This window comes from Hibiscus syriacus, unplaced genomic scaffold (genome assembly GCF_006381635.1).
Source record: "Hibiscus syriacus cultivar Baekdansim isolate YM2019G1 unplaced genomic scaffold, ASM638163v2 tig00112216_pilon, whole genome shotgun sequence".
Taxonomy (NCBI): domain Eukaryota; kingdom Viridiplantae; phylum Streptophyta; class Magnoliopsida; order Malvales; family Malvaceae; genus Hibiscus; species Hibiscus syriacus.
Window position 1 is genome coordinate 1 of NW_024063269.1, and position 141,565 is coordinate 141,565.

At 34.2% G+C, this 141,565-nt stretch overlaps 6 protein-coding genes, 2 non-coding genes and 2 pseudogenes across 15 annotated transcripts; 5 read left to right on the plus strand and 5 right to left on the minus strand.

Annotated features, from left to right (window-relative positions):
• Positions 1–1,062: 1,062 nt before the first annotated feature.
• On the minus strand, positions 1,063–6,980 carry LOC120175822 (annotated as a pseudogene).
• Positions 6,981–7,103: 123 nt separating this feature from the next.
• LOC120175828 lies at positions 7,104–14,203 on the minus strand (annotated as a pseudogene).
• A 4,404-nt stretch (positions 14,204–18,607) lies between these two features.
• Positions 18,608–26,006, plus strand: LOC120175846. Its single transcript, XM_039182401.1, has 6 exons — positions 18,608–18,618; positions 22,695–22,894; positions 24,368–24,509; positions 25,098–25,327; positions 25,560–25,733; positions 25,815–26,006. Exons 2-6 carry the CDS (start codon positions 22,715–22,717, stop codon positions 25,899–25,901), a joined length of 813 nt encoding a protein of 270 aa, XP_039038332.1. The 5' UTR covers positions 18,608–18,618; positions 22,695–22,714; the 3' UTR covers positions 25,902–26,006.
• Positions 26,007–26,579: 573 nt separating this feature from the next.
• Positions 26,580–41,314, minus strand: LOC120175847 (E3 ubiquitin-protein ligase MARCHF1-like). 6 transcript variants are annotated; one of them, XM_039182406.1, is made up of 9 exons: positions 41,143–41,314; positions 40,861–40,902; positions 40,247–40,558; positions 40,032–40,117; positions 39,447–39,593; positions 38,320–38,422; positions 36,964–37,076; positions 36,532–36,660; positions 26,580–26,591 (listed from the first exon to the last, which is right to left on the minus strand). In XM_039182406.1, exons 3-8 carry the CDS (start codon positions 40,464–40,466, stop codon positions 36,568–36,570), a joined length of 762 nt encoding a protein of 253 aa, XP_039038337.1. In that variant the 5' UTR covers positions 40,467–40,558; positions 40,861–40,902; positions 41,143–41,314; the 3' UTR covers positions 26,580–26,591; positions 36,532–36,567. The 6 variants fall into 6 exon arrangements, with proteins under 6 accessions (XP_039038337.1, XP_039038334.1, XP_039038333.1 ...); XM_039182405.1 differs by lacking the exon at positions 26,580–26,591 and adding an exon at positions 36,096–36,273 and having other exon boundaries at positions 36,536–36,660; XM_039182404.1 differs by lacking the exon at positions 26,580–26,591 and adding an exon at positions 36,096–36,259 and having other exon boundaries at positions 36,525–36,660.
• On the plus strand, positions 26,636–26,709 carry TRNAI-AAU. The gene has a single exon. It is a non-coding gene; the product is annotated as a tRNA-Ile (tRNA).
• On the minus strand, positions 27,292–33,540 carry LOC120175845. 2 transcript variants are annotated; one of them, XM_039182400.1, is made up of 4 exons: positions 32,850–33,540; positions 32,605–32,777; positions 32,382–32,432; positions 27,292–27,392 (listed from the first exon to the last, which is right to left on the minus strand). In XM_039182400.1, exons 1-4 carry the CDS (start codon positions 33,435–33,437, stop codon positions 27,314–27,316), a joined length of 891 nt encoding a protein of 296 aa, XP_039038331.1. In that variant the 5' UTR covers positions 33,438–33,540; the 3' UTR covers positions 27,292–27,313. The 2 variants fall into 2 exon arrangements, with proteins under 2 accessions (XP_039038331.1, XP_039038330.1); XM_039182399.1 differs by lacking the exon at positions 27,292–27,392 and having other exon boundaries at positions 32,107–32,432.
• Positions 28,630–28,703, plus strand: TRNAI-AAU. Its single transcript has one exon. It is a non-coding gene; the product is annotated as a tRNA-Ile (tRNA).
• Positions 41,315–42,038: 724 nt separating the features above from the next.
• LOC120175833 (pentatricopeptide repeat-containing protein At4g04790, mitochondrial-like) lies at positions 42,039–43,024 on the minus strand. The gene is made up of 3 exons (XM_039182390.1): positions 42,839–43,024; positions 42,331–42,548; positions 42,039–42,207 (listed from the first exon to the last, which is right to left on the minus strand). Exons 1-3 carry the CDS (start codon positions 42,857–42,859, stop codon positions 42,039–42,041), a joined length of 408 nt encoding a protein of 135 aa, XP_039038321.1. The 5' UTR covers positions 42,860–43,024.
• Positions 43,025–70,376: 27,352 nt separating this feature from the next.
• LOC120175844 (PHD finger protein ALFIN-LIKE 7-like) lies at positions 70,377–78,147 on the plus strand. Of its 2 annotated transcripts, XM_039182397.1 has the most exons (7): positions 70,377–70,708; positions 70,796–70,828; positions 71,438–71,666; positions 73,836–73,965; positions 74,047–74,325; positions 75,779–75,781; positions 78,136–78,147. In XM_039182397.1, the coding sequence occupies exons 1-5, from the start codon at positions 70,612–70,614 to the stop codon at positions 74,317–74,319; spliced, it is 762 nt and encodes a 253-aa protein (XP_039038328.1). In that variant the 5' UTR covers positions 70,377–70,611; the 3' UTR covers positions 74,320–74,325; positions 75,779–75,781; positions 78,136–78,147. The 2 variants fall into 2 exon arrangements, with proteins under 2 accessions (XP_039038328.1, XP_039038329.1); XM_039182398.1 differs by lacking the exons at positions 75,779–75,781; positions 78,136–78,147 and having other exon boundaries at positions 74,047–74,554.
• Positions 78,051–83,317, plus strand: LOC120175843 (survival of motor neuron-related-splicing factor 30-like). Its single transcript, XM_039182395.1, has 8 exons — positions 78,051–78,246; positions 78,547–78,615; positions 79,220–79,300; positions 79,787–79,869; positions 79,984–80,059; positions 82,034–82,210; positions 82,568–82,696; positions 83,017–83,317. The coding sequence occupies exons 1-8, from the start codon at positions 78,172–78,174 to the stop codon at positions 83,179–83,181; spliced, it is 855 nt and encodes a 284-aa protein (XP_039038326.1). The 5' UTR covers positions 78,051–78,171; the 3' UTR covers positions 83,182–83,317.
• Positions 83,318–141,565: the final 58,248 nt, after the last annotated feature.

Here is a 141,565-nt window from a genome sequence, read left to right on the forward strand (position 1 = left end):
AAAACAAGAGACAACCATTTTTTTTATGGTAGGTCTAACACCAATCGTTGGAATATTTATATCCTAAAAGAAAGGTTAAAAGGGGATTCTCTCTTTTTATCTGTTCTCTCACTTAAACCTATAGTGTTCATCTTCTTCTACCACTATTCTCTCAACTCACGCGAATTAATCCTGATTCACGATGAAATTTTCATTAATTGAGATTTTTTTTTCCAAATCAAAAGAGGTGAATTGTCAACAGTCGAGATAAACTTATTTTTATTAACAAACTAGATGGAGAATAAATGGATTGTGCTGGCCGTCGATAGTTCTTTTATGATTTGGAAGGAGAATCGTGGCCAGTGCAAAGACTATTGTTAATGGATGATTTTTTGGCAAAAGTGGTTGAATAATGCAATGGGGAAAAAATCTTCACATAGTGTAGTTGAACAATTATTTGCTTAAGTAGGATGATTGCTATAGTGACCTCCATAGGTCTCCAGGAGCACACGACGACCTACCTAGCGTGCATGGGCCATGCATGCGAGAGAAGAGCTGCAACAACGAGAGAAGAGAAAAGAGTTGCTGCAATAGAAGAGGCTTTGTCGCAAGGAACACTTGGCGATCTATGGAGTACTTGACAACCAATGAGGTTATTATAGCAAATACCCCGTTCAAAAAATAATTTTGTTAGAGTCCTATAGGAGGATTTTTTTTTTCTAACGCCCTGCATGGGCGAGGAAGCCTGATTTTTTTATAGAAGTTGAAAGGAGAAAGATAGCGGAGAAAAAAGACGAATAATCTAGATTATAGTTAGAGAGAGAAAATGAGATCTCCTTTTTGACTTTTTTTTCAACTATAATTATTTCGACTGTAGGTCGATTGATATCAGACTTATGACGATGGTCGTTTGTTGATTAGTATAATTACAATTATCAGAGCATATTGACTATGATAAATCAAGGTTATCACAAGTTTAATCGCAAGCGAATATACTATTTTCAGAAGATTTCTCCAAAAGATATCATATCTCCGTAAACAAGTAGCCAATAAACTAAACGTAGAAGGGTTCAGGTACATTACCGTAGACCAGATAATATTGCCGACATCACGATCCAAAGCCCATGCAAATCCACTTTTCTGCACTGCAACAACGATGTCTCTCTCAGTTCCATTCACGTCTATGCTTAGCATCATCGGTGCTTCGCTAAAATCAGCATCAGGAACCGAAAGGTTATTACAGGCAAAAAACCAAACATCAAAGCCCCCAAGCTGATGGAACCACTTGATGTTTCCAGTGTCCAGATCAAGGGCCAGGAATGAATCTGAATGATTATCAGGCTCGATACATTCATCCGAATGCGTAGGAGGAACTTGGGTTTGATTGTTTTGTCTCTCTTAGCAATCGGTTATGTTTTGGGGAGCCGAGTAGAGGTTCCCGGTGGCAATGTAGACAAGGTTCCTCGCGGCATCGATCGGAGGGCTGCTGCCCCAGATGGCAGCTCCGGCATATTCGCCGCGGTTGCCGAAGTTGTCGGGTAACATGAAGGTTTGCCACAAGATTTTTCCGGTGTTTGCGTTTAGTTTGACGAAGCTTCCTCTAAAGATGCAGCATTGTTCAACGCTTAGGTCTTCTTCTTTGTGAAGATGTGCCCACTGCCCACGTAAAAATTCCTTGGTTTAAAACAAATGAACGAGATATTAATATACTAGGGTTTATTACAAATTCATATACGTCGACATGGTTGATTTTGATCCCAAACTATAAGAATGAATTTGCCATCCAAAAGCTGCATTTTATATAGATTTTATTGTATTCTTATATTCATGTATATTAATATTTTTTTTCTATTTTTTTATATGTCATAACTCATACTTGTTGTACCTCTTCTAAATTTCCTCCATACTTAAAAGACCTTTGGAAGATTCAAAAACATCTTCTAATCTTTAATCTCTTTTACATTCCAGATATTTCGAAAAACTTCAAAATAACATCTTCGGACAAAAAATTTTAAATACTTAATATTGGAAAGTTACGACATTTTGATATGACTTTTGACAGATCATATGGCACACACGTGTTAATAACATAAAATTTTTGGTTTTAAGTATGCACAAATAAGATTTTAAGGTGAGCACAACCAATAAAGTGAGTAATTAATCGAGAGAATTCAAATTTTTAGGGTAGACTCTCTGCACTACTATTAGTTGACCAGATCTACTTAATCTATTAACTAACGGATAGTTATAATAACTTTATATCTTGCTAATCGCAATCAAGAGTTGCTATAATGTTTCTCGACTAAGATTATGAGAAGAGAAATCCATTATTCTCTTTTAATCCCTCTCTATCACCTTAAGAAGACAAAAGACCTAAATATTAGTCAACAACTAATCTCTGGATGTTCTAATTCATCTAAATAAAAAAAGTGTAATCTATTAATAATTATTCACCTCTTATCTATATCGTGCTTAGCTTACCGAATCCAAAAACAAGAATTTTTCGTAAAATTTGAATTGAAAACATTAAATAAAGAATTAAGTTTAAATTGACTAACCCCTTGTAGTAAGTCCCTGACATGGTGAATCACCCAGCAGGGTTATCATCAAGCAGGGTGGACCAAACAAGGTCCCCATTGGATTGCTTCACCGCAACAACAACAGCCGGTCCACTGAACCCAACGATGAGCAAATCATCAGCAATGGTGGGCGTTGTTCTTGAAGCCGTGACATTGACATTGACATTGAATATAACTCCGGTCGGGTTAATGCCGGTCAACTGCTGCAAATTCCGTTTCCAAATAAGAGATCCGTCGGATTCTTTCACGGCGTAAAGGTATCCATCCCAACTTGGGAAATAAACTGCTCCGTCGAACACCAATAGTGTCGCCGTGATGTCTCTTCCGGCATCGAATTTCCATTTCAATCTAAGCTTCGAAACTGTTTCGGGGCTTATCTTTCTTTCCCTGTCGGCGTATCTCCGGCTCAGTATGTTCCCACCATGGCTTAACCAATCCTACTTAAACGGATTCAAGATCTAATCGAGGTAAGATAACATATATATATATATAAATGATTACATGGATTAACGTAGAATTATACGTCAAGAGTAAACTTTACAAGTTATATTAGAAATAATATAATAATAAAAAATTGATTAGATAGTCATTTTGATTAGTATTTATTTCTAATATTTTGGTTCTAACATTTCATTTTGAGATAAAATAGTTTACTATGTAGATGAAAATCATTAATCAACATCACTCCGAATTAGTGTCTTTTTGCCCTTAAAATAAACATTCGGGACCAAAATACTCCAAAAAGATAGAATAAGCGTTAAAGTGACTATGAGTCAAATCTTAGGGCATTTTGTACTAAAAAAAATGTTGGGTGTCAAAATACTCTAAAAAATTAGGGGTCGAAATGTTTATTCAGTCAAATGTTAGACATTTTTTGATATTATGCTATTAAAAAATTAGGGGTGAAAAATTACAAAATTTCAAGGATACAAGATTAAATCATCAATAAAAAGAATTAATTGTATCGCGTGTCCCCAAAATATGCCCCTCATTTTAAATTAGTTGTTTCGATTTCATCCTTAAACTATGTCTATCATTTTAAATTAGTCTTTAAACTTTTGAATATTTCAATCTCATCCCTAAACTATGACCTTCATTCTAAATTGGTCCCCAACTTTTTGAACATTCCATTTCCCCCCAACAATATGTATATACTATATACTAATCACATCCCTTGTTAATAAAATCACTAGGCCAAGTTATATTATTATATGTTTTAAAAAATAAAATTTAGGTTGAAATATGGTTGAAAGTAATTACGTATTTGGATGAATTTTGGGATGAAATTAGAATATTCAAAAGTTTGGGGACCAATTTAGAAAGAGTGTCATTTTTAGGGATGCAATTAGAAGGGTCAAAAGTTTAAGGATTAATTTAGAATAAAAGTCATAGTTTGAGGATGAAATCGGAATATTCAAAAGTTGAAGGGCCAATTTAAAATGAAGGTTATAATTTGAGGATATATAATGCAGTTAACTCATAAACGATAAAAAATATCTAGATTATATAAGAATTTTTTTTTTAAAGGAATACGACTGTATCCTCCCGTACTCCCTCAATCCATCTCTGTATGCTTATATCTATGCAAAGATGAGATTTTCGGACTTACATTTGAATCTGCGTAGAAACCAGCAAAGAGAGAAGGCATAGTAAGAGAACCAACTCCATTGAAGTTGAATCAGCATCCAAAATTTTGAACCTGTAAGATTACTTATAGTACAATAATATGAAACTAGAGGGGATTTATGCACTGATATCATGATGTTAGCTACCAAGACTTTCATTTATTTTTTATTTATATATTAAAAAAATCAAATTTTGACTTTACAATATGTTGCAAATCTTATCATAAGATCCAACTATATATATATATATATATATATCCACATGGAGCATTCTATGGATCAGTTTTAAGATTGACATAAAGGGAACAAGTCATTTCTTGCAAACTAAGAAATCAACATGTTTGTCTAGGGTTTGATGGGCTCGGGTCGAGTTTTTTTTGTTCGACTTTAAGGAATTTATCGATAATATTGAACCTAATTTAACTTGACTTACGAGTGTATTCGGTTTGATTTAGTCTTTTAGTTAAAGATTAACCAAAGAACATTGTAGGGTTTCTTACGAGTGTGTTTGGCTCGATTCAGTCTGATTTTTTAATTTTTAATTGTTCATCATTTTCTAAACTCAACATCCAAAGAAAATAGACTTCAAGCTTAAACTGAATGCACACACACAGGTTTAAGTTCACAAAAATAATATTACTCTATTACTTTTAAAATCTTATTTATTTAAGTTTGTTGTTTAACGAATTCTAAAAAGATGATTTGCATCATTATCCGATTCTTTCTTTAAATCTAGTTTGATTTGAAACAAACAATTTTCATATGAAAAATCAAAATCGAAACGATCTATAAAGTCAAATGCATAAATTGAATCGTAAATTAAAAAACTTGAATCGAATTAAATTACATAATTCGATTAGAATAGATTATTTTTGTTCAACCCTAATTTGTCTAGATCCACGTAATAAAACGGAATATATGTTTAATCTCATTCAAATGTATGTAAACTAGACATGAGCTAAACATTTTCAATAAATTAAAAACAAATGAAATGTTAGATAGTATATAACTAACATGATACATCAATGCACAAATAACATTTACGTATGATACGTTAAGATCGAGAAGATCATTATTTTCCGATGACAGAAAATATTTTTATTTACATTGAGTAACATAATAATTAATTATCGGAGTGCTCAACGGGTGTGCATCATGAATGTACGATCGATCATCTTAGCATTTTTTTTTTTATAATTCCGTTTGGTGCACAAAGATTCCTTTCCTTAGGTGCACAAGAATTCTTCTTTTTTGGTGCTCAATATGTAACCCAAGATAAAATTTTATTACTCTAAGATATTTCATTCTAAATCCTTTTTAAGTACTTTATCGTTATAAAGATATTTTCAAAAGTTCTAATGATATATAAATCATCAACATACATAATAATTGTTGAAAATCCTGACCCGAAATTCTTTATTAAAATACATGAATAAATAGAATCATTTTTTTGAATTAATCACTGGTATCCGATCTATTGATCGACTAATCCAGATCGGATACTGTAAAGGCGAGGACGACCCCCCTAACCCAGTTTGCTCCATTCGTAAACACCAGGATTTGAATCTATGATCTTGCTTAAGGGACCTAGTGCCTCATTCTACTAGACTAACTGGTTGTTGGTAGAATCATTTTTATATGCGTACTCTCTGAGACAATTAAGTTTAATGTATCTGGATTGTTTCAATTCATGAAAGGATCTATTTAATTTTATTGAATTATGTTCATAATAACCTAAACTAAATGTTTTTAGTGGTCTAAATATTTTCAAAGTTTTGTGTAAATATCATTATCGAGTACGCCATATAAATAGGCATTAACTACCTATATTACACGAAAAGTAAGTCTTTCTTTTATTATTTTTTTTTTGGATTAATTAAAGATTTAAAAATTATTACAATCACCATATGAGATTCTGCCTTTTGCATAATCAATATCGATTCGTTATGAGAAATTTCATGCGATCAAGTATGCTTTGTATCTCATAAATTGATACAAGCATAATCAGTATGCTTTGTATCAATTGAACAGGTAGTTATAGGTTGGTACCAAGGATACACGTTTATCTAGTTGATATATCGATTAACACCGTAAAATATCTAAATGATTTTTTAGAAGGGTGTTCAGTCTCACATATATCAGTATGAATCCATTCCAGAAAAAATGGTAGATTCATAATTTATCTTAAATGATGGTCGAATAATTAATTTGTCTTGAGAACAAGCATCGCGTGAAAAATTTTTAATTTGAAGTTTTTAATGGCGATATGAATTGTCAATAATTTTTAATTTGAAGTCTTTTAGCCATTTAACAGCTCCATTTGCAGTCGACCTGCAAACTATCGCTTTTTTTACGACTGTAAAAGCATAAAACCGGAAACTAACAAAGAAACTCTAATGAAAAAGACAATGGAAATGCAAATATCGACCTAGAGAGATCTGCTGTGAATGACATATCAAAGAAACAGTTGAAATCTGGCTTCATAATTCCAGATTGTGCAATTCTAAAACGACTGCGGCGGTACAGTTTCATACCCCGTGCATCAAACTCGAAAATTCCACACTCCAAGCCAAAAATAAATATCATCGTAAGTTTCTCTTTACAGCATCTAATATATATATATATATATATGGAGTCGTACATGCATGAAGAAATACGAGCCTGTGAGAATGTGCATGCACACAGCGAGTAAGAGAGATTACCCGGCAAAACTTTTATCTGCTGTTACTTCAGTTTTCTCTGCACCGGCACCAACCTTACTGCCGGCAGCTTTGGCTGCACGAGTAAATATGTACATTAAATTCATGTAATCCAAACAATAAACAACTAATATCTATGATTACCACAGCATTAATCTTGCGGAATGTAAGAGAAAGAAGACAACTTTATACATACAATCCAGACTGACAGTGGTATTAATTAAATTCGGAAAGCTTATGCTATACGACAGTGCGTAAGACTTCCACGCTAACAACTAAATAGTCTTCTGCACTAGGCAAAAGCCATTGCTTACTCGAAGGCTGAGTCCTGGGGTGAGTTCGAGAGCGACTGCCGCTTGAATTGCTCAGAGAGGCAAGTTCTTCAAGCAATTCCTGTTCTGTGGATCTGCAAATATAAGAAAAAAATCAGCATGTGGTTACTGGAAATACCTAATTTAGATAAATTCAAGCCGTTGAGGGAACAAATTAGTCAACAATTGGCCTGTCCAGACCAGATCATTAGAATATACTGCTGTAACTATTGATCAATTTTCACAAAACGCATGATATAGATTACCATTTTACAGTTTCTGGTAAAACGCCATAACTAATTTAATCAAATTTTCAGATATCCCATCATGAACTATTTTTATGCAACTCTTTAACAAGATTCAAAATCAAGAAGTGCAATTAACAAAAATCCTAATATAGCATTCTCAACTCCAATTGGGCCATTAAAAAGAATGTGTTCTTTCCATCTAGCACTAAGACCTAATTTCCCACCATAAAATAGGTCAACATGGACTTTTGCAATTTCACAACATCATAAACTAGACCACTATATTTTCGATTCTGTTGACTTCTGGACAAAAGTAAATGAGTGGTTTTTGGACAAATATGGTCCTAATGGAATAACTAGAAAAAATCACAATTATATGTTTAATTCACAACAAAGTTTGGCTAATCCTATTTCCACATAATTAAATAATAAGAAAATTAATACTGTACCTAATTCTATTCGGTATGTAACTTTGATTGTGAAAAAATGATCTCCACGTATAGATGGTTTGTTCAGCTTTGGTGCGCCTTTTCTTGTAAGGACTAATACATCCCCTGGTTGAGTCCCAGGCGGGATCTGTAGGTCTGTTACCCCTTCCACTGTTTTCACCTGTTTTAGTGAAAAGGAGTCAAATATTTGATACAAATATGTTCTCAGGCTCTTCTTCTTAAAGTACCCAACACCCGCATCAAAAGCATATTTGAACAAGAGTATAGGGATATGGTCCTCCAAGAATTCTCCAAATACATGAAAATCTTGGGGAAAAAATTGAACATATCTGTGCTGGACATATGGTCCAACACTCGCATGTCCGAGTAACATAGTAACGAAGAAAAGTGGTGACGGGGAAATACGAATATAGCTGCCACCAACATAAATATTTATATCATGTTAACAAACCAAAACTTAGCAGATATAGCTAAGGAAACTGAAAACTCTTCTTAGGTGTGCAGAGCAAGGATAAGATTTCTCAAGAAGAGTCTTTTTGGCATAATGTGATATGCATCTCTACGATTGAAGTTATTCCAGGTTATGGCAACTTGAGAACATGCTTTTGTAAGGTAATGTATAACGGATAAGAATAGGGTTGCACAGTAAACTATTGGAAAATAAAACATTGAAAACAATCTTCAACCAAATAAGAACCAAACAATGAAAGAGAAACTCTGCACATTCGTGTTTACCATATGCAAAATTACTCTCCAAAACCGTGCATGAATAAAGAAAAATGCATGCTTTTTCACACAACTTTCTCCATTTAATTTATAAGAATGGATATGAAAATTAAAGCGTCAATAATTAATTGAATGAATATATATGACGATATAGAGAAAAGTGAACTACCTTGATCACAGACCCCAGTATGGCATCAAGGTAACTAATGGACACCATTGAGGAAAGATTTATACCATCTCTTTGAATTCCTGGGATCTCTTGAACATCTAGATATACATAAAGATCCCCTGGAAGACCCCTGCAAAAACCAGAAAGCTTATTATATTCAACAAGAGAAATAGGCAACAGAATTTAAAAAAAAAAATCAAACAGCGCTAGTTGAGAACAAAAGGGAAGAACATAAAGTGGAATGGTTAAAAAGGACAATGAACAACATTTCAGCGGCAATACTTCAATGAAAACATATATGTGTGTCTGTCTCCGTCCATCCGTATGAATAAAAGCAGTGAAATCATAGTACAGTTGCAAGAAGTTAAGCTCAATCCAACATGGTCAAGGAATTCGAGAAATTGAAAATCAGTATCATCATAACTTAAGGCAAACTTCACAACTGTTGACTTGACAAGACTGGAAATGCACTCATTGAGATTCAATATAAGTTTTGGTTCGCATTTTAACTTCATCTAGGTATCCACTAAACTAATGTTTACCCTTTAAATGTCCAAAACAAATATAAATCTGTATCTGCCAAGAAACCTATGGGCAACTTTCATATCAGCTCACTATGTCTGACATAAATGAGCTTATATATATCCAATACTATAGTTTAAAGGAAGAACCTATCTAGTATGATCGGGGGGAAATGCAAGTTCAGAATGAAATCAGCTTTTAATAACAGAAGACATCATCAAGGTTAGAGACACGATAAAAGGTCCATCTACATACCCTTTTGGTCCAGCATCACCCTCCCCTGCAACTCTGAGGATACTGCCTGCACTAAATCCAGGAGGAACCTTGACTTTGATAGTTTTCTTTACGCTTATACATCCTTTACCAGAGCATTTCCGACAGTTTTTAGAAATAATTTCACCATCCCCTCCACAGTTTGGACAAACAGAAACCTAACGTGTTGCAATGGAGAAGCTATATAAGAAACATCTTATATAAAATCATCACATAGGTTCTAAGCAGAAATCAAGGTTGGAACCACAAACTGTGAAAAAATTTAAAATTTCATCAAATCTTTATATTTAAACATGATTGCTTTCTAATCTAAAAGCCACATCATCAAACCCTTCCTACTTCCAATACAGATATTAGTAATGTTCAATGCCTCCTTTGATATTCTGTTCTGTACACAGAACAGAACAAAGTCTTGGGTGTTACTTCCTCTATATTTATTGAGTCAAATCCAACATTCGGAATCAATAATAAAACTACAATTTAAATGGCTGTAATACATTACATGACAGCATCGTCAGTTTTCTACTTAGGTAGACAAAAATCCCTCCGTAGATGTGCCTACATGACTCTCGGTATTTCCGAGCAGTAAGGCAGTACACATTTCTTTTGTACAAAACTGATCTTTGGGGTCAAACAGATACAGCTCCACTGACCTTGTGGAGATAGTGGAAGACCAAGTCCAACTTTCTCAACTACTTGACCTACATGATTCCCATTATATACATGATGCTAAAGAGGAGTTGCAAACCTTACCTTAACAACCTGCATATCCTCGATGTTTCCACAATTTCAGTTCAGCCATATTATCCATTATCCTCTATTTTATAGGAATTTAGTTTTGTTTTCAGCAAATAATAGTCCAGGCTATTTGTTATAAATATCCTAGGAGTTGTTTTTAGTTTCAGTTGTGAATTTTATAATGTGAATTTCGAGATTATTAATTGTAATTGTGTCAAGCTTCTTACACTGCTACATCTAACAAATATTCCTATTTTGTTCTTTATTTTTTTCCATTTTCAAAAATAAATTATGCTCCTAATACAAACTCTCCTTTTGACTTCTTTTTTTACACAATAGGGTTTTTGATTTGTTAGCATATAATGTAACCAACTCAAGAACCAGTGAACCGATCCCACCTTTCGATCATCCAGGTAACCAACCTCAATTTCACCATTGGCTACAATAAATGTATATCAAGTACATAGTAGGTCATTCCTACAATTAAATAGAATGCCTAGTACCACCAAGGTCCTGATCCTAAAGGCAGTTAGACACTTAAAACATAAAAAAGGCCACATCAAGAAATGATCAGTTCATTAGGCAAGAAAAATTCCAATTACCTGTGAAAACATGCCAAAGGGTGTCTGCTCAGTCCTCATAACTTGACCCCTTCCACCACAAGTTGAGAATATCCTCATTTTTTATGCTCCAGTTCTAAGACAAACTTCACATGTTTCTAAATGGGAAAGCTCAAATTCCATTTCAGCTCCAAAAATAGCCTCCGAAAATTCTAAAGTAATGTTGTAACTGAAAAATATTGGAATTATCAGAAAAATACTGATAATAAAAGCCTTTGAACAAAGATGCATAGATGCATACAAAAAAAACATATAGAACTTGCACACAAAAAAAATCTTGATTAACATTATTAGCAAGGGTTTATCTAACATAAACGATATTTCTTCATAACAAAACTTGCAAGACATATTTGAAGCTTATCAAAAAGAGCACTTAGGCAAGTGATATATGATATGATGGAAAGGGATTTAATTAGATATTGTAGGTTTGACTTGTAGTATTCTTTCTACTATGAAGAAAAATGGAAAGTGCAGAGAGAAGCATGTTTGAGCATAAAATGAAAACAATGATTAAAAACTCAAAATATTGGAAAATGGCGTGATTAAACAAGGTGAATAATGAAGTACCAGTAAAAATCATTAAAACACCCAATAAAGATCTCAACTTACCGTATATCATCACCTTTACTAAATGTACTTCGACGGCTTGTTCTGAATCCGGCTTGATCCATGCCAGGAAAACCACCCATACTTGATCCAAAGAATGTTTCATATAGATCAAAGGGATTAGTCTGCAGGAGAAGAAAAATAATTCTCGAGTGGTACTTGGACAGACAGATGTCTAGTCACTGGTGCTGCATAGGCTAATTGCATGCTAGTTCATAGAGCATCAACCACGCATTTTATAACATCTCCCGAAAAGATGGTGCACAACTGTTTCATTTCTTGTCTAACGTGAAACGATCAAAGCCTTCATCTCCATAAGGGGGGAGAACCCCCGAACTATGCAACAAAAGAAAGTCATTGCCTAAAGGTAGAGACAAATCACAAATTGGCAAGTGAAAAGGTAATACTGACTCAGACAGGCAATCTCACAAAAAATGACTAACAATGATCAGGTGAATTCCATATTCAAAGTAACATTATCGGGGATTTAAATTGTTTTTTCGGTTGCGTTGCATTTATCGCTATTGCGGACATAGTAGACGCTATTGCGATGATTGTGGATATCGCGGTCATGCAATAACGGTTTCAGACGACACCGCTACCGCTATATAGCGGGCACTATTACGGTAACAAACCGCTATTTAAATCCCTTACACTCAGGCAACCCAATATTTAGAAATAAACAACCGAAATATATATTTAAATGAAGAAACTATCATGGTAAAGTATGCCTAGACTTCCAAGCATATGCCAGATATCCCTTCCCATTATGATTCCCGATTAAACATACACACACGAGTAACTGCATATCGTATAAGCACTGGACTGTCCTCCTACTGCACTCTTTACTCCAGTTTATCCGTATTGATCATACAATGATCTCCTTTTATCATCTGATAACACCGGACAGTGTTGCACTTCATTGTTCAAAAGACAATATGATGAATGAATTTGAGTATGGTAATGTAAACAAATAAACCTCTAGGAAAGAAAATTCACAGTATTCCCGGTGCCAAAAACTATATCCTTAACACAGAAAGGAATAAATATCTCTATAAAATAACCATGTTAATCAACAGTATAAATATCAAGACCCTTATATGCAGCCAAAGGATAAACAAGAGAAGTTATAACTTAATATTTCAAGGGTGTAACTAAAAATATGAAAGCTGTTACTCACGATCCATTTAATCTAAATGGTCAATGCTAAACAACATGAATGCAACTTGATCTAAATTTTTTTGGTGCATACCTCATATGCAGTACTAATCTCCTTAAACTTTTCAGTTGCTTCTGGCTCCTTATTGACATCAGGATGATACTTCAAAAGAAGATGAGAAGTTACAATGTCAGGATTACAAAGAGAAATGAAACGAAAGTTAAAAAAATAGATAATTCATTATTGTGCAGTGTCAATACAAACTTAGGAGCTTCAGATTTATATGAGAGGACATATACAAATAGAAAAAATGAAGTTAAACTGGCAAACATCTAGGGAGAGCACCAATTTGCCTTCTCAAAGGGTTATTTCCTATAGGGAAGGAAATAGGTTGATTGAATCAAGCCAGATCAGGAAGTTCAAAGCATAATATAGAAAACACCTACTTGTGATAGTGGTGCATGAGGTACAATTAGAATCGTTTAAATTTCTAATCATAGCTCTTCTGCCATTGATATTTTGACTGGCAACAGGTTACATACAAGTGGACTACGAATACTTACAAGAAAGCAAAACATCTAAGACAGTTTTTCCTGGTGCAGACATAGAGGCTTAAGGTTTTCTAGTCATTGATATATAAATTTAGGCCGGCTATCAGCTACAATGAGAAAGACACCAAAGGCAGTCAAATTAAACACAAATAAACTTTCCATGTAAACAATAATGCTGAGCATCTCAATAGAATAACCCATTATATTCAATCAGTCAATGAATGAAGACAAGGTTTGTGTAAAAATGAGGCACTTAAATTAGACCAAAAAACTAAAAATAACATAACCTTATTATTAACATTTTCCTTTTACTACATTCTGTAAGGCCTAAAATCTTCCCACTAAGCATTCACTCATATCCGCGAACTCCAACAGTTAAAACCTGAGCCTTGAGGTCTCGGTTAGATTTTCGGATTCTGCTAGGAAAAATTGCCTCTTTATCATAACTCAAAACCCCAAAAAAAAAAACCCAACATCTTATTGGGCTATCTTTAACTATTTCAACATGAAAACAAGCCAGCAACAAAACCCAGAAAGGAAATGCAAAACAAATAAACAAACTTCCAAAATCTAAGAGGAAAAAAAAACTCTACAATTGAACTGAATGAAGTACCTGACGAGATAATCTACGATAAGCGGCCTTAATTTCTTTACCGGAAGTAGATTTAGGTACTCCAAGAGTGGCATAATAATCCCCAGAAGCAGCCACCACTAGCGTCCCAAAACGGTGAGTACCAGCCCTACTATTATTCAATCCCCAAGAACACGTCGAAGAAGAACAAGGGAAACTCACACAAGCGAACAAGATTGGGAAGTGTTAGAAGGGCGTTCATTTGGGAAACCAAGTGCTGAAGGCAGCACAGATAGAGAAGCAATGGCTGCCATTTATAAAAAAAGAAAAGAAAAGGTTTTTAAGTGGTTTTGAGAAAAGGATGTTGGATAAAATTGATCTCTCTCAACAAGAGAAGAACTTGGGTATAATACCGTTATTCATGTTAGATTGTTGAGCTACAGTTTCACCGGAAACAGCAAAAAGAGAGAAGGAATGGAGACGAGGATATAGCCAGAAAGATTTGTTAACTTTATTTATGTGCATGGACTGAACAAGCACGTTTTGTAATACTGGCCCCCACCATTTTTCTTTCATTTTCATTTTCATTTTGTTCTCTTTCTGCTTACCTGTTTTAAGGATGTGTCAACAATCTCTAGAGTTGACACCTCCCTCTCTCTTTGATAATAAGTTTAGTATTGATTAATAAGACTTAATATAAAATATATGTTTAAACTATATTTTTTGTTAAATGTTTTAAATTAATTTATATGTATAATGTTTTTATCATTATACTTTTTACACTCCTTGATGATGATAACAAACGTTAAAACATATTATTAAATGACACATGTCGTGATCATATAGTTTTCAAATTTTTATTTTTAAAAAATACTTTAAAATTGTTATATTTATAAAAAAAAAACTATTTTTTCTAAAATTATAAAAAAATATCAAATTCCTAAAAATTCTTAAATGCAACCCTAAATTCTAACCATAACCTTATCACCGTTGGCATGGCTATAGTAACCTTCGTCACCCTTGACATCTTTTTTTTCGGTTGTTGTTGCTCTCGCTGTCGGAAGTATCATCGGGTCACTTAGGTATCGTGATTTCTTCATTTAGGGTTTGACTTTGGCATTCTCTTCATTGACTGTTCGATGTGGTTTATGGGTTATGGGTCGTCGTTTTTGGTTGTTCACTGGGTGGAGGTTCAGTCGGTGGCAACAATGGTGATGGGTGTAGACATAAGGATTGGAATAAGGATTTTCAAAGTTTTGAGGTATTTTTAAGATTTGAGAAATATTTGGACATTTTTAAAATATATATAATTTAATTTTTTTAATTTTCAAAATTACCTAAGTACGATATGTGTTATTTAATAACAGAATTAAGTCGATGTTGTAATTGAAGCACCTAAAAATATAAGGATGAGAACGTTAAGTATTTGGATCGATAAAAAAAATTTTAAATACTTAAATAAAAAATATAATTTAGATATTTATTTTATATTATGCATATTAAGAACGAAATTCTTTTTTATTAATCTTTTAAAAAAAAGTTTTTTAAAAAAACACTTTTATGCGGATGTAAAATGATTTTCTGATATATATAATAACCTTTTGTATCAAGCATGGCTATAGTAACCTTCGTCATCACCCTTGACATCTTTTTTGTCGGTTGTTGTTGCTCTCGTTGTCGGAAGTATCGTCGGGTCACTTAGGTATCATCGGGTCACTTAGGTATCGTGATTTCTTTATTTGGGGTTTGACTTTGACATTCTCGTCATTGACTGTTCGATGTGGTTTATGGGTTCTAGGTCGTCGTTTTTGGTTGTTCATCGGGTGGAGGTTCAGTCGGTGGCAACAATGGTGATGGGTGTAGACATAAGGATTGGAATAAGGATTTTCAAAGTTTTGAGGTATTTTTAAGATTTGAGAAATATTTGGACATTTTTAAAATATATATAATTTAATTTTTTTAATTTTCAAAATTACCTAAGTACGATATGTGTTATTTAATAACAGAATTAAGTCGATGTTGTAATTGAAGCACCTAAAAATATAAGGATGAGAACGTTAAGTAGTTGGATCGATAAAAAATAATTTAAATACTTAAATAAAAATTATAATTTAGATATTTATTTTATATTATGCATATTAAGAACGAAATTCTTTTTTATTAATCTTTTTAAAAAAAAAGTTTTTTAAAAAAACACTTTTATGCGGATGTAAAATGATTTTCTGATATATATAATAACATTTTGTATCAAGCATGGCTATAGTAACCTTCGTCACCCTTGACATCTTTTTTGTCGGTTGTTGTTGCTCTCGTTGTCGGAAGTATCGTCGGGTCACTTAGGTATCATCGGGTCACTTAGGTATCGTGATTTCTTCATTTGGGGTTTAACTTTGACATTCTCTTCATTGATTGTTAGATGTGGTTTATGGGTTCTGGGTCGTCGTTTTTGGTTGTTCACCGGGTGGAGGTTCAGTCGGTGGCAACAATGGTGATGGGTGTAGACATAAGGATTGGAATAAGGATTTTCAAAGTTTTGAGGTATTTTTAAGATTTGAGAAATATTTGGACATTTTTAATATATATATAATTTAATTTTTTTAATTTTCAAAATTACCTAAGTACGATATGTGTTATTTAATAACAGAATTAAGTCGATGTTGTAATTGAAGCACCTAAAAATATAAGGATGAGAACATTAAGTATTTGGATCGATAAAAAATAATTTAAATACTTAAATAAAAAATATAATTTAGATATTTATTTTATATTATGCATATTAAGAACGAAATTCTTTTTTATTAATTTTTTTTAAAAAAAAAGTTTTTTTAATAAAACACTTTTATGCGCACGTAAAATGATTTTCTAATATATATAATAACATTTTGTATCAAAATGTATCCTCTAAAACACTTTTTCACAAAAATATTTTTTTCTCTTTTAAATATCACCTTGACCTGTATGTTATTAGATTTTAATTCTTTTATAATTCGTCTAAAGATTCAGAAATATATCTTTCAATTTAAAAAATTATTCAAATATCATAAAAAATAAAGTTTAAGATTTTTTTAATAGTTTAGATTAATTATAAGATAATATATGTTCAAAGCTTCGAATATAAAACCTCTAGAAAAAATAATTTTTTTTCTTTTACCACCTAAAGTCACTTGATGAGTTCATATTTTAGATTCTTTTCGTATTAATATTTTTATCATCTAATATAAAGATATGTAATGTAAAAAATCTTTAAAGTACGTTTTGTGAATCGTGTTTTTATTTAAATGGAAACAATATAAATTTTTTATCTAAACGAAAACAATTATAAACGTTGTTGAACTAAAATAAAATAAATTTTATTTTGATAGTTTAAAGTAATATATTTGATGATGAGTTTCTTAAAATTTCATAGTGTTTAGATAGAATAATTACAAATGATTAAATATAACTTTTAAACATGTATTTCTTGAGTGATTGAAAATAGATTAATATTTTGTTGTCGCCGTCATTTTCCTCGTACTGTCATAGAGATAAAATACATGACCTATAATTAAAGCCAACTAATAAGGAAGTTGCTCTGAACCTGGCGTTGGGAGCAGCCTACTATCCTATCTCTCCCTTACCTCATTACATATGCGAATAAGGGTCAACTAATTTTTTTTTTAATAAGGAGAGTAACCTAAATGATTGCTCAAGGCCTTAATTTTTTTAATCATACTTTTTATTTCTTTAATTAAGACTTCTAATTTTTTAATATTATTTTTACTTTTACAATTGAAACTCATAATTTTTGTAATATTACCTTTTATCTTTATAATTGAGCCACTAATTTTTGAAATCTCACTTTTTACATTTATAATTGAAGTCCACAATTTTTTTCAATCGCACATTTTACCTTTATAAATGAGAGCCCTAATTTTTCAATCTCACTTTTTGCCTTTATAATTGAAGCCCCTAATTTTTTCTAATCTCATTTTCTACCTTTATAACTGACGTTGTTAGATTTTTAATATCACTTTTTTAGCTTTATAATATCAAATTAATTATTTAAAGTAATAGAATACACTTTCGCTCTATAAGACCTTATTTTTTAGTTTTGCTCATGGCCCCAAAAAAGTATGAGACGACTCTCCCTATAATGTACACTTTCAAAAATATATTTTATATCATACACCTACATGTTTTTGTTCAAGTAATTTTCTTCATAATAGAGGGTAGCATGTGTGATACATGCATCACAAGACTCACATCAAAGGAAGAAGTAATAATTATTCCAAATGATCCACTCGTCCAAGCCTTGGAAAAAAGACCAGAACAATAGCATACTTACGATGACTTTTTGAATGGTATCCTCATTTTATTTGGTCAATATGTATTCTGGAGATACGACCATCTATCTCTTATCTTTCCAATGGTTCTTGAATTGAATCAATCTGATATCGAGAACTCAAGATATGATCATTTTAGTGAAAATAGTGCATGCAGAAAATCCTATACGGGATTTTGTAAATATTACGAATTTTCAATATTTTTATTGATTATTTGTAATATAATTTAACACAGGATGATGCATTGTCTTTTAGGATTAGATTTATTATTTTATTAGGAATTAATGTTAAGTTAAAATATTATTTTTAGTTATTATTATTTTATTAGGAATTAGAGTTAAGACATGTTTAGTTTGTTATTATTTTTATTCATTAGTTATTTAGGACCTTTAGAACTCATCCCCTATATAAAGAAGGCTTCATTCAACTTTGTAAAATAGACTTCTTTGATTAATAATACAATGAGAGTTCGTTTTTACAAGTGTTGATTGATTTGTGCCTTCGATGCTTCTTCTCCTGGAGTTCTTTCAAGTTCTTGTGAGTGATATTAATCTTCACACTCCAATTTGCCTTTTCATCGCGACTAGGAGGGTTGGTTAGAGTCATATTATTGAGTTTTCCTTTTCATTGCGACTAGGAGGGTTCGATAGGACACTTATCCATCTATTTTTCCACAAATCCATTCGCACCATCAATCATCTTTACCGTTCACCTTCATAAGGGTGGTCTTTTGATTTCTTTATTATCTTATTTCATTTCCAATTACTTTATCTTTTTTTATCTTATTCTAATCTTGTTGCCTTGATTCCATCTCCTAAAAGAAACCCTAAAGAATCCTAGATATTGTCACCATTTTCCCCTATTCATTCCCCTTTGTTCTTCATTGAGTATAGAGCTTTCTAGGATTGATTCTTCAAGAAGAACAATGTTCATTAACCAGCCATCACATTCATAGTATCAAATTGCGGTTATGGATTTTGTCGCGGATGCGATTGCAGTGTCGTAGTTGTGGATGTTGCAAACATTACATAACGTGTTGTGACTGTTGTGGGTAAACCCTAAACCCTAAACCCATCTTCCTATGAGTTCTATCATCCTCATTTCTTCTATTTTGTGATGCATTTGTTCTATGTAAACCTGAATTATCAGCATGAGGATATCTAGATGTACCTTGATCTCCATGAAAAGTATTAGAACAAATGTGTCCATAATCTGGTTAGTATGTACCTTTATTATCACCACCACCACCACCACCACCATCATCATCATCATCACTTGACATCGATAGTTGAACATCTTCCTCATTATATCTTCTTCTTCAAAAATAATCTCAAGATTAATCGAATTAAAACTCATTTCTAACTCTTGTGCACTTTTTCTTTGCATGTGTCTCAACTTCAACCTCATATTATAATGGACATAAAACAATTTTTGAACCTTTAATGCTTGAGTCTATTTCTATTCTTCGTATGGATCAAACTAAATGTACTCCAATTGTGCTCACAATTTGAAGAATAATTTTTTTACTCAAAACTTTGACAATGATGTGTTGAAGTTGTGGTGCTCAATTTCCATAATTAATCCACCATTCAGCTACAAAAAAATATTAGGATATAATTCATAAAGTATTTGTACATATATCTTTATTATCTATAAAAATATAGACAATAATTTTTTTGTTTACCAGGGTTAGTCTTCAAAATTGCAGCTTGAGTTAATGATATTCCGAAAGAAACCATTTTATCTCGGTATAACAACTAAAAAATGAATTAGTAGTTAAAACATGATAAATTATGAGTTACCTCAAATAATTTAAGTATATAAAATACATACCTGATTCAATGCCAAAATTTGATCATTCAAGTTAGGTTCTATTCTTTGTATGACATTTCTAACGTCATTTATAGTTTAACGAATCACTTCACTTGTGAAATTGTTACCGTATAGAATCTCCAATTTTACTCTGTTCATGGCTTCATAAATAAAACGCATGGTTGGTTTTTCATCACTATCACACATCCTTAATACTTTAACCAACGGTTCTTGGATCTTTAAGACATCACCCACCTTTTTCCAAAATTGTGTGGAGTTAATGACTTCCATCATCTCTAATCCAGCTTGTTTTCTTGCATATGTGGACCTTTTCCATTCTGAAGAAGTCGCCATTTATTTGAGTGTTTGTTTGCTTTTAACAATAATCTCCAAAGAAATGAAATTGGTAGCAAATCTAGTGATCTCATGACGTAAGAGTTTTATACCTTTGGTATACCTCTTCATATAATCAATTGTCCATGTATGATTGTATATGAAGGAAGTAATCTTTTTTTTTCTTGATTTATGACACTTTTCACACCTTTTTTTTTACTAATTTCTTTCAAAATAAGATCTAAGCAATGAGTAGAACATGTTGACCAATACATGTGTCTTCTCTTTTGCATCAACATTTTACCACCGTCTTTGATTGCTACTTCATTATCCTTAACAAATTGAACAGTAAATTCTTCACCAATTTCATCCACCATTTTGTCCATTATATCAAAATAATACTCAGCGATACGAGAGGTAAGGTTGCTAGCACCAATTGATTTTTTAAAGATGGTACCTCTAGGACAATAAATCGAGAAATTGATTATATGTTGATTTCTAGTCCCTTTCCACCGATCACACTTTTTCTTCCCATATATGCTTAAAGCCATTCACATGTTCTTGTATTTCTTTATACTCTTCATCCAAATACACTCATGTTACCTTATAAGGTGAAGGACTCCTAACCGATTTTTCAACTTCAGCTCCAACTTGAAGTACAGGCTGTAGAAATGGTGAGTCTACAATTCTTGCTGGTAAAACTTCATACAATATTAACTTTGAAATTGTTTTCCTTATCTTTTTTTTCTTGCATTTTTTAAAAAGCTTTTAGCGAGTTTTGGTTGTTTCGAACTCTTTGATTTTTCAAGAACGGGATCAATATTTGCTAATCTAGCTCCAGGAGAGTCAAAATTACTCCACTGATGTTCCCTTCCACTTCTTCTTGAATCAACGGTACTGAATGATCTTCTAAAGTCTCGAGTCTCAGAATTACTACCTCCCTCAAGTTCATAAATTGAATCTTGGCCAGTTTTTTCTCTTCGATGTTGTCTTTCCTCCCATTCAATTTTGGATCTTATACTTTCTTGTCTTGCAATAGTTAACTCCTCATCATCAGAATCACTATTACCATAGTTTCCATGATCTCCTAATCTTATTCTTTCCTCTTCTGCTTCAAAGCTTTTTCATTATGATATTCCTTAAGTTGTTGAGCAATGTTTTTTCTAACTTTAACCGAGACATTTTGACAAGGTGCTACATTTTTTTACAGCCATTGTTATTCCTCTTTTGATAATTTTGTCACAAAATTTGCATCTGACATTATTACGATGGCCTTCAACATGTTCTCCCTACCTCCAACCGTAATCATCACTAGGAGCTTCATATTCTTTACTTTTTGAACGTGACTTTTTTTTCTTATAGTTGCATATAAACCATTTGTTGTTCATTATATGAAATCAAATAAACTAATAAAGTATTCAAAAAATCAAATAATAATTATAAAACTTAAAACTAAAAATAAAACTTAAAACTAACAATAAAACTTAACCCTAACAATTAAAACTAACAATAAAACTTAACCCTAACAATAATCCTAGATTTAACTTTTAAGATAAATTTAATTTTTGAACGAAGTAATAAACAAAATAATAATAAAATAACTTATTTGTATGTTTCACTTCAATGTTGAGTCGAGAACAAGTCTTGAAGTTATAATGGAAAGAAGAAAAATAATATCTTGAAATGGTGGGAAAATTTTGGAAGAAACTCTCTTAGAAATTAGAACTTTGATGAAAGGAGGAGAAGTGTAGAGAAATTACTATGAAAAGCTTACTAAATAATAAGAACTAAATATATAATTATATTAAATTATGATCAAATTAATAGAATATATAAATAATAAGAACTAAATATATAATTATACTAAATTAAGATCAAATTAATAGAATGTATAAAATAATAAAAACTAAATATATAATTATACTAAATTAAGATCAAATTAATAGAATATATAAATAATAAAAACTAAATATATAATTATACTAAATTTTTAACTACCATATTACCTCTTTCATTTGATTTGATTGAGAATAATTAAATAATAATTTTTTTTAAAAAATAATGGTTAAAATAAAACAGACAATAATTAAGTGATCAATCATATAGTTTATCTATTATTTTAATGAACGTTGGAGGATGCCTTTTGAACTCTTGCTTTCTTGTCAAATAAGTTACAATATTTAAATTACCAAAACCGCACCGCTTTAAAAGGCATTGCTTTTCTTCTCCAGCAGTTCACCGCCATTACTATATAACAAAAGGGATCACAAAACCTAAACCCCAAAGCCAACGCTTTTCCAAAACAATCGCATCAATTTCTCGTCAGCCAAACAGAAAAGTTCACCCCAACCCCAATAAACTTTCTTTCTTTAAAAATAAAATTAGCTAGAAAGGAGAGGGAGTACCATTGACATAGGTAAGGATGTCTGCGGCAGTGTGCGGGAGCAAGAGATCGTTCTTTGATGATATTCCGTCGCCATCGGCTTCTGTCTCGAAGAAGCTCCGGCGCTGCTCGCCTTCATCTCCTTCTTCGGCTCGTTTTGCTCCGTTGCCTTCTCCCGTCGATCACCTCCGTGCCCTCTTTCCTCTTATGGACCCCGAGGTACATACGGTCCTTTTTATTTATTCTTTTATTCCTAAATATATCCGTTAATTAGATGCAGAAATGCAAGTTTTATTTGTTATTTAGCAATTAGATTTTAAAGATTTATAGCAAAAGTGTAATGTTTCTTGATTCATTACTTTGGTAATTCTGTTTGAACGCAGAGATTTAAAAGTGGGATCAAAGTACAAAATTATAAACCTGCAATCCTTTCGATTCATTTATCTATCTTATATATATATATATATATATATATATATATATTGTTAGGATAAGTAAAACTTAAATGCTTTATGTGTTTTTTTTCTATAAAAAGTTTTATGTCTTTTTATAAGGATTATTGAGTATAATGGTTGAGATTATAACTTCCAAATTTAGATAATTCACTTTTTTTTAAAATATATATTTATTTCCTAGGTTAATCTCAACCATAGTTTTCATTTATCCAACTATGAAAAAAGTGTAAAATTTATACTGTGCCAACTGATCCTGCCTTGCATAAATATATTACTAATATTTTTATGTTGCTTTATTTTTTTTTTTGCATGAAATTTCATCATGAAAAACTAGGCTTGTAAACCTACCGAATGAACATGAACGAGTGTATTTTGTTTGTTTAATTTTAACCGAACAAACGAACGGACACAAACGACTAAACATACATAATTTCTTGTTCTTGTTCGTTCGTTAAGAAATTTAACATGTTTGTTTTTGTTCATGATGAGAAACGAACGCAAACGAACACTGATGAAAACAAACGAACGTAAACGAACAAACATAAAACTTAAACTTTCTTTTTAAATCAAGCAAAAAATCTTAAAAGAATATAAATAAATGAACATAAATATAAATTTAATTAAATAGACAAACATAAATGAACATATTACTGAACATAAACGAACACAAACGAACGAATTACCGACGTTCACAACCGTAAATGAACGAATGAACCCTTTGTTCGTGTTCGTTCATTTAAGTAAACAAAAATAAAATCTTGTTCATGTTCGCTCGTAGATAAACAAACTTCCCACCAAACGGTTCGTCGACCGTTCAGTTTATTTACAGGCCTATGAAAAACTGATTTTGCTATAAATTCTATCAAGTTCAGTTGTGTGGATTGAAACCATGAACGTATTGGAAAATACTGTTTGAATCTTTTTTTTTGGCAATAACCCAATCAAGTTGGATCATATAGTTGGGTTGCTTGTATGATCATCTTAATTCACTTTTTGTGGAGTTATCGGGGTTTCACAAACAGGCGCAAAAAAAAAATCTAAAGCATGAACTTATCTAGGTTTGTGATTTTGCAAAGTATGTGTCTATAAGATTGATTGTTTTAGTGAGTTGAGGTTTATCTTTTGTCTTCTAAATCTGTTGCTTAGCTTTTAAAGTATAAGCAAGGGATTATGGTTGGCTGTTGAATAGTGATCCATCTGTCTCTTCTATTAACATTTAACATTTTATTCTTTTCAGCTTCTCGAGAGAGCACTACTCGAATGCGGCAACAATATAGACACTGCGATCAAGAGGCTTCAAGAGCTTCACTTAGGAGCATCAGAGGCTAAAGGGGAAAAGACGGGTCTTGTTGAGGAACTGGGTGCAACTTCTGAGAAGGGTATGCAACTTAATTCTTGCAATCTGTGACAAACTGACCGTTTTAGTGTCAAATCAGCCTATTGCATGATGTTGTTGCTATTTAACTCTAGCCCGTGTTTGTTTGTCCTTAGAATAGTTTGTATGCCTAAGGGTTAAGTTAAATGCTGAATGAGATGGGAGTAAAATATATAGGGCTTCCAGGAGTCCATAAACTGTAAGGTTGTGCAATTAGTTTAAAAGGTTCCTTTGACCATCAGTTTCCTATTCTTCTTCCGTGTATAAACCAGTGAAAAATTATTTTTCAAAGAGAAAAAGAAGTGATAGATTTCCTTTTGATTTTAGTCCTCCTTAGCCATTTGCCTCGAGAGTTACATATTGCGGTTAATCAATTTCAATAGAATATTTTCTTGTGGAACAATTTATATATGTAACTTTTACCAAATTGTGGCATGCTGCCCCAAAACTAATCATTTTACGTTTAATTGTTCCGCTGTGTGTGGTATACCATATGCTTTAAAATGGGTAGTTTTTTCTTATCAAAAAAAATGGGTAGTTCTTACTCCTTATGTAAGGTAGGGGAATCTCACATGTGTAGTGGAAATTGCAGATATATTAACCAACAATGGACAAGCTGCTGCTGCGGCTACTGTTCAGATTTCATCAGCCCCTGAAGCTCTGCCTGTTGATGGTGCAGAATGGGTGGACTTGTTTGTGAGGGAGATGCTGAGTGCTTCAAGTGTGGGTGATGCCAAAGCCCGTGCCTCTAAACTGCTGGAGGTTCTGGAGAAGTCCATCAGTAAACATGTTGCGGAGGAGGCAGCCCAAATTTCTCACAAGGTATGTCTCTCTTAACGTCCTCTATGTCCTGCTAAATTCATATTCAAGAAGCACTCTTGTTTTGGCTTTTTGGGTCTGCAGTTGCAAAACTCAATAGTCGTGCTGAAATTTCGGGTTTATTTTTCGACATATGTGTGAAATCAAATGTGGGTTTCAATATCTATATCATCTTCTATGTAGCTCTGAAGTTGGTAAACGTCACCTTGTTGATTTGATTGTATATTGTTGTCAGGAAAATATCTTGTTAAAGGAACAGATCCAAGTGTTGGTTCAAGAAAACACAGTACTGAAGCGTGCGGTGGCTATACAGCACGAACGTCAAAAGGAGTACCAGGACAGAAACAAAGAGTTGGAACATTTGAAGCAGTTGGTGCCTCGGTATCAGGAGCAGATGCGAAGTCTAGAGGTCGAAAATCACAAAAAATTGCAACTCATTCTTTTACACCCCAAAATGTTGTATTAACAAAATAGATGGCTGGTTTTGCAGGTAAATAACTACGCCTTAACGTTGCACTTGAGGCAGGCACAGCAAAGCAACTCCATCCCGGGGCGTTTCCACCCAGATGTTTTCTAAAAGTAAGTAAAACAAGGAGCATGGCATACATATAGATGAGATGTTTAGTTTTATGATCATAGAATTAGCAGCAATAGTAGCATGCTTATGGTGACAACAATGCCTTTTAATATATTGATATGCCTATGGTAAATCTTTCTTATGTAAGATCTCTGATCATACCGCAATATAAATGTGTTGATTCAGGACCCGATTTATATCTCAAATTCAAAGTGAAATACGGCCTGTACTTATTTATTATCTGTCTATTTTAGTCCCCGAAAATTCTAGGACCTATGGATTACATTTTTTATATTAGAACATGAAAAAAGAGCCGATATGAACTTTAGTTTCCAAATTATAGTAAGGGCATAATGTTAAAATTAGCCATTTTGTTTGAATCACAAAAAAAAAGTCATAACTAAATAAACTCAAACGAAAGATAGATACGAAAAGAACTGATTTTATCGATGATGAATCATAAAAGGATCAAATTATTAAAACATTATGATAAAATTGTTAATTAGAGTCGAGTGACGTGAGGATTATTCATGAATGTAAATTACGTATTGGATTATTCATGAATGTAAATTATGTATTTTTATTCAATTCGAGAGTATAAAGTCTCGAGTTGAAAAAAACTTAAACATTGATGGTATCACCTTGTGAAATATAAGAAATAAGTTCTTGACAGAAACAACAATAATTGACCTATATTTATAATTATAAAATATGAACTTCGATTTAAAAGCAACGGCCTATTAGCTCAGTTGGTTAGAGCGTCGTGCTAATAACGCGAAGGTCGCAGGTTCGAAACCTGCATGGGCCATTTGTCTGTATCTTTTGTAAACGGTGTCGTATGCTTATTTTATATGTATATAGAATTTTGATTTCTAAACGATGTCGTCTGGATATTTTTGCCCATTGTAGGCCACGCTCAAACAGATTACATCGCACGCACTTCCTATTATTATTTGTTTTCATTTTTTTTGTCGGATTATAAAATTTGAAAAAAAAAATCATCTGACTACTTTTGTCTATTATTATGACTAAAGTCCGATGTATTTACATAAAATGAACTAGAATGGGAGCGAGAGAAAACCCTTTTATAAACATTGAGCAAGTGCAATTTTATCGAGCAAGCATATGTGCTCACTGATCTTGCAACTTTTGTTTACTACATAGTTTATGGTACTTTAAACACACCCTTTTCCACATTGTAGGAAACTAAAGAAAAAGCAAAAAGGATCATTTAAAGTCCATTTTTATTACATTTGAAGGCGTAATTATTGATGCAAGATACAATAAGATAAAGAAGAGAAGACATCCACGTCAACTAAGTTGTTTGGTTTAAAATTACTACGGCGACCGAACAAAGCTCGGTTCGAAATTCAGAGCTCACTTTTGCATACATATAAGTCAGGAAGCTGCAGTTATGGAAGGGTGTTGTTGAGGAGGTCGAAGGAAGAAATCTGTAGGGTGAAGTATATATATGTGTGCTCGGTTTCTTCTACTCTCCCTTCATGCTCTTCATCTTTTTCGTTCTCATCTTCGATCTCGTCTCCGACGTTCCAGAGAAACTTTGCATGTGAAGCCAGGACATAACTATGTATCAAAATGGAAAATGAAACATTAGGTTTCATTTTGTATAGGAAGATTTCAGGCAAACTTTCAGATTGATAAAGGGGAGAAAAAGAAAGGGTTGCTTGACGCACAAGCAAACTATATAAACAACAAATATAGCATTATAGATTAAAAGTTTATATATTATATTCACCAGTCATTTGGAGCAGTCTAAACAGCTTGATCAAAGTAAGTTTTGGCACTTTGGATGTCCTTCTGAATATGCCAAATTAGATCAAAATAAGGAATATCTAGAATTACGATAAAAGTTTATAATTATAATCGTAAACTAAAAACACAATAGAGATTTTTTTTTTATAATCTTTACACAAGAAACTAGCCACTTAAGATCACACAATGACCATACAAAGAAAATGTTAAAATAAAACCTAATCAAATAAAATCGAATAAAAGGTAGATGCGAACATATGCGATTGTATCGACAAACGAACCATAAAAGAGATCAAGTTATTAAAAGACCACGAATAATTTACTAATCATAGTCGACCGACGTGAGAAAACTATTTACGAACGCAAATCGTATATTAATTCAATCCAAGGGTCCAAAGCAGATAAGATCAACATGATAACAAATAAGTGCCGCATTTATCAGCTGTGATAATGTCAAGTCCAATTCTGAGATAAATGATAAATGAAAAAAACGATTAAACGATCGAAAACATGTCAAAAGACATATGAAACGTACTAGGAAGATAAAGTTATTAAAAAATTTAAAAAAAAAAAAAGAAAAAACAGTAAAAAATAAAAAGAAAATAAGAAATACTAACGATAGCAATCAACACCAAGACTGATGTCATTTGTTATCAACCAAAGATAAAAAATAATTAATCGGCTATTAAGGTTTCAGAGGGAAAAAAAGGTTATTTGAATTTTTGAAGCATATTAAACTTAATCTGTCATTTGTAAGGGAAAAATTCATGGAAGGGTCAGTTTTAATCAATTATGTACTAGTAATAGATTGTCCTTTGAGAGAGTTGGCTTGATCCCTTTACTTGAAAAGTGATGGTATTTCCTCAAAACGTTGCTCGTGAAATATAGACTATAAGCCTTCAAAATAAACAACTATTTATATCTTTTATATATAAAGTTTCAAAATAAAAGTAACGGCCTATTAGCTCAGTTGGTTAGAGCGTCGTGCTAATAACGCGAAGGTCGCAGGTTCGAAACCTGCATGGGCCATTTGTTTATATATTTTGCTAAACTCTGTCTTATGCTTATTTTATATATCGAATTTTGATTTCTAAACGATGTCGGTGTCGTATGCTTATTTTGTATATAGAATTTTTGACTTCTAAACGATGTCGTCTGGATATTTTAGCTCATTGTAAGGCCACGCTCAAGCAAATTTGAAAATATGAGATAAATTTATACTCAAATTAATTTAAATATACTATTAAATATTTTCATACATACTTTAGGTCAATTATATTTTTAAAATATTTTCGTGGTTGAAATTATTAATTTTATTTTTATTTTCATGACTGATATTATTTTTAAAAAATTCAATGATTTAGCTATGCTATTAATAAAGTATTTGATTGACCTACGAGAAGTTAATCAAATGGTAAGATGGCCGATATCTTTTAAAGCAAGGACATAAATTTTATCGTTTTCGAATAAAATAAATTAGAAGAATCATCTTATAATGAACTCATATAAAATTTGATTTTCGAATAATTAATTAATAAATTAAACATTAATATTTAAACCAATAAATTATATAAAAAAGTAATGTTAGAAATTGCATCAATCAAACTAAGCAAAATAATAAAATAAAGGTATTAAGTAATGAAAGAATTATAGAATGACATTTTTATTTTCATAGAATTGGGACTCCAACAAATAAAACCCTAAATCTTAATTTTTAACCAATAAATTCTTCTTTTTTTAATTTTGATCTAAGATCCATGTAACTCAAGTTTATTTTACGATGAATTCATTTAGAATGTAAAAGTCTATTCAAATATGAATAAGGGGAGTTCATCAATGTCACTATTGAGATAAGTGATATAGATGGACTAAGGCAAGCTAATTGCGACATGTTAGGCTAAAAGTGTAAACTTATAGGGAAAATATTTATTTTAAAGCTAATTAAAAAGATTAAAACTTTAAAAATATTTAAAGAATGATCATTTTTTCGATTATATAAGATAAATATACGCTGGTTGTATCTTAATGAACATGTTTTTGTTTTACGTGATAAAGGGTGTTAGATCTCTTAATTTTGATCGGTTAAAGCATCGAACTAAATCAAATAACATGTATAACATGATGATTGAGATATGATAATCGTTTAAGATTTTGATTCAGTGTGATGCTTTATGTTAGGCTAAAAGATGGAATTATCTTTCAAGGAGATAATTTAGTAAAAACGAACTTACTAACATAAACCATCGCATGGGTCAAAACCCTTAAAAATGCCATATTTGCTAATTCCATCTCCATGAAAGATGATAAGCTTATCTTCAAGTTCAAGAGGTATTGATTAACACTCTTTTTTTTTTTACTAATCGTAGAGTACCGAAAAATTGATCGACGCAAGGAGTCAGGAGACAAGAGCACTATCATGTTGTTTGTGCACTATAGATTCATTGTTGAGAGCTTTATGTCTTTTATTAAGAATAAACTATAGTTAGGGACGGACAAAAAATTCCATGTTACAAGATGAATTTGTTAAATTTTAAGGGGATATGAACATATAAAATTTCAGAGATAGAAAATAAATAGAAAATACAATTTTTTAAAAATATATAAGATTTTAAAATTTTTAGAGAGTACGATAATCCTTATTCACCCCTCGATCCACCCCCGATTCCATTGATATAGCTGGTAAGGGCAAGACTTTCTAGGACAAACAATACTAGTTGTCGTCAGAGTAAGCATCCATTTCGTGCACGAATCAAATGGTTTCTGTGATAAATTAATTATTTGTATTTTTAAGGACTCAGATTTGAGCACCAAGTGTGTGAGCGTTTAATATCAAAATATTAAAAATTGTCCTTAAACATATATTACTTTATACTTACCATATTAATTAAAAAAATATTCATTTCATCTATAAGAAGATGATTTTATTGGTAAAAGGGTTAATCGATGCTAATTGCCAGTTTAAGTACCTTTAAGCACTAATAAACTCAAGAATCTTTAAGAAACGGAAACCGTACTTCAACCTATCTTTGACGACTGTTTTATTAGAGGTTCTGGATGATTTTCGTCGCTCTAATACCATATAGAAGATCTACATATGACTAATTATAGTTAGGGAATGGAATACGTCGACTAGGGTCAAGTTTTGGTCTATTTGACTCGACGTGAAAAATATGTATCTTTCATAAAATTCAATCTGATCTAAAAATTATATATTTTTCACCCGATCTGATCTGACCCAAAAAATATATAATCTCCACCTAACTTCAATCTAACAAGAATTTTTAAAATATAAATATGATCTGATCCAATTAGACCATGTATAAAATAAAGACTTAATTAAAAAATAATAAAACTTTTAAAGAAATTATATTATTATCTCTAGGTCAAGTCGGATTGTAGTTTTTTCACCCTCCAATCGAACTTAACCCAACCAGATCTCACTCCCTTGAAAATTTAACCCAACCCGACTTAAACCCGAATTAAAAAAATCCAACCATATTAGATCATATCAGATCGAAATATTTAAACTTAAAGTTAAATTATTGTCCCTAAATATAGTCATACATAATGATAAAAAACAGATGGTTATGTACTAGACTTGAATAATTGTAGATGATTGTGTTTAGTAACAAAAAAAAAGGATCGATAAATTATGGAATCGGTCACTTTCATTTGAGATTTACAAATTATCGTCGTTGAATTCAAAAAAATATAATATTTGGTCACATTCGTTTTGTTGTAGTTAAGATGTGGACACTAAATTATCATCTATTAAACCTTTAATGATCTACTGACGTGACACGATAAATATATAATATTTAAATTACATCATTTCCACGTAGATAATACGTTGATTAAGTTTTGGTCACTTTCTTTTAATATTTATACATTTTTGCTCGTCAAATAAAAAAAAGGTTTTCGTCACTTTCCTTTAATATTTGGTCACTTTCGTTTGTTTTAGTTAAGATGTGATGATTGAAGGTTAACATTTGTTAAATCTTTAACGATTTATTGACATGACACGGTAAGTATATAAAATTAAAATTGCATTATTTTCAAGTAGATAATACATTGATTAAGTTTTGCTCACTTCCCTAACAGTTAAGACAATCTCTATTTATATAATCAAATACTTGATCACTAAAATTTCTTGTCATAAGAATTTTGTCTAAAAATAAATATTTAATTTATTAAATAAATTTATTTATCAAGTAATCTTCGACCATTAGAATTACGATAAAATTTAACTTAATCACCAATTATAATTTAGTTTAAAATATAAGAGATTCAATTTATTAAACCTTTTAATAATAAGTTATTAAGAATGTTTAGTTTAAGATCCAAAGTACATGGTGGAAACTTTCCTTTCCTCGATTTAAACAAACCCTTTTCAACTTAGGAAACTAAAGAAAAGGCAAAAAAGATCATTTAATGTCCTCTTTTATTACAAATGCAGGCATAATTATTGATGTAAGATACAGTAAGGCAAATAACAGAAGGCATTCACATCAACTAAGTTGTCTGGTTTAACATTGCTATTGTGGCCGGAAAAAGCTCGGTTCGAAATCCGGAGATCATTTGTACATACATATAAGTCAGGAAGCTGCGGTTATGGAAGGGTGTTGAGGAGGTCGAAGAAAGAAATCTGTAGAATGAGGTATATATATGTGCTCAGTTTCTTCTACTCTCCCTTCATGCGCTTCATCTTCTTCGTCTTCGACGTCCCAGAGAAACTTTGCATATGAAGCCAGGACATAACTGTGGATCAAAATAGAAAATGACACATTAAGTTTGATTCGAATATGAAGATTTCAGGCCAAATTTCAGTTTGATAAAATGGGAGGGAAAGAAAGTGTTGCTTGATGCACAAGGGAAGTATGTATACAACAAATATAGCAGTATAGATTAAAGGTTTATATATTGTTTTTACCAGTCATTTGGGGCAGTCTTAACAGCTTGATCAAAGTAAGTTTTGGCTCTCTCGATGTCCTTTTGATTATGCCAGATTAGATCAGCATAAAGGGACAAGAAATTCCCATCATCAGGGTTTGCCAAAATTGCTCTGCCGCAGTACTCCTCTGCTCTGCCAAAATCTGCTCTAATCTGTACAGATACGATTACGGTTATGGATACGAATACGATGTCACTTATCATCTTAAGAAGTCATGCTTTTACCTCCTTCAAGAACTTGGCGTAATTGCCAAGCAAAAGTGAATTCCCTGGATTAGCTTCAATCATCGTCTGATAGTAAACATCAGTGCTATTGCTCTCAAAGAAACCTGAGCCACCGCCAGCACCACCGTCATCTCCGCCTCCGGATTCCCCTCCTCCACTAGCGCCACCGCAGATTTTACCATCATCATTTCCTTCTCCACCGCCCATAACGACTGTCTGCTGCATCACAGAACCACTACCTTCACCATCCCCCGCTGCGTCTCCCAACCCAGAACTCGAAAACAGCTCTCTTCTGATCGACCAAAATCTGGGTTCGGATCCAAACTCTTTTTCTCCATCACTTTCTTGCTTTGTTTGCTTATCAAGAGAATGAGATGTTGTTGATGGTATTATGGCTTTCCCCACGTTATCAGCCATGCTTAGTGGTCTAATGAGTTTACGGTCATCAATGGAAGATGGTGAGTGAAATGAGACTGACCTTGTTCTTTGAAGAGCTCGGAAATCTGATTCTGCTGATAAAATTGGACAGTCTTTTGAATTTGATAACCATGAACGTAAGATTGGTGTTGAGGAGCTTCTCAGCTGCATCTTTTTTGTTTGTTTGTTTTCTAAGCATGAATCTGTTTCAAATAGGAACACAATCAAATAGCTAAGTGGAAATTAAAGAGTGAAGAGAAATCAAAGAAACTGTCGATTGGCTGAACCAAGTAAAATCAGAACCGTGTGATGATAAGCTTTTAAACCGAGAACGACAATGATCCCAACAGGATGGTCTAGTTTTTGGGTAAGCTACACCATATACCACCAAACTTTAAATAGTATATTGTTTATACCATTGAATCTTCAATTTCTTTAATTATAACATTGACTTTTAATTTGAATTTGAATTATGTAATTGAGTCGTTAAAATTCAAATGATGTAGTGACATCGATAAAATGGTATCATTTTGGTGTTATAGTTTTAGGTATTGAACTTGAAGGATGTACTGATTCTGACACTAAACTTTTAAACAATTCCATTTTAAGCACTGTACTTTTCTAACCGTCACTTGCAGCCCATTGTCTGTTATCTATTGTCTTTCGCGATAAGATCAATACCAAGACGTTTTCATTTCACTCCTCTTTCTTCTCTTAGGATTGATTTTTCACAAATCTTATTCCAAATCAAAGAAATTCAATAAAAAATCTATTGTTTTTAAGGATTTGATAACTTTCTTAGCCTTGATGAATTTGGCATGTTTATTTGAAAAATCGAATGGTGAGAAGCATTATTTTGAGAACATGGATAACATACCTTAAAACTAACCTTATTCGACACTCATCGAAAGCGATTGAAATATTAGCACGCTAAATTTTTTAATAAGTTTTCATCGATTTTAAGTGAGATTCATAGAAAAACCAATCATAAAAAAAGAAAAATATGAACATTTGGATATTAATCTTATCGTAAAAGACGACCAGTGACAGATAGTGTTTAGTTGTTGTGACATCCAAAAAAGTGTATTGTGAAAATGAAATTGTTTAAAAATTTAGTGTCAAAATCAATATATTATTCTTAAAAATTTAATATCCAGAATAACATAATTTTGGGCATAAATAATCCTCACCTAAACGACATCATATTATTCATATCATCATAGTGATGAAAATATCTTTTTATATAAACACCCAAAAGTCATTTCATATGGAGTATAATTTATCCTTTAGTTTTTGGCGTGTTGGGATCACCATGGAAGTCCACGGATACTAATGGTACTTCCCAATACGGCCTATAAGAAAGCGACACGTTGAGTTTGTGTAATGAAAGGATTGTTAAAAAAGACATGGATTGTCGGGGGGAGTGGTTCGTGCTGGGCATGGGTCAATAATCATCATCATCACTGTCCGACTTACGCTGCCTTCACTCTCACCCAAGCAGTGGCTGACGCGTGGTTTACCTTTTAGGGAGAACGGGACACACAGATGGCTGAGTTGTGACCATTTTTTGGAACTTTGTTTCTCAGAATCCTCACCCTCACGCTGTAAGTCTAAATTATTGCATCAAGAATACCATGTATTTTTATTATTATTTTGGTTTAAATTTATTTAAAATTTTAATTGGTTGATTATAATTACTAATGTTACCTACTTACTAAAGCAATAATATAAATAATAACAAGTTTAAAAATATTTTTGAAGATAAACACACGTTCTAATGATTTGTAACAGAAAAATATATTAGAACAATAACTCCATCTAAGAAATCCGTCAAATTCTTTTTTAAAGGCTTGATTTTGATTTCATAAGAGTTGAGGTTCTTTTAGAGAAATATAAAACAATGGAATAATAGAGGAGAGAACCGTAAATCAGAGTGTCGTCAAATCTAACCCTAAGAAAACATAAATAAAAGAACAAACCAACGAACCAGAAAAAACTAAAAACGTGCCGCAAAGACAGAAATAAATATGACACAAAGACAGAGATAAATGTGTCACAAAGACAAACATGTTACAAAGACAGAAATATTCTTATTAGAAGATAAAAAAAAGAACCGAATCGACAGCCAACATCAATACCAATATCACCGTCAATTAAACAAATCAAAAAAAATTGATATGACTTATAAAAAAACGACACAATCCAAAACAAAATAAAAGGAAGAGGAATGAGAGAACGGTTAGAGTTTCATCAACCAATTATATTCAACTTATTAAAAATATTAAATTTTAGAAAAACATTGAGGAATATATTTTAGTGCTTTTAATTTTCATCAAATTAAAGAAAGTAATCATGTAGTTTAATATTAAGGAAAAAAACATGAAAAACTATCTATAAAGCGTATAATGCTTAAAAAATTATCCTAACGTTTAATTGAATAATTATTTAAAATTTAAAATTATTTTATTTTTAACGTTTCATTTTACATAAAAAAATTCTATGTCAATAGTAATCGTTAATCAATAAATAATTAACGTCCGAAAATAACTCAACTACATGTGAACAAAACATGTTAAACAATCTGATGATGACTTATATAAAAGTAATTTAAATAAAAAAAATATTGATGTAATATGATCACATGAAATTTTGTAAGAACCTGATTTACGAAAATATTTTTAAAAAAAATCTTTTTGCACATTTCTCTCATAATAATCTGTAGAAGGGAACAAAAGTACCAAGTAAAAGAAGTATAATTCTCAGTGAAACCAATGACTAATGCACAAATAAACACCGACAGTAAACGGATTTCGGCATCGAACAGCAAACCGGGTTGATGGAAAGCACATGAGCTCAGTTCAACATAGAGTGCAGGCCAACTTCCCTACCTTCCCAATTCAATGCTTGCGACATTTTGAATTCTTCTGGCGACATGCGGACCAGCCCGTACCATGAAGCAAGACACTGAAGCAAACAGGAGGCAACTTCACTAGTCCGGTGAAAATTACTATATTATGCAACAAACATATGAGTGGTTCATCCGATACCGAGAAAACGGAGGGCAGAGGGGGGAGGGACCATGGAAGAAATAGTATGAAGTCTATGCTCAGCCATCACGAAATGATACGAAGGCACAAACAGTTCAAAATAACAATATGACAGGCAACCTCAAAAGGAGTGTGATACTTTACGGATGCATTTGTGAGAAAGGGGCTATTAACAAGAGTCATAGGAATGGAACTCATTACCATGATGTTAAAATCACTCACCGGGAAAACAAACGAAATGCACGGCTACAAAATTAATAGAGCCCCAACATTCTTAGCTCCGTCACATGGCTGGGGTCTAGTTCCGAGGTGTTCTTATTATCTTCCCGGTCTTCAACCATATATTCCTGAAATTATGATCATCAGGGAAAGTGATATGCTAAATACGTTCAGCTTCGACACCGATAAACAAAGCTAGACAATATATTACAATCTTCGATTGACCAGATAGAAAGGCAAACGAGAGTAAGAGAGAGTAAAATATAAGAAATGAAACAATGCACACCGAAGTGTCATAAAATACTATATTCTCAATTGTTAATTGAAACCAGAGATTTAGTTTTGAATTAAAATATCTACGTTGTAAATCTGAAACCGCATCGAACCGAACACCGAAACTAGGGTTTTATCATCAAATTTTTACGACATACCTTTGTTAATTCCTGTTTCACAAGAACATGATAATGCCGTTCATTGATCCTTTGACCACATATGATAGCAATGAAGAAACCATAGAGCAAACCCACCAAGACAATTGCTAAAACTGCACATCAAACCAAAATACAATACAGTATAAAATCTTTATTTTGATGGTATCACATGAAGATGGTACACTCAGCATGCTGACCAGTTGTGTAAATCTTGTACCATGTCATAAGTAGCAGAATCGTTACTTATCAAACTACGATAGGTTATTGGTAGAGCGACATTATAAACGTAGCTACCCACAAGAAGAGAAAAGTACAGGATCTAAACAACCAGATTAACAGCTTTGGTTGAGTTGGTTGGGTTGCATGGATCGAATGTTTAGAAAATATTACACTGTTTTTCTTTATTCATCGCCTTCTAGTTTAATCTATAAAGCATTTCCACCGCATTTAAGCGGATGCTTCAGCCATAATAAATTTCTTGCCATTTTTCCAAAGTGTGCATCACCCTTTCAAGAAAACCACAAAGTTCATTCAAGCAACAAAATAACATTTATCCACAAATTACAGTAAAAGAACTGTCATAAAGCACAATCAGTTATCCTGAAGTTTCATACAGTTAAGAAGTTAAATGTTCACTATTACTCTCTCCCGGTTTCAGCTCCAAGTGGCATATTGGTTTTATCCTTTCCATTAATGTAGGCAGCCATAAATTTTACAGCACGCCTACATGATACAGTAATGTGCTGTCTTACTGCTTAAACAGAAGGGCAATGTTTTCCGAGCTGACTTCCAATCGGTCTAGTTGTAATAGTGATAATTGAATAAAGATTAAAGTTACATGATAGAAGTGTGAAACAAAAAATTGCTTTCTGTGTTGAGATTTACAGTAAATTATTTTGGCTGAAAATTGAGATACTGATTTTTTGTACTCCAAACATTTATTTATAACGGATTTATCAAATTTCATTTAACTTTAATTCTTACTTTGAATTTGTTATTTATTTGAACAAATAATTAAAGAGAGATGACCAAAAAAAAGGAGAGGAGAGAAATGAAGTTTTGAAGCAGCAGACTCCCTAAAAAGTTGTAAACGTAGAACAATCGTGCTGCAAAACCAACTCCGCAAACTTGTAAGATATACACAGTGGACAAAAATGAAGCATCATAAACACTGCATGGGAGTTTCAAAGAGACTGAAAATTAGCATTTCATGCAGTTTTTATATATCCAACAAAGGATTAGAAACAAGGGGAACTAAGCACAAAGCTTGTAAGAGTATATGTGTGTGCCTGAAAGACACTATCACACACACAGGCACGTGCACACACACACAAAGGAAGAGAGAGAGAGCAGTACCTGCCATAGTATAGAACCCATAAGGGTGTTCATCATAACCAAACATTTCTCTTAGTTCCTCCCCATAAAACTTGTAGACCAGCACCCCTAAAAAAGCTACAAACTGTTCAAAGCAAGGTTTCAGTTTGCATGATAACCAGCAGCATCAAATGAGTGGACACTTCAAAAAATACCCATGTTTGATTAACGAAGAAAATAACAAGACTTGTTGAAGTTACTGTACAATGCACACTACAAAGTCGTTTCCCGAGGTTTGACTTCAAAGTAAAAGGATGGGTGAAGTATGCAACTATTAGATAATACCATGGATGCTAGTCTAGACCAAGGTCTTCAGATTAGCACAGATTGGTATATGCTTTTGAAGGTTTAAGGAATAATTTGGAGTTTAACAGTCTAGTAAAGAGAAGGTTTTAGACTCGAAGGCATAAAATGATCAAGCAAACAAAAAGCTTATGGTTGCAGCATCCAGTGTGAAGGCAAATAAATTAAGAACAAAAGGGAAATAAGCGATAAAAGAGTTCCCTAGGCAGTCACATTTCTTAAGCAAATAAACTTCGAAAATGGCAGAAATCAGACCTTAATGATGCCACATCGTTTTAAAGCTTTTATTAACAGTCTTTGCTTTCAACTGGCAGGTTACAAAATGTGCATGTGTTTAGTACAAAAGATTTTCATAGACACAACCCTATCTGAATTCCACTAAGACTCGACTTACAGGTTAGAACAGTTATGAATTTATCAACATTACAACCATAAACTAATTAATTAACATGTAACAACTAGAAAACCTAATTTCATTCCCTCTAGAATGAAGAGGCTAACAAAATAATGAGTAACACTAAATCAAGAATCCCAACCCAAGTATCCTCAAATCAAGAAAATTGATGAAAGGTTAAATAAAATAAACATGTAGCATGGTAACTTTATCAAACATGGTTTAAGACTCGGGGTTCAGCAAATAAAGGCAAAACAAGTTTTAGTTGACGATAATCACAGAATTCAATCTCGGTCTTGATTTTCTTAAACATTTGGCAGTCAGTAGCAGGTGATTAGACCAATAGATTTCAAACGAATCAACAGTCCAGGAAAGTACCAGACAAGTAAAATGGCATGGGATATCACCGTACCAGCTGAACAATTACAAAGATGAATGCATGGTCCCTTGCAACAAGGAACTGGAATTTTAATCTCAGCCACCATCGGTCCGGTGGGACATTTGCACGTAAGATGAACAATGCCCTGCACTCTGTACAATGGGCAAATGCAAAGCCCTCCTGTAGAAACAAAAGAGAGAACAATAAATAGTATTATTTATCAAATCAAATATAAATTTCACAGCCTAAAGATAGTAAAACGTCCATTTAATTTAGCTACATGTGCAAAAGTAGATGAACTCATAGGCATTTAACATTCAATATGGCAAGGAGTATTTAGACAGCCCGAGAATTTAAACGAACCAAACTTATATTGTGTAAAAATAAAGAAATAATTCTTATACTAGACACTGTAATCCTAATATGTGATGTATTGTCTTGTTGCAAGCCTTAAGATTGTGTAATTCAAACGAGACTCAAATTGTGAGTGTGACGGTGACCAAACTTCCTTTAATTGCTCAATTCAGACATGAATATTCCACAAGCGACTACAGTAATTTGCAACACTAATTTTCTATTCAAGTACAAAGAGAAGACAGCAAAGAAACAAGCATTAACCTTAGTTGACCTCCAGTTATCGAGACAGGATCTATGGACATACTTCTGAGTGCCCTTGCAGTGGCAAGGTGCGATTAATTCATCCCCTGAAAAATAAGTAATCATGTGGCTCAAAATAAGTCATCTTCAGTTTTCTTAGACAAATGAAAATCCCACCATTCCGAAATGGTTACTGAAAACTTATCAAATAGAAACATGTGTTTAAGTGTTAAGACCTTCATTATCAAGGCATATACGGCATTGTCGGTGATCTGAATTGACCAGATGGCTGGTTTCGTCAACATTAATTTCTTCCAAATCTTCACCAACAACACAATCCCCTCCAACAGATGAAATTTCACATTCTTCATATGTTCGTGAAATGTCAGGCTGGCTTAAGATGGGTTCTCTTTCTGAAATACCTTCCTTTTGACTATCATTTGATACTAATTGCATTGCTAACAAAACTGTATCCCTACTATAATGTCAAGATCATTGCCCGAGCAATGGATCCCACTGCACATTTCAGTAAGAGCTGAGGAACCTGAAAAATACGGGAAAACAAAGTTACTCGAATCTATAAACACAAGTTGCATGAGCAATTAAGGTCTCCCAATACACTGTATACAGATGACACCACCAAATAGGCAATCAGCATTCTAAATTCCTTTCAAACATTCTATAAAATCCTAGATTAACTAGGAGCTAAACGATAGGCGGTTCAAAGCCGGATATATAAAAATTACAATAAATTAGCCAGATTTTCTTATATGGGTTTGAACCGATAAGAAGTTCCATAGAGAAATTGCAAAGATTATAATTTTTCTCTCTTCCCTCGTAAATCTCCTGATTCTTTTAATCCTTCTTCCTACCATACCAATCAAGCACGAAACTTCGCATAAAAACAAAGAAAATCAAAAGAGGAGAATTCAAAACCCAAAAACCATACAGTGCAGGAAAATAAAATCTGAACGAGTTCAATTATGAAAACAAGGAACAGCTTTCAGAAAAAACTACAGAAATCAAGAAAGACCCAAGTTGTTAATTTGATATCAAAGAAATCGACGCTCTTCCAAGGCATATGAATGAATTTTAGGAATTTCACAAGTCTGGGGAAAATTGAAGGGCAAACCTCAGACCTGACATTGAAATGCTCTAAGGATCTTCAACATTGATATTCAAATGCATTTGGGTGATTGTTTTTTTAGAGTGTAATTTCCAGATAAAGTCAATCAAATTCTATAAAGGAGAAGAAAACAGAGACGGAAGAAACGACGGGGCAGAAACTTGGAGGAACACAACAGACCAACATTAAATGATAAGAAAAACAAGTGAAAAAATTACTAAAATTAGATTTTTCGTTTCTTGGTCATAACTAAAAATAGAATTTTTAAATTCATTCTGAATTAATTAATTAATTATAAATATCAAGTAATAAGATTCAACGTTGTTAAAGTTACTATGTAATTTAGAAAAGGAAGGGGACAAACGACACTTTGTCGTCCACGTTAACGTTTAATTCACGGAATATGAGATTATTTGCGAAAATAAAAGATTATCAAGGAATATGATTACTGGGAATATTACATTACTGTGTTTGATTTGTTTGGTAGGAATGTAAGATTACAGTGTTTGGTTGAAGGAATAAAATATTATTAGAATGTGTATTTTACCAAATTATCATTGTTCTATATTTTTTAACAAGTGAAATTCTAAATATTTAAATAAAAATTATTTATATAAAAATTCATCGATAATATTGTTAAAAACATTTTGATATAACAAATAAGTATATTTGTTCGAATCATTTTCATGTTTGGATTCAAATTTGACAAGTTAAATTTCAATGCTTTAATTTGTTGCTAAAACTTTCATAAATGATCATCCATGTCCACAACATTAATTAAGGATTTCGTTAGGGTGCAATGCCCTTGATCAATGTCATTTACACATCTTAATCAAGACACGTAGATTCCTCTAGCTTTCCTTCATCTTAACTATTTCATGGATGATTGTATTTTTCATGTTTTATTCTTCACATTCTGCTTTTTTTGTCTTTGTCAAGCTCGATGGCTGAACATAAGTCTCTTGGCATGCCTTGATAATGCATCGAACGTGCGAGTCGTCCATCGGAATCTTAGTTAGCAAACTCTTCGCAGACTTGGGATCTCCTGAAGCCAAAAGGGCTTGATACATCATACAAGAGAACACAACAATTCAATCCATCCAAGGAGACGACTGGTTGATGAAATGGTTAGACATAGACTTTAAAAACAAAGCAACAAAGCCGAGAAAAGAAGACTGATGGAGGATTACTAACCTTAAGAATGTTAAAACATTGAAACGAAGGCTAGCTACCTGATATTCACTCCAAATTAAAAGAGAGTTCTGTAAATCTTTTGCGTTTACGCAAGAAGTAAGGAGAAAGTCGAGACTTTTACGAGAAGAGTTAAGGCCAAATTCATCCTTTATGGCTTGAAACAAAGCCAAGGCAAACCTTAAATCATTAGGTTGTTTCTCAGTAATTACACAGAATATCTATTCAATCAAGAGATGGACCCATGTAAGGCAAATGCATTCAGATAAACACACGAGATAACATATTAATGAGAGGTGCAGAAAAGCAAAAGGCATAAAATATTTGCCAACCAGCATTTGTAAAAACTCGCATACATTTGGAGATAGAAAGCCCCCTTGTTGTCTTCTGATGACTGAGTGCAACTACCAAGAGTTAAAGCTTATTTTTCGAGTTTCAACCATACTAAGATGGGTAAGGGCATTACAAGCAAGATGTATACACAAAATCAAGAAAGAGAATAGGAAAAAACCTCGTCGAAAACAACTTTCATAGCCAAATCATCTGTATGAAGCTTATCATTAAGCTGCTTGAGCAAATCAATAGCCGATCTAAGATCAAACAATCAATTAACAAAATGAAGATAAAAGATTACTATATAAAGAGTTTGATCAATGAGAAAACTAGGTAAAGTAGATAAATTCCCCAGAAAATGTAAATTATTGTGTTATCCAACCTTAAGTGCTTATTTCTAACACAATGTAAGACTAGTCTGCAATATCCATCAACCCAATAGTCTGGATCCTGTATTTCCTCCAGTACTTGAAGTAATATACTCAACTCTCCCTCGGATGTAAAATGCTCCCAAGAGATAGTAAAGATGATAATTAAGATTATTGTAGTTATAGGAAAAAAGAAAACAAAGGTTCTGTCGTAAACTTACAATGAGAGCGATAGCAGCTTTAGGTTCCAAAGTCCCCCCATTTTGCTTGATTTCCTTGTAAAGGTTTAATGCATTAGACATCATCCCATTCAACGCAAGAGCTGACACGAGCACACTCTTGATTTCATTTATGCTGCAAACATGTATCATTTTGTCCAGGACTACCTAAAATATAAAATAGATCCTTTAAGACCATAAGAGACATCAAAATGGGTTTAATGCATAAATTGTACTTGAAATATGTTCCATATAATTAGGTACTCACTAAGGATTTTTTTATGTACGTGAGTTACATTCATTAGTTTGACATGCTTATTTAACATATGAGAAGTATATGACTTCTATAGCTACTAAGTGCTAAATGCATACGTACCTGTTTTGCCTTCTCAATTTGCCCACAAGTTGCATATGCATTTATTTGTGCCATAAAAATATGCTTTGTAACTGAAACTCCAGTACGTTTCATTTATTCGCAGTACTAAAAGCAATCACCAAATTACTGTATCACTTCAAGTGAAATCACAAGAGATGTGTCTTTTAAGAATTTCATCAATTCCAATTACCAAACCATCAATTGCATTAAAAGAAAAAATGGCAGACTTGCAGAGCACAACAAAAATGAATTTACTAAGAACAAATTACAGAAAAACAACCTTTTCCTTTTGCAGGGAATAAAGGTACATAGATATGTATACCGACAAGTTGTTCATGTTTTAATTGTTGTTGATTAATGCTTAAGCTTGAGTTGCAAAAGGAGCCTAATTTAAGCTTAACTCGAATGGTTTACACTCATAATAATAATCAAGCTTGTCAAATTCCAGGAACAACTCCCACACCTTTTCCTGAAGGACCGCTTAAACAAACCAAAAGAAGGAAAAGTAAATGCTCAACCATTTCTGGATAACACATCAAATCCCTTCCATTAAAACAAAACAATGACATCTCTTTTGTCATTTATTCTTGCTCTGGATTCCTTACAGAACACCTATGTTTCAACCTAATGACCCCTGACCAGTGAACGACACCTTCTATTCTAGCATGCACCGGTCGACATTTTATAGTTTAATCAGAGTTGGTTAAGCTTTAATCACTGTGTTTTAGAATCATTTTATCTGTCTTTTGGATAGGTTAGCTTTGGCAATTGGATTCTTTGAATTTTGTTCATCTTACTGTCTTTTGAAAAACTAACGTTAATGTTTGATGCATACATGTAATTTGTTGTCAGTTGCGGAATTGTTACAAAATTCGGATCATAAACTCTAACAACTTGAAATATTTAGTTTTTTTTCTAAAAAAATGATATCAGATACATTGAAACGAGACATGACAATGATGGAATGGATATTGTTTGGGAAGAATCAAATGTAGTAAAAACAACACAGCTGTGGGAACCTTATTAGTCAATGGTAGTCACCGACAAACAATTTCTAACAAAGGAAGAAACTATGTTCACGATTAAATTTGCCTATAATGATTTTGATTAAAAGAACAAATTGAAAAAAATATACCTTTGTAGACGAGCTTGGTTTTCTTACATAGCTAAACTCTTCTTCATGTCTTCATTCCGCTACGATGACCCGGCAACCGTTGACGACTGCAAACTGAGAGCGCACAGCTGGAGGCCAGAGCGGTGGAGCGTGAGGAATGAATAAATGTTTTACGGTTTAGGGATTTTAATTTTGAGAACACAAACCCATAACCAAGAAATATGTTGAAAATAAAAACTGAAATATAAACGCCGGAAGCAAATATCTAAGCCAAATCGAAGAAGAAGAAGAAGATTTCAGTAGAACGAAGTGAGGGAAAAAGGCTATTTTAGATAACGGGGACGTGAATAAGCAAATACCTAAGGGAGATGGGGGATAGACATTCCCGGGAAAGCAGTAAAAAAATCACTGTTGGTATTAATTTTTTACGGGAACTTGGTAATATAGCCCATCCAAACATGGGTATATTCATCCGGGAAAACAACATTCCTTCCAGGAATGAAATATACTGTGAACCAAACGGGGCCTAATGGTCTGAAGCTCAAAAATTACGAGGACATAAATGTAATAATAAAGTCTTGTTTAGCACGAAATATAGAAATGAATGTGGATATAAAATTTGTTAATCTAATAATTAAGATTTAAAATAGAAAAAATAATTATAAATTTTATTGTTTCATTAATAATTTTTGGGATAAAATACAAAAATGGGTTCTCAATTAAATGATGTTTTTGTCACATACCGCGAACTCATGACTGAGATCATAATGCAAGAATGAGCCCATGACAACCTAGGTGGCATTTTGGGACTTGCCAGATCCTTCCAGACTGGCCCATTTCGTTGAGATGAAGAGCCTTGCACATTTATGACAAGTTAATTAGTTGGTTAATGCGTGATCACCTTGATTCCCTCTATAATCTTTATAATATTCTTTTTAAGGCAAGTTATTAAGGGCATTGTATAGTTTCTTTAGTTAGAGAGATCTTGTAATTATGATTCCTTAGATTGGGGGATTTTTTCGATCTTGTTCGTCGATGTACTTAGATCTTAGTTGTTCATTGATGAGAGCCTCTACTATAAATTGAGGCATCTCCTCCTCATTTGTACTCATTTTTTCATTTCGAGAAATCACAGAGCATTCTCTCAAATTCTATTGTCTTGTTATTGTGCTTGCTTTCTCTTTCAAAGTTCTTTTGCTTCTGTTGCTAATCTAAGCATCTCTGCTTGGATTGTTTTTAGGCCGACTTAGCCGCATTCCTTGAAGGAGCGACTAAGGTCGCGTGTTCGAGGCATTTGAAGTTTCAAGGGCATGATAAGTGGTATTAAAGCCCATGTTTTTCGACGATATAACATCACAAAACCAATACGAGGTCCTAGTTGTTACTGACGGTGTTGAGATCTGTACAGTTGTGGTGAAAAAATGAGCTAGTTCGAAGCATATGGTGGCATCCGTTAAAAAAAGGTTGGTAGGCTTGAAGACCTATACAACAAGATTAAAGAGACCCATGATTCAACTGAACTCGCCAGGTGTGCTGGAACTCGAGGAGGGGTCAAGGGTTTCCAGGAGCAGATCATTTATTTGTCCAAGGAGTTGGACGAGCAGATCAGTGGACTGGAAAACTTGTATCATATGATGAGGGTGGAGCTGATGAAGGAGTTGAAGGAGGTCAAGAGTGAGTTGTTGGTCTACAAGGTTGTCGTGTATAATGGGGCACTAGGGGAAGCATTTAGGCCTAGGATCGACGTCCCTAAGCCGAATATGTTCAATAGAAGTCGAGTTGCCCAGAATTTTGACAATTTTGTCTAGAGCATAGAGCAATTCTTCCAAGGTAGTGTCATTGAGGATGAGACCACCAAGGTAAATATTGTTTCCAATTATCTTACTGATCTTGCTAATTTATGGTGGCGACGTAAGTGTTCCGAGGTGACAGATAAGTCTCTTCTGGTCGGGACATGGGAAGAATTCATAGGAGAACTCAAAGAGCATTTCTACCCAAGGAATGGTCATCTCGAGGTCAAGCAAAGTTGAAGCAGTTAAAGCATGGTCATTCTCTCTTGGAGTACATAAAGAACTTCACTAAGATTCAGTTGCAGATTCCAGACTTGGGAGATTTGGAGGGCTATTTTGCTTTCATTGATGGGCTACAACAGTGGGTGAAGTTTGAGATCCAACGAAGAGGTGTGAATGAACTATTTGAGGCTATAGATGTGGCTATCTTTGGCCCTGTTTGAAGTTAAGAAGACCGACTCTTACAAAACCAAAGCCAAAATACAAGGGCAATGGTGGGGAAGAGAAAGGCTAAGGGATGATCCAACAAGCCATCAGGAAGTAATGGGAGATCAAACAACCAAGGTAAGAAGGGTAACAAGTTAGATGACTTGGCATGCTTCAATTGTGGAGGAAATCACATAAAGAGGGATTGCCCTCAACGTGTGATGGTTGCTTCCATCAAGGAGTATGATGGGGGAAGAGAAGGAGACCTTGAAGCTTGACTCCATTCTAAGTTCCATGGAAGTCAAGAAGGGTTGTAGAAAGAAGGGGTTGATGTTCGTGGACATCACCGTGGCCAGCTATAAGATAAGTGCATTAGTTGATACAGGTGCCTCAGATTTGTTCATGCCTAAACAGGTTGTTAAAGACTTGACCTTCTAGTGGAGAAGACAAGTGGATTTATTAAGACTGTCAATTTCAAGGAAGCTCTGATTGTGGGGATAACAAAATGAGTAGAGCTCGACATTGGGGGTTGGACCAGTAAAGAAAGTATTAAGGTAATCACACTCAATGACTTTGAATTTGTGCTTGGGATTAGTTTTCTTGACTGTATTAGTGCATTCGTGGCACCATGTGTAAATTGTTTGTGCATTCTTGACCCGAACAACAAAAGCATTGTTCATGTGAACCGAGAGGCTAGAGTTGGGGAAAAGATGTTTTTCGTGATTTAGTTCTCAAAGGGGTGTGCAGGGAGAAACCCACATACTTGGCGATGTTGGTGGGAGATGAGCCCATAATGACCGAGAAAGTCCTGAATGAAGTGGGACAAGTATTGGCAAAGTTTATGGATGTTATGCCAATAGAGTTGCCAAAACGCTTGCCACCTAAGAGGGAGGTGAATCACAAGATTGAGCTTGTGTCAGATGTGGAGCCGCCCGCTAAAGTACCTTAACGAATGGCTCCACCTAAGTTAGAGGAGTTTCCCAAATAGTTAAAAGAGCTCTTGGATGTAGGGTATGTCCGATCGTCTAAGGCATCCTTTGGTGCACCGGTGTTGTTCTAAAAAAAGCATGATGAATCCCGTAGGATGTACATCAATTATCGGGCTTTGAATAAGCTCATTGTGAAGAACAAGTACACGTTCCCATTGATAGCAGACTTTTTCGATCAACTTGGTAGTGCAAGGTGTTTTACCAAGTTAGATTTACGGTATGGATATTACCAAGTCATGATAGTCGAGGGTGATGAACTGAAGAAAACTTGTGTGACACGCTATGGTTCATACAAGTTTGTTGTGATTCCCTTTGGCCTCACAAATACCCCCACTACGTTTTGCACATTGATGAATAAGGTACTACAACCCTTTCTTGATCAATTTGTTGTAGTTTACCTTAATAACATCATGGTGTATAGAAAGACTCTCGAGGAACATGTTGAGCATTTGAGGAAGGTTTTACAAGTCTTACATGAGAATGGGCTCTATGTCAAGGAGGAGAAGTGCTCATTTTCCCAAAATGAGGTCTTATTCATTCCTTGGTCATGTTGTCGGAGGAGGCAAGCTCTGTATGGATGGGGACAAGGTTCGGGCCATTGATGTGGAAGCCGTCCACTAAGGTGTCAAAGTTGAGAACATTCTTGGGAATAGCCAACTATTATCGAAGGTTTGTGAAGTGCTATTCCAAGATGACCACACCTTTGACCGAGTTGCTCAAGAAGGATAAGGTGTGGGAATGGTGTTCAAAGTGCAAAAAGGCTTTCGAGAAGATCAAAAAGGTCATGATGGGTGAGCCGGTGTTGGTGTTTCCAGATTAAACAAAGTTATTTGTTGTTTTCACTGATGCATCCGACGTTTCCATTGGTGGGATCTTTAGGCAAGAGAGACATCCGATTGCATATGAAAGTCGAAAGCTCAATAAGACCAAGATGAGGTACTCGGTTCATGAGAAGGAGTTAATCGCGGTGGAGCACTGTTTGCACACTTAGTGATACTATTTGCTTAGTTCCAGGTTTTTTGTCTATACCGACAATATGGAAAACAGTTAGTTTCCCACCCAAAAGAAGCTTTCTCCTAAGCAGGCTCGATGGTAAGAATTCATTGTCGAGTTTGACGTTTCCATTGAGCACAAGCCAGAAAAGGTGAATTGTGTTGCGGATGGCTTAAGCCAGTGGTATGCCATTGAGATTGTGGAGGGTCCTTTGCTCGAAATGATCTAGGAGGGCTAGGAATTTGATGGAAGGTGCCAATGAAGGGAAAACCAGAAAGTTCTGGATCAAGGGGGATTTGTTATACGCTCAAGGGTATTATCTTTACGTGCCTCAGTATCGGAAGTTGCGCAAGGAGCTCATGAAGGAATGTCATGATTACAAGTGGGCGGGACATCCATGAATTGATCGAACTTTGGCACTACTTGCAAAACAATATTATTTTTCGTACATGGAGAAAGTTGTGCAAGCCTATCTGAGATCTTGTGTTGTGTGCCAACAAGATAAGATCAATATGAAGAGACCAACATGATTGTTGCAACCTTTGCCCATTCCCGAACGCCCATGAGAGAGTATATCAATGGATTTTATAGTTTGTTTGCCACTCACTGATGGACTTTCGAGTATCATGGTTGTGGTTGATAGGTTTTCAAAGTATGTGACGTTTATTCTGGCGTTCAAGGTGTGCCCAGCCGATGATGCGTCTTGAATATTCCTCAAGTACATGGTAAAGTTTTAGGGAGTGCCAAAACCATCATTAGTGACCGGGACACGCGGTTCAATAGGCAGTTCTAGATCGAGTTGTTCAAGTTGATGGGATCAAGCTTGAACTTTTCTATTGCAGTGCATCCAAAAATCGATGGGCAAACCAAGAGAGTAAATGTTTTGTTGGAGATTTATTTGAGGCACTATGTGAGTGCCACCCAACGTGACAAGCAAAAATTGTTGGATGTGGTTCAGTTTTCCTATAACTTGTAGCAGACTGAGGCGACGAACCAATGTCCGTTCAAGATTGTGACCAGGTAGCAACTGTTGACACCTAACACGGTTGCTACCAAGTATGAAGGGTCAAGTCCAGTAGCATATGGGTTTTTCCAAGGAGTGGCAAGAGTATCATGACTTTTCTTGAGCCTGTTTACACAAGGCAAGTAAGCAGACCAAGAAGTGGGTAGATCGAAAGATGAGAGACTTGCATTTCCAATTTAGTGATCTGTCCTTGCCAAATTGACTACAATCTTGCACAACCCGATGGTGCACAAAGGGCTTATACGAAGATACAAGGGTTAATTCAAAGTTGTGAAGAGGGTAGGCATCATGGCCTACAGATTGGAGTTACCTTCGAATATCCGAGCTCATCCGGTGTTCCATGTTAGTTTGCTCAAACTATACCAACATGATGAGGAGGATCCCGATCAAGGCAAGTCACACCGAACACTATTCAAAGTGAAAGTCTCCTATGATAAGGAGGTCGTATACATCTAGGCTGAAAGATTCATTTGACGACCACGACACTGCTAGAGGCATGAGTACTTTGTTTTGTGGAAGGGACTTCCCGAGATTGAAGGGAGTTAGGAGCATGCCAGGGGACTTTGGCAATTCATATCCGAGATATACTAGTTTCATTCCAGATGAGTGATAAGGGCATCACTAGACCCGGTGGGGGAGGATCTCATGTACCGCGAGCCCATGATCGAGGTCACAATGCAAGAAGGAACCCATAACAACCTAGGTGGCGTTTTGGGCCTTGTTAGATCCTTACAAATTGGCCCATTTCATGGAGATGAAGATCCTTGCACAATTATGGCAAGAGAATCACTTGGTTAATGCATGATCATCTTGATTATTTCCATAATCTTTGTAATCTTCTTTCTAAGGCAAGTTATAAAGGGCATTGTATAGTTTGCTTAGTTAGAGAGATCTTGTAATTATGATTCCTTAGATTGAGGGATAGTATTCGATCTCGTTCGTCGATGTACTTAGATCTTATCTGTTCATTGAGGAGAGCCTCTACTATAAATTGAGGCATCTTCTCCTCATTTGCACTCACTTCTTCATTTTGAGAAATCACAAAGCATTCTCTCAAATTCTATTGTCTTGTTCTTCTGCTTGCTTTCTCTTTCAAAGTTCTTTTTCTTCCGTTGCTAATCTAAGCATCTCTGCTTGGATTGTTTACAAACTAACTTAGCCGCATTCCTTGAAGGAGCGACTAAGGCCACACATTCGAGGCATTTGAAGTTCCAAGGGCATGAGATTTTGTTGAGTTTCTTGATTATTGTAAGTTATAAGAAATGGTCTTATGATTATAAGAAGCTGCTTTATTGAGTCTCATGACTATTGAAAGTTATAAAATTGTCACTCGAGTATCCATATGTTTCAAACTAATCTTTTTTCGTTAAAAAATTGGCGGTCATCTGAGTTGGACATTAAGTTGTTGATTGAGATATAATAAAATGCGATATCAAAATCCTGTGAGTTGCATTTTATGGATAGACTCTTTGTATACATTATGTCATCGAATCAATGCTTGAAACATTATGTCGCCGAGTTAATGCTTGAAAGGAACGGTGATGCTAGTAGATATCATTAAAACATGATTTTATCATATCTCAGTCAACATGTTAATGTTCAACTCAAATGGTCATCAAATTTTTCGTGAAAAAGTGGAACATATGAATAGTCATATGACAATTTTATAGCTTTTAATAATCGAGATATTCAACAAAATAACATCTTATAATTGAGAATTATTTTGTAACTTTTAATAGATATGAGATTCAACAAAGTAATATCCTATAATATATTTATAATCTAAGAATTTTAGAAACATCTCGATCAAGTAGGTTAAGAAGGATGGAAGGTGATGAATCAAAGAATAAAACATGAGAAGTATATGATCTAGCCATTTTGGTAAATGTGTCCTCAATCATGTTACATTCACGGGATATTCAAATAATTTAATCACCCAACACCTCTCTCGCAATCGATGAATGGCACAGACAAGAAAGAATAGACTCGTGTAAGGGGTGTTTAATGAGTTAAAACTTTCATATTAACTTGATTTAAATTCGCGTTTGAATAAAAAATTAACAAATTAAATAAAGTAACAAAATCTTTAACAAGTACAAATCGATCATTACTCAACTCACGATTAACTCGTTTGATAAACACCCCTACTCATGTGAGATTCAACATATTCTAGTAATGTTGCCGCAACATAAGTTTTGGACTTGTAATAATTCGATGCCCATGAACTAGACAAACTTCAAACCCTCAAATACTCTAGAATTCCGTCTGCAATGTATTAATAATGCCTACAGATTTTAATCCTTCTTTATTCTCATTTTTAGTGTTTTTTCTAGAAGGGGAGTTTGTTCTATATCAAGGAAAACGTACAAAACGAGATAAGATATGAGCCTCGTTAAAAATATCTCTAAACTTAAGTGGAAGAAAAATAGTACGCCATGTAAGTATCAGTGAGTATCAGTGAGAGGATTGTCAGATTAGTCATTATCAATGACAAACAATCTAACACACCATAGAACCAAAATAAATCCACCAAAGGGGAAAAGTAAAGCTCCCTGGTGATAGAAACAGAAACTATGAAGGCTGCTGCCATTACTCATAATTATCAACATTAACCCTTCATTCAGCTCCACCAAAGAACGCACCAACAAGCCTGCACTCGGCTAATCAAAACTCGCACAAAGATACAAATACTCCAAAATAAGAATGTCTGTTACACAGAACCCTGGAACTGATAAGATCAACAAATGACCAAAAATCACAAACTGACACCACAACCACGCTGGTTCATCATTCCCATAAAAACTTCATTCAATAAAACTTCACAACAGACCTTCTATCATAACGCAACCCTTCAGCTCAACGTGCACCACCTAATAAAATCAGAGATATAATTTGTAGAACAATACGCCAACTATAAGAAAGAAGATAGATAAACATCCAAGCCCTTCTCGTAAAGCCCGAATCTAGACTTAGGCAGAGAAGGTACAACTGAACCAGCACATTGGTTGGACATCAAGCCAGGGAACCAAACTTCCAATCAATACTACGACATTAGGCACCAACATGCTCCTCCAAAAGCAGACCATAAACAGCAGTAGCCAAGCTCAAAAAGCACAAAAACCGGACAGACTTGTACAGTGCCCCTTGAACCCCAAAGCCTCAAAATCTTACTTATCTAGGCACATTGACAGCGTTGAGGAACCCAACCTCAATATAGCCAGTTCAAAAAATGCAATTATCGCTGAAACTTTTGTTGTTGAACAAAGCTCCGACAACACCAAATAGACCATATTATGGCAAAAAAAAAAAAAAAACCCATTGTCCACACTGGTTTAGTGGAAGCTTTAATTGATTGGCTCTCCTACAACATAATAAAATCTCGAACATTGCCTAGATCCACAATGTTGATTCTCCATATCCGACAATTTTCGCCAAATCCTTCACACCTACGAGCAGTGGCAGAAATGGTTCCTTTAACCAAAACAATAATTTTGGTTAATTCTTCATTAGGTAAAAAGTATCCAATTGTTCATAATGTGAAATCTCTAGAAATACCATGTAAACTTACTAGGTTAATCACAATTCAAAACAACTAAAAAATTATTCAAAGTTTTTTCTCTCATCTAGTTTTTTTTAATTGATAGATGAAGACAAGGAATAATTCGTGATCTCTGTAATAGTGCAATTGTAGTTGATCATCTGGTTGTTGTATCTTGGGAGATAGACAACCAATGATCTCAAGTACCATGGAGTGGTCGAAAATATGTCTTAAGCAAACCATGTAGCAGCATGCCTCAACTCGTTTCTAATCAGTTGTTCCATCAAAACGTGTATTTATTTCTATACCGTTCTTTTCGATTATTAATGAAATATTTTATTTTTGTTTTCTTTTCATCTCGGATTGTTATACTTCTAAAAATCTTAACACAAATTCTATCGTCTACCTTTTTTTGGAAAAATCTAAGATGATTCAAAAATCGTGGAGAAATCAAGAAAGCAAATAGATTCATTTTTGGGATTTATCCTACTGGTTTAACGAGTTTTCTTAAAGTGGACAAATCTATTTAATAGAAATTGTCGTTAAAGTAACATTGGTTACTTATTTTGTTTCAAAATATTGATTTTATTTGATAACAAAATTATTCTGAAACAAAATTGAGAATAAAGAATAAATGTGATTCTTTGCTTAGAATTGTTTTCCATAGGTGGTTGTTGTAGTGGGGCAATTAAAGAATTGATATGATTCTTTTTTATGTTGTGGTATTATTTGGTAATATCATTGTGATAAAATTTGACATACAAAAATGCATGTAACCATTAATCATGATATTGTTGCTATGGTATTATTACCATATCATTTTTTGCCTTTTCATATGAAATATTAAATATGACATGAATAAAGAATATTTTTGGTATTTATAATTATTATCAAATGTTATATTAATTATTGATTGTATTTTGGAAACACTATAATTTTTATTATCTTACTAATAATTTCTTTTGAGAAATTTTGTAGATACAAACGGATGCAGAGTTTAATTCAAGGTTTTTAATTATTGGGTTGCCAAAAATAAAATCAAAGGATTAGTTCATTTTGATTACTTGGTTGCAGAAATTAAAAATCAAAGGATTAGTTCATTTAGATTATTGGATTGCAAAAATTATAATTAAAGGATTTGTTCATTTCGATTGTTGGATTGCAAAAATAAAATATGTTTTGGGTTTTAGTGCTATTAAACCCGTCATTTAATAGAATATATAAACTTAAAAAATGAGAGAGAAATAAATCATTGGATTTATTTCATCATTAGAATCTTGCGTAGATTCTAACTTCATAAGAAAAATAAATCGTTTAATTTATTTTCTTGAGAATATTAAATGATTCTAACTTTATAAGTAAACTAAGTAGTTGAGCTTATTTTCTTGAGAATCTTAAATGATTCTAACTTTGTACGTAAAATAAATATTTGGATTTATTTACTTAAGAATCTTGAATAAAGAGATAAATTATTGAATTTATTTTCTTAGAAATCTTAAATGATTCAAGTTTTTAAAAGGAAATAAATCAGTGAATTTATTTTCCTGTTTTATAAAATGAAATAAATTGTTGGATGTATTTTCCTATTTAGTAAAAGAAAATAAATCATTGAATTTATTTTCATAAGAATCTTATATGATTCTGTTTTGTAAAAGGAAATAAATTGTTAGATTTTATTTTTTTTTGTTTTGTAAAAGGAAATAATTCGTTGAATTTATTTTTCTATTTTGTAAAAGAAAATAAATTATTAAATTTATTTTTCTAAGAATCTTACATAATTCTAGTTTGTACAAGAAAAATAAATCATTGGATTTATTTTTCTATTTCGTAAAAGAAAAATAAACCATTGGATTTTGTTTTCCTATTTTATAAAATAAAATAACTCGTTCAATTTATTTCCTTGATAATCTTATATGATTCTTAGTTGTAAAAGGAAATAAATCGTTAGATTTATTTCCCTATGTTTTAAAAGAAAATAAATCGTTGAATTTATTTTTCTTGGAAATTAAGTATTATTATACTTAAAAAAAGGAAAATAAACTATTTTCTTGAGATTCTATTTTGTAAGAAAGAAATAAATCGTCAAATATTTTTTTTTTTGAAAATCTTGATATATTTGTAAAGTGAGATCTTGAAAGTAAATTTACTTTGGGAATTTAATTTCTGTCGTTTTAATGAGTTTATTTAATATACTTTTACAAACAAAAAAATATATTTTATTACCCTTATTGGTGATAGCAAAAGTATTGTTATATATTTGCTAAAGAGCAAAAGTAAAGCTATAGAGAAATTTATTCTCTATAAGCTGAAAGTTGAAAACCAACTTAATAAAAATATTAAGATGGTAATAAGTGATTGTGGTGGTGAATAAATTATAGATGAAGTGACACCCTCCTGAATTAAATTGAGTAGAAAACGAAAGAATAAAATCTTAAAAGGAAATGATGAACGCAATGTTGTGAAGTTCTGGGTTATCACAGAACATGTAGGAGAAGATGTTTTTCAGCTAGTTACCTTTTAAATAAGGTTCTCCAAAAAAAGGACAAGACACTATATAATTTATGGAAATGTAGAAAATCTTTCTACAATTACTTAAAAATGTGATATTGATTTCATTATAGAAGGAAATGAAAACAAAATTGCAAATGTGGATTAAATTTACTATGTAGATTATAGCAAGACATATCGATATCGTGTGTATGAATCAAAGAACTCTAAGATTCATAGGAACACAATAACGAAATCAAAGGATGTATCATTCTTTGAAAACATATAAAGATAAGTTTAGATGTTTAACAAGAGCTTGAATATCACACGAGATCATCTGTCATAGCCTACGAGTTTTTAAAGAGAGAAGTCATCATCACCATTTCTAGACATTTAAGTACGCTTGACACTCTATAGGCATGTACGCCATTGACACCTAACGACTCTAACCCGCATGTCCTATGACAGACTGAACCTGGCGCTATGATACCACTAAACGTAACACCCTAATCCAATACGACCCAAAATCTAAAGGATTAGAATGTTATACATAACCACTTAAGTGGATAATCAATTTTTTTAAATTTAACCAAAATAACATCTGATCAAGATAAAGATACCAAAATATAATACAACTATAAAATATAAGTATTTAGATATGGGGGAGCTCCCAACAATAGTACCAAAAATACTTAAGTATAAAATAGTACCAACAATACATGCCCTTTACAATACTCGAGACATACTTTGATGAAAGATCGAGTCTAGAAGTCCTGAATCTAGTGATGAGCTCCTTGACTGACACCTAAGAACCTGCATATGGAAACACATTCCATTCACTGAGTTAACAAGCTCAATGCCACACAAATATCCCTACTATACTACATGCATCCAACATGTAAGCTTGGTACTAGTATGGTTATGAACATTTGCATACACAATCAACACAAAAAAAGTAAGCATCAACATCTCCCTATGCCTCAGGCTAGGTCCGAGCCACATAGCATTGTTACCTTGCTTAGCTAGTATACTCTTTTAAAGTACTCAAGACGTGTTCGAGTCACTTAACATCATCAAAACATCCAATTAGCATTTAAAGATCCCAAGCACTGGATTGATATATCCAGATAATCCCCTACTCAATTATACCAACGTCGTACATAATTAACTCGGGTGTCCTTAATGTTTTCCCAAGCTTCAAGTAAGGCAAAAGTCTTGTGGAATCTTGCCTCATAAAGATCTTATGTTATCACACAATTATTAAAGTTTTCACTTGTAAGCCTATTGTAAGGTTTTCCCCGACCTAAGACTCATTTTTAATCATTCCAATTCAAGCTAAACTTATAGCCCAAAAATTCACAAGAATATCAATACTTTACCTCCCAGGGTATCGATATTTACCTGAGTATCGATACCAATTTTACCTTCAATGTTTTAAAAATGCCTCTGTAATGATACCCTCATATGGGAGTATCGATACTTACATGAGTACCGATACCAAAATGGCCTACTGGGATCTCATCAAGTCCATGAGTAGCGATACCAGGCAACGAGTATCGATACTACCTGAGAAGTATCGATACTCCATGATGGGGTATCAATACTCTCCTCACAAACCCTTTGAATTTTACCCATCCACGACGAACAATATCGGTATTGTTCTTACAGTACTGGTACCCTATACCTAGAAAACTCTGTTTCACTCGTCTAAAAGTTTTCAAAAAAATCCTAAACTATCCCCAAGACCCCTAAATGATTTTTAAAGCTTATTTAGTACTTAATGGTCATAAAAGGACTTCACTTTACACATGAATAACAATAAATTCCCATATTTATGTTTTGAACCCCTAAGTGCACACAAAGGACTCATACACACATACAAGCATCAAAACTACACATGCTAATCTACAAGAAATAAGGAAAGGTTAGGAGCATGTTATCTTACACATAAGAGTTGTAAGAATAACCTCAAGCTCACCCAAGCACTTCTTTCTCTTTGCCTTTCACCCTTAAGCTTTCCCCCCACTTCTCTCACTATCCTAAAGCAATCAAATGGATTACTAACTTACTTGAAGGCTAATACAAAATGTGATTCTAAGATCTATGTGATGGATTTAGAACACCCAATAGCTCTAGAATCCCAAAACCCTCTTAAAACCCAACTATGGCCAAACTCAAGGTTGGGGGCTTAAAATGAAGCTTAGAGCATGGGGATTTCCAAAATTATGTCTAGAATTTCAAACTTGAAATGGAAGACAATAAAGTTTTCTTTTTTTCTCAATTTACCAATGGAGCAAGGGGAAACTTTGAAATAGATAAGAAGATAAGAGTAGGGTGAAAATGAGAAACACTCACAACCCTTTTTTTATATTTCTTCCCCGGGTGACTTCACTAAACATAAATGTTTTAAGCCTTTTAAACTCTTTAGGAGTAAATTTCTCTTTTGGCCCTCCCTTATCTATCCTAATTCCAAAGATATCACTTGCCAACACTTAGTGGGCTTAACCCGGTCCAAACTACTCCATAATTGAACATAGTTTCTCACAAGATTAATGGGTTTATTTATTTCTCTCTCGAGTTAACCCAAAACTTCTAACCCAGAAATCGGGGAGTTACAAGTCTCCCCTCCTAAGAAGAAAATTATCCTTAAAATTTACCTAAGTAGAACATATATGGATATTGATGTTACATAACCTCATCGGTCTCCCAAGTTGCTTCCTCGGTCTCATGGTTCCTCCACAAGACCTTCACTAACAAAATCCATTTATTTATTAATTCTTTGACCTCTTGATCCAAAATCCTTATCGGCTCTTCTTCATAGGTCATATATTAACTTAATTTTATTTGCAATAACAAAGGGACATAGGAAGGGTCGAAACGATATCTCCTACGCATCGACACATGGAAAACATTAAGAATGTGTTGAATCTTTGGCGTCTAGGCTAGTCGGTAGGCTGCAAGTCTGACTCTCTAAAGAATCCCATAAGGTCCAATGAAGCACAAAGTTAAATTCCCTTTGCACCTAAACCTAAACACCCTCTTCCAAGGTAACAACTTTAGAAAAACCTTTTTCGCCCACCTCAAACTTTATGTCCTTGCGTTTCAAGTTTGTGTACGATCATCAAGAATCAAAAGCTTCCTTTAGTTGACTCTGAATTAACCAGACTTCCACTTCAACTTTTCTAATTAGATTTGAAGCCAATACAAAGGCGTCCTACACTTCCTTCCATACTAGGCTTCATATGGAGCCATCTGATTACTCGAATGGTAACTTTTATTGTATGTAAACTTGACTAAAGAGAGGTGATCCCTCCAACTCCCATCGAGGTCTATCACTTTAAAATCTAAGTATATATTCCAAGATCTGATTTACATGCTCGGATTGTCCATTCGGTTTGTGGATGGAAAGTGGTACTAAATGTAGTCGGGTGCCCAATGTCTCTTAGAGAGCTTTTCAAAATCTAAATGTGAAACGTGGATCTCGATCAGAGATGATTAACATCGGGACTCCATGCAATCTCTATAACACCCCAAATATTAGGTCAGTGACTAAAGTGTAATGATTTAAAAGTTAGTGGTTTAATTTTGATAATTAGAAAAGTTCAAGGACTAATTTGGAAAATTTGTATATATGAATTATTATAAAATATTGAAGGTTGGAAGGGAAAAGTGGTCTTTTATCATGAAATGAATTAAAAATTCATTTATAGGGTTATTTAAGCATGCGAGAAATGAGGAAAAAAGAAAGGAGAATTATGGATACTCTTATCTTCTTTTCTTCCACCTTATGTATCCATGATTAAGGTAAGTTAATTTAAGTTGTTTCATTCCTTCATTTTTTTATTTGGTTTTAGGTCTTTTGGTAATATATAAGCTTAATAAAACTTAAAGATGAGTAGACATTAAGAGATGGATAAATTAATAGTGATTTAGTAAAATGGGTTTTTTAGGGAATCGTTAAGAAATGATGAATATTTGAATTCTAAAGGAATATTTGACTTGTCAAGGGTTTAATTAAGGGATTAAAAGTATCAAAAAGGATTAAGAACATATTTAAAGAAGTGATATGTTTTTTAGTCTTAAGAGTTATATGGATAAATTTAGATGTCTAAAGGAGATTATTGTATATAAGTTAGTTGGGGTTAGTATAAGTAAGTTTAAAGGCATGAATGGGATATAAAGTAGGAGATTTAAGTGAAGATGGGTAAATTTTCAAAATAAAACCGAAGAATTTTGGGTAAGGGTATCGGTATTGGAAGAACAGTACTGATACTATAAGGTTAAAGTTAAAGAATTTTGTATGAACTGATGATCAGTATCGATACTAATTGAATTAGTATCGGTATTGATGTAGAGGTATCGATACCAAGAGGACGATATAGATACTGTAGTTGAAAAAGGATTTCTAGAATGCTAAAATGATAGTGGTACTAAAGTGGGTATTTGTACCATAAAAGAGAAGTATTGGTACTATAGGCAGAGTATCGATACTAGTTAGTCTGAAATGTTAAATTAAGTGTTTTATTTTGTTTAGGTAAAGATTAATTGGGTAGGTGTAATTGAGCTCTGACATTCATGGGTCATATTAATGTGTAGATTTGATCGGAAGCAAGTGTTGAACGAATGGACGTGCATAGTTAGTAAGCTAGAGTGAAAGAGAGGTTGTTTAGGGCTTAAGTAAGGCAAAGGTGAGTGCTATTTATTTAAATAATTTATGATGGGAGGAAGGCTTGTGATGAGCCAACCTAAATTTTTTTTTTAAATAAAATGAAATGACATGAGTTTATGTGAAGATTTTGTATATGAGTATGATTCCTATAAGTAAATGAATAAGTGGAATAATGATATATAATATGAAATACGTGAATCAATATGAATATATGTTATGTGATTAAAGGAAAATTTTGAAGAATGCTATGAGAAATGAAATACTTTAAGTAAATTTTTGAATATGAATAAATAAGAAAATTTGATAATGCTATGTGACAAAGATCTACGTGAAGTATATGTGAATATGTGATAAGTGCATATGTTTTATAGAAAATAAATGATGTGAAGAAAAATGTTCCAGTGAAAAATGTGATCTACGAGAAAGTAAACTACGAGAATGTACTCTATGTGAATAAGATACACTTTAATTAGTGAAACTCAAAATAATTATAAGTTTAAGCCCAAGGTATATATATGAGAATTAGAGGTATAGTTGGCATGCTAAGAGTCGAGGGTTCTACGCGGTCCTTCGGGATAATCTATATGGTCATTCGGGACATTTCTACGTGGTCCTTCGGGACAAACCTATGTGGCACTTCGGTGCAATTCTATGTGGCACTTAGGTGCAAATTATGTGAGATGTGGTGACAACATTAGTGTACAACCTCAATGTACTCACATACCTTGAGTTCTCAATATTATACGTTGGGCCGATTAAACAAATGGATATTAAATGAAAAGTGTATAAGTTATATGTAGTTTTTATATGAAATTTAAAAATGATTATAAAAGTGTACATTGTTTAAAAGTCTATATTGTTATTGACATGAAAGGTATAATGAAGAATGAAATGAGTATAAATTTATCAGTGTTTAATAAGAGATGTTATAAGTTATAAGACTTGTGTGTTTGTAATTTTAAACTTTCTTTTATAAATTTATACAAATTTTTTATTGTTTCATATTATTCATAATGCCTCACTAAGTCAATGACTTAGTGTGTGAGTGTTTTCACACGTAGGTTCAAGAGTATGCGAGATGTAAGCAGACTAAACAAGGGTAGGACAACATATCTTTGTAGATTTTTAGATTAGATAAATGTGATTTTGTATGTGATAGTGTCATAAGAAAGTTGTTGGCATATACCAACAAAGTAAAGTGTAGATGCTTTAATATATATTTTAACTATGATTTATTAAGTTTTATGTTCCTTTTCATGTTTTAATTGTATTTTAAAAAGAGTTAAAGAGTTTGAAAAGTCAATGTGACACCTTGGATTTGTATCTGGGTCGGATATGGGTTGGGGTGTTACAATCTCACTATCTACTGAATGTATAGTCTAGCCAACCTTTAAAGGGTGAAATCTATTTGAAGCAATATAAAATGAGAAGACTTGGCTAATCAGTTGACCACTACCCAGATTGCATCGTGTTTCCTTCGTATCATTAATAACCCAGTCACAAAATCCATGGTCACCCTATCTCACTTCTATTACGGGATCTGGATAGGATAAAGTAATCTTGATGGAACCTAGTGTTCCACTTTGGCTTGCTGACAAGCTAAACACCTAGACCTGAACTCAATTATTTCCTTTTTCATACCTGACCACTAATAATATTGACGAAGGTCTTGATACATCTTGTTTTCTCTTAGATGGATTGAAAACGGGCTACAATGCTCCTCACTAAGGATTTTGGTCCATAACTCTTTGCTCGATGAAACACACAAACATCTTTGAAAGTACAATACATCGTCATCCTTTAACTTAAACCCAAACTCCTCACAATAACGAGTCTATTCAACCTTATATAATAAGCAGTTGTTAGTCCTCTAAAGTTCCTTCACCCCCTAACCAACTCGAGTTCAACTTGTAACTTAGCTAGTAAAACACCATCGACAGTCAAACTAAAACTCACAAACAAGACCTAAAGATCAAACAATGTTTTTAGACTCAAGGTGTATGTCATCACATTCGCCTTTCCCGGATGGTAATTTATCACACATTCATAATTTTTAAGCAATTCCACTCAACGTCACTACGTCATATTCAACTTCTTTTGTGTGAGTAAATACTTTAACTTTTGTGGTCGGTGAGGATATAACACTTCTCTCTGAAGAAGTAGTGTCTCCTAATCTTCAAGGCAAAGACCACGATTGCTAGTTCCAAGTCATGAGTGGGGTAGTTTCGCTCACATGGTTTCAGTTTTCAAGACGCATACACGACTAATTTACCCTATTGTATTAACACACATCCCAAACCATTCAGTGAAGCATCACTAAACATCGTATAGTCCTTACCTGGCTGCAATTGAGTCAACACTGATGCTTGAATCAAAATCTCCTTTAATCTCTTGAAACTCTACTAGCATTTGTCATCCCATAAAAACGGTACTCTTTTTTGTAGTAGCTTAGTCATCGGGCTGACAATCATAGCAAACCCTTTAACTAAACGATGGTAGTATCCAACGAGCCCTAGAAAGCTACACACCTCGGACACATTCTGCGGTGACTCCTACTCAAACATGGCTCGAATCTTTTGAGGGTCAACTCATATACCCGTGGTGTGGTGGACAACACACGATCCAAGAATGATACATCTGATAGCTAAAACTCACATTTACTAAAGTTGGTGTACAACTGTCACTCTCTGAACTTTTACAATACAATACGGAGGTGATAGTCACGCTCTTCCTTTGAACGTGAGTATACCGAGATGTTATCGATTAACACCACTACAAACTAGTCCAGATATTGGTGGAAGATCCTATTCATCAAGTCCATAATTCGACTAGGAAATGGTGTGACCGAAATGTATCACTAAGAACTCATAGTGGACATACTAGGTCCTAAGTGCAGTCTTCGCTATATCGGCCTCCTTAACCTTTAATTGGTATTAACTCAAACTCAAGTCAATCTTAGAGAAACCCTAGCTCCCTTAAGCTGGTTAAACAAGTTGTTGATCCTTAGAAGAGGATATTAATTCTTCACATTTATCTTGTTCAATTGAATATAATCAATGCACGCTCATTGACCCATCTTTCTTCTTTACAAACAACACCAGTGTTCCCCACGATGAGATGCTTGGTCAGATGAATTCTCGCTCTAGAAGTTCTTGCATTTATGCCTTAAGTTACTTTAATTCTATCGGCACCATGCGGTAGGGAGAAGTTGACACTAGAGCTGAACCTGACATAACCTTGATGCCAAACTCTAGTTTTCTATTGGGTGGTAAACCCGAAAACTCCTCTGGAAAAATATTAGGAAAGTATCTCAGTCCACAAATCTCCTTAAGCTCTAGACTTAAAACATAACTATCTACTACATGAGCTAAGAAACCCTTATAATATGCACTTAACAACTTGCTGGCCTTTAAGGCTGAAACAATCCTTGAGGTACAACTGAGCTCCTCGCTATCCATCATGATTTTGTTTCCATCAGACTTAAGAAGTTTAAGTTTTCTAGCTTTACACCTCAGACTCGCCGTCATGTTTGGATAACCAATCTATTCCGATAATTATATCAAACTCCTGACATGATAAATCCATCAAGTCATATAAAAAGGTTTATCCTCGAATCTCGACCGAGTACCTATGATGGACCTTATCCAATAACATATTTAGTCCTAAGGGACTTGAAACTCAAACCTTGAATTCCAAGTCCTCAGCTAGTATATCTATCTCTCGAATAAGAACATGATAATCATAGGAGTGAGTTGACTTGGGGTTTACCAAGGCAATAACAAGCATACAAAAAACTGTAAAGATACCTAAGATGATATCAACGACTTCATAATCCGTCTAAGCTTGTACTGTGTACTAACGGAAGGCAACCTTAGCCTCAAGACCGACTACAAATATAGCGGTACCAATGTTATACTATCTAGTGGTTGAACTACCACTTATCTAGAAAGATCCCCTACTACTCTACATAGTTTGAGTCGATCTCTGAACAGACGATGGTGCTACACTCCCTGACTCAGGGTAGTCTTTGATAAGACGCTCGAATGATCCACATCCATATCACGCCTGAGAGGCTCAATGACACTCCCTCAAGTGTCTCTTACTATAAAGCCTATAGGTTAAGGGTTGCATAGTCCGACTGATCCTCTAGTACTTATTAAAGAAGCTGAAGCTAATGTTCTCCTACGACTATCTGATCTCTATTTGCAGATTGAGCCCTTTCCCGACCTCTGGGACTAATAAGGTGAAGGTCTCCACGACCCTTGTGAGTCTCTGACCCTCTCGACTAGAGTTTAGGATGATCTAGCATGGTTTTCACGACATGGCATTTTAGTTGGATGCGGAAAAAATGATGCAACTAGTATACTCAATTGCTAGGCCTTTTAGAATAATTCTATTTCCATTCTCTAAAATCTTCTATTTGTTCAAGCTTTGTAGACTCCTTTAGTAGAGACAGTGCAGAAATATTGATCTAAAAACAAAAATTTTGAGTGTTTGTGTGAAGTCGACTATAATAGGCATTTCTCAACTTCCTTAGTTCATCTTTACCGAAACTCTTTATTCATTTAAACCTCGAAGTTTTCCATTTACTTGAATTTATTAACTTTAATTTCATTTGCCTTAATTCGACGTATCTAAAGGGTTCATCTTATCACAAAGTCTTTGACTTGACAATCACAGTGGAGCAAACATCGAATTGCCTTGTATCCGATCAATGTCATGGTTTGAAAGTAACCTACTCATAAATTCAGGGCTTTTAAGTTACCTCTATAACCAATTGATTTAATGGAATAGCTTAGCTTTATTACATATATACATATATATAATCACATTAACTTCCTAGGCATACAAATTTAATTTTTTAAGCTCATCGAGAAGAATCTATTATGGTTTGAGTGTCGTTGAAGGTCTTAAAATTTTATCCTTAGAATTCAATTCCCAAGCAACTGACCTAGACTAAATTTATCTATTCCACTATTCCATTTGTGAAGATTATAATCATCATTGAACATCCTCAATAAAAGCATAAATCAATCAGCTTTGCAACGTCATATTCAAGATGTTTCAAATATGAGGATCTTCATCCTAGCTTTCTTCATTTTATCATAATCAAACATGCTATGATCGGTCGAGTTACATTGGGGATTTTCATGGTTGATTAATTCTTAGAGGCAAAATAGCTTGCTTGGTGGGTTTGAAGCCTCCTAGGTGTAATGATCGATTGTGGATCCAAATGTGGCACTACACCCTCAAAGGTCTCCAAATATGAGGAAACACTTTCTTTGCCTTTTTTTCGATTTAGACTAGCCAATTTCTCAATAATCTGGTCTACCATGTTGGCTTGGTTTTGCAAAATATAGTTTGTAGCAGTCTTTTATGATTTCTCTAATTTGGATTTCCTATCTATTTTTATTTTATACATACTCTCTTTTATTTATTTCTTTAATTGCTTAAATTTTTCTTCCATCTTTAGTAACTTATTGCGTGGTCAGGACAAATGCCATGGAATTTTCCATGAATTAAATCCACAATTTCATGAATGGTGCATATGAAAAATGTTTAAATAAATACCATGCAGATGCAAAATTCAAAGATGCTAATGCTAATGCGAATGCAATGCAAAAGGTATCGATTCCAAATATGAATATCATAGAACAAGTTTCATTAGAGATAACAGTCTTCACTATTCAAGATAATCCATTTTCACATACATGTTTTAGCTTGTACGCTTGGTCCAAAGTAAGTCGATGTTTTTTCTCGGAGCTTCATCCTCGAAAACTATGACTCTCAAGTGTTTTACGACCACCCAAACTTGTGTAGAAGCTCTATTCAAAATATGAATCATCTCAGATGATGCCCTGTTGTGTTGGAGTTGTGTATTAGGTCTTGATGATTAAAGGTGTAACATTTTTAGGCAAGATTCTGTAGTTGAATCGTTGTTCGGATCAAGTGGTCACCTCTCAAATCTTGGATGTTGTTCTATCGATCAACTTGATGTCTGATCTTCAAGCGAAGTTCCTCTTTGTTTCTTTTAAGCTTTGATTAGCCAACAATGTATGTCTGTGTATGCGACTACTTGATTGATAAACTTTTTCTCTATTTATGAAAATTTTCTAATTAGATAGTCATCTACATATCAACACCTTCATGTTATGCTATGGTGATGATGCAATGCAAAAAGGTTAAAAATGACCCCAAAAAATAAGAAAATTGAATTAATACATGTAAAATAATCGATAAATATAAAAAAGTTATTCAAAGACGAATATAACATATACCCCGTTATGATATCTACCCAAATATACTTTTGTTAAAATAACAATCCTACCCAGACATGCTTTCTACCCGACATGATTTATTTAACAAAATAATCCTAACTACATGGTATCTAGTTCATATGCTCTCATTTGGAAAGAAATTTATTCTATGTGCAAAGATTAAAGAAATTTATTCTATGTAGCAAAGAAATTTATTCACAAGCAACTACAGTAGTCATTAAAATGTGAAGAAATAAAATGAAGAGGCCAAACTAAAAAAATAGAAATAAATATGTACAAAAGGAAACAGGGGATGAAAATCGGCTTCTAAAATATATTAGGGGCTAAAAGTAAAAATAATAAAAATACAGGGACCACTATGTACATTATCACATAAAGCAAGGATTAGATCGCAACCAACAGAGATGATAAGGACTAACATGAGAATAAACCCTAATATCATATGCAACTAATAAAAACAAAATCTAAAATGAGCAGGGGTAAAAAGTAAATATAAATAAATTACAAGGTTTGAAATGTAAATAATCCACTTCATTTAGTGACTAAATTAAGAGAATTACACACTTAAGAGGACCTAGAATGTTATTTTCCCCTACTCACAAAACGCGCGGCTCCTAGGTACTTAAAATGGTGTCGTTTTGGGCTAGGTTTAAATACCCCTTCAATTTTTTTTTTGAGTTTTCACTTTTGTTTCAAAGAAAAAGATTGAGAGAATTTGCAAACTTTCTCAACTTCCAATCGCTGAGGAAAATGATCATCATTCACCGGTGACTATTCATGGCGGTTCACGGTGGCTGGAGTGAATAACAATTTTCCAAAATTTTTCCAGTTATTCTCTCTACCCAAATCTAAGGTTCCATTTACCCATGTCTCAACCCAAACATTTAGATCTAGACTTATATCTTACGAAAATTCTGAAATTCGATGTCCTTTCAACTTTTCGATGAGCTTTGAACCTGGTAAGATCTATTTTTTTGGTTTCGAATCTCTTCTTCTCTCGATTTTCCCTTATTTTTATTGTTCGAACTCTCCCTTTTTTCGAATTCTCTCCCTTTTTATGGTTACTTGTTGCATGTTATATTTTTGTGGGTTGATTTGGTAGCCTTTTTTATATTACGACTGAGAGTGATGATTACTCTATTTTTTATTGAATCCCCTTCCTTTTTTATTGCTTGCCGAGATGATGATGATGGGATAGTTGAAATAGCAGCGTTAGTGAATGTCTGAATTCAGTGGCAGAGGAGGCGACGATAGGACAAGGTTGATCTAGGTGGTGACAACAGGTCTAGGGTTCCAAAAACCCTAGTTATCTTCTCATCTGGACAGTTGGATCAAGCACAAATCCAACGGTTGGGAGTAAGGCGGCGGCTGGGGAATATGACAAAACCCTAGTTATGTTGATGGGTTGTCATGTGGGCATCTTTTTGTGTTGGGTCTACTTTTGTAATATTTGAACTCTGAGTTGTAACCTAAAAACAAAATAATAAAAAATAATATTATTATTAAAATAAAATAATAATAGTATCCCAAATTTTGTCTAATGACTAAAATGTAAGTTTTGAAAGTTTAGTAGCTAAAGTATAAACTTTGAAAAGTTTAGGGACCGAAATTATAATTTTTAAAAGTTATATATTTTAACCTGTAAATGTACAGTTTGGATTAAAACATAGATTTTAGTGGGAAATCAGATTTTGGTACGAGAATTGTGTTAAAAGCTATAAAGTAGTAAAGTTCGGTATTGAAATAGAATATTCGGATCGAATTAGAATTTTACGAAAATTTGAAGGATGTTATAAAATGGAAGGAAATATTATTTTAATATTTTAGATCAGAGAAATTTGGCTCAGAAATGTGCAATTTTTCAGATTTGACCGAAACTGTGGAATTTTGTGACTAAAATATAATTTTTGAAAATTGCGCATTGATTATGGCATATGGTTGTATATTAATGATGTATTGCACGATTTATTATTGTTGAAGTATATACTTAGCGTGTGATGATTTTCACGTGTAGGTAAACAACAGGAGTATAAGTAAGGAGTACTGAGCAACATCAAGCATCGAGGAGTATAATATAATATCAGTAAGACATCCTTTGATGTAATTATGACTTATTTAGTGGCATGTATTTATAAATGTTCTAGTTGCTTTATTAACTATTTTGGAAATTATTGTAATGGCTAAACTAAACTATTTTACTCTATTTCATCATGGATGATATTATTTAGTATTACTTTTATAAATGGACATATTTGATATTTAAATATTATAAAAAAATTTAAGTGATTTATAATTTTATATTTTCTATTATAAATATGAAGGAAAAATATTTCAAGCCAGTTTTGAATTGGGAAATGTTTTAAGTAAATCAGGTGACATCTATAACCTGTATTGGTAAAAGTATGCGGGTCGTATGTGTTACAGCAACAATTAAAACATGGAAAAAAATGAGTGTTTACACCTAATGTTACATTTTGATTCTAGTTTGATCATTCATCGTTAAAAATTTAACAGTGCTATTTTTGTGTCATCATGATGTAATGTTATGCAATATTGAAAAATAATTTAAAAATATCACGTTAACATCTTCGTCAAATTTTTTAATGATGGGTTATCAAAATAAAACTAAAACATAACCTTAGATATGATTTTGAAAAAAATTGAGTGACAAAAAACAGAAACTAAGTAATTAGTGGATGACCGAATAGGTAGGTTTCCCTAAAAATTAAGATAAAATAATAAAAGTTAGGGTAAATTTACACAAATTATCCTAACTATAGGCATTGTTTTGTTGAGTCATCGAATATTAAAAGTTACAAAACGATCCTCCAATTATAAGACATTATTTTGTTGAGTCCCCCGAATAAAAGTTACAAAATGATCGTCTAACTATTCATTTGTTTCAAACTAGTTCTTTTTTGTTTCAAATTAGTTCTTTTTTGTTTCAAATTTAACGACCGCTTGAGTTGAACATTAATTTTCTAACTGAGATATGATGAAATCATATTTTAATGATGTCTACTAGCACCATCGTTGCTTTCAAGCACTAGCTCGACATTATAATGTTTCAAGCATTGTCTTGACATCATAATGTAAACATAGAGTCGATCCATAAGATACAACTCAAACAATTATGTGATCAGATTTTATCATATTATATTCAACAAGTTAATAGATGATCACCATCTTTGTAACAAAAATGATGAGTTTGAAATATATGAATAGTTAAATAATCATTCTATAAATTTTAATAATCGAAAAATTTAACAAAATAATATGTTACAGTAAAAAAAAACTATTATTAATTTTTAATAATTAAATAATTTAATATCTTATAATCGGGACATTAATGTACTTACCTTATATTTATCATATTTTTAACCCACGTTTGTGAATATGTGATCATCTACTGACATAACCCCTCGCCCTGCCCTCTTTATTTGTGCTAAAATTGGGTTTCGCCTTCTGTTATCCGACCTCCCTCTTGCACAAAGTATCTTATAATCTTACGAATTGGAGCAAATCCCTAATTTCCCATTCTTCCCCAAACCCTACAACGAAAACCCAAATTCAGATTTTGCTGCTCTCTAATTCTTCTCAAATCAAAGACCCTTGTGTTTTGCATTTCCTCAACGTGCTACCTTCATATAGTTTTATTTTTAAAGTCAAATTGAGAAGATAATGGAAGGTATAGCACACCCAATACCCAGAACGGTAGAAGAGGTCTTCAATGACTTAAAGGGCAGACGCTCTGGCTTGATTAAGGCTCTCACCACTGGTTCCATTCCTTTATTTTTTTTTTTAAATTTGATTTTTTGAAATTACAAAGAAATTCAATTAATTTATCTGGGTTTTCTTATGGCAGATGTTGAGAAGTTCTTCCAACAGTGTGATCCTGGTAAGTTTACTTTTGCTCTACCCCCCGTATTTCATCATTTTGGTTGTTACAAAGGTGCGGCAGCGTTGACTACGCCTGTGTATTGGAACTGCTTATCATGTCTTCATTATGGTTACGTCCTTCATGGCTTCAGATATGCTTTTCAGTACTACTTGTCATGGCTTTAGATTTGCTTTCAATGAATGTACCTTAACTTGAACTAAGAGTGGAAATGTAATGTTCCATTCTCTTAATTTAGATGTGAAGATTACACTTTGACTTCAATATGCTCTGCTTTTCTATATTCTCCTTGATTACACATGATATCTGAGATGTGATTCTACCTTCTTAAATTTCAGTTCCAGGGAACAGTTTGGGTTCTGATTCTGTTTAATAAATCACAGCTGGAATGTGGTGCTGATAGCTATTTGATCAAATCAAATATTTATTTTTCTACCTGAATATGTTTATGTTTTACTAGAAAATTTTGAGGCTATCCTGATTCACTCTTTATGACATAAGACTTGATAATGTCTTTGATGTTTGTTATAAATTATCTCAGCTAGCTTATATCTTTAAAATTTCAGGGTATACATTTTTTTTTCCTGAATGTATTAAATTTATTTTCAGAGAAGGAGAACTTATGCCTATACGGACTTCCGAATGAGACATGGGAAGTTAACTTGCCTGTTGAGGAGGTGCCTCCTGAGCTTCCAGAGCCTGTGTTGGGCATAAACTTTGCTAGAGATGGAATGCAGGAAAAGGACTGGCTATCATTGGTTTCAGTTCACAGTGATTCATGGTTGCTTGCTGTTGCTTTCTATTTTGGTGCACGATTTGGGTTTGGCAAGAATGAGAGGTATGTTTGCTTTTTCTTTTACAAATATCGCTCATTGGGTCTCAGTTGACACAGCTTTCTTGCTGCAGTGTCATGGTTTATTTTTCATTTCATGCCAACTGCATTTTTCCCTCTGTCTACCATAATTAAATACTAGTTCTATGTTCTTCGGTTGACTATTGTTGGATCTTAGAATTCTAATTTAGAAAAAGTTCGCTTCAAATGAGTGTTAAAATTTAATTTGCAAGGTTACCATCTGATTGGTCAAACATTCAAAGCTCCAAGTGAATGGATGATGCAATGGTACATTAACAAAATTGTGGAAAGCCTGTTTGTTCTCATTTCTTTAATCTTTTTTTCTTTTTGTTTTGGAACTGGTAATAGATGGCTTTTGAGATATTCTGCTTTATTTTTAATTATATGGGGAAGTGACTGTCTATTTTGCTTTGTATAAATACATCTTGCTCAGTTTGAGAACACAGTTGGGGCCTTGTAAGGGAATTCTGGATGACAAAATGCTAAATGAGACGCTCTTCTCCCTTTTACTACTTGAATATTGTTTTGCAGTGTGGTCAAATTATGTGTCTTAGTGTCAGATAATAAAAAGCACCTCAGACCCTTTTGGGTGAGGCACATTTTGTCAGGCACACACTTAATGCATACAAGTACACATATTTTTACATTAGTTTTACCATAACTAGTAAGAGAACTCTCTACTTCATAATAGTTAATCATTCAATAACAAACATGGGATCATCAGGAAATCGTGTATTTCTGCCGAAAGAAAAAGTAAACCCTCTATGTTTTGTAGGATAAATTGGAGGACTCTTTACAGTTTATCAATCATATATCTTAACCTTATTTTCTATATATATACACAAACACAAGTGAAAGACTACAGACATGTACATATTGCTCTTTCACTCTGGTGGACACTTTCTTTTTCTCTTCACCCAGGGAAATATAAGGATTCGAACACCTAGAATGCATATTTTGCCCTTGACAACACTGCTATCATGCAATGCTAAATAAAGTCTATTGTAATGGTTACATGATATTGTTTTCCTATTAAAGAGAAATTATTTACTTGTATGTGTATGTTCAAATATAGCTAAGCTATTCTCAAACATAGCTCTGTGTTTGAAGTTAGCTCAATAAATGCACACACGAATATACATTGTTTAGGCTTGTCCATTAGGTTGGTGCTTGTGTTGTCAAGGCACACTTAGGCACAGTGAAAAATGAGGATTAGACTTCAGACATGCTCAGGCAGGGTGGGTTTAAAGGGGTGCTTACCTTTTGGCACTTTAGTGTGCCTAGGGCTTCAAAGCAAGGTTAGAAAAAGTGGCTTCATTGATACTATGCTGTTTTACTGATGCACGAATGAAGTCTATTTCTCTAAAATGAATTCAATATTTCTAATAAAAAAATATTCTTTATCAGTAATGCGAGTTTTATGAATCTGTTTATACTCATGTTAAAATTGAAATTGTTATTTTAAAAATAAAAATAAATTATGAAATTATTATTACTATCATAATTTTATGTTGTTTTAATTAAAAATACTTCAGTTAAGTTACATTTATTTTATTTCTTACTTACACCATAATTGTCAGTGTACATTTGACCTATATAGTTATTTATATGTATGCGCCTCTTCTTACTTGGGCAAATGCTTTTTTTTTGCGCCTTGTACCTCGAGTTTATATGGAGGTCTTAGCACCTTGAGTTTGCCTAGTGACCTTGACAACACCGGTTGGTTCTTGCTTTTTTATTTTTTTATTTTTGTAATAGAGAAGTGAAAGGCAAAAGAGTTAAAAATGAACTGAAAACAAGGGACAAATGAGAAGTGGAGAAAAGTAAACGACTAATCAAATTGAGCCTTAATGATTAATAGGACAGAAATTGCTTTAGGAGGGATATCTTGCACATGGATTTGTCTCAGAGATTTGGGATTTGAATTTTAAAGAAGTAAAACGAGTCCTTAATTCCATACTTGCGGTGGTCTGGTGGTGACAGTGAGGAAGTATAACCGAAAGATAGAACAGTAAGGGACAATACCAGTTCACTTGCTATCCCTTAAATGATATTTCCGTACTATCAACCAATAGCTCCTCGTTTTTCCTTATCCGGTGCAATCTTAGTTAGATACAGCTACTGGGGTTCCTGATTTTTTGTATTATTTTGCAGGAAAAGACTCTTCCAGATGATAAATGACCTTCCAACCATATTTGAAGTTGTCACAGGAAATGTCAAGCAACCGAAAGACCAATATGCCAATCACAATGGCAGCAGCAAAAGCAAATCAAGTGTTAAGGCGGTATTGATTGTTTTCTGTCTGTATTCCTTTTATATGCACCTCTCTTATTTAAATGTCACATTAATAACTTGCTGCCTGCAGTCTCGCCAATCCGAACCCCAGAGTAAGATAGTAAAGATGTCTCCGCCATCAAAGGACGAGGATGAGAGTGGGGAAGAAGACGAAAAGGATGATGAACAGGGTGCCTCCTGTGGTGCATGTGGGGATAGCTATGGCACCGATGAGTTCTGGATTTGCTGTGATATCTGCGAGAGATGGTTTCATGGAAAGTGCGTGAAGATTACGCCTGCAAAGGCCGAACATATCAAGCAGTATAAGTGCCCAAGTTGCACTAGCAAGAGGGCTAGAGTTTGAAAGTAGGTCCAAAACCGGAGTTATAACCAGTTGAGATGAAGCAGGTAAGGTTCATAGCTTTTGTTGTCACAGTTTGGAAGTAAAACAGAGTAGCCCTTTTAGTTGTTGACTGCAGATGGGATTTTAAGTTTTGCTACTCTTGGCATTTGCTATGTTTAATTTTATTGGAAATTGTGTTATAAACTGATGCTGGTGACTTGGAATATATATATATATATACATATATATGAGATAAGATCCACATATACAATGTAAAAACAATAAAAAAAAATACAAATTTGAGACCATTGGAGGAGTGTAGAATGATGGTTTAGATTATTTGTCTATTCACAAAAATCTCTTCATTTTTAAATTTTAATTGTGACCATCAATTTTCATTCATTCATTCATTCATTCATTCAATGGCTGTATGTTTTTTTACATTGTGTGATTAAATTTTACCTATACATGTGTGTGTGTGTTTGCAGTTTTGTAGTTTCATCTGTGTGCTTTATTTTGTAAAGTGAAGTAGTTGTGATGCATACCTTGCTTCGGCCGTTTCGATCATAAATGGGCACTAAGATAAGTAGTCGGTTGGAATAAACTCAATGTAAAGCAGTTGCTCAAGTATCCAATCCATAAGTAAGAAAAGGAGCTTTGCAACACTCTAAACATGATTCCAGATGATATGTGGCATGTTGCAATCTCTTAGAACGTGGCTCAAATTCTCCATTGGATAACCACACAGAGTTGGTAATTAATCTGTCACGCCAAAGTCCAAACCAACCAACCAAAAGTTGTTGTAAAAGTTTACGTCCGCCTCTCCACTGCTCACAAAGAAGCAAATGTAAGAGTGGTAAAAATCCCGTAATCTATCAACACTTGTTAACTCACTGGCTTTTGTTGAAGCACAAGTATTTCTATTTTCAGTTTTTTTCCCTTTTTGAACGGATTGTTATTTTCAGTCTTAATTTTTTATTGTTCCTCAAACACATTTTGATAGAATGAATCTTACATTAGAATAGTTATATCATATAAAATTTCTTTCTTATAAATTAAGAACGATGAGGTAGAATATAAAATAAGTTAATACTCATGAGTCATGAATTAAATTACGCTGTTAAATTAATAGTTATTATTTATAGAAGTTTTGGATTTAAACATCAACGTCGGTAGCAAAGGTGATTGGACGTTTATTGTCAAATAATTGAAAGTATATATAATAGTAATAGATACTACTTTATAATTACCTTGTTAAATAAAGTTGGAACATAAAGAAATACTTGTTTTTAAATAATTTTATTTTGGCACAGTGTAAACTTGCCACGCGAGCAATGGATTGAGATGCGGAGCTTGAATGGGCCTCGATCTATCTCAAGGATAAATCCTTCTTACATTTATCCTTAAATTAGTTAAAAACGCTTTTGTTTACTGCATTTGAGATGAAAGGAATAGAAGACAATTTCGGGTACAAACAGAGGCTGTCATGGGATTTTGCTTGCTATTGAAGAGATTGTAGATCTGCTACAGTGAACATTAAATCAGATAGAGCTGTTACAGATTATAGGACTAAAGAGGGCATACAGGAGAAACGAAGAATAAACAACAGAGTAATGAAAATCAAACAACATACGCATGGTTCTCCAAGAGACTCCAATAGCTATCACTTGGTTCTTCAAGGAAAGAACCTCTTTAAAAAAAAAGGTATAATAACATTTAGTCAAGCAGTTCATACCAACAATGGCGAAGTGCTATGCTTCTGTTGTCTTCAACCCAGCTGCAGTCCAATTCCCAGAAAACTTAATCCCTGAGAAAAGTGGGTTCATTTTGGGAGGAAACAAACAGAAAAAGAGTTCAAGTTTAGCAGCAGAAAAAATAAATAAAAAGATGATAGTCCAGTTGAGGTCGGCTCAGTGAGAGACGTTGGATCTTAGTGGATCAAGCTTGTTATCCTCCCACTGCCAAGAGAAGAAGGTCTTCGCTGCTCTGTGAAACCAGCCTCACGCAGTGCCCTTCGCTCTAGGAGCCACGACACCCACAGTTTTCACTGAGGTCCCATGACTCAACTCTTGGCTTGGAACGGGCAAGCTATGGCAAAGCCACGTGGGATCCGACTCAAGGAGCCAAACCCATGTTCCATAATCCTAGTGCCCCCACTCGGGTCACAAGCTCCCGTTACAAAGCTCGGCAATAGATTCAGTGGGTAGCAACATATATAAATGCCTAATACCTGCTCTTACTTATCCATGTGGGATTCTTTCTTTGAGATGCTTTTTCTATTTTATATAAATAAGTTAACTGATTACCAGCAAAAAAAAAAAAGGAAAAAAAAGACTTGAGTTGAGAACTTGATCAAAAATAATAATAAAAATATTCTTTTATATATTATTAATTAAATTTTGATAAAAAAATTATTTTAGCATGATCTACTATTAAATTTTATTTTGAATTAATATTATTAATTTGACAAATTAATATTTTATTTAATTATTTTTAATTTGGATGAAATGTGAAAATTTAATGTCATATTATATTAGATAAAATTTTCAATTAAAACTTTGAATTAAACGAAAGTCATTAAATCCTATTTAAATTCGAGAATCAAGTTTTATTGAAATCATGTTAAATTCAACTTTAAATCGGAAAAAAATAACTATTCGATGTCATCGTGGTAAATCCATCTCCGGCATCTCTATTTCTTAACGGATACAATGAAAAATTCACTTTTTGTTGGATGATTGGGAATAATAATAATAATAATAATTGTGAGAAAACTGGTTAAGTTTCAAAGGTTAAAGGCCCTCAAGAGGGGGATATATTGGTGTCACTGTGACTTTGCATTGTCTCTAATGTTCAAAATTTCACAATGTTGCACACCACTTCTCTAGTAGGATGACGAAAACCTATGGAGATAAAAGAGCTAAATATGAAAGGAAAGAGAAAAATAGTTCATATCGAATAAGCTTTCGAACTAATAAGTCGACCTTCCAACGATTTCCGGCCAACTTTCCTTTCATCTTCAACTGGATCACGAAAAGACTTACATGTACATGCATCACCTGTGGCTCGAATCGTCACCATAGTTGTAGGTTTGAAAGAAAACTGAGGTATATGATGACATAATCTACTTTACAAACGAATTAAATGTTTGGGGACTGTATTGCAAGTTTTAAAAGTTGGGGGACCTAAATGCAAGCTTCAGAAATGTTCAGTGACCATTACTATACTTTACCCTATTTTTAAACAATTAATTTTAAAAGTCAATAAATTTTTCAAAAATATATGAAATTTAGAATTTTTTAAATTATAAAATATTTTTTTTATCATCATCAACATCATTTTGTAAAAGAAATACTAGTTATAAAACTTTTATAAAAAATTAGTCATATTTTAAATTATTTACACTCAAAGTTTTCATATACTAGTTTATACGTATTGTGTAATTTCATGCAAAAATAAAAAATTGTCATGTTATAAAATAATTTACAAAAAAATATTTAAATATTTTAATACAATTTTTTTTACACACACAACAAATAAATAAAAAATTGACATTTTTATATAAAATTCATCTTAACATAAATTAATTATATATTTTGATATTATTTTAAAAAAAATTACGAAACTAACACTTAATTTTTACATGTTATCCGCAACTTTCATGCGTGCCGCATAAGATCAGGAAATAAATATATAAGGGTCTCTTACTGGAAAATAAAGTTGAATAGGGTGATTAATTGGGAAGTTCGCCCCCAAACTTCAGTCCCAATTCGCGAATAGCCAAATTTTAAATTAAAATCCTGAAAGAGTAGAGGAAATCATCAAAATCTCCGAGAGCAGAATTGGGAATTTTAGGGAAAAAGAAACCCTACAATGCAAGGAACAGATGAACTAAGCATAGATGAGCTGGCTTCAAATCTCTCTACGTATAAGGAACAGCTTCATCAGGTTTCAATTTTTTTTTCTTTGAATTTTCGATTTAATACTCGCAATTTGCTTTAATCCGCAACAAAAATGTTCTTCCGAATTAAACATATTACGACCCATGCTTTTGTTTGGACTAGATTCTTGTTTTGCGAATGAATAATTTGCGTTTAGGGTTTTGTTTTTATTACTACTATGTTAAAAGAGGCATTTCGTGATTAACCTTGCTTGCTGAAAAATTGGAAGAATTTCATGTGTTGTTGTTAATTTTATTCAACGGGACTTGCAAGGCCCGACTAATTAGCTTATTTTGGTAAAAATCAGGTTAGACATCTTCTGGCAGATGAACCTGGAAACGTTGAATATGTGGACATGGAAAAGGAACTCGCTGAGGTGATTCTATATTATGACCATTTTCTTTTTATTGTAGTTTTATCTTCTTTTCTTGTTTATTCATTACCATGTTTTGTCTTGTTATGGTTACAATATGATTATTCTTTCGAGTGAATCCAAGACTTACCAGCATAAAAAAGTGGTCTAAATACCAGTTTTAGATTGTGGGTGTTTTTTTAGACGTTAAGTATTTTGATAAGGTGATGAAAATATTATTTCTCTTCCTTCCCTCGTTTGAAGGAATCGACATGTTGCTCAAAGAAGCAACATCAATTAACTGCTAATGGTAATGGCACTGCTGGAGGTTTTTTTTCATTTCAGGGTTGAAAAGGTGAGGGTGGTTCATATATTAAAAGGGTTCACTGCGGCAGAATGTGAACTTTAGTGAGAAAAAGAAATTTCTGAAATGTATAGCTTTGGCAAGATGCCCATCACTTTGATATTGATTGCTTTGCAGGTGTGCTATGTGTTGTGATGGCCAGCCTGCTTCTCATTCACCTGATTTGCGATGTTCATCTTGAGATTCTAAGTTTGAGATATGATAAAATTCACCCTTTATTGTTTTACTAAATATATATGCTTGTGCTGAAACTTTGGCATGCAGGTGATTTCCCTGACAGAGGAACTGCTTGCAACTGCGAAGCAAAATGAGATTTCTGGATCAGATATTGGGTCTCAAACGAAGGTGATTAAATTGCGTAATGAATCATTGATTTACTTTTGTAGTTAGTTTTGTTTGTCAGAAGCAATGCTTTATTCACCAAGGCAAGCCTCTGAATTGAAATGGGAACTTTATTTGCTCTTTTACAATTTTCGTAAGTGTATACGTGTGGGATGTCACAGATTACTACCGAATTCTGTCACATAACCAGTGATGTCATATGAATGTATTTAATGCAATAAGTTCTTGGATGTCATATCATAACTGTGGAAACATAAGATTGTGTAGATGGGACAACTAATTGAAGCATATTTTTTTTAACTGGAATTGAACTTCCTAATCTCTAACCATTTCCTTGGTTTTAGTTCATTACTTACGTGCACTGGAAAATTCATTTTGGTATAGCAGGGAACCTGAATCACTCTTCAATTGTATATTCTTGCTGGTGCATGAGTTCTCTCTTTATTCATTTAATCACTGACATCTGATAAATGCTTTTCTTTTTTGTAGGGAACAGTGGAAACATATGATTTTGAAGATAAATTTCCTGTTGGCACGAAAGTTCAGGCTGTCTGGAGTGAAGATGGAGAGTGGTATGCTTAGAAACAAGGATATATATATTTATATTTTTTTTATTTTAGTCAGTAGTTTCTTCCCCTCCCATAACTTTTACCTAATTTTCTCTGTTGGAATTGTTTTATATTTAGGTATGATGCCACTATTGAGGCTATTACACCAAATGGGTATTATGTCACTTATGATGGATGGGGAAACAAGGAAGAGGTAGCATTGTAGTTGCCATGAGATTCTTACATAAATAGATATATAGCATTCCAATTATGTGTTCTTTATATAAAGAAAATTGATAATTCCATGTTGGCTTTATTGGCAGAAATTGTGATTTTGGAAGTCTAGAATGCATGTGCACACACACAAACGGGAAAACATCAAACATGCATTACTTGCACATCCTTACATTATTGCAATAGTTTCCCTAACAACAACATGAAATTTGAAATACTTGACTGATTTGACATTTTAGTAGAGAGGGAGAGGGGTTTCAGGTAGAGATGCAATAGACTTTGCCAAGCTGAAATTTACTGTGCCTCTAAATTGGCTCATTTTACTGAAACTAAGCTTTGAGCATACTTTCTAATCATGCTTGCAATGTGCCTTTGACTTCAGCTCTGTAGCAGTGCTTCACTTGGTTGGAACTAATTTGCATTTAACAAAGGAATCAAGTCAAAAATTTATTCTAGAAAACAAGATCCCCAAATTAATTAGAAACAATGTAACAGTAGTCGAGATTTGAAAAAAAAAAGTAGTTTGCTTGCATATAGACTAGAAAATGATGTGGAGATGAAAAGGTAAAACTTAAAAGATGTAAAATTGGCTTGGGATCCGGAAGAGATTGGGGAAATGGAGGGAAAAGAATGAGTGAGAAGTATCCACTAAGAAGGACGAGTTGTGCAAGGTAAAAATACCACCAAAACTATGATGATGTGTTTAGGTAAAGATATTAGTATAGAAAGGGAGAATGATAAAAAGAGAACAGACTAGTAAGAAGTTGGATGTGCTATTGAGAAAAGGAAGGAAGAAAGCCAAAGCTTGGAAGTTGAGGCTTTTTAAATGGAGTTCGAATACGTGATCCAATAATATTGAAGTATTCATTACGATAAAAGCAATTTTTTTAAAAATAAAAATAAAAATTGTTGTTGAACATAGTGAGTTGAACTAACCTATTTATTGATTAAACAAGCTTTATTAGTTAAATGTACATCAAGTTTTTCTCCTCCCCTAATGCTTGGCCTTGCTGTAAGAAAGAAGGATGTTTTAGAAGAGAAGCTTGTGGTATTCAAATTTTAGGTTAGTCTATTTATACTAGTTACAAATTTTGAAATAAGGACTTGCAAATATACTCTAACAGAAAACACTCACAAATTGCACTTTCCAACTTGTAATTTAAAAGTGTATATTCCCCCCCCCCCCCCCAACCATTTGTGAATTGTCAAATTTCTTTTGAGGCATTTGATTAGAATAAAGAAATTGGTTGCACTTCTATGGAGGATCTTAAAAAACTTGGAACAGACTCCAGAACCATTAAAAGGACTTGCAACAGATAATGGCATGCATTGGATTAGATTTTTTTAAAAGAAAGTAATGATAACATGTTTATCAGTGCATGATTTTTCAACTGAGTAACTTTAAAATAATCCTGTAAAATCTTTTGAAAACAAAGAAAATGGGAGGCTTAAGTTACTTGAACTTTGATCCCATAACTAGATGATTTGTCAATTTACACTAATAATCCACAGAGCTACACGTAGGTAATTACATGGTGAAACAGGGAGCCTTTTTAGTGAAACTCTGGGCAGTTCATATAGGAGGCTGAAGGGATTCTGAAAAAGAGCAGCAGCAAACTTTTGATGCAACAATAAGTGAAAAGCCCTTTATGTCTGATTTGCTGTTGGGCTTTTGACCTTTTCATCTCAGATGATTTTTGTTTGTTTGTTTTCTTCTTAGCTTAGCAAATAAATGGTTTGGTTAATTTAACATTCAAATGGGTAAACATAATAATAAGCTTTTAGCAGTGTCTCCATGGTTCATTTGATCCAAGTTTTCTTCCCTGAATTTTTTTTGCGTCTAAGTTATGTGATGAAATTGGCATTTTTTGACCGCAACGGCACAACTTATGTTTTCTGCTATTTGTCAATACAATTATGTACCTTCTTTTACCATGTGCAACTTCAATCCCAGGTGGATCCTGCCAATGTAAGGGCGATCGAATTCAATGCTTTGCTGGAAGCTGAGAAGGTTGCTGAAGCTACAAAACAAGCTATCAAACGTAAGATTGCACAGGCTGCTTCTGTTGACTTCCAATCTCGGATTCTACCAGCAAAGCTTAAAATAGCTTCTGATGACCCTGAGGATGTGGTAAGATACTCTAAGCTGCTTCCATACGACTCTTAGATTTTGCAGAGGGGAATCTGAACTTCAGTCTATTTTCATGTTTAACAACTTTTGATGTTCCTATAAATGTCTTTTTACATGCAAGTTTATGTATAATGGTACTTGGTGATCCTGTATGGATTGATTTTAAACTAATGGGTTACATCCTAAAGAGGAGGTATATAGTTGACACTCTTGAAAGTTCTAGAGCTAGTAATGCATCTACTTGTGATTTCAAATGCTGCATTTTTCAATCAAACCCTATACCTACCACCTTTTATTGAAAATTTGGAAGAAGTTTATTTTCTACTGACTTGATGGTTTCTTGCCTGTGGTTCATAGAAAGCTGCCAAAAAGAAGAAGATACATGCTTTCAAGTCAAAGGTGCGATTTGAACAACTTGAAGTGGCACAAAATAAGCGGCAGAATGCATGGCAGCAGTTTCAGACGACCAAAGGCAAGACTAAAAAGGTCTGTATAGCAAGCATTTTATAGTATACCATCAAATCCTTCTTAAGGGAGGTTTTTGCCTGCCAAGGATGGCCCGTTTTCTTTTGTAATGTGTCCCTTTGGTAGTGTTTGAATACATCAGTTATTATCATATTGGTGAGAGTTTGATTTTCTTGGCGGTGTTAACTTTCCGGAAAATGGCATAAATGTATCAGATAATGTGTTGGTGAACATTATAGCTCTTTTAGGCTGCCCTTTACAAGTTTTTTCTTGTATGCTGATAACCAAGAACAAATTATTTAATAAGAATCGACTCTGATATATACTAATTCCATTGACAGGTTGGTTTCTTCTCGGGGCGTAAGCGTGAGAGTATATTCAAGTCACCGGATGATCCTCAGGGCAAGGTTGGTGTGACAGGAAGTGGGAAGGGGTTGACAGATTTCCAGAAAAGAGAAAAGCATTTGCATCTCAAGGGTGGTAATGTTGAGATAAGTGATGACTAGGCAGATAGAGTTAACCTTAAAAACTTGGAGTTTGAAAAAGTTCCCAATTAGGGACTGTCGTAGACATGAACTTCCCATCACTCTTGCCAGTGTTTGGTGCTTGCAACTTGTTAATTATACTAAATTTCTTTGCTTCCTTTTTCCTTAAGAGATCTCACAATAACTGTTACTGTAATTTTCTGTTTCTGCCTTGTGCGTTTGATTGTTTTCTTGATATCTTTGTTTAGAGGGAGAAAGAGAAAAGGTAGGGATGGTATATTTGTTTATTTGAAATACTAGAATCGTGGGTTCATGTAGCTGAAATTGGATTCCAAAACTATACTGTGCAGTGTGCAACCCGTTTCCTATCATTAATTTTGTACTAAAATAGAATCTTTTCATTAGTTTTGTACTAAAAAGAATATTGTCAGTATTACCAATAAAAGGTTGGGTTTTCTTATTACTAAAAAAAAGATTGGGTAAACAACGCTTTTGGTAATTGAAGTTTATTGTTTTATTTTATTTACCGTACTTTTAATTTTCTGAATTACTTATTGAATTTTATAGATTGAATTTTTTGTTTCTTGACCATTTTCTCTTTAACCGGTTGAAGAGATGGTTTATTTTAGGTTTAAGAGTCAAAGGTGCTTTTGCAGTAGATTAAATTTATCAATTTTGTCTTTATAATATTTTTGCATCAATTTTACCCTCATTGTTTAGTTGCATTATTTTATACTGTTTGACTGTATTAACAAATGAAACTGTTAATTTCTGTGCTGACGAGTTTACTTGATGATGTGGTAATTACAAAAAAAATAATTATATAATTTTAATTTGAAGTAACCAGATGACGTGGTAATAACGAAAAAAATAAATATATAATTTTAATTTGAAGTAAACTATGATATGAAATTCAACTAAAAATCCTTAATTTTTTTAATCCCTAAAAACGAAGAGAATAAACAAATTCTAAAAATAAACCTAAATCCAAAATCACAATTCAATACTATCTCATAATCAGATTACTACCCAAAAATCCACGATTGAATACATTCTGAAGATTAAATATATGCAAAAAATCGAAAACCAAGTGAGAAAAAGTAGATTATCGAAAAATTGAGAGAGAAAGTTTTAGGATTGAGTGAGCAAACAATAATTAGTAAGTTTTAAGATTTTAAGTAGTATTTCATTGTTTAGGGTTATTCGTTTCTTGATTTGATACAATTTTATATGTTCAAAATTTTTAATCGAACACCCACACATTTTTTTAATCTTATTTTGGTTATATACACTTTCACACAATTTTCTATGCCCGTGTGTTTTTTTCTTTCTTTTTCCTGTCATGATCCCATGCTTTGATCGAAAAATGAATTAGATTCCTGTCATGGTCCTCATGCTTTTTTATTTGAAAAATACAATCATTCTCTGATTTTATTTGTTTACTAATTTAATTTGAATGATTAAAACTTTATGCCATTATTAAATTGTTAACGAGTTTGTTAACATCATAGTTATTGTGTTACAAAATGGGTACTAAATCATAATTTTTTGTGTTACAGTATCATCATGGAGGTAAATTTGTAGGTTCATCTAAATTTTAGTATGTAGATGGAAAAGTTGAAAATTTTCAAGTTAACCCATATATATTTTGTTATTGGGATTTAATTGGGAATATGAAGGATTTAGGGTATGCCTTTGATTTATGGTTATACTATGTACTAGATAGCTGACCCTTATTCCCATATGTAATGAGGTAAGGGGGAGGTAGGATAGTAGACTGCCCCCAACACCAGGTTGAGAGGAACTTCCGTAGGAGACTTCCGAATTATGAAATACCCTCCGTGGGACTCGATCCCACGAACCCAAGGTTAAGAACCTTGTGCTCTACCAGCTGAGTCGGATGATCATTTATACTAGATGCTACATTCAATAGTAATGTATTGGTGATAGTGGTAGATGATGAATCAATTAGGCAATGTTTAGGGATTCTAAACACTAAGGGTGCTGTAGATTTTTATGTAGACCACACGAATAATTATGTGGTAGGTGAAGCTCTTAAAAAAAGTAAAGAGGTAGTTAAGGGTATTGTTTCTTCTAGCCAAAACAATATTGATATTGGTGGGGATAATACTAGAATTGAAGGTGTAAACACTGTGTACACTGATTTTGAAGAGGAAATTGCTTGAACTGAAGGTGTAAACACTGTGGATACTAATTTTGAAGAGGAAATTGTTGGAATTAAAACTGTAAACAATGTAGTCTGTAATGAAAATGTAAACACTATTGCAGTTGAAGATATACTCAATCATGATAATGCATACCTCTATGAAGTTGATATTGCTGAGAAAGAAGCATCAGAGGGGTCTCATAATTTTTTGTTGGATGCCGAAATAGCTTCTAATGTAGATGAAAAAGTTGAATCAATTAGGGAAACATTGAATGATAATGATACCATTAGTTCATCAACTGATAGTGATAATGACAATGAAGAAATTACTGATTTTTTAAGTTCATGATCATATAGCTCTTGAAAATGATACAGTAGAAACAGATAGACTGAAAGAGGATACTGATAAATTGATAGGTCATGAAAGTGATTACTTAGATTCAAATGATTAAGGAGAGTGTAATGATACAGATAATGATGATGACATAGTATACGGAGCATAAAAAAAATATTTGAGTAGGGAACATAAAGATGAGGATTGTAAATCTCTTTTGTGGGAAGTTGGACTTAGATTTACAAATCACACTTAGTTCAAGGAATCAGTGAGAAAATATGCTCTTGCGAAGTGTGTTTCTTTAAGGTTCATCAAAAGTTAACCAAAAAGAGTGAAGGTGGTGTGCAAGAAAGATTGTCCTTGGTTATTATTTGCAAGCTTTGATCGTAGGTTTGATTGTCTTATTGTGAAAATATACAATTCTGTTCATAAGTGTTTTAAGATAAATAAGAAAAAAATGATAAATTCTAAGTTTATTGAAATGAGATTTAGGGATAAAATTTAGGTGACCCAAAAATGAAAGTTGATACTTTGAGACAGATGTGCAAGCATGAGTTGGGTGCATATGCTAGCTATAATCAGTGTCAAAGTGTTAGAAAAGTGGTGTTTCAAAATAAAAGGGGTTCTTACATTGATGAATATGTTAATTTGTATGGGTATGCCGCTGAGTTGATTCAAAGCAATCCTAGAAGCACAATCTCAATTCAAGTTCATAAAGATAATGGAAACAAATCAACTTTTCATAGGATGTATATATGTTTTGTTGCTTTGAAGAAAGGTATATATTATTACATTGCATTGCATTTGATTCTATTTTTAAAATATCTAATAATTTATATTATTATATTTTTTAGGGTTGGAGAGAAGGGTACAGACCATTCATTGGAGTTGATGGATTTTGTCTGAAAACGGTGACTTAAGGTGAACTTTTTGTTGCAATTGGTAGGGATGCCAATAATCAAATGTATCCGGTAGCATGGGCAATTGTAGAAGATGAATGCAAGAAATCATGGAAATGGTTCCTTGCCAATCTAATGGAATACTTAAATCTTCCAAATGGTGAAGATTTGTCATTAATGTCAAACCAACAAAAGGTAAAGCAAGCAATTTATTTTGTTTAATAATTATTATTATAGTTGGATAAATATGTACTAATTATCATAATATTTGTATCACAGGGTCTGGTTCCAATATTGAATAAGTATTTTCCTCACATGTAGGGATGGTAAAAAACCCGAACTCGACGGGGAAAACCGAAAACCGAATTAAACGGGGATGGGGAAAAACCGTTTATGCTAAACGGGGACAGGGACGGATTTGGTAATCCCCGCCCCGATTACCCGGCCCGATACCCGTCCCGATAAATATTAAAAATAATTATATATATATATATATAATATTAATAAATTTAATTTAAATTAAAAAATATATATATAATATTTATATATTTAATTTAAATATATATATATATACCTGGCCTGATACCCATTTAAATAATCGTTTATGCTAAATGGGGATACCCGTTTCCCCGCGGTTTTCCTCGATTACTCGATGGGAATCCCCGCTTAAATCCCCGTGGTTTTTTAAGCGGGGACGGGTATGGGTTTTTTAAACGGGGACGGGGGGACCAATACCCGGCTCGAACCCAACCCATTGCCATCCCTACTCACATGGAACATAGGATGTGTGCTAGACACATTTATGCTAATTGGCATAAAAAATGGAAAGGAGTTAATATGAAGATCTAGTTTTGGAAATGTATAAGATTGATTTATGTTGAATATTTTGATGATCAATTGAAAAGCTTGAAGAAATGGGTAAGAAGTCTACTGATGATATTCTGGTTGTTCCTGCATATTATTGGAGTCATGCATGTTTCTCTGGAATGTCCAAATGTAATGCGGTCGACAATAACATGACAAAAGCCTTCAATGGATGGATTGTTGAGGCAAGGTGTTATCCTATTATCACCATGATTGAATAAATAAGAAAAATGGTTATGCAATGAATGCATGTTAAGAGAATTTGGAAATATAAGTAGCCAACGAATATTTCACCCATGGTTAAAAAGAAATTTGAAAGGCATATGAACAAATCCACTGAGTGTAGCATTGTTTGGAATGATGATGGAGGATTTGTGGTGACTCATGGTGCATATCAACACACAGTGGATTTGAGAAACCATACATGTACCTATAGGGAATAAGAGCTAAATGTAATTCCCTGTTGTTATTCTATCTATGCAATACATCATGAGTCAAAGGACCCTCACACCTACATTTATGAATGGTACAATAAGAAAAATATATAGCAAGCTACAGTCCAATCTTACAGCTAGTTAGGGGGAGAAAATTCTGGCCAAAAAGATTGAATGATCCAATTTAACACTTAATTTGAAACCTATGCCAAGAAGACCAAAAATAAGAAGAAAGAGTAAGGATGATCATGTTTTTAAGAGCAAATTTGGCAAGTGGAGTAGACTTATATTGCAAATGACATGTAACCTTTGTATGAAAATGGGCTATAGGAAGGTTAATTGTCCTAAAAAGGTCCATAACCAAACTGTTGGAAAAGTAAACAACATTTATTTATAATAAACAATTATTAACACCTTTAACATATTGTTGTTCACATTTAGGATACTACTGTCAATAAGAGGGCATCAGCTTCTCAATACCAATATGCTTGGAAAAGGCCTGACTTGAAACAGAAAAGGGAAGCATGCAATGACTACAGAACAACAACAATCCGATGAACTTGGACAAAAGAAACAAAAACAAATGAAAACAACAAAACTTCATTTCGGATGAAGCTTCAACTGTATTTGAGATGAATTTGATTGTTTTGTTTTGAACTTATTGGCCAAACTTGACATTTTTCTACTGACAAACTCTATTATTGGATGTATAATTCCTAATTGAACCATATATATTAATTATTGGTCAAAATAATGAAATTATTTTGTTGAAAGTTGACATTTTAATCAATATATAAGATAATATTTCATGTTGTTTAAATTTTATATAACTGTTGCATATATTATATATTATATATTATTTGTTCAAATTATACTCAGAGACAACAAACATGTAGAAAATTTCATCATCATTAAATTTCAGTGAAATATGATACAAATTACCAACATCAGACATATTATCCAAGCTATCATCATCTCTTTGAAGTACATATCTATTTTCATCATCTCAATTTGTTTTTGCATTTCTTTTCTCTCGGTTAAACTGACTTCAACTAAATCATCTTCATCTTTTCCATTCAACATCCTCTTTAATGCATCATTCTCTTTTTCAGGTCATAAATGACAGACCTAACTTTTTCTAAGAGTGGTTCATTACACCATCGAAAATGCCCATAATCATTTGTCCTAAAATTTGGGTAGCTCAAAAATCTTCTTCCTAAATTCTGATTATTCTTTCAAGCAGTCCACATTGAACATTTCACACCACAGTGACAAAAGATATCTTCACGATTATTCCCCCAATTTGTTGTTGAACACGTTATACTCCAATGACATCCGAACGACGAGTTACTCCGATGACCTGCAGACGATGAGCACGATGAAGATGACATATTATAAGCACGATGAAGAGCATAACCTCTTCAACTAAAAATAACAATTTCATTGTTAAAATAGTGAAAAATAAAGGTGATGGAATGTAATTTAGGGTTTCTGATTACAACTCCACCGTCTTATTCCCACTTTCAGATTACAACCATTTTCTATCATTGTCGGTCGTACCCTAAACACCATCTTCACTATTTTGACAAGGGTTAAGTATCTTTAAATCCATTGAAGGTTGAAGGTGAGTTCAAAAATACAAAGACAACAACAAATTTCAATCAAATCCATGTTTCTCAAGTACTAAGCATTCAACAACTTTCATCAAATGGTGATCCATAAAAATTTGGATTGGGAAACAACTTGTTGAAGCACTAACAATCGACCCCCATTGACACATTTCCAATAAGGTTTTGATTAAAATTTTAGGAGAAAAATAAGAAAAAGGTTTGAAAGGAAAGAAGACAATTTGGATTAGAGTACCTTGAGTTGATTCAAGAAGTTTAAGTTAAACGGACACCACATTTTCGTTCAAGAGGATGAAACGAGTATGGTGGAAAATTTTGGGGCTTATAGGCCACTTTCAACGGCAGTCGATGGTGGCCGATTTGGTGGTCGATTGCGACAAACGGTGTTTGAAATTCGAGTAGGTCGAGAGAAAATGGAAGGAATAAAAAAGTAGAGAAGAAAATAAGGAAAAATGAAGGAAACTTTATATTTTTATATAGATGCAAAACGATGTCGTTTTGGCAAAAATTTAATTTTTCAAAACGACATCGTTTTTATGTCATGTCATAGTACCGTTAATTATTTAACGGTGGAGTACATTTGAGTAAAATAAGAGAGTAAAATTTAATTACCAAACGTGTGATTTACCCAAAAAGATTCGATGGAGTAAAATATGGACTTTAGGCTTACAATAATGGGTTCTTGTAACTAGATTAAATTGACCAAATTAGTGTAAAAAGATTAAATTTACAATTAATGCGTGATTTAGGGGCTAACGATGATATTTGACCTATAAGATACATAACAAGAAATGTTATGGATATTAGGTTTTATATGAGATTTTATTTTAATTTTATCAAGTGAAATCATATTCGTGTCATATGAATATTTTTATTCATTTATTTTTAGATTAATTAACTTTTAAAGACTTCATAATTAGGTTGAGATTTTAATTAAATATGTGTTGAATATTCTAAAATTTTCAGTATAGATCAAGTTTTTAGAGTTGAATGTATAAAGAGATTAGGATGCATATAATATGATTTATGGCTATTAAAATTTCATGTATAATGACTTAGTGCAATTCCCATGTATGCTTTAGTGCAACTTTTAAAACGCAGATAGCTTCGCTACGTAGATCAATTGAAGAATAGCCTCTAATCAATGAATTGTCATAAATAAAGTATTTTAGTAATATAAATATTTTTATATGTATCTTAGGACGAATTAATTAAAATAATAAGCTATCCTAAGTCGAGAAAAGTATTTTAATTTAAAACATAAATATTATCGAAGTAACTTTTTTGCGTGGATTAATAATTTATGTAATTATTAATTAAACACCTATATACCGAATGGAAATAAATAATATTTCTATTAAATTTTTTATTTATCACTTTGTTGTACACATTATCCTCAAGCTTGATATTGCATGTAAAGCGAATAAATGATAAATAAATATTGACTCATTGATTAGTTTTGGCTTAATTGAATATAAGTGGTATTATAATATTGACTACAATACGAAAAATAACTTATATTAGTAGTTCGTAGATTCACTACGGTTGGAAATAGAAATTGCAAAACGAGATTATCAGCGTTTACTATAAATTAATAAAATAGTTAAATAGTAAAACGAATAACCGTGTCGTGGCATAAACTTAGAGATGGACATGGGTTGGATGGGGTCGGGTCAGGTCGGGTCGGATTTTCGGTCCATCTGACTTGACCCGAAAATTTTAAATCCTCCACTTGACCTGAACCCGGCAAAAAATTACACCCCTTCCACCCGACCCGACCCGACCCAATTTTTTGAGACAATCCGAATCTGACCCGACTCGAAATAATATATTATTTTTATTCAATAAAAATAGAGATTTAATTAAAAGAAAATAACATATAGAGAGGTATTATTGTAATTATTCCTAAATATATAAGATAAAATCATAAATTTTTTCGGGTCAGGTCGGGTATTTTTCACCCTAAACCCGAACCTAACCCGAACATAACTTAAAAAAAAACTCGACCCAACCCAACCTTAAATATTTTTAAAAAATCCAACCTGATCAGGTCGGGCGGGTCAGAACTCGCTAGGTTCGGATCCCATGCACATCCTTACATAAACCACAACCTTAGAAACAAATTTTATCTCGATATGTGTCATTATTGTTATAGGCAGTCAACCCCGTGGTTAGCACGACTATTTAAAAATTCGTACACCCAAATTTTTCGGAGTGGCCAATGGAGGAATTGCTCTTCACCAGAAAAAGGAAGAAAGCTCTAGAGAGATTATAAAATGAAGTTTTTGATTATTGTTAGATGATAAAAATGAGAGAAAAACCTCTCTATAGGCTTTAGACAAGGATAAAATTGTAAAATTAAAATCAGTAATAAATCCTGATTTTATTTTCGAAAATAACAGTTGATTAAATGTTGTAATTACATTGTTGTAGCTGGTTGAAACTAACCCCAAAGCTATCCAGGTTCATTGGATAAATAGTCGTCGAGACAATTATTAAATTAGTACACAAACTGCTGAAACCAAACTCTGACAATTATATTTTTGTCTTCAATAATAAAGATTCGAACCTAGCCCCAAAACCGTCTAGGTTGAATCAATAAAAGTCAAATTCGGAATTAACAAAAAGCACAACTGTTAAAAAGAAAACAAATAATTTCATCGCTTTAAAAATTTATTTTGCCCATAAATTCATTTTGAAAATTTTCATTTCAGCTTTACAAACATTAGAAATTCTTCCGTATTTTATCTAAAAATATTGTTACCACGACCATGACCACAAGTCAATAGAATGTCGACGATGGCGTACACATGCGAAGGAGTATCTTATCCATATTCAACAAGGACGGGAGAAGAAGTCTCTTTAAATACCCTTCACAAGGGATGTTTCCTCCCAATGTTGGATACGTGCCCTTAACTTTCAAAGCACAACCAACATTCGTTCACAAAATACGAAAGAATTCTTTTGAAAAGAAAAAGGTTTTAAATTTTAAAAACGAGAGAATGGTAATTGTGATATTAGCTGCTTATGCACTAGTGAACGTATCTGGAACTAGTACATAGTAATGATGTAATTCTTCTCTTAGATAAGTGAACGGATCTTGAACTTTCTAAGATTGTAGTTAACTTATAACACACAAATAACCTCTTCATCCACTGAAGTCATTGATGTGTCTACAAAGAGTATATACGATGGTATATACAAGTAACCTTCTTTCCTCGGTATTATAGTAAGTGTATTAGAAAAATGACCCAATGTTTTTCAAAGAAGGTGGCTAATCCTTCTCACTTATGTATGTTATTTCATCATGTTTATCTTAACATAAACTACCTAAAATCGAGCTATGAAATAATTAAGAGCTTTTACAACAACTCATCCTCTCATATAAGTAAGGTGAATTTCTTCAAGTTCATTTAAATAAACAGCCCAAACTTTAGGATAAGAAATCATTAAGAATAAAAATTCAACCTCAATAATCGGTGAATTTAATATGTCCTTCTAGCTAGGAACACCCAAACACTTTGGGTTGAATTCATTAAGAGTTTTAAAAAAACTAACCTTTCAAGCGGTAAGTTCACCTAATCCTTTGTGATTTGGACTATCCAGTCAACACTAGGTTGTGAACTTATTAAGAATAGATATTCAGCCAAAAATCGATAAATTCATCAAGTTTTTCTCATTAAGACCACCCAAAAGTTTGGGCTATGGATTTTTTAAGAGCAATTAAGCTCATTCCGTGCATGTACATTGTTCGTCATAAGGATATAAAAGTAAATGTACACTATGATTTTTTCCATGGCTTTGTTTAACCACATTGAACTTAGATAACTAAGTTGGGTATCCACCATGAATTCCTCAACCATTGGGCTTTAGACTATCCCCCTCGACGAATCTAAAACCAATTTTCAACTTAACCCTTTGGTAAGTGGATTAGTAAGGTTCATCTCCGACTTCACATACTCTAAAGATAGTACTATGTTCCTTATTAAATGTCTCATTGATTCATGTATAATGCAAATGTGTCTCTTTTTACCATTGTAAGCTTGGTTTAGAGCCACACATATAGCAACTTGTGAATCACACAACAAGGACATCGGAGGAGTCGATTTTCCTCACAAGAGTATTTCTGCTAACAAGTTTCTGAGCCATTCAACTTCTTTCCTAACAATGTCAAGAGCAATGAACTCTGACTCTATGTCTTAGCAGACTTCCATGAGATCTTTGCGCCACCTAAGGTGAAAACATACCCACTTGTAGAGATTACTTCATCATTATCAGTAACCGAGTTGACATTATAGTATCCTTCTATAACTGAAGGACAACCAACAAAATTGAGTTTTCAATCCATAGTACATTTAAGATACTTAAGTAAGTGTATCAATGTAGTCTAATGTTCACCAATAGGATTATGAATATACCTACTCAACCTACTCACAACATGAACAATATTTGGTTGAGTGTAGTTCATTAAGAACATAAGGCTCCCGATGATTTTAGCATACTATTGTTGGGGAATGCTACTTATTTTATTTTAAGGTTTCGTATACTAGAGTTATAAGGAATTATGATAGTGGTGACATCAAACTGTCAAATTTCTTTAACACCTTCTCGATATAGTGTGTTTGATTTAAAGAAAACCCCTTATCAGTTTTGGTAATCTTAACTTTTAAGATCACATCAACCTCGTTAAGTCAATCAATCAATGAAAATGGCCAATAGGGGGTGAATTGGCAAATTAAAAAAATTGTTGGAAGAAAAAATCTGACACAATGATTTTAGAGTGGTTCAACTTCCTTAATGAAGTCTACATCCACTAGCTTAGCTTCCTAACTAAGGATTTCAACAAATTCACTAATTTGTTCTAACCTTTTAAGACAGGGTGTAACCTTACACAACACTAAGACTTATACCCCAAAGTCTTAAGTATTCAACCCTTCCTAAGAAGTAAAAACAAATAAGCAAAGTTTGAATATCCTCTCAAAGATAGAATGTTTGTGTAACACTCATTTCCCGTATACGTCCTTGTACACGAGTCGTAGATGTCACATGTCTTTTAAAACATTTTTGTACTTGAAAACTAGTAAAATTTGGTTTCTTTAAATAAAAAAATTTAAAAAATAAATATACTTCTATTACAACATGTGTCAAAACCCATATTAAAATAATACATGCTCTTTTTACACATATAAATGCCAACTAGAAATTTAAAACAACAGTAGTATGTCATTATTGATACTTGTAAGTAATCTTCGATGATTGATGCCAAGCTCAGCACCTTACTCCACTCTCTCCTTTTACCTTCGCGTGAAAATCATCACACGCTAAATATACACTTAGTGATACATAAGAAGAATAAGTAAAACATTTTAAAACATAAGTAAGACATAAAAGATCAAAATATGAATCAAATCGTATAAAATATATATAAACGCATAAAACTGACTTTATAATCCAAATTTCCTTCACATAACCTGCAAAACATTATTTCATATGCATAACATACTTACAAATCGGTCTATTAAAAATATCCATTCTAAGTCTAATGTATGACAGATGAGAATGCAAGGTACATAAATTGCTCATAAGTGCTAAACGAAAGTATAGGCACCGTAGTAACTGCAACACTATACTAATATAGCGTTGCTAATATATCAAAATGGTAATTAAAAAACTCATTATGAACACCATCAATGAACACATAGTGACAAAAGTACGCAAAGGTACTAATACAAAAATACAACAAATGCATTAAACAAAATTGATTGATAACCACCTTATTCAATGTATTAACAAGTACTCATTATGAACACCATCATTGCAAACATAGTGCCATAGTACACAAAGTACTACTCCAAGTACACAAAGTACTGGTATGAAAATGCAATAATACATTAAACAAAATCAATCGATAACCATCGTACTCAAAGTATGTCGAAATACACCTATGACTCTCAATGTACATACAGTACGTTGTTCTATCTAAAAACACATATTAAACATTTATTATGAAACACCAATAGATGTTAAATAGAGTAAAATAAATCCAATTATTTTAGGATAGTTCATACCCTAAAATCTTTCAATAAAATCATTTCATAAACTTTATGAAAATACTTCAGAATGCGTTAAAACATGCTTAGTAAAAACACTCGAGGTTGACTCATCGCAAGTCGTCCTTATATCATATAAGTACATGGTAAATACATTCGCTTTAACACTATTTATACAAGTTAAAATATAAGTCTCACTAAGCTTTAAGCTTGATTCTATGCTTTAAATTCGCTTCTATTAAGATGTTCATCACAATTTCGTATTCTGATAGTTTGCACTACCTTAAAAAAATATTGTTTTGTATTAATATACTCACTCAAAAATCATTATCTTTATACCAATGGAAACTAGACTTGAATACAAATCGAACCATATAAGACACTTCTAGTTCAATTTTTACAATTTATAGTGAATTTTCAAAGTTGACTTACATAATTTGTTTTGAGTAGAATCTATTGCCATGTTTTCTAACCTATTCTAGACTAAAATTCATATCTCTTTGTATACTCCTTGAAATTAGTATCCATTTGTTTTACACAAAACTAGGCTAATATAAAAATCCAATGGTATAATATTCATCCTATAATCACTTCCGTATAATTTATGGTGATTTAATAAACTTACTGTTCATAACATAATTTCTAGGCATATTTCACCAATTTGCATTTTTGGGTTATTCACTAATTCTATTGGCTCATCAAATGAACAAATATGCATGAACCATAAAACACATAACAATTAGGAGTCACTTCTTACCATAGTAACTGCCACGATCGTCTTTCGGGTGGGCCCGGAATTGGAGTTCAACTTGAATTAAAAGTGTTATAGTCGTCACTGATCATTTAAAAAATATTTAGGTGGATTGGACACCATCTTACATGATCTGCGTTTTACCAGAAATGTGTCGGTTCGGGAGTCGGTTATAGTCAAGGAAGGATTAGCACCCTTGTACTGTCCTTTCGGTACCAATTAATTTTTTGGTTGTCTTAATCGCAAAATTTCAAATTTAAATTAAAATTTAAATATTCAATTCGAATTAATTACCTATGATCGATTGAAAATATCCCTAAAAAGTAAAAAAATGTTAGATAAGAAAAAAATAATGTCAAATAAATGAAAGGAAAAAAAATAAAAAAAAATAATAAATAAATCAGAAGGAAAAATAATAATAAAGAAAATGAAAAGAAAACAAATTAAAATTACGAGTAAATAAAAAAGCTTAAAGGATAGGATTGAAATAAATCAAAATTTATGAATCAAATAGATGCTAAAAATTAGTTAAGTGACTAAAATGTAAGGGTTACAAAACCAGAGTACTTCAACTATAATTTACCCATAATAGTTGAAGGACCAAAAGAAGAGTTTACCCAAAGCTTATGTCACGTGGGCTTATAACCAAACTCCCATATTGCTAAAGTAATATTCGCATGCGTGAACTCCACATCGCCATTTCTTAGCAACGACACAACTTTCTTCTTAGCTTTCACCTTTAAAATCTTCTCTAATATACTAACCAGCTTACTCACAGGTACCGACGAAGTGTTCCACATGAACAGAAAAATTTGGAGAAGGCCTCCAAGGACAGCAACATTTCACCAACAAAGCTAAAACCACCAGGCCCAATAACAGATCCCGCAAGTAGATATCCAGTAATAACCGGCTGTCCAGCACAAGCAAAAACAATGCCACCACATGTTGAAACTACCAGGATCAGTGGCTTCATTTTGGCCGGTGTCATTAAACTCCTTCTCAAGTTCGCGATCGATCATGTCGGCGAAGCTATCCTCTTTGGATCTCAAATCCGACACATTGGACTGGGAAGCGGTGACATTGATCTCCGCTTCCGTCAGGGACTCGGCGTCGAAGGCGGCGACAAAACCGAATACCACGAAGAGATCGAAAATGAAGAAGACAACCACAAGTCTCCTCCTCGTTGTGGAGGTGAACAGAAAGGAGCCTAGAATAGCAGCAGCGTAGGTTAGCAAAGCCCCCGATTGAATGTGTTCGATCCCCATTTATAATTTCTGGTGGACCCCTTAAAAAACAAAAAGAAAATGGGATTTGTTTTTTAGTTAGTGGGTAGTGGCTGGCATGATAGAAGAGGAAAGCAATGGAGTGGGTAGTTAATAATTTTTCTGCTTTTAGGAGTTTTGTGAAATGGTGGAGGTTGAACAAAAATCCTGCAATAATAATAATAATAATATAATATAATAATTAATAATATATAAAGAAAATAATCTTAGTGACTAAAAATTCCATATAATATACGATTTTAACCAACTTTTTCCGGATTTGCCAAAATGACTAACAAAATCGCAATGCGATTGCTAATTCGCAACGCGATCTCCATTATCGCAAATCAGTTTCCAGATTTGCAACGCGATTATGACTATCGCAATGCGATTTTCCAATTTCGCGTTGCGATTTTCCCAATTCGCAATGCGAATAAGTAAATCGAAATGTGAATTTGGAAAATCGCAATGCGAATTTGGAAAATCGCAACGCGATACTGACTATCGCAACGCGATAATACAAAATCGCAACGCGATACTGACTTTCGCAACGCGATACTTACTTTCGCAACGCGATACTGACTTTCGCAGCGAGATAATACATAATCGCAATGCGATTTTCAAAGCGCCATTAGTATCGCAAAGCGTATTTTATTTTCAAATTCCAAACACGAATATTAATATATTGGAACACTGAACCGTCCACAATATATCCCGTAATCGCAACTCATAACCTAAAACCTAAAATCACAACTCAGTCCCATCTCCATCTCTCACTCTCTCACCCATCTCCGACGAAATCCGTCCCCATCTCCGGCGAAATCCGTCTATCTCCATCTCTCAGAGCCACCCTCACAATCAGAAATGAAAAATCAACCAAATCAACCACCGAAGGTTAGTTTTTTTAATTATTTTCTTTTTGAAATTTTTGCATTATTATTAGGTTTTTCATATTGAAATTGATGATAAGTTTACTGGTAATTTCAATAATAGATTAACCATTTCACTTAGATTGCTTATTAAATCAACCGAGAATCGCAACGCGAAATGAAAATCACAATGACAAAATCGCAACGGGATTTTATTCTCTCGTTGCGATAGTCAAATTCGCGTTGCGATTGTCATTTTCGTGTTGCGATTTTCATTTTCAGAAACTATTCTTCTTCTGCAAATTGAAACTTGAATGAATTGCATTACTTTAACCAAAAAACAAAGACAAATAAGAAATTCACAGTGTTGCAAATTTAAGTTTGAAGAATAAACTACTACTCTTTATGTTTATTATTGTTTTTGGTATATCTTCATAGTGTAGTTTTTGGTATATCTAACTTAGTATGTTTATTATTTTTGTAGAACTTTTATTCGGCTCAATTGACCTTAAGAAATAAAGTCAGCCTGGCCAAAACAATTGCGTCGAAGCTTTCACCTGCATAAAGAAAAATGTTTGAGGATACTTGCTTCGGGCCATGGCTGAAAGTACAACATCCCGGTGGAGATACGATGTTGACACACCTGTTTCTTCAAACCATGACTAGCGATCTACCAGATACTATACAACGTCGTGATGAAGAGATATGGTTTGATTTCCCACCGGCGTATACGTGTTTTGGGCGGGAGGAGTTTTGCTTAATCACTGGTCTACGCTTCGGACACGATGATGTAGGTCGGTACACTAGACACATTACCTGCCCATCATGGTTATCCCGGGTTTTTCCTGAGCTGGAGAGGCCGAATCTACACGTGGAAGACCTGACGAGATTATTGAATAAGAAAGATGGTTTTACTCGGATGGATGACGTCGATGTTGTCCGAGTATGCCTTCTAATACTTTTGCATGCCGACTTTTTAGGCAGAGAGGCCAGACAACCTATTCCGAATGATCTAATCAAATTGGTAGAAGACCTAAATGCGTGGAACCTGTTTCCGTGGGGCTCATATTCATGGAAAGCTACATGGAATAAGTTATCGTCTGCCTTGGATGATCGAAAAAGTTTGCATGGCGATGGTTCCAAATACACTTTGACATGCTTTATTTGGGCCTTTAAGGTAAGAATTTTTATATAATATTTCCAAAATTATAAGTAATTATTTAACAATTACTAATGTTTGTTATTATATTGTTTGTAGATTTGGATATTTGAGGCCTTTCCCGCCATGAAGACATATGCAATAAAAACTTCAAATGATATTCCCAGGGCTATTTCCTGGAAGAGGAAACAGACATTGCAATGGGAAGATTTACTACGGTATACGACAATAAATAATGTAAGTTAACATAAATACTACCATATGTTTATAAACAAGTTATTACTAGTACACGTTTAACTTTGTTTGAGCTTTTATATTGTTAGGAGGCCAACACTCCATTACAGAGGCTGACACCTACGGAAGCTGAGCTTGCCACTGATTGGTGGCAAGCTAGTAAGCATTTTTTTGATGGCACAGATGATGAGCAGCCTCCACTTCGGGAGCCATCACCTCACCCAGAGCTATCACCTCACCCAGAGCCATCACCTGATTGACCCGGCTATACACCTCCACAACGACAGCCATCACCTATTCTATCACATCATCGAGCCTCTTCTCTACCATCACCGCAAGATAGGTGACCGAAAAAGTTGCCACGACGTTTATCTCCCTATTCTCCACCTCCACCTCCACGGGATGAGTTAGGGGAGTTACGTGTTGAGGTCAATGCCTTGCGTGAGGAGGTCGGTACTTTACGCAAAGACGATGGTGCATGGCGTGTTGAGGTGTCTACTTTACGCGGTGAGGTAGCCGCTCTACGTGAGATGGTAGCATCGTTGCAGAATGAGGTTCATACTCTACGTAACGAGGTAAGTTTAAGATTTTTCATATTTAACTTGATGATAAATTTACTCGTAATTTCACTTAGATTAACCATTTCACTTAGATTGCTTAATAAATTCATTCGGTTGCTGCCAATACTGCTAAACTGTTTTTGTTAGTATTTGTTTTTGGTTTTGTTTTTGTCTTTTGGTTGAAGTAATGCAATCCATTCAAGTTTCAATTTGTAGAAGAAGAATAGTTTACTTTCGCAACACGAAAATGACTATCGCAATGCGGAAATGGATATCGCAATGCGAAATGAAAATAGCAACAACAAAATCGCAATGCGAAATGAAAATCGCAACGCGAAATGAAAATCACATTGCGATTTTCATTTCGCATTGCGATAGCCATTTCCGCGTTGCGATAGCCATTTCCGCGTTGCGAAAGTAAGTTTCGTGTTGCGAAAGTAAACTATTCTTCATCTGGAATGTTTATATATGTTATCCTTTTAAATGTTTATATAAGTGCTTACTTCTGGAATGTTATCTGATGCATTTTGTGAACTATGATAGAATAATGACTTGGGTGAATACAATGCAAGTTTGAAACATATTTGTCTTTGTTTAATATCATGTCTGTTTATTTACTGATTTATGTATTAATTTTTTTTAGCGGCCCGATAAGGTGGATGCTTTACGTCGGGTTTTCCTTGCACGACGGAGTTCACGCATCAGACGGCGTGCACGTGCTATTACGTCTCCGTTCACCCCAATGGTGCGAAGACTCCGCAAGAAGAAGCCCGACTCACCTGTCATCCCTCAAGAGTCCCCTCCAATCGTTCAAGAGGCCCCTATCATCCCTCAAGAGTCCCCCCCACCGTTCAAGAGGCCACTGTCATCGTTGAAGAGGTCCCTCCCACCATTCCAGAGCCTGATTCACATGGGGTAATATATCGAATTATTGAGAAACCCCCACCGTTGCCGGACATGATGGATGAGAGTTGGCTCTCGTATGAGTTACCGGCTAGTACCCTTCCGGTATCTGAAGTGGAGAGGAGACAATTACCGGAAACAATTCTGGATAATACCCTTTGGGCTAAGACCGCAGTTGATTTTTATCTACATGAGCGGAGCCAAGGGTGTTACACTGACATAAGCAAACTCAACGATGAGATGTATTTGTTTCTTAATCGGTCTTGGTGGGGTGTGTTATTAGGGGTTGAAGACAGTGGCTATTTCGATGGGGAGGTAAGTCTTATATTTGTCTTATATATGATTTTGATTAATTTTTTAAAAATTAATGTAATTCACTAATATATGTCTTTTTTTTGTAAAATAGCATATCGATGCGTGGGTGTCACGTCTTCTAATAATAAGGAAGCTTAGGAAAAATAAAAAAAATTGCGATATACAATAATGCCGGCGGCTTTTAACGCAGTTCACTTGAAGAATCAACGAGATGAATCATTTTCGTTGGGCAATGGACAAGCTAAACTTTATCCTGCATGGTGGGAGGTCGATAAGGTTAGTGTTTATTTTTTAAATTTTTTAAAGGTGTTCATAAATAAGTGCGCAAATAAATGAATTATTACTTATGATTGCAGGTGTTTATCCCTGTTTTGGAACGTCGTCATTGGCTTCTCGTCCAACTTCAGCTCCCATCCCTGAAGATAATAGTATATGACAACATGATAAATTACATATCACTGTCTGATTTGAGAGATATTATCAAGGGATGGAGCTCTCATTTGGCTAAATTCTTGGATGGGATTAATTATTGGACTCATTCTGGACACAAGAAGCCAAAGAAGTTCAATGTCACAGTTGTCAGAGACGAGACCGCGCTACAACAATCACCGGGAGCCAGAGGGGATTGTGGTCCTCTCGTATGCATGTGCTTGGCGCGTTTGACGACGGGAAGCACAGAGTTTCTACCTCCCACCGATAGAGATAGAGCTGCAGTAGGCTTGTGGTTTCGGCATTATATGGCTAGAGCGATATATTCGAGACGCTGCCTACCTGCATCCGCGTTATGAAAGTATCCATTGTTAATTGGTAAGTCAAATGCAAGTTTTGTTAACATATATACTCCTTTTGGTTTGAAAATGTTTGGTTAAGTACCTAGAATTCAATAATTTGCTGTTTGTAGGTTTTAGATGTGTAGGAAGTCTTGTTTGAGCAAATGTTTGGTTTCTGCAGGTTAATCCTTAAGTGAGCTGCGTGAAATGGATGTACGGGTGCAAAAGTTGATTCATTGATTCAATAATTGATGAGGAAATAAGAATTATTATTATTTTTTGATTGTTTAATTGATTTGTAAAAAATGATTTGTAAATGTTGATTTGTTTAATTGATGTGTACATAATTCTTATTTGTGCTTGTTTAATTGATTGAAATGTAATAGTTGATTTGTTGATTTTCAATCTGCATTATGTTGAAGGCAAAACAGACTATCGCAACACGAAACTGACTATCGCAACGAGAGAATCGCAATGCGAAATGAAAATCGCAATGCGAAATAAAAATCGCAACGAGAAAATCGCAATGCGATTTTCATATCGCATTGCGATTTTCTCGTTGCGATAGCCATTTTCTCGTTGCGATAGCCATTTTCGCGTTGCGATAGTCATTTTCGCATTGCGATTTCCCCGTTGCGATAGTCAAATGAATGTCTAATAAGTGATAACAACTGAACAGATCATAGCAATGTTCAAACTCAAGTTACTAATACATGCCTAACTGAAAATGTTAAAAGTGCACACATAAAATACACATAATACAACGTTTGCATTTAAAAATCACCTAAGTTAACAGTCCCAAAAGGTGAAGCCGGTTGTGATTGGGATTTTGAAGATGATTGCGATTTTCAGAATCTCGTTGCGAAAGTCAGAATCACGTTGCGAAAGTCAGAATCGTGTTGCGAAAGTCAGTATCACGTTGCGAAAGTCAGTAGCGCGTTGTGATTTTGTATTATTGCGTTGCGATAGTCAGTATCGCATTGCGATTTACTTATTCGCATTGCGAATTGGGAAAATCGCAACACGAAATTGGAAAATCGCATTGCGATAGTCATAATCGCGTTGCGAATCTGGAAATTGATTTGCGATAATGGAGATCGCGTTGCGAATTAGCGATCGCATTGCGATTTTGTTGGTCATTTTGGCAAATCCGGAAAAAGTTGGTTAAAATCGTATATTATATGGGATTTTTGGTCACTAAGGTTATTTTCTCTAATATATATATATATTAAGCCCAATCAAAAACGAGTATCTACAGTAACACCGTCACTGGCTCATCGCAAGCTAATTTTTATTTGATAACACAAGTATAAATTAAATTTGCACTCACATGATGTCCTTATCTTACAAATCTTAGAAATTCATATTTCATCATTTTGTTTTCCCTTAGCTTTAATATTTCTTGATCTTGATTTCAAGAACACGATCTAAATGAGAATCATTACAAACATATAAAAATTCAAACCACATGTTAGAATATTACTAACAGGAGCACACAATAGAAAATAATTTCATAAAAAATCTTTCAATGATCATTCGATATTAATTCCATGTCACAACATAATTGTTAACCATAACACTCAAATTGACCATAGCACTCAAATTAACCATTCAATTCTCTTTTTATCCAAATTTCACATAACATTTTCACTTAAGTTCTCAATTTTTCCATATTTGTGATTTAAGCCTCAACTTTTACCAATTTCCCAAAATAATCCAATTTCACATTCTAACATCAATTTCAACACTCAAACATTAATTTACATCATAGTACATCAACTATTGAACCATTACACATAGATCCCATAATTATAAAATAAGTACCCCAACTTTCATAAAATTACAAAATGGTCCCCAAATATTTCTAAGGCTTATAGAATACTTCCTACATTATTTCCAACCCCTACATATTTTCCATAATTTTTCTCATCCTCAAAAGCCAAGGCCGAATAGTACAAGTCTAGGGTTCTATGATTTCACTTGGTTTTGATTCAATTCAAGCATGAAATCAATCTCTATTCAACCTTATAAAATCTTTACAATCAAAGCTTAATCAATTTTCATCAAATCAAAACTTCCCCTAATTTTTAGGGTTAGGCCTAAACAACCAAATGCATTTCTAGGAGGTTTGATTATGATTTAATCATCAAACAAGCTTGGAAATGATTCTACAACCTTAAAATCCTCAAAATCCATCATCAATTCCATAAAACCTAATATGAACATAAACCCTAGAATTTGAGATATTTAAACTCAAGTAAGATTAGCATGCAATAATGGTACTAAATGATAGAGCTCATCGAATAGAACAATATTCTATTTCACGTCTTAATCCAAAAACCTAATAAATTGGTTTAAAAATAAAAAAAATTCTCTTACCTAGGATATGAAGGCCACGAAATGGAGGAGAAAGATGACCAAGTTTTTATGAAATTGTAATTAATTCATGTTAATTTATCATGTATTTAAGCTTTAATGAATATAAAACTCATTTAATGAGAAATAAAATTTTTACCATTAATGAAACTTGATAATTACATACATACCAAGCCACATAACCCTTATCATCTTTTTAAAGTCAAATATAAACAAATTAATTTACCTTTTACAACTTTTCTAAAATTTCAATTTTTCCATTTTTCATTTAATGGTCCAAATTGAACATGGAAAATATTTCTCAAATCCAGTACTCCATATCATTTTCCATCATTTCAAAATGTGAAAAAATATTTCTAAGATTTATTTATCATCTTTCAAATTTTCTCAAAATTTCTATTTAATCCGATTTACCGAATTTTACCAGACTTTAACACTTTCTAGTTTCTAACACCATTTTTTGATCAAGAATATGATTTCAATAAAATCCAATCTTAATAGCAAACTATCCATTTATGGAATAAAAATTATTTTGGGGAAAACTACCACTTAAGTCCCTAAACGTTTCCCAATTTTATATTTTGGCCACTAAACTTTCAAAATTTACATTTTGGTCAATAACCAAAATTTTGGGGTATCACAGTTTGCAAATTGAAGCTCTCTCTCACACACACCCAAGAACACTAGAATGAAAAAGACAATGTATGCAACAATATTCTATGTAAGAAAGATATAATTGAATACAAATTTGGCTCTACTTTCTCTTTGGTTGTTGAAATAATTTTCTTGTGTTTTCTTGGCTATTTGAAGACCCCTTTATATGCCCTCATTGATTTCTAGATGTTTGTGGTTGTTAGAGGGAATTTGGAGCTGTTTGAAGCATTAATTTTGCGCTTTGAATGCAAACCTGCACAGAGGTTTCAAAAACTTCTAGGGGTTTCAAAACTCTCATTTAAAAATCCTAACCGTTGAACATGGGGTTTCGAAACCTATGAGAGGGTTTCGAAACCTTTAGGTCAATTTTGGCTACTGCCTCAGAGGTTTCAAAACCACCTAAGGATGGTTTCGAAACCATACTAAAAGCCTAAAAAATTGACCTTGTTTCATATTCAAACAATATTTTAAAAGTTTATAAATCTCAAACACATTTTTAAATTTATTTTTGACATTTGATTCTCAAAAATTATTTTTACACACTTATAATTTTTTGAATCAAATAAGATATTACTTTGATAGAATTTTTGATTTAGTCCTTTGTTATACCAAAATCATTTAATTACATTTATCAATATCCCCTTTTTTGATATAACAAAACCGTTTCGTAAAAAATTGCCAAAAATAAATTTGAAAGACGTCAAAATTATTTCCAAGTGAGGTTTTTCATTTTTACCCCCTTTAAAAAAGAATTTAAAAGTATATAATTGAAAGCATGGAAAAATGAAATTTTTAATGAAACAAAGTTTGACTAGAATTTTCTCCCCTTTTTGTTAGATAAAAATCATCTAGCTATAAAAGAGAATCTAAGATTAGAGCATAATGATGAATAACCTCGAACAAATCGATAATAATAATAAATAATAAATAATAGATTAAGCCAAAAATAACCAAAGCATCCAAATGAACTATGCAAATGTCCATCAAACTATGCATCAATATCCAACAAAATATGTAAATAGTCTCAAATAAGTAATATATCCATCATAAAGTATAAAAACATCCTAAAAGTCCAATAAACGATGCAAATGATCAATCCTTAATATCCGAATAAAAAGAGGAAGATGGAAATGAAGTAGGAAATGAGCTGGAAAAGAGAGCCTCCAAAGCATCAATGCGAACTCCCATGGTATCAAAGCGACTACCGACATGATGAAGAACCTCATCTAAACAAGTGGCCATGTAGTCATAAAGAGAGTTTAAGGTGACGATAGGACGAGGAGGAATGTAATCGATGGGTGCATTATCGTCATGAGCAATAAGATCATCAACCAGAGGAGCGCCATCATGAACTTTGACTCAATTTCCATTTTCAAATTTAAATCCCATTTTCTTAATGGATGTAAAGTCAAGCTTGCTCGAAAGGGAATGAGACGATCAAAAGAGGTATTGATGGAATGAGTATGAAAAATGTGACTTAAGACACAAGCGTAAGGCAATGAGACAGAAGAGTTTGGTCCTTTAGATATGGTGTTTATTAAGTCAAGGTAGATAATTTTGGGAAGGTTTGGACATTCCTTAGTACGAAAGTGAAGCAGCCACCAATAGTCCAAGTGATAAAGAGTTGTAAAAGATGTTTCTCAAAAGGAAGAGAAGTGGGATTATCATTATGAATATCTTCAAATGGGATGGTGTCATTTTCATTAAAAGGACCCTCGAAAGGAATTCCTAAATCTCTAGCTATGTATTTAGGAGTAAGTTCAATTTCGACACCCATGATATAAGAAGGAATAGTAAAGATTTTGCTGGAAGGAATTTCCTTATGAAATTTAGCATTACGAAAAAATGCTCGAACAAGTTAATGATGAATTGATTGCTCAATCGAGAGAAAATGAATCCACTTCCAATCAAGAAGGGTACAATAAAAACTCAAACTAAGAAAATTGAAATCAAAATTATGTTCACGACGAATAGGATAAATGATAAAATGTTTGACATACCGAGAAAGAGCTTTGGGATTAAGAAAATATAAATTTTCAAAAGTTAGAGTATTGAAAACTTGATTAGTTGTAGCACGTTTCGTCGAAGTTTAGGTCCCATTGAAAAAATTAAAAGAACTTTTTGTTGGGGAATTTCTATGAACACTTAGCGCGCAATGAGAATTTTAGGGTTTTTTAAAGAAAATGGATGAATGGTTAAACCTTATACATCAAAAAGTATGCATATATAACCACAATAATCAATCCAATTTCAACATAAATTTGTACTACTTACAGATAATTCTGTTTTCTTTTAATGAAAAGTGTATTATCAACCTTTTATATAAAAAACCTTTTTCAATTAAAAAGTTTGATAATCTTTCATACCAAGATCTAGGATATTGTTTCAAACTATATAAAGCTTTTGAAAGTTAGAAAACGTGGTTTGGAAATTTTAAATCTTCAAAATCGGGAGGTTGTTCAACATACACTTTTCAATTAATAAAAGCATTTATAAAAGCATTTTAAGATCCATTTGATAAAACTTAAAATTATTAAAACATAAAAAAGCAAGTAATAGTCTAATGTCTTACATTCTAGCTACGGGAGAATATGTTTCATCAAAACCAATTTCCTCTTCTTGAATGTAACCTTGAGCAACTAGTCTAGATTTATTTCTCACTATGTTACCACTGTCATCAAGTTTGTTTCTATAATCCCATTTAGTACCTATAGTAGATTTATTACTAGGTCTTTCCACTAATGTCCCCATTTTACTTCTCTCAAATTGATTTAACTCTTCTTACATAGTCATAATTCAATGTTCATCATTTAATGATTCTTTGACATCCTTAGACTCTATGCATGAGATAAACGCAACATAATTACAAATATTCTTAAGAGAAGATCTATTGGTTACCCCTTTGGATGGATCATCCAAAATTTTACCATCTTTGACATAGTTGTACTCCCTTAGGCATGAGATCTCCCTTTTTTCTAGAGTTATATTATTGAAGTCATATTGAGTTTCCTCATTCTTTATTTCATTCAATGATGATTCACCTACATCAACATCAACTCAAGAATCATTCCTCGGAAGGGGTTATCATAAAAACAACATGTATGGACTCTTCTACCGCTAGAGTTCTTTTATTAAAGATTCGATAAGCTTTAGAATTTAAAGAATAACCAAGAAAAATTCCTTCATAACTTTTTGTATTGAATTTGCCAAGATTATCTTTTCCATTTTTTAAAACAAAACATTTTCATTCAAAAAAATGAAAATAACTAATGTTAGACTTTTTATTTTTGAAAATTTCATATGGATTTTTTTTAAAAAATAAGCCTAATCATTACTCTATTAATCACATAACAAGCGGTATTTGTGGCTTCCATCCAAAAATACTTTGGCAAGTTGTTTTCACAAAGCATGGTCTTAACCATTTCTTCTAAAGTTCCATTTTTCCTCTTATTGACTCTATCTTGTTAAGGGGTTATAGGGGCTGAAAATTATGCTAATTCAGTTAGAATTACAAAATTTATCAAAACCAATATTTTGAAATTCAGTTTCATGGTCACTTCTAACACTTATAATTGAGTAACTTTTTTCATTTTGGTTTATTTTAGAGAAAGTGATGAAATTTTATAAAACTTCATTTTTTGTACTTAAGAAGAGAACCCAAGCGAATATAGAATAGTCATCTACCAAGACAAATGCATATTGTTTTCCACTCAAGCTAATAGTTCTAATAGTCCCAAAAAGATCTATATGGATCAATTTTAATACTCTTCTAGATGATACATCATTAATAGGTTTAAAAGATCTTTTGTGTTTGCCTTTAGCATATGCATAACAAATCTTACCAAAATCAAATTTTTATATTAGACAAACCTCTTACTAGATTACCTTGAACAAGTTTTTGTAAAACACTCATGCTAGCATTTCCAATTTTTCTACGCCATAACCAACAATCATGCTCATCCTTAGCAATCAAGCATACATTAGAAATATCAATATTATCTAAATGCACCATATAGAAATTTCATATCCTATGATCAACAACCATAATCCTATTAGATGTAATGTCCACAATTTTGTAACCATTAGACTCAAATACGACATTGTATCCCTTATCACATAATTGACTAATACTAAGTATATTATGCTTCAACCCATTAACATACAAAACATTTTCAATAAGAATAGAAGATTTGTTACCAATAGAACCAATTCCTTCAATGTGACCTTTTGAGTTGTCACCAAAGGTTACTACTCTTCCACTTTTAGCTTTAATCTCCAAGAATCGACTCTTATCATCGGTTATATGTCTTGAGCATCCATTATCAAGGTTACTTTGTGCCTTATAGCAATGATCTACCTACAAACATAGATTAAATTTTGATTTTTGGTACCCAAATTCTTTTTTGGTCCATTAACATTGTTCCCAATATGTCCTCTATGTTTGGAATAATTAAAGCTATTTTTAACATAGTTGGGGTTTAAATGTTCATATTTTTTAAATATTTTTGTCCCAACATAGTTAAAATAAACTTTAAGATCATTAAGTTTCTTTTGATGACCATCATGAACTCTTGAAAGTAAGTTATGCAAGTCTTGATTTTTCTTTTCAAACTCTTCAAGTTTGACTTGCATATCTTTGACTTGACTGTCATGTTCAAGATTAGTCTTAGAAAGTAGAGTATTTTCATCTTTCAATTCTGAAATATTTTTCTTGTGCTTAGATATCATGTTCTCATATTCTAAGGCTAATTCATCATAAGCCTCTTGTAATTCGTCAAAAGAATAATCAATTGAAATAGTTGAATTAGAGGTTGCCTTGGATTCATATTTTATGGCCATGAGACACAAGTTGGCTAATTCCTCATCTTAATTATTGAAGGACTCATCAACACTCCACGTAGCTATATGTGCCTTGTGTTTCTTCTTGGAGGATCTCTTCTTCTTCTTCTTCAATTGTGGGCATTCAAACTTGTCATGCCCGATTTTTTTTGCACTCATAGAAAATAATAGGATCATTATCATTTTATTTATTTTTGAAGCCCTCATTTCTTTAGAATCTCCTTCCTTTATTGGACCTCATAAAACTCTTGAATCTTTTGGTAAACATTGTCTTTTCTTTATCTTCATTGAGACACTTTCTTATTTAGTAGACTTGATAGAAACACATACCTTCTTATTCTTTTCAATTTCATTATTTTCCTCATCTTTCTTTTCTTGTTCTTCTTCTTCTTTCACCACAATCTCTTGAGTAAGTAAAGACCCAATGAGCTCATCTAAATTAAGGGTTTCTAGGTTCTTTGCTTCAACAATGGCGATCTTCTTGGATTGCTATAACCTGATAAGACTACAAATCATATCCCTAACAAGCTTCTCATTAGGAATAACTTCTCTAAAGCCTTTGAGACCATTGATGATAACCGAAAATTGATCAGTCATGCTTTTAATATCCTCATCTTGAAGTTTTTATAATTATGATTGAAAAGACTAATCTTAGTTTCTCTTACCTCATTTGTTCCTTCATGAGTAACTTCAAGTTTGTCCCAAATCTCCTTGGCATTGGAACAAGATGAAACTCTACGATATTCATTGGGGCCAAGTACACAAAATAAAATGTGTATTGTTTTTGCATTGAGTTGGAACAATTTCCTTTCTGTTTCACTTCATTCCGTCATAACTCTAGTTGGAGTAGAGTGTCCACTCGATATAAAGCCCCAAGCTCCCAAATCATTTACTATAATGAAAAGCATCATTATATTCTTCCAATAGTCATAGTTGGCTCCATTGAAGTAAGGAGGCTTGTTGATAGGTTGAGAATCATTGATGATGTAAAACCTTGATGTAATAGCCATGGATGATTTGTTTGATTACTTAATGGAACACCCTAACCCAGTTTGACCCGAAGATCTATAGATTACGATGCCACAGTAAACCATCTGTCAACACATATTTTCGTCCTACTAGGATTCAAACTCCTAAAAATAGGATAGAATTTTGCTAGGATTCAAACTCCTAAAATAGGATAGAGTTCTACTATGATTTAAACTCCTAAAGATAGGATCCACAAGCACTATAAATAGCCATTGTAGCTCACTATTGTAAGACACGATTTACAGACAAAATACAGAGGAAAACACGGAAAATACAAAGGCAAAGCTATTGTAAACGATTCGAAGTAATAAAGGGTACATTTTCAATCAATCAAATGTAAGTTTTGGATCGTTATTTTACCTTTCAATTTAAACTTTTAACTTTCTTAATTAAAGACAACTGGAAATTACATAGTACCGAAAGGGCGGTTCAAGGGTGCCAATCCTTCCTTGACCGTATCCGACTCCCGGATCCGACATATCACTGGTAAGACGCAGATCAGGTAAGAAATAAGGTATCCGATTAACCCACTTTTCGTAAAGTAAATGATCGATGGTGACTCCCAATCCATTTTTCACGTCGAAGCTCAATTTCGGGGCACAACCGAAAGACGGTTGCGACAGCTTGGCAACTCCGCTGGGGAGACAGGTAAGTGAGTCAGGCTAAGGTAATTTCCATTTGTCTTTTTAATGAAAAGGGTAAGTTTAAATTTTAAGGTAACATTTCAATCCTTATTACTTACTTTTGATTATATTTTTGAGTAAATAGTTGTACTGACCGTTTTTTTAATGATTTCAACCCTTAAAGAATTTTCATCTAAGGCTCTAAACCTGAGCTCCAAACCCTACTTTAAGTGGGGGTGAAAGTGACGCCTTCGTGTGAATTTATTCACCGTGCGGGCCTAGCAAGTAGCCTTCGGGATTCATATACCTTATGTCTTCGTGTGAATTTATTCACCGTGCGGGCATAAGGGAATGTGTCCCCTCGAGTTTAACTTAGTCCACACAAGCCTGTGATGGGTTTAGGACTAAGGGTCTGACAAGCCCAAGGGGGCACCGACAAGGAGAACTCGGATACCATTTTTAGAACCTAAACTGGAGACCATGGAGAATTAGAGCCTACCCCGAAACCATATTTTCGAAACCTAGGATATTTTTACCTTAACCATGTCTGTTTTTTCCTTTCGTCATTTATTTATTTATTTTACTAACATTTTTGCCTTTGTGTTTTTTTTGTTAGCATTTGCATCATAACAAGAGGCTATTGATCCTTAAAAAGCGTTTGTTACACACAAAATAATCTGAATTAATGGACAAAGTTGTTGTAATACAAGAGATTAAGAACGCCGAGGCACAACTATGGTCCGAGATGACTCAGAAAGAAAAAGGAGACAGTCTTCAGGGGAACTACGTGTCAGAGCTGGTTAGCTATGCCTCTGTCAGCCTGAAACAGAATGATGTCCAAGAGTTGCGAAACATTTGGGACAGTTGGAAGAATGACAGAAAGCCGAAGTTCAGCCAGCGATATGGTGATATTGCCCTCTTACTTCATGTCAAGACTGATGAGCCCCTGCTCTGAGCACTGATTCAATTCTGGAACCTAGGATATAGTTGCTTCACCTTTAACCGAGAGGACATGGTTCCCACTATCGAAGAGTATACCACACTACTACACTGCGAAAGCATCAGACTAGAGAAGGCATATATCAAACATATCAAGGGTCAGCCTTTTAAGAACGAAATGGCCAAGATTGCAGGGGTTGATGAAAAGTGGGTGACTGATCGACTCCGACACAAAGGTAGCGGGGAAGGAATCGAGTGGATCCATATAAAGCAACTAATGAAGAACCACCCTGATGAATGGAAGACTATAAATCTTTTTGCATTGGGTCTGTACAGTTTGATTATCTTTCCGAAGACCTTGGGGTGCATTGACGCAACCATAGTAGAACTATTTGAACAACTTCCAAGGCGAGTCAACCCATCGCCGACCATCTTAGCCGAGACCTTTCGGTCTCTCAACCATTACCGAAGAGCTGGCGGAGGTAGATTCATTGGATGTGTTCAGCTCCTTCAAGTCTGGATTCACAGCCACTTATGGAAAACTAATGGGGTTACCTACCACCGATTTAGCACTACGTATTTACCTTTGAGAGAGTTCATCACCATGAAATGGCTTGAAGGCGCTTCGAAGGAAAAATGGATGAAGGTCTTCACACATCTTCAGGACCGGGTTATTACTTGGAGAGCCCCCTGGTTGTTCCCCAGTGATGTTCTTTTCTGATTTGGGGATTTTGACACTATGACCTTACTTGGATTTTGGGGTGCAGTTGGGTATGCTTCGTTGTTGACACTTAGACAGTATGGGGCACGTCAGTTTTTCCCAGTAACATACGGATTATCTACATCAGAGTTTGTGTATCACGGTGATAGTTATAAGAAGAAGATCAAATAGATAGCCGAGTCATGGAAGAAAGTATCCTGGATAGATGTTGTGGCTGCTAGAGATATGCTCACTCCGGATTATGTGGAATGACGAAGATTGAGAAAGAATGATAACATCCCGGTGCCAGACTGTGAGGACACACGGACCATGAAGGAGCATCTCAGGCATGTCCCTTCTGAACTTGAGATAGCTAAGGCGAAGTTTAAAGCTGTGAAAAATGAGTTAAAGTATAAGGTCAGAGAACTTGAAGCCGAGCGCTATCAGTGGAAGCTAGATGCCGACTCTCAGAAAGATCGAGCAGATAAACTAGAAAGAGAGCAGAAAAGAGACCGTTTTGAGCTCGAAGATTTGAGAAAGGGGTATCAAGATGCTGTCAAGGATAACTCCAAGTTGAAAGTGTCCTCTGAGTACTGGAAAGATGAAGCCCATAGCCTGAAAAGAAAATTCGAGGGGCCTGATGAGAGAACTTGGAAGGAACAGATGAAGACTGCCCAGAGGCGCTTAACAGACAGTCAGCATCAAAACCTACGCCTGAGAATCCAAATGGTTGATCTGGAGAAACAACATGAGAGATATGGTAAAACAATAGCGGAGTTAGAAGCTATTGTAGATGGATTCAAAAAGAAAGCGAGCGAGCTTCAGATAATGCCCTTCGACTGGGGTTTACAGTGGTGTTTCCGTTGGGAGCAAGCACAACAAAGGGTGAAGTCCAGAGACGTAGTCATCCGAGACTTCCTGGATCAAGTACAGAAGGCAGCTCACCATCTACATGGCCTGACAAGGGAAGCTGGAGTGGTTTGACAAGGCATACAACTAGTGACAGATGAAAACAGAAGACTTGTCAACCTGTTGGAAGTTGTTCGGGGTCTAGAGGATTTAGTCCGAATGTACCTTTGATTGTTTTTATGTCTCTTACAAGATAAAATATTTTTGTTAAAATAAGGATTATTTATAATAATGGACATTTTTTTGGATCAATGCCTCGAACATTTCATGCATTTTTTTTTCATTTTGCGTTGTGCATCTACATTTCATTTTTTTCATAAACATGAAATTTCTTCATGGAGGATTCGATGAAGTGGTTTTAACCACATGACACAAAATGGAAGTAAGATTGTAACATCAAAAGAAAAAATTGAAAACAATACAGTGGGAGTCTGATCAGCTGATTGTAGGATAAAGCCTGCCAGGATGATCTAAGAAAAGAATCCCCATATCCTAAGAGCTACGATGTTGAAGCTGTTAGCTGTTACTACATAAGAAGCCCCAAACATTCCTCTGAAAACTGTAAGGCGCTTGCCGAAGAAGGGGGCATGGCATATACCATTTGCACTTAGAGGATTGTTTTGTTTGAACACGTCACTTCTTTGATCTTTCATGTTTTCTTAATCTTTTAAATGATTGAATTTATGATGCTTTCTAAGGTGGAGCAATTGAACAAATTTTAATCTTTAGTTCTTCGAATATTAAATGAATTAATGATTCTTTTAATTCTTCAAGAATTATAGATTTTTGACATATGGAAATATTAGACCTTTTTTACCATGTCTCAAACCCCAGAATAAAATACCTTGATTCTTTGCCCACAATAACTCGTGGTCATTACCAAAAGACGAAATTTTGACATTACCTCCTTTTGAAATTCTTGAACATTGCCTTTATCTTTTTGATACACTCATACCTTTCTTTGAGTCAATAAGATCACACCACTGTCTTTTTTTAGACTAAAAAATAACCTTTCTTACCATTAAAACCCAAGGCATTGAGTTGTTCATTTTAACATGAGCATTCTTCTAAAGAACCAACTTGGGGCATCTCGCGGGGAGCCTGAACATTGAGACATCTGGGAAAAAAGAAGAAGAATTCATTCGAAATAATTCTATCATACATTAATTACGTTGTTTTCATGTTAATAGAATTAATCATGAAAATCTATCCCCCTGGGATACCTCTTATGTGAAGATTTACATGTATGAAATGATGAACGACTTTCTTTCTTTATCCCTTCACAACAGGAGAAAAAATATATCCCTTGTGTCCCCTTTTGAGCCTGTAGTATTTTTCTTCTGATTCAACCCTAACCAAGGATCACCCTCCACACTGGGGGGGAAAGGTGGAAGAAATATGCTCATATGAGCGAAGACATTGATTCAGATGAGATACCGAAAGGTGAACCAAATGCCAAGTGCGAAGATTCAATCAGAACAAAAAGCGCAAAAACAAAAAAGAAAAAAAAAGAACAAAAATCAAAAAGAAAAAGGGACAGAAAAGAACATGCAAAGATTCCCTAAAGACAAATGGTACATCAAGCTTCAAACTATGAGATTGATCAAGCACAATCATTCCTGAATCACTGAATCACTTTACTCGAAGATCATAGAGCATCAAGAGAGAGAAACATTTTGAGCAAGATTGAAGACATCAGAATGAATTGATCCTTGGTTCAACACCCTGAAACACTTATTTGGGCCTATTTATCCTTTTCTTTCATAACCATGAACCTTAGCCTAGATTACGTGCCTTAAAAGTCCCTTCGAATCATACATGGATTTCTAAACAAAAAAGAATATCTTCAGATTTCATCCCACCCATCAGGATTAATCTTTGTTTACAAAAAACAATGTAATTAATGCATGGTAGAGAAAAATAACAAAGGGGGTTCAAGGCGTAAATCCTGAATAACGTCTTGAAACCAAAAGAGGATTCGAGTTAAAAACCTGAAAAGGTGGCTCGAATATAAAAATTGTGCAACTGAGGCGATCACACAAATTCCTTGATACGACATCACACAACCCGAGTGTGACCACGAAGGTTGGGAGTCAGAGAACACTTCCAGTAGAGGAGCATGCAAGCTACCTCATCAAACCGTTGAGCATCAAATGCCAAACCTATGAGCATCACATGCCAAACCTTTGAGCATCAAATGCCAAACCTTTGACCAAACATAATAACCTGAGATTTTTTTTTATCTTTTCCTTACTTAACCACTTCCCAAAAATAGCTTTGATCTTGGCACTTGTCAAATAGCTATAATTCATTAAAGGATTAACAATATAATTAATTCTTTGATATCTGATGAACTCTAGTTTATGATTCGGCTCAATTGTAAAACCGTGAAAGTGACAATATTTTCAAAACTTTGGATGAAACATTTTTCAAAACTCTTTTAATTGATATTTTCATAACTTTGAAAATAAAAGAGAAAGAAAAACATTTTTTTCAAACAAGACAGTCGCTCTAGAGTGGATCTTGGTAAATGACATGTGACTTTTAGACACAAAACTCATGCTCAGAATCAATGCTGAAGCAAGAAATGAGGAACATTTGGGGCATCTTTGAAGATTCAACATCAAATATTGGGGTATTTTTGGATATTGGGGCATCATTTGGGGATTCAACATCCTAATGCAAATTATCAGACCTTTTTCAGGAGATAAAATATAACCAATTCATGTTACATGCATCTTATGCATACATTTTAAAGCATCATATTTATCATTTTCCACATACATAATTTTTTACAGCTTTTAGAGTCAAGTTTCGACTTCAAGACGAAGGATACTCGATTTAAAAGCACCTTTAAAGATTCATGTTGGTTGCTTAACTTAGCAGCAAGAAGCTACACTTTGACCAACTCGATAGATTGAAAGTTTCTCTCAAACTCACAATTTTCTCGAGAGTAGATTTCAACTTCACTACGAAGGATATCTAGCTCGAAGCCAAACATCCACGATTTTAAATCCACGACAGAGGATATCGTGCCACTCAAGACAACATAATTTTAACTTCACAACGAAGGGACGGCTGGTTGTCAACAACAATTTTCCAATTTCGGAGCCAATTTTAACTTCATAGCGAAGGATATTGGACTCCAGACAACGCAAGTTCAACTTCACGACGAAGAGACTGCTGGTTGTCAATAAACAATTTCCCAATTTCAGATCCAATTTCAACTTCACAACGAAGGATATTAGACTCCAGACAACACAAGTTCAACTTCACGACGAAGGGACCGCTGGTTGTTAATAAACAACTTTCCAATTTCAGGGCCAATTTCAACTTCACAGTGAAGGATATTGGACTCCAGACAACGCAAGTTCAACTTCACGACGAAGGGACCGCTGGTTGTCAACAAATAACTTCTCAATTTCAGGGCCAATTTCAACTTCACAGCGAAGGATATTGGACTCCAGACAACGCAAGTTCAACTTCACGACGAAGAGACCGCTGGTTGTCAACAAACAACTTCTCAATTTCAGAGCCAATTTCAACTTCAAAACGAAGGATATTGGACTCCAGACAACGCAAGTTCAACTTCACGACGAAGGGACCGCTGGTTGTCAATAAACAATTTCCCAATTTCAGAGCCAATTTCAACTTCACAGCGAAGGATATTGGACTCCAGACAACGCAAGTTCAACTTCACGATGAAGGGACCGCTGGTTGTCAATAAACAATTTCCCAATTTCAGAGCCAATTTCAACTTCACAACGAAGGATATTGGACTCCAGACAACACAAGTTCAACTTCACGACGAAGGGACCGCTGGTTGTCAATAAACAATTTCCCAATTTCAGAGCCAATTTCAACTTCATAGCAAAGGATATTGGACTCGAGACAACACAAGTTCAACTTCACAACGAAGGGACGGCTGGTTGTCAACAAATAATTTCCTGGTTCCAGAGCCAATTTCAACTTCACGATGGAGGATATTAGACTCGGAACAATGCTACTTACTTGGACTCAACTTCACGACGAAGGATATCCAATTTCAGGCTCAACTTCACGAAGAAGGGAATCGTGCGCACAAGCATCATCCATCTTTAGATTGGATTTCAACTTCACGACGAAGGATATCCAACTCAAAGAAGGAGTATCTGTCAACAAAGGCCTTCGAGTTCGACTACTCTCAGCTCCAAGGCACATCATTTACAGCATAACTCAAGGCTAGAAGGGTTATCTGCCATCAAAATTGTCGAGTTCGATTCCATTCAGCTCGATGACACATTAATCGCACTACTTTCCGGTTGCAGTCGAGGTTTTCAAGTCGAGAAGAGAACCTGGGTTAACCGTGCCTTAGTGACAAACAACCATTTTCAAGCAAAAGCTATTTGTCAATGAAGATTTTTGAGTTTGATTCTGATCCAAGGTCTTTAAACTGAGAAGAAGACCGAAGGGAAATGAGAAGCCACGTGCTGATTCAAATTCCGAACTACGGCTTCAATTTCATATCATTTCAAGATGAACTCGGCTTCACGATGAAGGAGTCATCCGTAACTCAATTCGACAGGGAGTTATTGAAACATCAGAGTCAATTTTCAACTCCACCGAACGAAAAGTGTGTCTTTTAATCTTTGCCCTATCCCCGTTACACGACTATGGGCAAAGAGGGGCAGCTGTCAACACACCTTTTTATCCTACTAGGATTCAAACTCCTAAAAATATGATAGAATTTTGCTAGGATTCAAACTCCTAAAATAGGATAGAGTTCTACTATGATTTAAACTCCTAAAGATAGGATCCACAAGAACTATAAATAGTCATTGTAACTCACTATTGTAAGACACGATTTACAGACAAATTATAGAGGAAAACACGGAAAATACAAAGTCAAAGCTATTGTAAATTATTCGAAGTAATAAAGGGTACATTTTCAATCAATTAATGTAAGTTTTGGATCGTTATTTTACCTTTCAATTTAAAATTTCAACTTTCTTAATTAAAGACAACTGGAAATTACATAGTACCGAAAGGGCGGTTCAAGGGTGCTAATCCTTCCTTGACCGTAACCGACTCCCGGATCCGACATATCACTGGTAAGACGCAGATCAGGTAAGAAATAAGGTATCCGATCAACCCACTTTTCGTAAAGTAAATGATCGGTGGCGACTCCCAATCCATTTTTCACGTCGAAGCCCAATTCCGGGGCACAACCAAAAGACGGTTGTGACACTATCAAAATGGTCAACTTGAAAATTTCTTTGAAAATAAGTGTTAACATCAGAATAAATCACACTTGCAACGGAAATCAAACCAACGTTTACAAAATATAAGCATCCTCCAAAATACGTATAACATAACCATAGAGTTTAAAAATCCAAAATAGAGTTATGACATGATTATACAAGGTCTATACTGAATAGATTCCCTCTAAAATAAATTCAAGTCATACTTTGCTAAATTTCAGGTCTGGAATGTACGAATGCGAAAGCCTCCTCAATAATACCCTCTATTAATCTACGTATAGAAACATATTCCATACACTGATCTTACAAGCACAGTGCCACAAAAATAACTAAACGATACTACATGTATTCGCTACATAAACATGTTGGTATGCAGAGTCATAAACATGCATAAGTATATATCAAACATGAGATAGGCCAAGTAGTACGGTCAGAGGAATTGCGTGTATTTCGGATAACACACTAGTCTATCTAGAACGTGATAGCTTCGGGGTAAGGACCAGAATTTAAGTGCATCGAAGCTTAAAGTCCTTAGAATACCTCGAATCTTTGAGAGGTTAGGGGAGGTCTGGAATTTACATGCATCGAAAGCTCACATCCCTACCTAATCAAGCATAAGGTACAATTCTGAAACTTATGTCATCAAAATTCATACCGGTATGACCCTAAATTTCATCCATCAGATGCGTACCCAAATAAAAGATATCCAGATATCAACATAACAAAACATAACATAACAGACAAAAATCATAATGCTAGAGTAACTTGGGTGTCCAAACTGTTTCCCTAGTATTAAGCAAAGGCTAGTTTTATGTCACTTTATTTCATAACGTTATTAGACGAGTTGTTCATTATCAATGATATCCAGATTAAGTGTATAAGTATTTCAACAAATCAATTAATGGACCAAATTGAACTCATTCAAACATGCTGAGGTCAAGACCAAATTTCTCAATACTTCAGACCCCTAAAGAATAAAATTTCACCCTTTTCTATCGAGCAAAACAGCGATAGGATGGATCATTTGGAAAAGGCATCGATCCTATGTGTAACAGAAAGTTTGGGATCTATCCTTTTGGTCAAAAGATCGATCTTTTTTCCTTAGAGATCGATACTTTTGAAAAGGAATCGATCCTTTGATGGACAAAAAATTAGGATCAATCCCTTTGGTCGAGGGATCGATCATTTTTCTGGGAATGACTTACTTAAGCCTTGGAAACACCCAAAAAATCAACCCAACAATTCCCATAAGACTAGTAAGTATGCTTAACATCTTATCAAGTGTCTTAGAGGTCAAAAGGTACTAATTTTAATGCTTACAACGCACAAATATGAATCTTTCCATGGAAATTACTCTAGTATGCTTCATGAACTAAACAAACCATAATGCACAAACAATAAACTACATGTGGTATAAACAAGTTAAAACCTTGTTGCCTTGAGTTTAGGTGACTGAAAACACCCTTGAATCATCCAAGGGTAAGCTTTTCCTAGCCTCTATCCTTGGAGGTCTCTCATTGCTCTTGAACTACTCAAACCAAGTTTAATGAGTTGTTAGATCATTTTTAACCTTAAGGAGAATCTAAGAACGTTTTTTTACCAATCAAAAGCCATAAAACGAACCAAAACTTAGAATCTCATAAACCCCCACTTAACCCATTTTTTTGAAACTTGGACAAAACTTACCAACGTGGGTTCAAATGAAAGTTTGAAGGATGAAGATGGTGAATCTTACCTTAGAATTCACAATGGAGGCTTGAATTTCTTAAATATCCTCAATGTGTTTGGTTATTGAAGAGAAAATAAAGTAAAGAGTAGAGAGTAAGAGGACAAAACAATGGTGAAGAAAAAGAGATAACACAAAAATCATATGTGAGATCATTCTTAATTAATTGATTTAGCCTTTGTTTCAAAAATTGGGTTAATTACTTTCATAGTCATCCTTCATTTGATGCATGATTAAAATCATCCCTTTTCAAGCTTGTTGGGCTCATCCCAAGCCCAAATCATATCTACTTGGGTCCAACACTTCATATACTAAAGGAAAATTATTCTAAAGCCCATTTTCATAACCCGAAACTCCTAACTCGTATTTCGGGGCGTTACAACTCTCTTATTGTAAGAAGAAATTTCATCCTCAAAATTTACCTGAATAGAAGAGGTGTGGATACTGAATTTACATATCCTCTTCGGGTTCTGATATTGCCTCCTCGATGCCATGGTTTCTCCATAAAGCCTTTACCAAAGGTATACTCGTGTTTTGAAGCTCTTTGACGTTGTTGGCAAGGATTTAAATAATTTCTTCTTCATAAGTCAGATCTTGTCTCACTTCGACTTGTTCAAGGGGATTATATAGGACAAATTAGATCAGTACTTTTGAAGCATAAATATGTGTAACACATTGTAAATGAGCTCGAGCTCTTGAGGTAATGCCAAACGATAAGCCACTGACCCAACTCTCTCTAAAATCACGTATGGTCCAATGAACCGTGGCATCAATTTACCATTACGCCCAAACCAGAGTAATTTCTTCTAAGGGGATACTTTTAGAAGCACTTTGTCTCCCTTCTCGAACTAAATATCTTTGCGCTTCAAATCAACATACAATTTTTAACTGTCAGAAGCCTCATTCAAACGACTCTAGATAACCTGATCTTTTTCTTTAGTTTCTCGGATCAAATCAGGGCCTACTATCTTTTCATCACTAAGGACTGTCCAACACAAATAAGTCCTGCACTTGCGGCCATAAAGAGCCTCATACGGGGTCATCTGAATACTTGATTGGTAACCGTTGTTGTAGGCGAACTCAACCTAAGGCAAGTGATCCTCCCAACTACCCTCTAGATCCAATATGGTGAACTAGAGCATATCTTCTAGAATCTGAATGACACACTCAGATTGTCCATCTGTCTAAGGATGAAAGGCGATACTATAGTGTAACTTAGTTCCCAAAGCCTCATGCAAGGTCTTCTAAAATTGAGAGGTAAAAAGTAGATCTTTGTCAAATATGATCAAAATGAGAACTCCATGCAACCTCACAATCTTACAAATATATAATTATGCTAATATCTCTAACGTGAAGTCTATTCGAACCGAAAGAAAATAAGCAGATTTGGTCAATCAATCTACTATGACCCACTCGACATTGTGTCGAATCCTCGTCATCAGTATACTAGTTACAAAGTCCATCTTCAATCTCTCCCATTTCCACTGTAAAATCTAAATAGGCCGTAGTAATCTAGAGGGAACTTGATGTTCCACCTTAACTTGTTGGCACACTAGACACTTGGAAAAAATTCATACACTTCTATTTTCATGCTCTTCCACCAATACCATGGTCAAAGTTCTTGGTACATCTTATTGATTCCCGGATAAACAATGAGAGGACTACAACGTGCCTCATGAAGGATCTTTTCACGAAGTTTTCTATCAGATAGTACACATAAACATCATCGAAAGTACAGTACGCGTCCATCGTGACGCTCAAAACCTGGAGCCTCACCTTGGAGCACTTGCTCTACTCGAGTCTTTAATCAGTTATCTGAACCTTGAAACCTCTTAACTTTGCCTACTAGTTCAGGTTTAGCTCTTAACTCGGCTAGTAGACAACTCGAATTCGACAAACTTAGACGCACTAATAAAGCTCTCAGCTCTTCTATGGTCTTCGTACTCAAGACGTATGCTACAACGTTCGCTTTACCTGAGTGATAATAAATTACACACTCGTAATCCTTCAAAAGCTCCACCCATATTCATTGTCACAATTCAACTCTTTTTGAGTGAGCAAATACTTAAGACTATTGTGATCTGTGAAGACGTGATACTTCTCCCTAAATAAATAGTGTCTCTAAATCTTCAAAGCGAAAACCACTACGGCAAGCTCCAAATAATGTGTAAGGTAGTTTCGCTTGTGTGGCTTTAACTGACGAGACGCATAAGCCACAACTTTTCCTTTTTGTATCATAAAACATCCCAAACCATTAAGTGACACATCACTAAATACGGTGAAGTCCTTTTCAGACTCCGGTTATGTCAGAACGGGGGCTTGTGTGGGGATTTCTTTTAGTCGGTCAAAACTCTCTTTACGTTTTTTATTCCATATAAATGGAACCCCTTTTTACATTAACCTAGTAATTTATGCCTTAATCTTTTAGGGATCTACCCGGATACCATTAGCAGCTACTACATGACCCAAAAACACCACTTTAGTTAACCAAAATTTTCATTTCCTAAACTTGGCATATAACTGACGTTCCCAAAGCCTTTGTAAAATGATACAGAGATGTTAGTCATGCTTCTCCTCGGACCGAGATTAAACAAGGATGTCATCGATGAAAACCACCAAAAATTGATCCAAATAAGGGTGAAAGACCCAATTCATCAAATCCATGAATGCCACTGGGGCATTGGTGAGTCTGAATGACATCACGGGAAACTTATAATGGTCATACCTCGTCCTAAAAACTTTCTTGAAAATATCAGCATTCTTAACCTTTAACTGATAATATCTAGACCTCAAATCAATCTTGGATAACACACATACACCCTTAAGTAGGTCGAACAAATCTTCGATTTAGGGAAGCGGGTAACGATTCTTGATCGTTAACTTATTCAATTATCACTAATCAATACATAGCCTCATTGATCTGTCATTCTTCTTCACAAATAGGATCGACACTCTCCAAGGTGAAATACTCGATCTAATGAAACCCCTATCCAACAAATCCTGAAGTTGATTATTTAATTCTTTCAACTCTGTCGGGGCCATGCAATTGGGTACAATGGACACCAGAGCTGAACCTAACACAATCTCTATGCTGAACTTGACTTTGATGTCAGGCGATAGCCTTGGAAAATCCTCCGAAAATACTTCAGAGAATTCCCGAATGGCACGAATATCCTCAATCTTCGGGAAAGACACTCACATATCCACCACATGAGCCAAGAAGGCTTCGCACCCTTGAGCTAACAATCTCTGAGCCTTGATTGTCGAAATAATTTTGGTAGTGCAACTTGAACTTTCACTGGTCATCACTACCTTGGTCCCATCATCCTTGTGAAGTTTAAGCCGTCTCACCTTATACCTCAAACTCACGTTGTGTTTGGTAAGCCAACCCATGCCTAAAATTACATCAAACTCACGAAAAAAAAACTCTATCAAATTGGCTAAGAAAACTTCACCTTAGAACTTTAAGGGGAAACGACAGTGAACCTTGTCAACTAAAACATCTAATCCTAGGGGACTAGATAACATGTCTCCTATCCTTAAATTCTTGACTATGATATTTCTTTCTCAGACTAGGTCATATAAAATATAGGAGTGAGTGGAAGTTAGATCTATCAAAACAGTAACAGGAATGGAGAAGATTGTGAATATACTTGAAATCACATATACGACATCACACTCTTTCTCGGCTCTGACCACATACTGGCACGAGGCTACTTGGATCTAGAAAAGCCCCTACCAAATTTCCCTAACTGGTTTCGCCACCCCTCGAGGACCCTCGGCCTTACTAAACATAAGGTACAGATCTCTACGAAAATGCAAGGGCTGCACTCTGTGCTCGAGGATAATCAACGAAATAATGGTCTAAAAGTCAACAACTAAAATAACCTCTTTTCACCCGATAACACTCCCTAGAATGTCTACACCAATAAGTCCATAAGTCAAACACACTAGGTGAGATAGTGCCCTCTCGGATCTACCAACACTCAAACCACCCGCTGATGACAAAGGTCTCTTACGGGAGTCAGATCTACCTCCACGGTACGAACTCTGAGCTGTTCCTCTAGACTGTCCTAACAATGGTCTCCCTGAACTCTGGGGGCTCCAGGCCCTCTTTGACTATGAATGAGTTTGCCTAGATGTCTCTAAAGCCATCTTATTCTGGCCCACTGAGTCACTTGTCGCTTGAGCCTTTTTATTTATAATACTCTTTATAACCTTTGCCTGGCGAGACAAATCAACAAATATACGAGGGGGATTGGCTGCTAACTGAGTATAAATATCCATATAGAGGTCATCCCTAAACCTCCTATGGTGGTAAACCTTAGTAGAAATAAACTCGATGTGTACTTCCTCAGCCTGAGAAACTTCTTCTCGTATTCTAGTATGGTTTTGTCCTCCTTGGTCAGGTGTAAAATCTGGTCACGCTAATCTTCAACATGAGCCTCTCCAATGTATTTCTCATGAAACTTGGATATGACGTACTCCCAGGTGGGTCTCTATGGCTCTATCGCCAACTCCACATTCTCTCACCAGTAAATTACGTTACCCATCAGAAGGGCTTTGACACACTCCAAATTATCCCTAGAGTGAGGTGCAACTGAAGAAGAGTAAGAAGCATTTCCCAAAACAACTGATCTGCGGAGATGGGGTCATCATTTCTAGATCCATAAAAATTAGTCATCCTATAACGATAAAGTCTCTCAATCAGGGACTCTTGAGGCATCATGATCGGTTGAACTAGGGGTACATGTAGGGGAGGTGGCATAGCGTACATATTCAAAATAGCTCATAGAGGCCAGATTGTAGAAAAATATCACCTCATTGACTCCTACATCCGCAGGTATCCCCTGCTCAGAATCAGGGGCGAACTCGTTACCAAAATCTCCAACCAGGGAGACATAACTCTCATCATGGCTCGCAACTAGGGACATCGTCATCATCTATTTCATATCTCTGTAATTTAAGGGAAAAAAGATGTCACTATCGCCATTCCAGATTCTTAAGTACCCTCGACACTCTAGGGGCATGTACTCAAACAGACATTTTCTGACTCTGACTACAGGTCCTAGGAATAACTAAACCTAGAAGCTCTGATATCACTAAATGTAACACTCTAACCCAAAATTTTCTTTGAAAACAATTTTTAACATCAGAATAAATCACACTTGCAATGAAAATCAAATCCAACGTTTGCAAAATATAGGAGTCCTCCAAAATACATACAACATAACCATAGAGTTTAAAAATCCAAAATAGAGTTATGACATGATTATACAAGGTCTATACTAAATAAATACCCTCTAAAATAAATTCAAGTCATACTTTGCTAATCTTCTAGTCTAGAATGTACGAATGCAAAAGCCTCCTCAATGATCCCCACTACTAAGCTACACACGGAAACATATCCCATATACTGAGCTCACAATCTTAGTGCCACAAAAATAACTAAACGATACTACATGCATTCACTACATGAACATGTTGGTATGTAGATTCATAAACATGCATAAGTACATATCAAACATGAGTTAGCCCAAGTAATGTGGATAGAGGAATTATATGTATCTCAGACAACACACTAGCCTATCTAGAACATGATAGCTTTGGGGTAAGGACCAGAATTTACATGCATCGAAACTTAAAGCCCTTAGTCTACCTCGAATCATCGAGAGGTCGTGGGAGGTCCAAAATTTATGTGCATCAAAAGCTTACATCTCTTACCTAATCAAGCATAAGGTATAATTCCATTATTTACGTGCATCAAAATTAGTACCAGTACAACCTGAAATTTTATGCATCATATGCGTACCCAAACAAAAGATATTCAGAGATCAACATAACATAACATAACACAACACAACACAACACAACACAACACAACACAACACAACACAACACAACACAACACAACACAACACAACACAACACAACACAACACAACACAACACAACACAACACAACACAACACAACACAACACAACACAACACAACACAACACAACACAACACAACACAAACAACACAACACAACACAACACAACACAACACAACACAACACAACACAACACAACACAACACAACACAACACAACACAACACAACACAACACAACAGGAAAATATCATAATGCTAGAGTAACTTAGGTGTCCTAGTCGTTTCCTGAGTATCGAACAAAGACTAGTTTTATGTCACTTTATTTTATAACGTTATCAGTCGAGTTGTTTATTATTGATGATATCCAGATTAAGGGTTTATATATTTTAAAAAAATCAATTAATGGACCAAATTGAACTTATTCAAACATGTTGAGGTCAAGACCACATTTCTCAATACTTCAGACCCCTAAAGAATGCAATTTTACCCTTTTGCATCGAGCAAAACAATGAAGGGACCGATAATTTCTTTTGAGAGATCAATCATTATCCTCAAGGGATCGATCCTTTGGAAAATGGATCGATCTTATGCACAACAGAAAGTTTGGGATCGATCCTTTGCCGGACAGAAACTTTAGGATCAATCCCTTTGGTCGAGAGATCGATCTTTTTTCTGGGAATGACTTATTTAAGCCAGGGAAACACCAAAAATCAACCCAATAATTTCCCTAAGACTAGAAAACATGCTTAACGTCTTATCTAGTGTCTTAGAGGTCAAAAGGTACTAATTTTCATGCTTGCAACACACAAATATGAATCTAGCCATGGAAATTACTCTAGTATGCTTCATGAACTAGACAAACCATAATGTATATACAATGAACTACATGTGGTATGGACAAGTCAGGGTCTTGTTACGTTGAGTTTAGGTGACTGAAAATGCCCTTGAATCATCCAAGGGTAAGTTTTTTCTTGCCTCTAGCCTAAGAGGTCTCTCCTTGCTCTTGAACTGATCAAAACAAGTTTAATGAGTTGTTAGCTCATTTTTTAACCTTAGGGAGAATCCAAGAACGTTTTCTTACCAATCAAAACCCACAAAATGAATCAAAACTTAGAATCGTATAAACCCTTAATAAACTCATTTTTGTGAAACTTGGCCAAAACTTACCAAAATGGGTTTCAATGAAAGCTTGAAGGATGAAGATGGTGAATCTTACCTTAGAATTCACAATGGAGGCATTTCTTAAACATTCTAACTTTGTTTGGTTCTTGAAGAGAAATGAAAGCAAAGAGTAGAGAGGAATAAGACAAAGCAATGGTGAAGAAAAAGAGATAGCACAAAAATCAGATGTGAGATCATTCCCAATTAATTAGATTCAACCTTTGTTTGAAAATTTGGGTTAATTACTTCCATAGTCCTCATTCATTTGATGCATGATTAAAATCATCCATTTCAAGCTTGTTGCGCTCATCCCAAGCCCAAATTAAATCTACTTGGGTCCAACACTTCATATATTATAGGAAAATTATTCTAAAGCCCATTCACATAACCCAAAACTCCTAAGCCATATTTCAGAGTGTTACACTTGACTCTTCTTGGATTTTCTCAAGAGATGGGAAAACCTTCCAATGAGTCTAGCTCTAATACCAATGGTTGAGTCAATCGATCAAGGAAAATGTCTAAGAGGGGGTGAATTGGAAAATTAAAAAAATGTTGGAAGCTTTTAAAAGAAGTAAGAATTTGACACAAGGATTTTAGAGTGGTTCAACTTCTTTAATGAAGTCTACATCCACTACTTTAGCTTCCTAACTAAGGATTTCAAAAAATTCACTAATTTTTTCTAACCTTTTAAGACAAGGTGCAACCTTACACAACACTAAGACTTATACCCCAAAGTCTTAAGTGTTTAACCTTTCCTAAGAAGTAAATACAAATGAGAAAAGTTTGAATATCCTCACAAAGATAGAATGTTTGCAAATTGAAGCTCTCACACATACCCAAGAAGACTAGAATGAAAAATACAATGAATGCATAAGTGTTCTATGTAAGAAATACACTGTGGAATAAATATTTAGCCCTACTTGCTCTTTTATTGTTGGAATAACTTTATGTTTGAAGACCCCTTTTTATATTCCCTCATTGATTTCTGGTTGTTTATGGTTGTTGGAAGGAGTTTGGAGCCGTTTAAAGAATTAAATTTGTGCATTGAATGCAAACATGTACGGAGATTTTGAAACTAACTAGGGGATTTTAAAACCCTCATTTAAAAATTCTTATTATTGAACAAGGGGTTTCAAAACCTTTATATCAATTTTGGCTACTACCTCAGGGTTTCGAAACCACCTTAGAAGGGTTTCAAAACCATACTAAAAAATCTCAAAAATTGACCTTGTTTCATATTCAAACAATATTTTAAAACTTTATAAATTTCAAAAAAAAATTTAAATTTATTTTTGACATTTTATTCTCAAAAACTATTTTTACACATTTAGATTTTTTGAATCAAATAAGATATTAATTTGATAAAATTTTCAATTTAGTCATTTGTAATATCAAAACCATTTAATTACATTTATCAAACTCTCCCATGTCCTTCACCTTAAATTTAGTAGAGAATAAATTTTTTGTTTTGTTAATGCATTTAATGTTAGTATTGAATAACATGTCATCAATGTATAGACTTGTGATGACATAATCATTTTTTAACGTTCTCGAATACACGCGTGCATCCGCTCCATTAATAATAAAACCAAAGTTCAAAATGGTTTTGTGAAATTTCTCGTACCATTGCTTTGGAGCTTATTTAAGGCCATAAAGTGATTTTTTAAGTTTACACAATTTGCCTTTCAAGCCCGGTGCTTCGAAACTTAAAGGATGCTCCATATAGACCTCCATGTCTAGATCTCCATTAAAAATGCAGTCTTTACATCCATTTGATGTACGTGCAACTTATGAATAGATGCTATTGCAAACAAGGCACGGATCATTGAGATTTTCATGATAAGAGAGTATGTATCGAAGAACTCTATACCAAATTTATGAGTAAATCATTTGACTACTAGTCTTGCTTTATATATCTAGATTGACCCATCTGGTCTAAGTTTCTTTCTAAAAACCCACTTAGAATTGATTGCTCTAAACCCTCTAGGCAGATCTCCTAACTCCTATATGTGATTAGACATTATTGACTCTAGTTCTTCATTTTTTATGGTTCTCCTAAAATTAGAGTCGATGGAACTTATAGCTTCATCATACGACTTTGGATCCTCATCTAATAGGAAAGCTTGATCTATAAGAACATAAATAGTGTCCACATCACTTAATTTGGAATAAAGGAAGTTAGCAAATCTAGACCAAAAGTAGTAGCTATTCTTTGACTTTTACTTCTTCTAGGCTTTAATTCAATCTCTAGAGTATCCTCAGAAGGAATACAAGAAGTTGAGGCACGATTTTCTATTTAAGTTTCAACATAATCTAGGTTTCTTTAAAGGAAATTTATCTTCAAAAAAACATAACATCCCTAGATTCACAAATAGAGAAATCATGTAGATACATGAATCTGTATACGACATTATTTAAATCATACATGTTAAATAATGCATCAATGGTTTTGGGACTGATAATAGAATTCTTGAATTCAAGCAATCCTAATTTTTCCAAACACCCCACAATTCAGATATTGAAAATTAGGTGCATAACCTTTCCACAACTCATATGGGGTACAATCTAATTTCTTATAAGGTACTCGATTTAAAATGTGGTTTGCTGATAGAACGGCTTCCCCCACATGTTATCAGAAAACCCATAACTTAAGAGTAGAGAGTTCATCATCGCCTTTAAAGTTCTGGTTTTCCTCTCAACTATTACATTCTGTTGAGAAAAGTAGAGGAAAAAGGTTTCACGAATAATTCCATTCTTTTCGTACACTTCCTTAAGAAAGTTTGATCCGTATTCACCAACTGTCATGTCAACACCTCTGTCAAATATTAACAACATATAATTTAATTGACATCATTTAAATAATTGAGTAGTCTGATTGATAAAATTAAAATATCAATAATGAATTAAAATCTTTTTATAATTAAACAGTCACAAGTATAATTTTTTCCATTTTACAAATGTATAACAATGAACCCAAATGTTTACCTCTTTTCTGCATTATCATTATCATATTATTATTATTATTATTATTATTATTATTAGAGAAAATAACCTCAGTGACCAAAAATCCCATATAATATACGATTTTAACCAACTTTTTCCGGATTTGCCAAAATGACCAACAAAATCGCAATGCGATCGCTAATTCGCAACGCGATCTCCATTATCGCAAATCAGTTTCCAGATTCGCAACGCGATTATGACAATCGCAATGCGATTTTCCAATTTTGCGTTGTGATTTTCCCAATTCGTAATGCGAATAAGTAAATCGCAATGCGAATTTGGAAAATCGCAATGCGATACTAACTATCGCATTGCGATTTTCCAAATTCGCATTGCGATTTACGTATTCGCGTTGCGATTTTCATAATTCGCATTGCAAATACGTAAATCGCAATGCGATTAAGTAAATCGCAATGCGAATTAGGAAAATCGCAATGCGAATACGTAAATCGCAATGCGAATCTTACTATCGCAATGCGATTTACATAGCGCCATTCGTATTAACGCGTATTTTTTTTTCAAATTCCAAACACGAATTTTTTCTTAATATATCGGAAACTGAACCGTCCACAGTAATCGTAACTCATAACCTCAAACCTAAAATCACAACACTCAGTCCCATATCCATCTCTCACTCTCTACGGCGAAATCCGTCCCCATCTCTGAAGATTTCCTTCCCCATCGTCGGCGAAATCCCTCACAACCATTCACAGTCAGAAATCCTTCACAATCATTCAGAAATGGAAAATCAACCTCCGAGGGTTAGTTTTTTTTATTTTTATTTTGAAATTTTTGTAATATTTTAGGTTTTTCATATTGAGATTGATGATAAGTTTACTGGTAATTTCAATAATAGATTAACCATTTCACTTAGATTTCTTATTAAATTCATTCGATTGCTGCCAATACTGCTAAACTGTTTAGCCTGTGAAGTTAGTATTTGTCTTTGTTTTGTCTTTTGGTTGAAGTAATGCAGAAGAAGAATAGTTTCGAGAATGAAAATCGCAACGCGGAAATAACTATCGCAACGCGAAATGAAAATCGCAACGCGAAACCAAAATCGCATTGCGATTTTCATTTCGCGTTGCGATTCTCTCGTTGCGATTTTCATTTAGCGTTGCGATTCTCTCGTTGCGATTTTCATTTCGCGTTGCGATTCTCTCGTTGCGATAGTTATTTCGCGTTGCGATTCTCTCATTGCGATAGTCATTTCCGCGTTGCGATTTTCATTATCTCGTTGCGATTTTCATTTCAACCAAAAGACAAAACAGTGTTGCAAATTTTAGTTTCAAGAATAAACTACTATTTATGTTTATTGTTTTTGGTATATCTTCACAGTGTATTTTTTGGTATATCTAACTTGGTATGTTTATTGTTTTTGTAAAAAAAAATTTCGGCTTCATTGACATTAAGGAATAAAGTTAGCCTAGCCACTACAATTGCTTCGAAGCTTTCACATGCACAAAAAAAATTGTTTGAGGAAACCTGCTTCGGGCCATGGCTGAGAGTACAACATCCGGGTGGAGATGCTAATTTGACCCATTTGTGGCTTCAGACCATGACTAGCGATCTACCCGACAGTATACAACGTGGTGAGGAAGAGATATGGTTTCATTTTCCACCGGCGTATACTTGTTTTGGGCGGAAGGAGTTCTGCTTAATCACTGGTCTACGATTCGGACACGATGATATAGGCCGGTACACTCGTCATATCACCTGCCCATCATGGTTATCCAGGGTTTTTCCTGATGAGTCAATAGAGAAGCTGAACTTACACGTCGACGACATAAAGAAATTGTTTAATAAGAAAGATGGTTTTACTCGGATGAATGACGTCGATGTTGTCCGAGTATGCCTTCTACTACTTTTGTATGCCGACTTTTTAGGCAGAGAGGCCAGATAACCTATTCCTCAGGAGCTAATATTATTGGTAGAGGACCTAAATGCATGGAATCTATTTCCGTGGGGTTCGTATATATGGAAAGCTACCTGGACTAAGTTGTCGTCTGCCTTTGATGACCGCAAAAGTTTGCGGGGCGATGGGTCGAAATACACTTTGTCAGGCTTTGTTTGGGCCTTTAAGGTAAGAATTTCTATATAATGTTTTCAAAATTATAATTAATTATTTAACAATTACTAATGTTTGTTATTATATTGTTTGTAGATTTGGATATTCGAGGCTTTCCCCAGCATGTAGATATATGCATTAAAAACCTCAAATGATATTCCTAGGGCTATTTCCTGGAAGAGGAAACGTCTGTTGGATTGGGAAGACTTAATACCATATGCGACAATAAATAATGTAAGTTAACACAAATACTATCATATATAAACAAGTTATTAATAGTAGACGTTTAACTTTGTTTAAGTTTTTATATTTTTAGGAGGCCAACATTCCATTAATGAGACTGACACCCACGGAGGCTGAGCTTGCCACTGATTGGTGGCAAGCTAGTCAGCGTTTTCTTGATGGCACAAATGATCAGCAGCCTCCGCTTCCTCCACTTCGAGAGCCATCAGCTCACCCAGAGCCATCACCTGATCGACCCGACTATACACCTCTACAACGAGAGCCATCACCTATCCCGTCACATCATCGAGCCTCTTCTCCACCATCACCTCATGATAGGCGATCGGAAAAGATGCCACGACTTCTATCTCCCTGTTCTCCACCTCTACCTCCACGGGATGAGTCAAGGGAGTTACGTGATGAGGTCAATGCCTTGCGTGAGGAGATCGGTACTCTACGCGATAACGATGGTGCATGGCGTGTGGAGGTGTCTACTTTACGTGGTGAGGTTGCCGCTCTACGTGAGATGGTAGTATCGTTGCAGAATGAGGTTCATACTCTACGCAACGAGGTAAGTTTAAGATTTTCCATATTTAACTTGATGATAAATTTACTCGTAATTTCACTTAAATTAACCATTTCACTTAGATTGCTTAGTAAATTTATTCAGTTTCTGCCAATACTGCTAAACTGTTTATTAACACTGTGAAGTTAGTATTTGTCTTTTTGTTTTGTCTTTTGGTTGAAGTAAATTTATTCGGTTGCTGCCAATTCTGCTAAACTGTGTATTCTTTAACACTGTGAAGTTAGTATTTGTCTTTGTTTTGTCTTTTGGTTGAAAGTTTAAAATATATTTTTCTTTGTTTTCACTATTTAAATATCATGTCTGTTTATTTACTGATATTTGTATTTAATTATTTAGCGGATCGATAAGGTGGATGCTTTACGTCAGGTTTTTCTTGCACGACAGAGTTCACGCATCAGACGGCGTGCACGTGCTATTAAGTGTCTGTATACCCCAATAGTGCAAAGACACCGCAAGAAGAAGCCCGACTCGCCTGTCATCCCTCAAGAGTCCACTCCTATCGTTGAATAGGCCCCTATCATTCCTCGAGAGTCCCCTCCCACCGTTCAAGAGACCACTGTCATCGTTGAAGAGGTCCCTCCCACCATTCAAGAGCCCGATTCACATGGCGTCATATGTAGGATTCTTGAGAAACCCTCTGACGTGCCGGACATGATGGATTCAAGTTGGCTCTCGTATGAGTTACCGGCCGGTACCATACCGGTATCTGAAGTGGAGAGGAAACAACTACCAGACACAATTCTGGATAACACCCTTTGGGCTAAGACCGCAGTTGATTTTTATCTACATGAGCGGAGCCAGTGGTGTTTCACTGACATATGCAAGCTCAACGATGATATCTATTTGTTGCTTGATCGGTCTTGGTGGGGCGTATTATTAGGGGTCGAAGACAATGGCTATTTCGATGGAGGGGTAAGTCTTATATTTTTCTTATATTTTAATTTGATTATTTTTTTTAAATTTATGTAAGTTACTAATATATGTCTTTTTTTGTAAAACAGCATATCGATGCGTGGGTGTCACGTCTTCTAATAATTAGGAAACTTAAGGAAAATAAAAGAAATACACGATATACAATTATGCCGACGTCTTTTAACGCCGTTCACTTGAAGAATCAACGAGATGAATCATTTGCGTTGGGCAATGGACAAGCTAAACTTTATCCTGCATGGTGGGAGGTCGATAAGGTTAGTGTTTATTTTAGATTGAGTTTAAAGGTATTCATAAATAAGTGCGTAAATAAATGAATTATTACTTATGATTGCAGGTGTTTATCCCTGTTTTGGAACGTAAACATTGGCTTCTCGTCGAGCTTCAGATCCCATCCCTTAAGGCAATAATATATGACAGCATGATAAATTACATATCATTGGCTGATTTAAGAGATATTATTAAGGGATGGAGCTCTCATTTGGCTAAATTCTTGGATACGATAAATTATTGGACTCGTTCTTGAAACAAGAAGCCAAAGAAGCTCAATATTACAGTTAGCAGAGACGAGACCGTACCACAAAAAACGAAAGGACCCAGAGGGGATTGTGGTCTTCTCGTATGCTTGGCGTTGGACCGTTTGATCACAGGAAGTATAAAGTATCTACCTCCCACCGATAGAGATAGAGCTGCAGTAGGCTTGTGGTTTCGGTATTATATGGCTAGATCGATATATACGAGACGCTGCCTACCTGCATCCGCGTTATAAAAATGTCCATAAACAATTGGTATGTTTATAGGCTTGTGGTTTGAAAATGTTTGGTTAAGTACCTAGAATTCAATAATTTGTTGTTTGTAGGTTTTAGATGTGTAGAAAGTGTTGTTTGAGCAAATGTTTGGTTTATGCAGGTTAATCTCAGAAGTGAGCTGCGTGAAAATGATATATGGCTGCAAAAGTTGATTCAATAGTAGATGAGGAAATAAGAATTATTGCTTATTTTTTGATTGTTTAATTGATTTGTAAAAGGTGATTTGTAAAAGTTGATTTGTTTAATTGATGTTAACATAATTCTTATTTGTGCTTGTTTAATTGATTGAAATGTAATAGTTGATTTTGTTGATTTCAATCTGCATTATGTTGAAGGCAAAAATTACTATCGCAATGCGAAATGAAAATCGCAACGATATAATCGCAATGCGAAATGAAAATCGCAACGAGAGAATCGCAATGCGAAATGAAAATCGCAACGACAAAATCGCAATGCGAAACTAAAATCGCAACACGAAACTAAATTCGCGTTGCGATTTTCATTTCGCTTTGCGATTCCCTCGTTGCGATTTTCATTTCGCATTGCGATTCTCTCGTTGCGATTTTCATTTCGCATTGCGATTATCTCGTTGCGATTTTCATTTCGCATTGCGATAGTAATTTCCGCGTTGCGATAGACATTAAGATGATTACGAATGTCATTTCCGTGTTGCGATAGTCAAATGATTGCCTATTAAGTGATAACAACTGAACAGATCATAGCAATTTTCAAACTCAAGTTACTAATACACGCCTAACTGAAAATGTTAAAAGTTCACACATAAAATCTACATAATACAACGTTTGCATTTAAAAATCACCTAAGTTAACAGTCCCAAAAGGTGAAGCCAGTTGTGATTGGGATTTTAAAGATGATTGCGATTTTGATTGCCTTTTTCTTGACACCATATGAGCTTTGGATTTTGATGATGATCCATATTTTGGTAGAGGAAAAGATGATTGTGATGGCACTGGTGATCCACATGTCAACCTTGTATGACCACTTTCCTTGCACCGACTACATGTCGATCTCTTCTTCTCTTCACCCTTAGACGGTATACGATCGTGACTTTTTGGTCGGCCAGGTAGCCTTCTGTCCATGGCTGGTGGTAAAACTGTTTGTAAGTCATCTGGTATGTCCCACTTAGAAGGATGTGGAATAGGGTAGACAATCTCGGCATAAGTCTGTCGATATACTTCTGTAGTGTAGCAATCCATAGCGTATGTGCTTGAATCATCTTGGTTTAGATGAAGAGCAACTTTTATAACATGGCCACACGGATAACCAGATGTTTGCCATTTCATACAACTACACGTCCTTGCATTTAGATCGACAAGCCCATTTAAGTTATTATCTAGTACTTCAAACAAAGTGTTTGAACATGGTTCAACTCTCCATGACGTTGAATTCACAACACGTTTCGTTATCTTTTTTTCAGTCCATGGTGTAACACGATGTTCCAATGTTCCTGTAAATTGAAATAAATAATACTTAGTAAAATATATGATAAGTTACGAATTCAAAGAAATAATACCTGCATGGTTTCTTTTCTTGTAGTACCACTGTTGAATAGAGGCTCGAAAAAACTCCATTAACATAGTAATGGGTAATTTTCGGGAATGACGACTTAGAGCGTTGATTGATTCTGCACTATTAGGCGTCATAAAACCATATCTTGCTCCAAGTTGATGTACTCTTGACCATCTTTCAAACCCGACATCTTCTAGTGTTTGAGCACACTGAGGCAAAACACGTCTTAAACAGTTTATATGCTTATTGAAATCCACTTCCCGATAAGCTTTTACAGCCTTCCAGTATGTCCATTTGTGCTTTTTTATACCAGCAGACCTTGATTTTAGATTTCTATACAAATGAACACCACAAAGTCCATGAAAAGCATCTGGGAAACACCTTCTAACAGCGTTGTCAATTGAGTTTGCCCTATCGGATATGATTGTCAGATTGCTAATAGGACCTATGCAATCCCTAAGATGCCCCATAAACCATGTCCATGAATCAGAGGTTTCAGATTTGCCAACCCCGTGAGCTATTGGCAATATCCCATTGTTAGCATCCATGACTACTGCTAATAAGTTTACTCCAAGGTATCGACCTTTCAAATGTGCTCCGTCAACTATAATAACTGGGCGCATGCAAGTAATAAACGAACGAATCTACAAAATAATATACACAAGAAATATAATCATTTAAATGTGAAATGCATGTAACTAACAAAAATGAGTCAACATAATTATATTGATTTACTAACCGCAGTACCAATGGCGATAAACAGCAACTCAAAGCGTCCATCTCTATCTGGTTTGATATGAGTTACCGACCCAGGATTTTTCAGCTTTAAATTGTGACAATAAGCCGGCAGTTGGGCAAACGATGCTTCTGGCAACCCCCTCAACAATTCCAAGGCATAACATTTGGCTCTCCAAGCTTGAGAATATGATATACTAATCTTGAACCGAGCATTCATGTCAGTCATAATTTCATGTCCCCGATATACTCTGCCATTCAAAAATATTAACTCAGCCAGAAAACCACCCAACACCTTTTTGTTTGCCTATCTATGGTGAGGAAAAACTTGGGTTCTTGAACATGTATGTTTATCAATAAAATTCCTAACTTGAAACATTTCGCAATCTTTTATCCTCTTTGCAATCATACGCCACGTACAGTTTTTTTCAATCATACACCTTGTTTCGAAACGATCTTTGCTTGATTTGTTAACTTTTAGTTGATAGCCATCTTCCACACATTTCGTATACAAAGCTATCTTCAAGTCTTCTTTTGTATCAAAACAATCATCTTTCTTGATACGAATAACTTTTGTGTAACAATCAACTGCTTTCTTTACCAACTCTTCTTCCAGTATCTGAAGTAATTCTGGCATATTCCAGTTATACTCCCGTGGCATTTTCTTTTCTTCGGGGACTTTTTCTTCTTCTTTTTCTTCTTCAGGATTATATGAATTACAGAATGGATGTTCAACATGTTCATTCACAGTCGTAACTTCCTCCTCATTATCATCAACAACATCTTCCTCGGCAACGGTTGTTTCATCATCAAAATTCGGGTATTGACCAATATCAAAATCATTACACGCAGGGTCTATTTCTTCTTCTGAAACATCATCAAAATCCGAGTATTAACCAATATCAAAGTCCGGGTATTGACCAAGATCAAATTTCGAATACTGACTAGTACTCACAATTTTTTCTGTTGGCTCATCATCGTCTAATTGGTCAATACGAAAACCGGAATTTGGTGCTGAAAGTTTATTGGGATTTGGATTAGAGAAAGGTTGTGGGTTTTGAGAAAAACTTAGTTGATTTTTACCCGTTACTGACACAACAATACTACTTCTAGGTTCAACAACATACAATGTAACATCATCACTTGAAACACTAATGTAAGCAATGAATCGTTCAACATCTTCATTGTCGGTTAACAAATAAACTTTACCATTTCTCTGATAAGATAGCCTAAATCCACTTAGGGGCTCTAAATTCAATTTCTTTGAAACACATAACATTAGAGTTTCATAAGTTAACTTTTTTAATGACAGTTTTAGTTGAAGATTCATGGGTAAAGGCATATATTGTAAAACACCATGAACATTCTCCCATGACCCTCCAAAACAAAAATCTATCCAAACATGATCAACATTAGATGATTTCATGGTTGTAAATTAATTTACTAAACAAACGAGCTGCGAAACTAAGACATGTTGCCGGATGGGGAAGGATGTAGGAACGGATATAGGAACGGATGTCGCCGGAGAGAGTGATAGATGGAGATGGAATGAGTTGTGATTTAGGGATTTAGGTTATGAGTTGTTGCTGCTGCGTAGATATATACACAAAAAATTTGTGTTGCGAAACTAAAACCTATTGCGAACTTTGAAAATCGCATTGCGATTCTGTATTATCGCGTTGCGAAAGTAAGTACCGCGTTGCGATTTTCCTAATTCGCAATGCGAATAAGTAAATCGCAATGCGATACTGACTATCGCAACGAGATAATACAAAATCGCAACGAGATTCTGACTTTCGCAACGAGATTCTGAAAATCGCAATCATCTTCAAAATCCCAATCACAACCGGCTTCACCTTTTGGGACTGTTAACTTAGGTGATTTTTAAATGCAAACGTTGTATTATGTGTATTTTATGTGTGCACTTTTAACATTTTCAGTTAGGCATGTATTAGTAACTTGAGTTTGAACATTGCTATGATCTGTTCAATTGTTATCACTTATTAGACATTCATTTGACTATCGCAACGGGGAAATCGCAACGCGAAAATGGCTATCGCAACGCGAAAATGGCTATCGCAATGCGAAATGAAAAATCGCAACGCGAAAATGGCTATCGCAACTAGAAAATTGCAATGCGAAATGAAAATCGCATTGCGATTTTCTCTTTGCGATTTTCATTTCGCATTGCGATTTTCATTTTGCATTGCGATATTCTCTTTGCGATAGTCAGTTTCATGTTGCGATAGTCTGTTTTACCTTCAACATAATGCAGATTGAAAATCAACAAATCAACTATTACATTTCAATCAATTAAACAAGCACAAATAAGAATTATGTACACACCAATTAAACAAATCAACATTTACAAATCATTTTTTACAAATCAATTAAACAATCAAAAATAATAATAATTCTTATTTCCTCATCAATTATTGAATCAATAAATCAACTTTTGCACCCGTACATCCATTTCACGCAGCTCACTTAAGGATTAACCTGCAAAAACCAAACATTTGCTCAAACAAGACTTCCTACACATCTAAAACCTACAAACAACAAATTATTGAATTATAGGTACTTAACCAAACATTTTCAAACCAAAAGGAGTATATATGTTAACAAAACTTGCATTTGACTTACCAATTAACAATGGATACTTTCATAACGCGGATGCAGGTAGGCATCGTCTAGAATATATCGCTCTAGCCATATAATGCTGAAACCACAAGCCTACTACAGCTCTATCTCTATCGGTGGGAGGTAGAAACTTTGTGCATCCCGTCGTCAAACGCGCCAAGCACATGCATACGAGAGGACCACAATCCCCTCTGGCTCCCGACGATTGTTGTGGCACGGTCTCGTCTCTGACAACTGTGACATTGAACTTCTTTGGCTTCTTGTGTCCAGAATGAGTCCAATAATTAATCCCATCCAAGAATTTAGCCAAATGAGAGCTCCATCCCTTGATAATATCTCTTAAATCAAACAGTGATATGTAATTTATCATGCTGTCATATACTATTATATTCAAGGATGGGAGCTGAAGTTGGACGAGAAGCCAATGATGACGTTCCAAAACAGGGATAAACACCTGCAATCATAAGTAATAATTCATTTATTTGCGCACTTATTTATGAACACCTTTAAAAAATTTAAAAAATAAACACTAACCTTATCGACCTCCCCACCATGCAGGATAAAGTTTAGCTTGTCCATTGCCCAACGAAAATGATTCATCTCGTTGATTCT

What these genes read in the sequence shown, in the direction of transcription:
- LOC120175845 (XM_039182399.1), bottom strand. Translation starts at nt 33,437, where the DNA reads ATGCAGCTGAGAAGCTCCTCAACACCAATCTTACGTTCATGGTTATCA. An exon ending in ACGCCAAGTTCTTGAAGGAG is followed by an intron (nt 32,778 to 32,849) that starts GTAAAAGCATGA and finishes GTATCTGTACAG; the next exon opens with ATTAGAGCAGATTTTGGCAG. An exon ending in AAGACTGCCCCAAATGACTG is followed by an intron (nt 32,433 to 32,604) that starts GTAAAAACAATA and finishes TTTGATCCACAG; the next exon opens with TTATGTCCTGGCTTCATATG.
- LOC120175844 (XM_039182397.1), top strand. Translation starts at nt 70,612, where the DNA reads ATGGAAGGTATAGCACACCCAATACCCAGAACGGTAGAAGAGGTCTTC. An exon ending in GATTAAGGCTCTCACCACTG is followed by an intron (nt 70,709 to 70,795) that starts GTTCCATTCCTT and finishes TTCTTATGGCAG; the next exon opens with ATGTTGAGAAGTTCTTCCAA. An exon ending in GCAAATCAAGTGTTAAGGCG is followed by an intron (nt 73,966 to 74,046) that starts GTATTGATTGTT and finishes TGCTGCCTGCAG; the next exon opens with TCTCGCCAATCCGAACCCCA.
- LOC120175846 (XM_039182401.1), top strand. Translation starts at nt 22,715, where the DNA reads ATGTCTGCGGCAGTGTGCGGGAGCAAGAGATCGTTCTTTGATGATATT. An exon ending in TTCCTCTTATGGACCCCGAG is followed by an intron (nt 22,895 to 24,367) that starts GTACATACGGTC and finishes TATTCTTTTCAG; the next exon opens with CTTCTCGAGAGAGCACTACT. An exon ending in AGCAGATGCGAAGTCTAGAG is followed by an intron (nt 25,734 to 25,814) that starts GTCGAAAATCAC and finishes CTGGTTTTGCAG; the next exon opens with GTAAATAACTACGCCTTAAC.
- LOC120175843 (XM_039182395.1), top strand. Translation starts at nt 78,172, where the DNA reads ATGCAAGGAACAGATGAACTAAGCATAGATGAGCTGGCTTCAAATCTC. An exon ending in TGGAGTGAAGATGGAGAGTG is followed by an intron (nt 79,870 to 79,983) that starts GTATGCTTAGAA and finishes TTTTATATTTAG; the next exon opens with GTATGATGCCACTATTGAGG. An exon ending in CCAAAGGCAAGACTAAAAAG is followed by an intron (nt 82,697 to 83,016) that starts GTCTGTATAGCA and finishes TTCCATTGACAG; the next exon opens with GTTGGTTTCTTCTCGGGGCG.
- LOC120175833 (XM_039182390.1), bottom strand. Translation starts at nt 42,859, where the DNA reads ATGAAAGTTGTTTTCGACGAG. An exon ending in TGAAAGTTGTTTTCGACGAG is followed by an intron (nt 42,549 to 42,838) that starts GTTTTTTCCTAT and finishes TTGATTGAATAG; the next exon opens with ATATTCTGTGTAATTACTGA. An exon ending in AATGTTTTAACATTCTTAAG is followed by an intron (nt 42,208 to 42,330) that starts GTTAGTAATCCT and finishes GTTCTCTTGTAT; the next exon opens with GATGTATCAAGCCCTTTTGG.
- LOC120175847 (XM_039182403.1), bottom strand. Translation starts at nt 40,466, where the DNA reads ATGCAATTAGTATCAAATGATAGTCAAAAGGAAGGTATTTCAGAAAGA. An exon ending in ATAACTGGAGGTCAACTAAG is followed by an intron (nt 39,594 to 40,031) that starts GTTAATGCTTGT and finishes TTGTTTCTACAG; the next exon opens with GAGGGCTTTGCATTTGCCCA. An exon ending in TCTTTGTAATTGTTCAGCTG is followed by an intron (nt 38,423 to 39,446) that starts GTACGGTGATAT and finishes TGCTTTGAACAG; the next exon opens with TTTGTAGCTTTTTTAGGGGT.